General features: G+C 38.2%; 8 protein-coding genes and 4 pseudogenes across 8 annotated transcripts in view; 5 read left to right on the top strand and 7 right to left on the bottom strand.

Annotated features, from left to right (window-relative positions):
* LOC102178094 (olfactory receptor 4A47-like) lies at positions 4,115-5,044 on the bottom strand. Its single transcript, XM_005690186.1, has one exon. It carries the CDS (start codon positions 5,042-5,044, stop codon positions 4,115-4,117), a length of 930 nt encoding a protein of 309 aa, XP_005690243.1.
* LOC102168843 (olfactory receptor 4A47-like) lies at positions 13,740-14,126 on the bottom strand. Its single transcript, XM_018058954.1, has one exon. The coding sequence runs from the start codon at positions 14,124-14,126 to the stop codon at positions 13,740-13,742; it is 387 nt and encodes a 128-aa protein (XP_017914443.1).
* Positions 26,293-27,212, bottom strand: LOC102168560 (annotated as a pseudogene).
* On the bottom strand, positions 36,314-37,339 carry LOC102168280 (olfactory receptor 4A47). Its single transcript, XM_005690226.3, has one exon. It carries the CDS (start codon positions 37,288-37,290, stop codon positions 36,343-36,345), a length of 948 nt encoding a protein of 315 aa, XP_005690283.2. The 5' UTR covers positions 37,291-37,339; the 3' UTR covers positions 36,314-36,342.
* LOC102177822 lies at positions 47,726-48,637 on the bottom strand (annotated as a pseudogene).
* Positions 68,438-71,301, top strand: LOC108637605 (olfactory receptor 4C46-like). The gene is made up of 2 exons (XM_018058894.1): positions 68,438-69,336; positions 71,241-71,301. Exons 1-2 carry the CDS (start codon positions 68,438-68,440, stop codon positions 71,299-71,301), a joined length of 960 nt encoding a protein of 319 aa, XP_017914383.1.
* On the bottom strand, positions 81,391-82,320 carry LOC102177548 (olfactory receptor 4C12-like). The gene has a single exon (XM_005690185.2). It carries the CDS (start codon positions 82,318-82,320, stop codon positions 81,391-81,393), a length of 930 nt encoding a protein of 309 aa, XP_005690242.2.
* LOC102191634 lies at positions 86,659-97,450 on the top strand (annotated as a pseudogene).
* LOC102177262 (olfactory receptor 4C46-like) lies at positions 109,890-110,819 on the top strand. The gene has a single exon (XM_005690184.2). It carries the CDS (start codon positions 109,890-109,892, stop codon positions 110,817-110,819), a length of 930 nt encoding a protein of 309 aa, XP_005690241.2.
* On the bottom strand, positions 117,236-118,166 carry LOC102191355 (olfactory receptor 4C12-like). Its single transcript, XM_005690225.2, is given in 2 exon segments — positions 117,236-118,099; positions 118,101-118,166. Coding segments are annotated over 2 exon segments (930 nt in total).
* LOC102176713 lies at positions 135,774-136,700 on the top strand (annotated as a pseudogene).
* Positions 143,907-144,179, top strand: part of LOC102176984 (olfactory receptor 4C45-like) — a 1,388-nt gene continuing 1,115 nt past the window's right edge. Inside the window, exon 1 of the mRNA XM_018058956.1 lies at positions 143,907-143,920. Coding sequence (XP_017914445.1) covers positions 143,907-143,920 — 14 coding nt within the window. The remainder of the gene's footprint in view (positions 143,921-144,179) is intronic.

Below are 144,179 nucleotides of genomic sequence, written 5' to 3' on the forward strand. Positions count from 1 at the left end.
TCTTAAAAGGAAAAAAAAAGAAAAAAATTCTAAGGTGACTTCATTAACTGAAATATGAGAGGAACATAAACTGTACCTTGATAGCCCGAAGTATATGCAAATATCATTGGCTTCAGATAAACTTGGGTAACTTAAGAGGTAAATATGTCAATCCAATGGCAAAACTACTAAAGTAAATTCTTTACTTTTTATTTTTATTTTATATTAGAGTACAGTTGATCAGCAATGTGTTGGTGTCAGGTCTAATTCAAAGGGACTGAGTTATACATATATATGTATATATTTTATCAAATTCTTTTTCCATTTAGGTTATTACAAAATATTGAGTTACCTGTGTTATAGAGTAGGTCCTTATTGATTATCTATTTTAAACATACTAGTGTGTATTGTCAATATCCAAGTATTATGTAATCTACTTGAGTAGCCTGCCAGGCTCCTCTGTCCATGGAATTTTTCAGGCAAGAATACTGGAGTGGGTTGCCACTTTCTCCTCCAGGGAATCTTCCCAATCCAGGGAGGAAACCCAAGTCTCTTGCATCTTTTGCATTGGCAGGTGGATTCCTTACCACTAGCGCCACCTGGGGTTGTAATAAGTCATAATAAAATAAACATGTTCACATTTCAGAAAAAAAAAAAAAAAAAAAAAAAACCTCTAAAACTGCATCCTAACACATTTTTTTTAGTCTTTTTTTCTTTTTCTTTCTTTCTTTTTTTTTTTTGTGGCTATATTCTTCCTGGCAAAGCCCATGGACAGAAAATCCTGGCGGGCCACGCTCCACACAGCTGCAAAGAGTCAGACAGGACTGAAGTGACTGAGCACAGCACATGGCAAGAAGATCTCAGCAGCACAAGATGCTCAGCAGTGATTTAAGTCCTGAACTCCCTTGAAAGAGATGATTTTTTCCTAAAGCAAGTGTCAGGTAGCATTTTAGGTGTCATAGCTAAAGAACAGCAGCTATCTACAAGGGATTAGAAACATGAGCAGGAACTGCAAGTTCAACCCAATGTTACAATAGGTGGCTTGTTAACTGAAGACACCAATTCTTATCTAGATATCAGTTTTTTTATACTCTAAAGGTATAAACTCTTCTTAACCTTCTTAATGGGAATCTTAATGAGAATAATAGTTTTGAACATATTTAAAATTTATTTTAACAATTTTAACCTAACTTTAAATAGTTTTATTTTATCTATATTTATTATTTAAGTTTTAATAATTTTGAAATAGGAATATACAGGCTTAGGCAAAATTCTGAGAAAGAATACTAATAAGTGACTGCTAGATTCTTCACATGTCAAAATATCTTAGATATCATAGCAATTATGTGCCAATGTGTACATGAATAAAGAGATCAGTGAAAAAGATTAAAGTTTTGAATTGGACCCAAATACATTGTGAGTTCAAAATACAATAGTCAGAATTTCAAATCAATGGCAAAAAGATAATATGTGAATTTTTTTTTAAATTCTAAAATTTATAGAACAAATAAAATCAACCCCTATTTAAACTCCTAAACAAATTCAAGATGAATCAAATGTTATAAGATGTAAGATTTGAAAAATTAAATACAAAAAAATACTGAAGAAATTTTGGTGCAAATGAAATGAGAAAATTCTTCCTAAGCAAGATACAATTTTTTTATTTAATATAAACTACAAAAAGTTTTATATGCAAAAGTAATTCTACATAAGATAAAAAGTTAAAAACATATAGCCAGAAAACATTAACTATATATATAATGTAAGGAGATCATTTCTTTTGCTTAAAATTCTCTCATAAAAATCAAAAATTGAATGAATCAGACTAAAGACATATATATATATATATAAAATCCACAAATAAATACAAATCAAATTAAACATGTAGGAAGATACTCAAACTCAATTATATCAAAAGGTTTGCAGTTAAAGTAAAAAGTAACTTTAATCAGATGTGATAAATGTTTATCAGGTACTGGTCATTGAGAATGTGGTCAAAAAATTACATTGGCTATGGGGTCGCACAGAGTCGGACATGACTGAAGCGACTTAGCAGCAGCAGCAGCAGCAGCATGGAGGGGACAGTAGTTGTTAGTGGGGCTTTCTCGATGGTTCAGTGAATAAAGGAGACGCAGGTTCGATTCCTGAGTCAAGAAAATCCCCTGGAGGAGGAAATGGCAACCCATTGCAGTATTCTTGCCTGAAAAATCCCAAGAACAGAGAGGCCTGGCAGGCTACAATCCATGGAGTCGCAAAGAGTAGGACACAGCTGAACAGCTAAGCACAGACACAGTAGCTGTTAGTACAACCTCAAGAACAATAGTTTGGAGTGAAGTAGGTCAGAAAGAGAAAAACAAATATAGTATATTAATGTATCTCTATGGAATCTAGAAAAATGGTGTTGATGAACCTATTTGCAGGGAAGAAATGGAGATGCAGATACACAGATGGGACTCGTGGACACAGTAGGGGAAGGAAAGAGTGAGATAAACAGAGAAAGTAGCATCAGCATATATACACTACCTTGTGTAAAACGGATAACTCTGAGAAGTTGCTATAACACAGGGAGCCCAGCTGGCACCCTGTGGTGACCTACAGGGGTGGAGTCGGGGGAGGAGAGGGAGGCTCAAGATGGAGGTGGTGCTGGTTCAGTCACGAAGTTGTGTCTGACTCTTGCAACCCCTGGACTATACCCTGTCAGGCTTCTCTGTCCATGGGACTCTGCAGGCAAGAATTCTGGAGTGGGTTGCCATTTCCTTCTCCAGGGGACCTTCCCGACCCTGGAATCAAACCCGGGTCTCCTGCATTGCAGGCAGATTCTTTGATGATTGAGCTACAAGGGAAGGTGACATATGTATAATTATAACTGATCTGGGCTGTTGTATGGCAGAAACCAACACAACATTGTAAAGCAATTTTCCTCCAATTAAAAATTAATTTAAAAAAGAGAATGATAGTTTGGCAATAAATATCAATATCAGCATTTTAAATGCATATACTGCTTGACCATTGAATCAAATGTAATATCAACAATTCTACACCTAGGAACTTATATTTGTACATATTCTAAAACATACATTTATTGGAAATATAACTGTCATAGAAAAGTTTGGGAGTCTCATGAAAGGAATGGGCATATTAATTTTGATATAAATTTGTGAATAGTGTTTTGAAAAATGAGAAAATTTAAGAAATATATATGGACTGGCATGGAAATATCTTTAAGACATTGCATAGCAAAAGCAAGTGATACATATATAGAAAGAAACAAATACATATACATATAGAGAATACACTTGCATCTGCAAAGATTATTACTAGATGAAAATTAAGAAACAAGTTTAGGGTCAACCTCTGAGAATGAGGACTGAAAGAAGCTGAGAGTTCATTTTACATTTCACCTCATATTGTTTGGATTTCCTTGTGGCTCAGATGGTAAAGAAACTGCCTGCAATACAGGAGACCTGGGTTTCACCCGTGGGTTGGAAGGATCCCCTGGAAAAGGGAATGGCAATCCACTCCAGTGTTCTTGCCTATAGAATTCCAGAAGAGCCTGGTGGCCTAGAGTCCATGGGGTTGCAAAGAATCAGACACTCCTGAGCGACTACACCTTCATAGCATTTAGTTTTCACTTGTGCTATTTATTATTATCTATTTTACTTCACTTTCATTGTAAACACTAAAAGTACAAAAGTAAAAGTGCTGTATAATGAGAATGAAATACAGTAAAGGCAAGCCACATATAATTATGTATTTTAAACTGTATAAGTAAAAATGTTAACTTAAATGACAAGATGCTAAATAAAAATTACACTGTCTCTGAAAAAGAATAAAAAATATAAATGCATAAGTTGGTGAAAAATCAGTATAACTATGAACAATTTACTTGCTAATTCATTACATATTAATTCCTTGTTATATAGGCATTACACCATTCTAGGTACACTGATAAGATAATTAATGCTAGTAGGTAGGTAAACTGTTATTATACCCTGGTTGTTTAACTATAATCTTTAATTATAATTAACATAAACTCTTTGAAGAAAGAGAAATCAGAACAAATTTTAAAATGACTTCTGTGTTCCAAGAAAATGAACTTGATGTCAAATGACTCCCTTCATGATGGATGATGCATTTATTTAGTATGGGATATGATGTTTCTTTTCCAGAGCTTCTTCATAGCATAAATTAACTCAGAATTTCTTAGACTGTAGATTAATGGGTTCAGCATGGGGGTTATGACTGTATAGAACACGCTCAATGATTTATCAATGTAGAAGGTCTTAGCAGGTCTTACATATATGAAAATACAGGGAACAAAGAAGCAGACAACCACAGTGATGTGGGAACCACAGGTCTGGAGGGCTTTCCGCCTCCCTTCCTGACTCAGGTTCTTCAGAGAGTGCAGGATGACTCCATAGGAGACGAGCAAGAGCAGAAACACTATAGTGCAAATCAGTCCTCCATTGGCCACAACTAAGATGCCAATGACATAGGTGTCAGTACAGACGAGTTTCAATAAGGGGTACATGTCACACATAAAGTGATCAATGACATTGGGGCCACAAAATGGGAGCCCATAAATAGTGCTAAGTTGAATTACTGAGTGCAGAAAACCTCCAACCCAGGACATCACCAGCAACCCAACACACACCCTCTGCCTCATGATCACCAAGTAATGCAAGGGCTTGCAGATGGCCACATAGCGGTCATATGCCATCACCAGTAGAAGGAAGACCCCTGATCCAGAAAAAAAGTGCTCTGTAAATAGCTGGGTCATGCAAGATTTAAAGCTAATGGTTTTTTCTCCGAAGAACAAGTCTGAGATCAATCTGGGGGTAATGGAAGAGGAATAAGCAATATCCATACATGATAAGCAAGCAAGAAAAAAGTACATTGGTGTGTTCAGAGTCTTACTGACAGTTACAGCGACTATAATTAGAAAATTGCCCATCACAGTCAAAATGTAGACAAACAGGAACATAAACAAAAGTACTTTCCCCTCCTTTGGATTCTGTGTGAGTCCCAGGAGAACAAAGTAGGTTACATTGTTTCTTGATTCCATCTAATCTGAACAGGAGCTGACTTCATACAGTAGAAGCAACTTACCTACAAAACAAGGAGGGGAAATTAAAGGGGTAAAATGCTAAAATGTATGAAAAAAATTTTTTTCCATTTGTTGGAAGAATGAGTATAGAACAACTATTTGTGTCTAATGTGTCATGGACATTTTTATTATCAGGTTGAAGGCAGAGTTTCTTTCCTTCAATGCTATGACACATAACAAGAAATCAACCAACTCCAGACCCATGCTATTAGTGCCATTAAATGAATATTCAAACAGTGCTAACAGTCATAGTACAGGAGCATACCAAACAGGCATGACAGAAGACTTTCCAGAGGAAGCAAAGCTTCAGCTGAGTGTAAAAAAGAATTGAATGAATAAAAAAATTAAGGAAGAGAAATCCAAAAAGTCCAACATTTATAAAGCCACAAAAGTCTAATGCTTGAGGCCCACTTGAGGTAATTTACATAATCAATGTGGGTAGATCAAACTGTGAATGGAAGTTCCCTGTACTGAATTGTCTCAGACCTCACTGACACGTCTTAGGTTTTTAGATGGTTATTTCCCTTTTCCTGACAATTAAATGCTACAGCAGTAATTTTGTGTCCTTAACCCCTACCTCTCCTCTTAATTTGAAAACTTGGATATGCAACATCTTTAATTTTGACATCCAAGTGAATGGCAATTTAGTATTTAAAAACTTTTTACATGTCCATAATAATCATAAGCATTTTCTATACAAAATTTAAAGACGTGTTCCCTATTTATCTCATTCAATGCTGTCTTTTATCATGTTATTGTTCAGACAAAAAATTGCTGTACTCTTCGTTCATTAGTTACTCTAAAAAACTTGAATAAATCCCATTCACTCTACTATGAAAATATATCACAAATTTGATCATTCCCTACTTCTTAATTTCTTCCTGGTCCACTGCAATAGGCACCTATCAAGTCTCCCCATGTTTATTCTAGCCTCCAAGAATCAGTTCTCCTGAAGCAGCCCAAATGACATCACTCTACTGCTCAAAAATCCTAAAGTATATTCTAATCATACACTCACAGTTTACTGTTTAATATTGACAGTAATAAGAACTGTAATCCTCATTTTATAATTGAAGAAATTAATGCCAGATCTCATTCATTTTCCCCAAATCATATGTTTCTAAGGGACATACCTAGAACTGAATCTAAGTTTGATTGATTTCAAAGTAATTAAATTTCTTACATAATAAAGACAGTCCCCAGTAATGAGCCTGGTTCCCACTATTTACTGCTAATCTTACCTTATGGAGGCTTGTTCAGAATCTAAGGGTGACTTAAAGTTACACATAAACACTTGAAATTATTTTTCATCCAATTTGACAACAGAGGACAAAAGGCCACCTTATTACTTGAGGATGCATTTTATTTTATTTTACTATCTGTCCATTTTCTCCATGGAGTCTTCTGATTATTCAGAGGCACATTTTTATGTGCTCTGTTGATTTTTCCAAAGGAATTCCATGGTGTACTCCTAGAAAAATGAAAGTTTACCACATTAGGAAATTTATCAAAATGACCAGCAAATCTTACATATACATAGAATAAATCAACTAGTTATTTGGCAAGGAAGTTTTTCACAAGTAATGTCTTTCCTACTAACTTCAACAAGAAAAATAAGATTTGACTGTTAAGCCCTTTTCATTCTGTCATATTAACATGACCAGACTCGTTGACTGAAATTTTGAAAGACATTCTCATATTTTTATTTTTTTGGTCATGCTTTAAGTCTATAAAAAGGCCACCTGAAAAACTGATTCCAGTTACTAAGTGGATAACATCTTCTTCCTGTTAGGGAGGAAGATCATGGGATATTTCATCCCTTTCAGCCACAATTATCATTGAGTCTTAGAACTGGAATGTGTCCAAGACTGATTCTTGTTTAATTAATCACTTGGATTTCCCTAGAGGTTTTTTTTTTTTAATCTATAGGCAAAGTCAGAAAAATAATATCAGGAAAGTGCAATACCCAAAACAAGACAGCTTTAGAATCTCTAAGAGGCTAAAGTCAATCAAAAATAATAAAAAAATTTTGTCCCAGTGAACTTATTTGTTATTTCTTTCCCCACCTGCCATTGCAAGATTTTCTTTCCTTTTGTTTAGTACTCAATTTAATCACCTTAATTTGGTTAGCTATATGAAAATTATATCCAAAAAGCACAATTAAAAAATTTTAGATATAATAGCTAATTATCCAATTATTATCATTTTTTTTAAAGTCTGGGCACCTCTGTCATGTCAGCTTCTGTCCTATGAGTGAGGACACAGAGCTTAGTGAAACCTGGGAGAACACGTGAAAGGTTTCTTCCTGCATGGATCTTCATTCTTAGAGCCAGACAGTAAAGAATGAGACAATTTAACAAAGTAGCTTCAGTCTTATTCACTGCTTTTAAGAAATAGAATACTGTGACAAAAGATAGGAGGCAGAGTTCTACTGTGGAAAGTGCACAGATGACCTTTCTTCAAAGGTGACGTTTCAGCTGAGATTGAAAGGATAGCAAGTGGCTACCATCAGAAGCACTGTTCCAGAAACTAAAACTAAATACAATTAATGAATAAAACTATCTCACTTCAGAGAAAACCAGAGCTATACTTAGAAAACTCTAAAATTTTCACGGGAAATTTTATGGCAGTACTGTGTTAAAAAGGACCAGAGAATATATGCCCTCTTGTCTTATTCCATATTTTAATGGAAAAGCTTTCAACCTTTCATGTAGAGAAAGGTCTAAGCTGTGGATCTGTAATATACAGATTTTATTATGTCAAGGCGCTTTCTATTTCCAACTTGTTAAGAGATTTCTATGAAATGATAGTTGAATTTCTATCTGATCATGGACAACCCAAGGAGATTTCAAGAAAACAGTTTCACTTACAAAAGCATCAAAAAAAAAAGAATAAAATAAAGTCTCACACTCTGAAAACTACAAAATATTGCTGAGAGACATATAGAACACACACACATATACAAGAAGACGTTTATAAGCTGGCCTATTCAACAGTTCAGTTCAATTCAGTCACTCAGTTGTTTCCAACTCTTTGCAACCCCATGAAGTGCAGCACGCCAGGCTGCCCTATCCATTAGCAACTCCCAGAGTCTACACATGTCCATTGAGTTGGTGATGCCATCCAACCATCTCATCCTCTGTCGTCCCCTTCTCCTCCTGCCCCCAGTCCCTCCCAGCATCAGGATCTTCTCAAATGAGTCAGCTCTTTGCATCAGGTAGCCAAAGTATTGGAGTTTCAGCTTCAACATCAGTCCTTCCAATGAATATTCAGGACTGATCTCCTTTAGGATGGACTGGTTGGATCTCCTTGCAGTCCAAGAGACTCTCAAGAGTCTTCTCCAACACCACAGTTAAAAAGCATCAATTCTTCAGCCCTCAGCTTTCTTCACAGTCCAACTCTCACATCCATACATGACCACTGGAAAAACCACAGCCTTGGCTAGACAGAACTTTGTTGACAAAGTAATGTCTCTGCTTTTGAATATGCTGTCTAGGTTGGTCATAACTTTCCTTCCAAGGAGTAAGCGTCTTTTAATTTCATCTGCAATCACCATCTGCAGTGATTTTGGAGCCCAAAAAAATAAAGTCAGCCACTGTTACCACTGTTTCCCCATCTATTTGCCATCAATTTATGGGACCAGATGCCATGATCTTCGTTTTCTGAATGTTGAGCTTTAAGCCAACTTTTTCACTCTCCTCTTTCACTTTCATCAAGAGGCTTTTTAGTTCTTCTTTATTTTCTGCCATAAGGGTGGTGTCATCTGCATATCTGAGGTTATTGATATTTCTCCCGGCAATCTTGATTCCAGCCTGTGCTTCCTCCAGCCCAGCATTTCTCATGATGTACTCTGCGTATAAGTTAAATAAGCAGGGTGACAATATACAGCCTTGATGTACTCCTTTTCCTATTTGGAACCAGTCTGTTGTTCCATGTCCAGTTCTAACTGTTGCTTCCTGACCTGCATATAGGTTTCTCAAGAGGCAGGTCAGGTGGTCTGGTAGTCCCATCTCTTTCAGAATTTTCCACAGTTTATTGTGATCCACACAGTCAAAGGCTTTGGCATAGTCAATAAGGCAGAAATAGATGTTTTTCTGAAACTCTCTTGCTTTTTCAATAATACAGTATATGTTGACAATTTGATCTCTGGTTCCTCTGCCTTTTCTAAAACCAGCTTGAACATCTGGTTCATAGTTCATATATTGCTGAAGCCTGACTTGGAATATTTTGAGCATTACTTAATAATACCTCGTGATTCAGTGCAATTCCTATCATAACCAAAAAATCGTTTCTGCAGAAACAGAAAAATCCATGCTAAAATTCATAAGTAATCTCAAGGACTCCAACTTGTCAAAACAATCTAGAAGAGAAGATTGGGAGTCTCATACCTCCTGATTATAAAATATATTGTGCAAATCTATGGTAATGACAGCCCCAGTCTTGAAATAAAGATAGACGATGGACTAATGGAGCAAGACAGATAGTTTAGAAATAAATCTTCCTATATGTATTTAGATAAATTTTCAACAAGTGTCCCAAGCATTTTATGGGGGAAAGAAATTATAATAAATTTTAAAAAGGCAATCACCAAAAAACAGAAATGGTATGATTCCACTTACATGAGGCACTTAAAGCAGTCAAACTCAGAGGCAGAAAATAGAATGGTGGTTTCCCTGCCTAGGGCTCAGTGAGCGAAAGTGAAGAATTTTGTTTAACGGCTATGGAATTTCAGTTTGGAAAGTTGAAAAAGTTTTGGAGATGGATGGTGGTAATGTTTGCATAACAATGTGAATTAACTTTGTGCTACTTTGAAAAGGTCAAAATTGTAAATTTTGTTATGCATATTTCACCACAATTTTTAAAGTAAATATAAGAACTAAGGTGACCTGATTAACTGGTTGATGATGTGAGTATAAACTATAGCACAATAGCCCAAAGTATATGCAAAGATCATTGGCTTCAAATAAACCAAGGCAATCTTTCTAATAGGTAAATATCTCAATCAATAGCAAAACTATGAAATTAAAATCTCTATTTTTAATATTTATTTTGTACTGGAATATAGTTGATTAACAATGTGTTAGTTCAGGTGTACTGCAAGGTGATTCAGGTATACATGTACATATATCTATCCTTTTCCAAATTATTTTCCCATTTAGGTTACTATAGGATGTTGAGCAGAGCTTCCTGTACTATACATCAGATCCTTGTTGGATATCAATTTTAAATATAGTAGTCTGTATATGCTAATTCCAAAGTTTTATCTAAGCAATTCAACAAATATTGAGTACCTCCTGTGGGCCAGGCATTGTTCAAGTTCTCAGGATGAATCAATGAAGAAAGTAAACAAAAAAGAAGAAAAAGAAAGAAAAAAGGAGAAGGAACAAAAACACAAACTCTTTATTTTGGAGTTTCACACTCAGGTTTTAGAAGCAAGTTAGCAAACGTTTTTGAAGGATTTTGTGCTCCTCTGGACTTCAGATTGTCTGGTTTTGCAGAGGAAAGATGAGATTTTACAATAGGAAACTTCCTTGCCTACAAAGCAATGAGAATTTGCACTACAGATTAAACCAAAACTCCACCTTGCGAACAGAGGTACCAAAGTTACTGATGAAACACTGAGTGGGATGGGTTTACCCTCAAAGTGACAGGGAATAATTTATACTACATGGATCACTGATATCTTAAATAGAAATTGCAATGAGTCATAATAAAATAGGTTAGTGCAAACATTATTGTGGTTTCAGACTGTGACTATTAAATCAACATAAGTAGGCTCAAACATCTTTATTAATCAAAATAAGAACCACTGCAATCAACACATTTTTGCCAATGAGAAATACATTTGTTTATTCCTGTATGTAAAAATCTGGGCTTGGGGAGTCCACAAACTCGTGGAAAGCATTTTCTGCCTCCTGCTGGTTGTCGAAGTGTTTTCCCTGCAAAAGTTGTTGAAGGGATATGCTTGAAGAAGTGGTAATCAGTTGGCAAGAGGTCAGGCTGAGTATGGCAGATGAGGTAAAACTTAGACCAGTTCATTCAACTTTTGAAAAATTGTATGCGTGAGGTGCACTCGGTCATTATCCTGAAGAAGCGCTGGGCCCCTTCTGTTGACCAATCCCGGCTGCAGGCATTGCAGTTTTTGGTGCATCTCATTGATTTGCTGGGACTTCTCTAGTGGCTCAGACAGTAAAGAATCTGCCTGCAATGCAGAAGACCCAGGATCAATCCCTGGGTTGGGAAGATACCCTGGAGAAGGGGATAGCAACCCACTCCAGTATTCTTGCCTAGAGATTCCCATGGACAGGGGAGCCTGGCAGGCTACAGTCCTTGGGATCGCAGAGAGTCAGACAGAGCTGAGCGACTTTCATTTCATTTCACTTTGCTTCATTGATTTGCTGAGCATACTTCTCAGATGTAATGATTTCACTGGGATTCAGAAAGCTGTAGTGGATCAGGGCAGAAGCAGACCAACAAACAGTGACCGTGACTTTTGTGGGGTTTTTTTGGTGCAAGTTTGGCTTTGGTAAGTGCTTTGAAGCTTCTCTTTAGTCCAGCCACTGAGCTGGTTGTTGTCAGTTGTCATATAAAATTCACTTTTTGTCGCAGGTCACAATTTGATGGAGAAATGGTTCATTGTTGTTGTACAGAGTAAAAGAAGACGACACTTTGAAGCAACAATTGTTTTTTATTGGTCCGTTGATAAGGCACCCAAGCATTGAAGTTTTTCACCTTTCCAATTTGCTTTAAACACTGAATGACAATAGAATGGTTGATTTTGAGTTCTTCAGCAACTTCTTGTGTAATTATAAGAGGATCAGCTTTGATGATTGCTTTCAATTGATCTTTGTCAACTTCCGATGGCCAGCCAATAGGCTCCTCATCTTCAAGCCTCTCCCCTCCTTTGCAAAATTCCTTCAACCAACACTGCACTCCACTGTCCCAGAACTGTCCATTAGCAGTTCCTGGACCAGATGCATTGCTGAGTTGTGAATTGTCTCTGCTGCTTTAACACCTATTTAAAACTCTAATAAGAAAATAGCTTGAATTTGCTTTTTGTCTAACATCATTTCCCTAGTCTAAAATAAATTTAAAATGCAGAGCAAGTAATAGGTTATTAGCAAAAAACATAAAGTGAAAAACATGCATTAAAATGATGCATATAATATAAGCACATTTAAGAATGTACTCCAATATCAAATGGCAAATTTTAACAATGCAAATGCCACAATTACTTTTGCCCAACTTAATAAATATGTTTGTATTTCCACCCCACCTTCCCCCACTCCTAAATCTCAAGAACTGCATCTAACAAGGTTTTTGAGTTTTGTTAATGAGTCTGTTTCTCGTTTGCTATTTTTTGTTTGTTTTTAGTTTGGTGTGGGGAGGGTTTGCATGAAGAGGAATCAACATACTAACTTTAAATTTATAAGAAGCATTGTGCAGGATGAGAAAAATTAAGAGATATATATGGATTGACATGAGATATTTTTAAGATGTTGCATACTAAAAGTAAGTGCTACATACATAAAAAAGAACAAATATACATATGGCACAGACATTTGCATTTACAAAAATTATTCCCAGATGAAAATGAAGAAACAAATTTTGGCCAGTCTCTGAGTATCAGGACTAGAAAATGCTGAAGGAAAATAGGAAATTTATTCAACACTGCATCCCATAAAATTTGGTTTCACTTATGCTTTTATTATTATCTATTTCATTTTTTAAACAGCAAAAGTATTAAAGTAAAAATTGATATGTATAATGCAACTGAAATATAGTAAAAAAAGGAAACCTATATAGAATTAAATATTTTAAATAATGTAAATAAAAAGTTCACAATAATGAAAAGAATCAAAATAAAAATTGCACTGTCTGAAAAAGTATAAAATATAAAGATACTGAATTGATTCAAAATCAGTATAAATATATTACATTTTCCTCATTAAATCATTTATTTATTATTAATGCCTTGCTATATAGGCCTTTGGAGAAGGTGATGGCACCCCACTCCAGTACTCTTGCCTGGAAACTCCCATGGACGGAGGAGTCTGGAAGGCTGCAGTCCATGGGGTCGCTGAGAATTGGACATGACTCAGTGACTTCACTTTCATTTTTCACTTTCATGCATTGGAGAAGGAAATGGCAACCCACTCCAGTGTTCTTGCCTGGAGAATCCCAGGGACGGTGGAGCCTGGTGGGCTGCCATCTATGGGGTCGCACAGAGTCGGACACGACTGAAGCGACTTAGCAGCAGCAGCAACATATAGGCCTTACAGTTATCTAGGCGCACTGATAAACACGAATTTTGGACCTTACATTGTAGCATGGAGCAAAATGTTACAAATGCATAGTTGTGTGATTGTATCATTTAATTGTAATTATCATAATTTTCTAGAAGAAAGAGAAATCAGAGTCCAATTTAAAATAGTTTCTTCATTCAAAGAAATGGAACCTGATGTCAAATGACTCCCTCCATGGAAGCTCTGAGTTAATATGAGGTATGATGTTTCTTCTCCAGAGCATCTTCAAAGCATTAGTCAACTCAGAACTTCTTACACTGTAGATTAATGGGTTTGGCATGGGACTTATGACTGTACAAAACACACTCAATAATTTATCAATGGGGAAGGTCTTAGCAGGTCTCACATTACATGAAAATAGAGGGAACAAAGAAGCAGACAACCGCAGCGATGTGGGAACCACAGGTCTGGAGGGCTTTCCGCCTCCCTTCCTGACTCAGGTTCTTCAGAGAGTGCAGAATGACTCCATAGGAGATGAGCAAGAGCAGAAACACTATAGCGCAGATCAGTCCTCCACTGGATGCAACTAAGAGGCCAGTGACATGGGTGTCAGTACAGACGAGCTTCAATAAAGGGTACATGTTACACGTATAGTGATCAGTGACATTGGGGCCACAGAATGGGAGCCCATAAACAGTGCAAAGCTTAATTACTGAGTGTAGAAAACCCCCAACCCAGGACACCACCGGCAGCACAACATGCACCCTCTGCCTCATGACCACCAGATAATGCATGGCTCTCAGACAGCCACATAGCGGTCACAGGCCATCACCAGCAGAAGGAAGACCCCTGATTCAGCAAAAAGGTGCTCTGTAAACAGCTGAGTCATACAAGATTCAAAGGATATGTTGTTGTGTTGTTGTTGTGGTGGTGGTTGTTGTTGTTGTTGTTGTTGTTTTTCCAAAGAACAAGCCTGAAATCAATCTGGGAGAAATAGAAGAGGAATAAGTTACATCCATAAATGATAAACTAGCAAGAAAAAAAGTACATCAGTGAGTTCAGAGTCTCATTGACAGTTATAGTCACAACAGTGAGAAGGTTGCCCACTACACTCAAAACACAGCAGAGCAAGAACAGAACAAAAAGGACTTTCTGCTCCTTTGGATTCTGTGTGAGGCCCAGGAGGACAAAGTAAATTACATTGTTCCTGGCTTCCATCTAGTCTGTACAGAGGCTGAGTTCAGGTAGTAGAGGCAATTTGCCTACAATACAAGGGGGGACACATTTAAATGCATTATAAGTATGCTTGTTTATTTATCCATTCATTAGAAGAATGTGAATGGAGTATCTTTTGACTCCAATGTGCCATGGAAATTTTAATTACCAACTTGAACAAGCCAGGGCTTCCCTTGTAACTCAGTCAGTAAAGAATCTGCCTGCAATGCAGGAGACCCGGGTTCAGTCCCTGGGTTGGGAAGATCCCCTGGAGAAGGAAATGGCAACTCACTCCAGTATCCTTGCCTGGAAAATCTCATGGGCAGAGGAGCCTTGTGAGCTGCAGTCCATGGGATCTCAGAGTCAGGCACGACTGCATGACTAACACTTTCTTACTTGAATAAGCCATAGAACCCCACCCTCAGTGACATGACTCCAAATGAGGAATCAGGTAATCCCAGACCCATGCAATGTGTGCATTAAATGAATATTCACACAGTGCTAAGAGTCAAGTAAAGGAGTATATCACCTAAAATCAGAGAAGGTTTCCCAAAGGAAGCAATAATTCAGCTGAATTTTTTTAAGAAATGAAAGAATACGAATGATGGGAAGAGAGTTCCACAAAAAGGTGCAACATTTATAAAGAGCAATACTTGAGTATTACTCACAAAAGAGTAATACTTGAGATTCACTTAAGGCAATTTACACAGTCAATGTGGGTAGATCAAACTGTAAATAGATCCCTGTCTTGAATTGTCTCAGACCTCACTTATACTTTCTTAGATCTTTAGGTGGATATTTCCCTTTTCCTAAACAATAAATGCTTGCAGCAGTTTAATTTCATGTCCCCAGCCCCTATCTCTCCTCTATTTTTCAAACTTGTTATGCACCTTCTATAATTTTGACATCTAGTTTAACGGCAATTTAATATTTACAAAACTAACTGTTAAATTTTCCACAATAGTCATAGGCATTTTCTAAACCAAATTTAAAGAGATATTCCCTATTTGTCTCATTAAAAGCTATCATTTTCCATGTTTGTGTTAGGACAAAAAATTTCAATGCTCTTCACAATTAGTTATTCTCATAAAACTTTCATAAAGCCTATTGGCACTACTTTCAAAATAATTTCTTACTGGTCTACTGCAACAGCCTTCCACCAATTCTCTCCATGTTTATCCTGGTCTTCAAAAATTGGTTCTCTTGAAGCAACCCAAATTGTCCTTTTTAATCTTATTCTGATGACATCATTCCAGTGCTCAAAACTGAGTCCATTTATTTCAATCACGAACTCATAGTTTAATGTAACACCGTCAATATTTACAATAACAAGAACTGTAATCCTCATTTCATATTGAAGAAACTAAAGTTCAGAACATCTAATTTACTGCTCAAACCACACATTTTTAAGTGCTATATCTATAATTGAATCTAAGTTTGATTGACTTCAAGGTAATTAAATGTCTTGCATAATAAACACAGTCCCACAACTATAAGTCTGGTTCCCACTATTTACAGCTAGTCTTACCTTGTGGAGTCTTGTTCAGAATCTAAAGGATGACTTTAAGTTACTCATAAACACTTGGAATCATTTTTCATCCAGTTTGACAACTGAGGGTAGAAAGCTGCCTTATTACCTGAGGATCATTTAATTTGAGTATCTGTCCATTTTCTCTACGAAGTCTTCTGATTACTCAGGTCATTTTTATATGCACTGTTGGTTATTTGAAAGGAATTCCAGGGTTCACACGGAAAAAAAGAAGGTTATCACTTTAGGAAAGGTATCAAAATGACCAGCATATCTTATAAGTATATAGAAGATAGCAACTAGCCATTTGCCAGGGAAGTTTTCCATGTAACTACTTTCTTACCAACATCAAATAGAAAAGTCCCACCTGATGGTTTAGCTCTTCTCACTCTGCCATGTTAACATAGCCAGACTAGTTGACTTGCAATTTTGAAAGACACCCCCCTAATTTTTTAAGCCATGCTTTAAGTCTAAGAAAGGACCTCCTGAAAAATTTACATCACTCACTAAGAGGATAGCATCTTCTCCATTAGTGATGAAGATCAGGGGATATTTCATTACTTCTAGCTGCATTTATCATTGAGTCTTGAAATTGGGATGTGTCCAAGACTGATTCTTGCTTAGTTAATTCACTGACATTTTCCACAAAGTTTTTAAAGAATATCTATATGTAAAGATATTACTATAGCAAATCACATAATTAATGTCAGAAAGGTAAAACATACAAAGAAAGTAGCTTTGGAATCATATAAGATGATTGTCCATCAAATATAAAATATTGATCCAGTCATGTTGTCTCAGCGAACTTGTTATGCATTTCCCCACCTGTCATGGGAAGATTTTATTTTATTTCATATTCAATTTAATCACATTATGTTTTAGTTAATAAATGAAATTTACATCAAAAATGTAATTAAGTGTATCAAAATTTTAGATGCAATAACTAACAAATTATCCAATTAGATAGATAGATAGATAGATAGACAGATAGATATGGATGTATGTATTTTTTTTAAGTTAGGTAACTTCTGTTATGCCGGGAACTGTGCTATGAGAAAGGATACAGAGATTAATAAAACCGGGGGGAAATCAGGCAAAAGGTTTTTTCATGCCTGGATCTTATTTTCTTTTAATAGAATCAAACAATAACTACTTTGTTAAAAGTCTTTTAACATTAAAGTAGTTATTACATAAAGGAAACAATAAAGTAGCCATGGCTTATGATATAAGTAAATAAACTTTAGCTACCAACATAAATCGAAATACAGTTTTTACAATGGTAAAAATTTCCTACCTGGACTGTTCCTCTGAGTATCTATAGGTAAAACTCAACATACTTTTGATACGTAGTGTTCAGTGGACCCTGAACCATAAAATTGTATTTTCTCTTCTCCATTTAGGAGACAAACTCATTGCTGTGATTATTTCCCAAAGTCACTTTTCATCCCACAGCTTCCTCATAGCATTTTCACCTCTAAATTTGTGGCTGCATTCCCAGGTGGTGCTTGTGGTAAAGACCCTGCTTGGCAGTACAGGAGACATAAGATATGGGAGTTCGATCCCTGGGTTGGGAAGATCCCCTGGAGGAGGGAATGGCAACCAACTCCAGTATTCCTGCCTGGAAAGTCCCATGGACAGAGGGGCCAAGGCAGGCTACAGTCCATAGGGTCGCAAAGAATGAGACACGACTGAAGCAACTTAGCACACTCAGAAAGCACATTTAGAAGTTTAGCAAAGGAGTTATAATGATATAAAATGTAGCCATGGGCTGGCTGCAAATATACAGAGCACGAAAACAAATAGGGAGGACACACTAAGATGACAATGATGATGTGAGATACACAGGTGGAACGGACTTTGCGCCTCCCCTCCAAATTATAAGTCTTTAGGGAGCGCAAGATGTCCATGTAGGATACCATCAGGGGAAAATGTTTTGTTTCGTTTTGTTTTGAATTTAAAGCAGCATTTTTTATTTTCAGTTTTTGCTTAACAAATATATGAGAAAGACTTTGACAATTTCTGACCCTCATTAGGGTGTTCTTTAAACTGTAAATTCAAAACCTGTATTTCCTTATAAAAGTTGAAAACAATCTCACTTTGAACTAAAGAAGATATTATAGTTATTAATCATAGCTCTTGTAGTACACACTGCAGTTCTGTAGCTTGACATATTCTATAATATGTTCTCATTTTAATATGTATTTTTCTTTACATTTTTTAAAATTGGAGGCTAATTACTTTACAATACTGTGGTGGTTTTTGCCATACATTCACATGAATCAGCCATGGGTGTACATGTGTTCCCCATCTTGAACCCCCCTCCCGCCTCCCTCCCCACCCCATCCCTCAGGGTCATCCCAGTGCACCAGCCCTGAGCACCCTGTCTCATGCATCGAACCTGGACTGGTGATCTGTTTCATATGTGATAAAATACATGTTTCAATGGTATTCTTTCAAATCATCCCACCCTCGCCCTCTCCCACAGAGTCCGACAGTCTGTTCTTTACATCTGTGTCTCTTTTGCTGTCTCGCATATAGGGTCATCATGACCATCTTTCTAAATTCCATATATATGTGTTAATATACTGTATTGGTGTTTTTCTTTCTGGCTTACTTCACTTTGTATAATAGGCTTCAGTTTCATCCACCTCATTAGAACTAATTCAAATGTATTCTTTTTGAAGGCTAAGTAATATATAGCTGGATCATAGAAAAAGCAAGAGAGTTCCAGAAAAACATCTATTTCTGCTTTATTGACTATGCCAAAGCCTGTGACTGTGTGGATCACAATAAACTGTGGAAAATTCTGAAAGATATGGGAATACCAGACCACCTGACCTGCCTCTTGAGAAATCTGTATGCAGGTCAGGAAGCAACAGTTAGAACTGGACATGTAACAACAGACTGGCTCCAAATAGGAAAAGAAGTACACCAAGGCTGTATATTGTCACCCTGCTTATTTAATTCATATGCAGAGTACATCATGAGAAATGCTGGGATGGAAGAAGTACAAGATGGAATCAAGATTGCCAGGAGAAATATCAATAACCTCAGATATGCAGATGACACCACCCTTATGGCAGAAAGTGAAGAGGAACTAAAAACCCTCTTGATGAAAGTGAAAGTGGAGAGTGAAAAAGTTGGCTTAAAGCTGAACATTCAGAAAATAAAGATCATGGCATCCGGTCCCATCACTTCATGGGAAATAGATGGGGAAACAGTGGAAACAGTGTCAGACATCATGTTTTTGGGCTTCAAATCACTGCAGATGGTGATTGCAGCCATGAAATTAAAAGACGCTTACTCCTTGGAAGAAAAGTTATGACCATCCTAGATAGCATATTCAAAAGCAGAGACATTACTTTGCCGACTAAGGTCCATCTACTCAAGGCTATGGTTTTTCCTGTAGTCATGTATGGATGTGGGAGTTGGACTGTGAAAAAGGCTGAGCGCCAAAGAATGGATGCTTTTGAACTGTGGTGTTGGAGAAGACTCTTGAGAGTCCCTTGGACTGCAAGGAGATCCAACCAGTCCATTCTGAAGGAGATCAGCCCTGGGATTTCCTTGGAAGGAATGATGCTAAAGCTAAAACTCCAATACTTTGGCCACCTTATGCAAAGAGTTGACTCATTGGAAAAGACTGATGCTGGGAGGGACTGGGGGCAGGAGGAGAAGGGGACGACCAAGGATGAGATGGCTGGATGGCATCATGGACTCAATGGACACGAGTCTGAGTGAACTCTAGGAGTTGGTGATAGACAGGGAGGCTTGGATTGCTGCGCTTCATGGGGTTGCAAAGAGTCGGACACGACTGAGTGACTGAACTGACTGACTTACTGACCACAGCTTTCTTATCCATTGGTCTGCTGATGGACATCTAGGTTGCTTCCATGTCCTGGCTATTGTAAACAGTGCTGCAATGAACACTGGGGTACACATGTCTCTTTCAATTCTGGTTTCCTTGGTGTGTATCCCCAGAAGTGGGATTGATGGGTCGAAAATCATGGCATCCGGTCCCATCACTTCATGGGAAATAGATGGGGAAACAGTGGAAACAGTGTCAGACTTTATTTCTGGGGGCTCCAAAATCACTGCAGATGGTGATTGCAGCCATGAAATTAAAAGACGCTTACTCCTTGGAAGAAAAGTTATGACCATCCTAGATAGCATATTCAAAAGCAGAGACAGTACTTTGCCAACTAAGGTCCATCTAGTCAAGGCTATGGTTTTTCCAGTAGTCATGTATGGATGTGAGAGTTGGACTATGAAGAAGGCTGAGTACCGAAGAATTGATGCTTTTGAACTGTGGTGTTGGAGAAGACTCTTGAGAGTCTTCTGGACTGCAAGGAGATCCAACCAGTCCATTCTGAAGGAGATCAGCCCTGGGATTTCTTTGGAAGGAATGATGCTAAAGCTGAAACTCCAGTACTTTGGCCACCTCATGCGAAGAATTGACTCATTGGAAAAGACTCTGATGCTGGGAGGGATTGGGGGCAGGAGGAGAAGGGGACGACCAAGGATGAGATGGCTGGATGGCATCACTGACTCGATGGAAGCGAGTCTGAGTGAACTCCAGGAGTTGGTGATAAACAGGGAGGCCTGGCATGCTGCGATTCACGGGATCGCAAAGAGTCAGACACGACTGAGTGAATGAACTGAACTGAACTGAACTGATGGCAGTTCTATTTCCTGTTTTTTAAGAAATCTCCACAGTGTTTTCCATATGGTTGTACTAGTTTGCATTCCCACCAACAGTGTAAGAGGGTTCCTTTTTCTCCACACCTTCTCCAGCATTTATTGTTTGTAGACTTTTTGATAGCAGCCATTCTGACTGGCGTGAGATGGTACCTCATTGTGGTGTTGATTTGCATTTCTCTGACAATGAGTGATGTTAGCCATCTGTATGTCTTCTTTGGAGAAATGTCTGTTTAGTTCTTTGGTCCGTTTTTTGATTGGGTTGCTTATTTTTCTGGAATTGAGGTGCAGGAGTTTCTTGTATATTTCTGAGATTAATTCTTTGTCAGTTGCTTCATTTGCTATTATTTTCTCCCATTCTGAAAAAAATGTTTTAATGGGTAAATGAATCCACATTTGGTAGCAACAGAGTCCAATGGTGTGAGTGTCCAAGCAGACAAGTTTCAACAAAGGGTTTCAGGCACACAGGAATGGTCTATGATATTGGAGTTACAGACAGGCCGTGACACTGTGAAGAGAACCCAGTGTTGCAAGGACAATCCTTCTAGCTTGTGATGCTTGAAAGAAACCACATCCCTGTCACTCATGATGGTTTCACAGTACAGGGTTTTGCAGATGACCAACATACAGCTCTTTGGCAACCGCTATGGGCAGGAAGATCTCAGCAGCAAAAGATACTCAGGAAAGAGTTGAGTTCTGTACTTCCTGAAAGAGATTTTTTTCTTACATCAAGTGTCAGTTGGCATTTTAGGTGTCATAGATGAAAACCAGCAGCTATATACAAGGGATAAGAAACACAGGCAGGAACTGTAAGCTCTACCCAAGCTTACAATAGGTGACTTATAAATTGAAGACACCTATTCTTACCTGAACAACAGTTTTTCTATACTCTAAATTTATAAACTCCTCTTAAACTAACCTTCTTAAAGTGAATTTTATTAAAAATAATAACAATATTGTTTTGTGACTAAACTATTTTAAATTTATTTTAACTTAATTTTAAACTATGTATTTATCTTATTTATATTCAATTTATTATTTTAGTTGTAATAATTTTGAATTACAAATATACCATCCTAGGCATACTTCTGAAAGATAATGGTAATAAGGGACATTTAGTCTCGATCCCTGGGTCGGGAAGGTCCTCTTGAGAAGGAAATGGCAATCCACTCCAGTACTCTTGCCTGGAAAATCCCATGGATAGAGGAGTGTGGTAGGCTACAGTCCATGGGGTCACAAAGAGTCAGACAGGACTGAGCAACTTCACTCACTCAGTCTCTTCACATGTTGAAGTATGTTAATATCATAGCAGTTATGTGTCAACCTGCACACAAAGAGATCAGTGAAAAACAATGATCTCAAATTGGTTCCAAATTGGGACTTCAGGATATAATAGTCATAGTCAAAATTTCAAATCAATGGCAATAAGATAATTTTGTGAATATATTTTTAAAAATTGTAAAATTTAGAGAAACAATTAAGACTTCATCACTACTTAATTCCTATAACAAAGTTAATTCAAGATGAATCAGGTGTTTTAAATCCAGGATCAAACCCAGATCTCCAGCATTGCAGGCAGATGCTTTAACCTCTGAGCCACGAGGGCAGACTCCTCGAACTATAGCCTACCCAGCTCCTCTGTCCATGGGATTTTCCAAGCAAGAGTACTGGGGTGGGTTGCCATTTCCTTCTCCAAATATAATAAATGAGATATCACAAATGCTTTAAAAATATTAAAAAATAGACATATAGATCAATGGAACAAAATAGAAAGCCCAGAGATAAATCCACACACATATGGACACCTTATCTTTGACAAAGGAGGCAAGAATATACAATGGAGTAAAGACCATCTCTTTAACAAGTGGTGCTGGGAAAACTGGTCAACCACGTGTAAAAGAATGAAACTAGATCACTTTCTAACACCCCACACAAAAATAAACTCAAGATGGATTAAAGATCTAAATGTAAGACCAGAAACTATAAAACTCCTAGAGGAGAACATAGGCAAAACACTCTCAGACATAAATCACAGCAGGATCCTCTATGATCCACCTCCCAGAATTCTGGAAATAAAAGCAAAAATAAACAAATGGGATCTAATTAAAATTAAAAGCTTCTGCACAACAAAGGAAAATATAAGCAAGGTGAAAAGACAGCCTTCTGAATGGGAGAAAATAATAGCAAATGAAGCAACTGACAAACAACTAATCTCAAAAATATACAAGCAACTTATGCAGCCCAATTCCAGAAAAATAAACGACCCAATCAAAAAATGGGCCAAAGAACTAAATGACATTTCTCCAAAGAAGACATACAGATGGCTAACAAACACATGAAAAGATGCTCAACATCACTCATTATTAGAGAAATGCAAATCAAAACCACAATGAGGTACCACTTCACACCAGTCAGAATGGCTGCGATCCAAAAATCTGCAAGCAGTAAATGCTGGAGAGGGTGTGGAGAAAAGGGAACCCTCCTACACTGTTGGTGGCAATGCAAACTAGTACAGCCACTATGGAGAACAGTGTGGAGATTCCTTAAAAAATTGCAAATAGAACTACCTTATGACCCAGCAATCCCACTGCTGGGCATACACACTGAGGAAACCAGAATTGAAAGAGACACATGTACCCCAATGTTCATTGCAGCACTGTTTATAATAGCCAGGACATGGAAACAACCTAGATGTCCATCAGCAGATGAATGGATAAGAAAGCTGTGGTACATATACACAATGGAGTATTACTCAGCCGTAAAAAAGAATTCATTTGAATCAGTTCTGATGAGATGGATGAAACTGGAGCCGATTATACAGAGTGAAGTAAGCCAGAAAGAAAAACACCAATACAGTATACTAACACATATATATGGAATTTAGGAAGATGGCAATGACGACCCTGTATGCAAGACAGGGAAAGAGACACAGATGTGTATAATGGACTTTTGGACTCAGAGGGAGGGAGAGGGTGGGATGATTTGGGAGAATGACATTCTAACATGTATACTATCATGTAAGAATTGAATCGCCAGTCTATGTCTGATGCAGGATACAGCATGCTTGGAGCTGGTGCATGGGGATGACCCAGAGAGATGTTATGGGGAGGGAGGTGGGAGGGGGGTTCATGTTTGGGAACGCATGCAAGAATTAAATATTTTAAAATTTAAAAAAATAAAAAATAAAGAGCAGAGATAAGAATAAAAAAAAATGCTTTAAAACTTAAATCCTAAAAATGAATTGAAGAACGTTTGGTACAAGTGAACTGGGAAAATTCTTCCTAAAGAAGATACAAAAAATTCTGAAAATTGAATATAAAGCATAAAATAAATTGCAAGGAAAAAGTATTCTACATAGGATAAAACATTAAAAGCATATAACCAGAAAACATTAAATATATATTATGCAAAAGATATCAAATTTTAGCATCTCATTATCTCATAAAAATAAAAACAAAAAAATAGGTTATATATATATAATCAGGAAGAAAATAAATACAGCTAAATTAAGCACGTGGAAAGATGCCCAAACTCAATTACATGAAAAAGGTGGTGGTTAAAATATAAAAATAACGTTAACAAGATGTCATAACTACCTTTCAGGGACTGGTCATTGACAATGTGGTCAAAAGAATTCTCACAGACTGTAGACAGGACTATAGCTGTTACACTGACCTCAAGAATGGTAGGTTAGCAATAACTATCAATATCAACATTTTAAATGAATATACTACCTGAACATTTATTGAAATATCATATCAAAAATTCTATGCCTAGGAACTCATAACTGCACAATTCAAAAGCATATTTATTAGAAAATTATTTCTCATAAGAGACGTTTAGGAACCAAATGAAGAGGAATGGACATGTCAATTTTAGCATAAATCTATACAGGGTATTGTGTAGCTTAAGAAAAGTGAAGAGATATGGATTGATAATAGAAATATTTTTCATATGTCAGATACTGAAGCAAGTGTTACATACATAGAAAGCGAATATACATTGTTGTTTCAAAGAGTATCGGTGGTAGTGGTTTAGTCGCTAAGTCTTATCTGACTCTGTTCAACCCCATGAACTATAACCCACCAGGGTCCTCTGTCCATGTGACTTCCCAAGCAAGAATACTGGAGTGGGTTGCCATTTCCTTCTCCAAGAGATCTTCTTGAATCAGGGATCGAAACCAGGCCTCCTGTGTTGCAGGCAGGTTCTTTACTGACTGAGCCACCAGTTAAGCCATCAATTAAGAAACAAATTTAGGGCTAAATGCTGAGCATGAGGACTAGAAAATACTGAGAGAAAAATAGGGAATTTATTTGACATTGCATCCCAGTTTACTTGGTTTTCCTTTATGCTATTTATTAATATCTTTTTTCAATTTCAATTTTTCTTATAAAGTTAAAGCATTAAGTCAAACATTTTGTGAATAATGCAACATAAATACAGTAAAGAAAACAACGTATATAGAATTAAATATATAAAATTGTATACATAAAAATGTTCCAATTAAATGACACGAATCTATATAAAAAGTATCCTGTCTCTGAAAGAGAGTAAAAAGGATAAATACATGAATTGATTAAATTTCAGGGTGACTATATAATAGTTAGAATTCTATACAAAAAATTTAAAAGTTAACTATATATAAAGCTAAAATTCAGTAAAACTCATAATAATTTCTTAATTCATTTTAAATTACTGTTCTTGATATTTAGTTATATCCAGCTCTTCATGAACCCACGGACTGCAGTGCACCAAGCTTCCTTGTCCTTCACTGTCTCCCAGACTTTGCTCAAATTCATGGCCATTGAGTTGGTGATGACATCCATCCATCTCATCCTCTGTTACCCCCTTCTCCACCTATGCTCAATCTTTCCCAGCATCAGGGATTTTCCCAATGAGTCAACTCTTCCCATCAGGTGGCCAAAGTATTGGAGCTTCAGCTTCAGCATCAGTCATTCCAATGAATAGTCAGGGTTGATTTCTCTTAGGATTGACTAGTATGACCTCCTCGCATTTCAAAGGACTCTCAAGAGTCTTCTACAGCACCATAGTTTAAAAGCATCAATTCTACCAATACAATATTGTAAGTAATTACCTCCAATTAAAATAAATAATTTTTTAAAATAAAATACATAAATGAAAGCATCAATTCAGTGTTCAGCCTTCTGTATGACCCATGTCTCACATCCATATATAACTATTGGAAAAATTATGCATTGACCTATGGACTTCTGTTGGCAAAGTGATGTCTCTATTTTTTAATATATATTACTAATTCCTAGATATATAAGCATTACCTCTTTCTAGGTACAGTAATAAACAAGTAATTATAGACCTTATATCCTAGCAGGGAGGTAAACTGTTAATAATAGCATAGTTGTATTAAATGCAAGCATTCACATAATTATTACAAAGTCTTTGAAGAAAGGGAAATCATAATCAAATTTTAAAATGATTTTTACATTCTAAGTAAATTAACCCTGATGTCAAATGACTCCCTTCATGTTGGGTGATACACTTATTTACTGAGATACGATGTTCCTTTTCCAGAGGTTCTTCATAGCATTAGTCAACTCAGAATTTCTTACACTGTAGACTAATGGGTTCAGCATGGGGGTTATGACGTATAGCACACATTCACAGATTTGTCAATGGGGACAATCTTAGCAGATCTTCCATTTATGAAAATACAGAGAACAAAGAAGCAGACAACCACAATGATGTGAGAACCACAGGTCTGAAGGGCTTTCCGCCTCCCTTCCTGACTCAGGTTCTTCAGAGAGTGTAGGATGACTCCATAGGAGACGAGTAAGAGCAGAAACACGATAGTGCAGATCAGCCCCCCAGTGGATGCAACTAAGAGGTCAATGACATAGATGTCAGTACAGACGAGTTCCAATAAGGCGTACATGTCTCACATACAGTGATCAATGACATTCGGGCCACAGAATGGGAGCCCATAAACAGTGCTGAGTTGAATTACTGAGTGCAGAAAACCCCCAACCCAGGACAGCACCAGCAGCACAACACACACCCTCTGCCTCATGATCACCAGATAATGCAGAGCTCTCAGATGGCCACTTAGCGGTCATAGGCCATCACCAGCAGAAGGAAGACCCCTGAGCCAGCAAAAGTTGCTCTGCAAACAGCTGGGTCATGCAAGATTCAAAGGATATGATTTTTTCCCCCAAAGGATAAGTCTGAAATCAATCTGGGCATAGTAGAAGAAGAATAAGTGACATCCATAAGTGATAAGCTAGCAAGAAAAAAGTGCATCGGTGAGTTCAGGGTCTTCCTGACAGTTACAGTAATGATAATGAGAAAGTTGTCCAGTATAGTCAAAATGTAGAAGTCCAGAAACATAACAAAGGACTTTTTGCTCCTTTGGATTCTTTGTGAGGCCCAAGTGGACAACGTAAGATCTATTGTTCCTTGGTTCCATCTAGTTCTTACAAGAGCTGAGTTTGTGTATTAGAAGCAGTTTACCTATAAAACAAGGGTGGGGGGAGAATTAAATGTTTAATTCTTTAATTTATCCATTCAAGAGAAGAAAGTGAATGGTGTACATTTTGGGTCCAATATGTTAAGGACATTCTAATTACCAGCTTGAAAAAGCCATAGACCCCTATCCTCAGTGACGTGACACACAGTAAGGAATCAGGCAATCCCAGCCATCTCATGAATATTCACACAGTGCTAAGAGCCACAGCATAGGTGTATATCAAACGAGAATCAGAGAAGACTTCCCAAAGGAGTCAATGCTTCATCTGCATCTTTTTCTTTTTTTAATGAGAGAATAAAAAAGATGGGAAGAGAATTCCATGAAAAGGAGCACCATTTATAAAGTCACAATGTGTAACACCTCTTAAGGTAATTTGCATAATCAATGTGAGTAGACCAAACTATGAATAGAAGATCCCTGTCTTGAATTGTCTCAGACCTCAGTGATACGTCTTAGGTCTTCAGGTGGATATGTCCCTTTTCCTGACCAATAAATGCTGCAGCAATCTAATTTTGTGTCTCCAGCCCACCTCTCTCCCTTAATTTTCAAATTTATATATGCAACATCTCTAGTTTTTGACATTCAGTTGATTGGCAATTTAATATTTATAAAACTAGCTTTTAAATTTTCCATGAAAAAACATAAGCAGTTCCTATATAAAATTTAAAGAGGCATTCCCTATTTATCTCATTAAATATTATCATTTTCCATGCTATTGTCCTGACAAAAAAAAAATTGCAGTCCTCTGCACTTGACACTCTCATAAAACTTTATTAAATCCTGTTGTCTCTACTTTCAAAATATATCACTAATTTTTCATTCCCTTCTTAATTTTTTCCTGGTCTGCTGCAGTACCCTCCTACCAAGTTTTCTTGTGTTTATTCTCCAAAAATTAGTCCTCCTAAAGCAGCTCAAATTGTCTTTTTCAGTTTTATTCTGATGATATCACTCTATTGCTAAAAACTGCTACAGTATATTCCAATCATGCACTCATAGTCTAATATATCATATTTAATATTTACAATAACAAGAAATGCAATTGCCATTTTATAATTGAAGAATCTAATACTCAGAACATCATTTATTTTCCCAAAATCACACATTTCTAGGTGATATATCTAGAATTGAATCTACATTTGTTTGACTTCAAAGTAATTTAGTTTCTTACAGAAAGAAAGTCATACAACTGTAAGCCTGGTTCTCATTATTTTCTGTTAGTCTTATCTTGTGGAGGTTTGATCAGAATCTAAGGATGATTTGAAGTTATTCATAAACACTTGAAATTGTTTTTCATCCAGTTTGATGACAGAGTCCAAATGCTGCCTTAATTACTTGAGTTTATTTCATTTGGCAGTCTGTCCTTTTTCTGCACTAAGTCTTCTGATTATTCAGAAGTTCATTTTTATATAAAATATAGATTATTTGAAAGGAGTTCCATGGCGCACAGAAAAAAAATAGTTTATCACATCAGGAAATGTATCAAAATGACCAGCTAATCCTCCATATTCATAGAAAACATAGATATCAACTAGCCATTTCCTAGGAAAGTTTTTTACAACTTATTTCCTACTAACATCAAAATGAAAAATAGCGTTTGAATGTTTAGCTCTTCTCACACTCACGTTAACATGGACAGACTAGTTGACTTCAGATTTCGAAAGACTGCTGTGATTTTTTTGTCGTGCTTTAAGAAACGACCTCATGAAAACTGTATGACAGTCACTAAGTGGACAGCATCTTCCTGTTAAGGGTGAGATTACGGAATATTTCATCCCTTCCAGCTGAATTTATCATGGAGTCTTGGAACTGGAATGTGTCCAAGACTGATTCTCGCTATAATTAATACGCTAGAATTTCCCACAAAGCTGTTAAAGCACATCTATAGGTAAAGATATTCTCAGACCAAACTTCATATTAAATATCATAGTGGTGCAACATGGAAAAATAGCTTTAGAATCATTATGAGACTACTGCCAATCAAGAATAAATCAATCCAATGATTTTGTCCCAGTGAACTTATTTGTTATATATTTCCTGCACCTGGCAGAGGAAGATTTTCCATTCTTTTATTTACTACTCAATATTCTCAGCTTGGCAATAAGTAGTTCATGATCTGAGCCACAGTAAGCTTCCTGTCTTGCTTTTGCTGACTGTACAGAGCACACACACGCAAAAAAAATTCTTAAATTTTAAAATTTAAATTAAATTTTAATTTTAATGTTAAAACTTCTTAAATAGAAGAAGGGAGGGAAACCACAGGATAATTCAGTTATGACCTAAATCAAATCCCTTATGATTATACAGCGGACATGACAAATAGATTCAAAGGATTAGATCTGATAGAGTGCCTGAAGAATTATGGACAGAGGTTCATGACACTGTACAAGAGGCAGTGATCAAGACCATCCCCAAGAAAAACAAATGCAAAAAAAGGCAAAATGGTTGTCTAAGGAGGACTTACAAATAACTGAGTAAAGAAGAGCAGCTGAAAGCAAAGGAGAAAAGGAAAGATATACCTATTTGAATGCAGAGTTCCAAAGGATAGCAAGGAGAGATAAGAAAGTCTTCTTCGGTGATCAGTGCAAAGAAATAGAGGAAAGCAATAGAATGGAAAAGACTGGAGATCTCTTCAAGAGAACTAGAGATACTAAGGGAGTATTTCACGCAAAGATGGTCACAATAAAGGACAGAAATGGTATGGACCTAACAGAGTTGGAAGATATGAAGAAGAGGTGGCAAGAATACACAGAAGAACTATACAAAAATGATCTTCATGACCCAGATAATCACGATGGTTTTGTGATCATTCTCCTAGAGCCAGATATCCTGGAATGCGAAGTCAAGTGGGCCTTAGAAAGCATCACTACGAACAAAGCTAGTGGAGGTGATGGAATTCCAGCTGAGCTATTTCAAATCCAAAAAGCTGATTCTGTTAAAGTGCTGCACTCATATGCCAGCTATTTGGACAACTCAGCAGTTGCCATAGGACTGGGAAAGGTCAGTTTTCATTCCAATCCCAGAGAAAGGCAATGCCAAAGAATATTCAAACTACCACCCAATCCACTCATCTCACATGCTAGCAAAGCCATGCTCAAAATTCTCCAGGCCAGGCTTCAACAGTATGTGAACTGAGAACTTCCAGATGTTCAAACTGGATTTAGGAAAGGCAGAGGAACAAGAGATCAAATTGCCAACATGCGCTGAATCACCAAAATAGCAAGAGAGTTCCAGAAAAACATCTACTTCTGCTTTATTGACCATGCCAAAGCCTTTGACTGTGTGGATCACAACAAACTGTGGGAAATTCTTAACAGATGGGAATACCAGACCATCTTACAGGTCTCCTTAGAAATTTGTAGGCAGGTCAAGAAGTAACAGTCGGAACTGAACTTGGTACAATGAACTGGATCAAATTGCAAAAGGACTGAGTCAAGGCTGTATATTGTCACTCTGTTTATTTAACTGAAATGCAGAGTACACCACGTGAAATGCTGGAGTGGATGAAGCACAAGCTGGAATAAAGATCGCCAGGAGAAATATCAATAACCTCAGATGTGTAGATGACACCACCTTTATGGCAGAAAGCAAAGAGCTAAAGAGCCTCTTGATGATAGTGAAAGAGAAAAGGGAAAAGGCTGGCTATAGCTCAACATTCAGAAAACAAAGGTCATGGCATTCAGTCACATCACTTCATGGCAAATATATTGGGAAACAATGGAAACAATGACAGACTTTATTTTCTTGGGCTCCAAAATCACTGCAGATGGTGACTGCAGCCATGAAATCAAGAGACACTTGTGCCGTGGAAGAAAAACTATTGCCAACCTAGACAGCATATTAAAAAGCAAAGACATTACTTTGCAGACAATGGTCCATCAGTTCAAAGCTTTGGCTTTTCCAGTAGTCATGTATGGATGTGAGAGTTGGACTATAAAGAAAGCTGAGCGCAGAAGAACTGATGCCTTTGAACTGTGGTGTTGGAGAAGACTCTTGAGATTTCCTTGCACTGCATGGAGATCCAGTCCACTCTAAAGGAAATGAGTCCTGAATATTTATTGGAAGGACTGAGGCTGAAGCTCCAATACTTTGGCCACCTGATGTGAAGAACTGACTCATTTGAAATGACCCTGATGCTGGGAACTATTGAAGGTGGGAGGAGAGGGGACAACAGAGGATGAGATGGTTGAATGGCATCACCGACTTGATGGACATGAATTTGAGTGAGCTTTGGGATATGCTGATGGACAAGGAAGGCTGGATTGCTACAGTCCATGGGGTGGCAATGAGTTGGACATGACTGAATGACTGAACTTAACTGAACTTATTCTCAGCTTAAAATTTTGTTAGAGATATAAAATTATATCAGAAAACACAACTAAATGTGTTAGCATTTTAGAGATAACAGCTAATTATTTATCCAATTATTAATTTTTTAAGTAATTAAGCTCCAATTAAAATAAATAAATTTATATTTTAAATAAATAAATAAAGGTTAGGACACCTGTGTTATGCCAGCAATTGTACATTGAGTGAGGGCCCAGCAATTTCTAAAATCGGTCAGAAAATCATGCAAAATTTTTCTCCTGCATGGATGTTATTTATTTATGATTAAGACATATGGGGGTGGGAGGTGGGAGTGGGGTTCAGGATTGGGAACTCATGTACACCCATGGCTGATTCATGTCAATGTATGGCAAAACCAATACAGTATTATAAAGCAAAATAAAGTAAAAATTAAAATTAAAAAAAAAGAAACAGTTTAATAAAGTAGTTTTATCCTTTTCACTACTTATAAGTTAAGAAATAGGGTAGTGTGGCAGAAAAGAAGAGGGAAAATTCTACTATGGATAATGTAACCAGAGATGATTTTTCTTTAAAGGATATGTTTGAGATGAGATTGCAAGGATAGAAACGAATACCATCAGAAGCACTGTTACAGAAATGATACCAATGAACAAAGCAGAACAGATTCACAGACGCAGAGAACAAACTTATGGTTGTCAGCGGAGAGCAATGTGGGAGAGAGAGTTAGGAAGACTGAGATCCACGTGTTCAAACCACTTCATTTAAAGGGGATAACCAACAAGGTCCCACTGTACAGTATAGGAAACTCCGTTCAGTGTTTTGTGGCAGACCGAATGGGAAAGGAGTTTGGGGAGAATGGATACATGTTTCCATGACTGGGTCCCTTTGCTGTCCACCTGAAACGATCACAACATTGTTCCTGGTTGTGCCTTCATTTTCAGTCACTTCAGTCACGTCCAGTTCCTTAAGAACCATGGACTATAGCCCACCAGGCTCCTCTGCCCACGGCATTATCCAGGCAAGAATGCTAGAGTGGGTGCCATGTTGTCAAGGAATCTTCCTAACCCAGGAATTGAACCCTTGTCTTCGGAGTCTCCTGTACTACAGGTGGATTCTCTACCACTGAGCCACTGGGGACACTCATTAATTAGCTATACACCAGTATAAAACAAAAAGTTTTTAAATAAAGAAGCACTATTACAGAAAGTAAAACTAAATTTAAAAAGTGAGATAATTAATAAAATTATCTTACTCTCAGTGTTGACAGGAGCTATACTTAGAAAACTCTAAAATTTTCACAAGAATTTTTATGGCAATACTATGTTAAAAAGGGCTTGTGAGAGTGTGCCCTCTTCATCCATATTTTAATGGGGAAGTTTTCAGTCTTTCAAAGTTGAGGATGATGTTAGCTGTGATCTGTAAATATATGAACTTTATTATGTCAAGGTACACTCCTTTTATTTCCAATTTGTTGAGATTTTATATGAAATGGTGTTGAATGTCTATACCATCGTGAACAACCAGGAAAAATAAAGAAAATAATTCCACCTACAAGCACGTCATAAAGAATAAAATACCAATACAATATTGTAAGGTAATTAGCCTCCAATTAAAATAAATAAATTTAAATTAAAAAATAAATAAAAGACATTTTTCATTTTCAAAAAAAAGAATAAAATAGTTAAGAAAAACATAACCAAAGAGACAAAAATCTTGTAAACTGAAAACTGCAAAATGTCAGAGAACACACACGCACATATGGAAAAAATTTTATGAATTGGGTTATTTAATAGCATTAAGATGTTAATATGACTGTAAGTGACCTACAGATTCAGTACAATCCTTATCAAAACCCCAAAAATATTTTTGGCAGAAACAGAAAAATTCATGCCAAGACTCATACGGAATCTCAAGGACTCCAATCTTTTCCAAGACAATCTTGAAAAGGAAAGAGAAAATGTTCAGTCTAATATTTCCTGATTCTACAACATTACGCAAAACAATGGTAGTCACAGCACCAGTTTTGGAACAAAGACAGACAACAAACTAAGGGAATTAAGAGAGTCTAGAAATAAACCTTTTATATGTGCTTAGATAATTTTCAACAAGGGTGCCAACAGCATTTAATGGGGAAAGGATATTACACTGAGTGAAAAAAGGGAATCAAAAATAAATAAATAAATAAATGATTCCACTTTACATGAGGCACTTAAAGTAGTCAAGTTCACAGAAAGTAGAATGGTGATTGCCTGGGGCTCACTGAGTGGAAATGGGAAATTTTATTTAATAGCTGTGGAATTTCAGTTTGGAAAGCTGGAAATGTTCTGCTGATGATAGACAGTGATATTGTTTGCATAACAGGGTGAATTAATGCCACTTTAATACGGTTAAAATTTAAAATTTTGTTATGTATGTTTGACCACAATTTTAAAAATAAGTTTAAGAACTAAGGTAATAGGAGCTTTCCCAGTGGCTCAGTGGTAAAGAATCTGCCTGCAATGCAGGAGACTCAGGAGACACAGGTTCAGTTTCTGGGTTGGGAAGATCCCCTGGAGGAGAGCATGGCAACCCACTCCAGTATTCTTGCCTGGAGAGTCCTGTGGACCGAAGAGTCTGGTGGGCAAGTGCCCACAGGGCCGCAAAGAGTCGGATCAGACTGAAGAGACTTGGCATGAACATACACCACTTTTGAAGAGCCTGGAGCAAAAAGCAGAGGGTCTGGAGAAAAGTAGGGTACTGTGCATGCCCCCTGCACACAGTACCACCTAAGGAGTTGTTTGTCCTTGCTACCCACTGCTGCAGCGGGGACCCCAACAAAGCCTTACCTGAATTTCTTGTCCTGTCTCTAATCAATTTCTATTGATTAAGGAGGTCAAGAACCCTGGGTAGTAACAAGGACACCAGCTCAGAACCCTCTGGGACCTGCAACCACTCAAACAACACAAGTTCTGGGGCTCCTGGCCCCACAGCCAGGGATCCTGGGACTTTGCTCCACCACCAGTGGGCTAGCCCTAAACCCAGGTCCTGGTCTCACCCACCAGTGGGCAAGCATCAGCCCCAGGACCCACTGGGCCAAAGCCCCACCCACCAGACCGTGGCCCTGATGCCAGCCCAGTCAATCCCAGCCCACTCACCAGCAAGCCAGCACCACCCAGGACACCCTGGCCTGGCCATTCTACCAACCAGCAGAATGACACCAGCTCCAGGACACCTTGCTTTGTGACTAGCCAGAAAGACATCAGTTATGTGTACAACAGCAAAAAGTGTCATTTTTTAATATAAATTTATTTATTTTAATTGGAGGTTAATTACATTGGTTTTGCCATATATCAACATGAATCCACCACAGGTATACACATGTTCCCCATCCTGAACCCCCCTCCCTCCTCCCTCCCCATACCATCTCTGGGTCATCCCAGTGCACCAGCCCCAAGCATCCAGTATCACACATCAAACCTGGACTGGCGATTCATTTCATATATGATATTATTAGACAATTATTTCATAAAAATCAGCATGGAAAAGATCAACAATTAAACGAATAAATAAAAGAGACTAACAGACAATTCTAGGGAAAAAAATACAAATTACATCAAACAAGTGACAAGATGTCCAAATCCAATTATATCAAAAGGATTTGTGGTAAATTATAAAACCAAATTTAAAATAAATTTAATCTGATTATCATATGCCATCAGCATTTATTAGGACTGATTTTGAGAATGTGGACAAAAATATTCTCACAGACTGTGGACAGGAGTGTAGGTGTTTGTACAACTTCAAAGATGGCAATAGCTATGACCATCAATATTTTAAATAAGTGTATTACCTGAGCATTGATTCAGACACAACACATATATCAACAACTTCACTTCCAGGAGCTCATACTGGCACACATTCAAAAATAGTTTTTATTGCGAAATTACTTTTCATAGAAAAAGTTTAGGAACAACATGAAAAAGAATGGAAACAATTTCAGTATGTCTCTATAAAGGAGTATGATGTAGTATGAGAAAAATTAAGGATTAGATCTAAATGGACTACTAGGAAAATACTTCACAGCTGTTACTAAAAAAGCAAAGTTTACCTACACAGAAAAAAAAAAACATGTATTTAAATACAATTGCTTTTACATAGATTATTACCAGATGGATCTTAAGAAATAGAGTGCCACTGCAGACGTAGACTAGAAAATATATTGAGAGATAAATAGGAAATGTATTCTACACTTTCTCCCATTTTGTATGATTTGCACTTTTACTATTTATTATTATCTATTTCACTTCAACTGTTTAAAAAAATTAGAGTTACATGAAAAGTTTGTATATAATGCAACTGAAATTTTATAAAGAACACAGAGTATATAGCATTAAATACTTTAAATAGCATAATAAAAAGAATAACTTAAAAGACAAGAATCTAACTAAAAATAAATACTGTCTGGAAAAAATTAAAAAAGGAAAAATGCATAAATTGGTTAAAAATTGGTGTAACTATATAAAATTTCCTCACTAATCTGTTATATGATATTGGCTCCTTCAATATAAGCCTTACCTCTTTCTAGGTACAGTGATAACAAAATATTACAAACCTTACATTCTGCCATGGAGAGGAACTATTCATGTTATGAACAACACAGTTGCATGGTTATAGCATAACTTTTTGTATTATAATTATAAATTCTTTGAAGAAAAAGAAATCAGCATCAGATCTGAGAAAGCTACTGAATTCCAAGGAAGTGGTCTCTGATGTCAAATGCCCCCCTTCATGGTGGCCGATGCCCTTTTTTACCATAAAATGCCATGTTCCTTCTCCAAAGCTTATTCATAGCATTTGTCATCTCTGAGTTTCTCAGAGTGTAGATTAATGGGTTCAGCATGGGGGTTATGACTGTGTAAAACACGCTCAGTGATTTGTCAAAGGGGAAGGTCTCAGCAGGTCTCACATACATGAAAATACAGGGAACAAAGAAGCAGACAACCACAGTGATGTGGGAACCACAGGTCTGGAGGGCTTTCCGCCTCCCTTCCTGACTCAGGTTCTTCAGAGAGTGCAGGATGACTCCATAGGAGACGAGCAAGAGCAGAAACACTATAGTGCAGATCAGTCCTCCATTGGCCAGCACTAAGAGGCCAATGACATAGGTGTCAGTACAAACGAGTTTCAATAGAGGGTACATGTCACAGAAAAAATGATCAATGATATTGGGGCCACAGAACGGGAGCCCAAAAATAGTGCTAAGTTGAATAATTGAGTGCAGAAAACCTCCAACCCAGGACACCACCAGCAGCACAACACACACCCATTGCCTCATGATCACCAAGTAATGCAAGGGCTTACAGATGGCCACATAGCGGTCATAGGCCATCACCAGCAGAAGGAAGACCTCCGATCCACCAAAAAAGTGCTCTGTAAAGAGCTGGGTCATACAGGATTGGAAGGATATGGTATTTTTCCCCACGAACAAGCTTGAAATCAGTTTGGGAGAAATAGATGAGGAATAAATGACATCCATAAATGATAAGCTGGCAAGAAAAAAGTACATCGGTGAATTCAGGGTCTTACTAAATGTTACAGTCACCACAATAAGCATGTTGCCCAACATGGTCAAAATGTAGAAGAACAAGAACATAACAAAAAGAACTTTCTGCTCCTTTGGATTCTGTGTGAGGCCCAGGAGGACAAAGTGAGTCACATTGCTTCTGGGTTCCATCTACTCCTTATAGGTGCTGACTTCAGATAAGAGGAACAGTTTACCTATAAATCAAATCAAACAATTAAAAACACCTTGACATTGATTATAAGCTTAATGTACTTTATTCACTCAATGTGTTAAACCTGACATTAGGATCATAAAGTCAAATAAGAATGTTTCCCTATTCTCAGTGATTAGATGTATAATGAGGGGTCAGACCATACCAACTAATTTTATAAGGGTCACTATAAATATATTCATGGATAAGTGTTCACATTTCCAGACTATCTATAATCAACTCTGGATCTGGGAAGGTTTCTCAAAGTAAACAATACTTCAGCTGAGTTTTATAGGAAAAGTGAGATAATAAGAGATAAATAGGGAACTCCATGAAAAGATGAACCACGTATAAAATCACAAAAGTGAAATATTTAAGTAAAGAATCACTTAAGGTAACTTACACATTCAAAGTGGAAAATTTAGGAATAAATATGTGTATGCAACTATCTTATTGACATATCCAAACAGATATCAATTTAATATTTATTAAAATAAATTTTAATCATATTTATTAATACATTTTCAATATTCCACAATTAACCTATTCCTTCCTAAATGTTCTCCATCTCATTATGTGGTGGAGAATAGTTTAATAAAAGGAAATATTAACATTGTAAGAATACCTATCATTTTTATGCCAAACTATATGTTAGATGTTATCTCCATGCTTGGACCTCTCAGATGGCTCAGTGGTAAAGAATCTCCCTCCAAGCAGGAGACAGGGGTTCAACTCCTGGGTTGGGAAGATCCCCAGAAGGAAAGGGCAACCCACCCCAATATTCTTGCCTGGGAAATCCAACGGACAGAGAAGCCTGGTGGGCTACAGTCTATGGGGTGCAAAGATTTGGATATGACTTAGGGATAAACAAATCATGCTTACACTGATGTTTCATGTCTCCATATGTATAAGTGCACGTACTCTGTGCACTTATAAAATCACATTTAATGTATAAAATTTAGTCTTCACAGTAAGAAATATTAACTTCCTTTTTTAAAGAAACAGGCTTATTATATTTGATTTCCTCAAAATCATACATTTTTCAGTGAGAGAAATTGAATTTTAAACTAGTTCACTTCAGAAATCTTGTGATTCCAGGAAAAGCTTTTCAACTTTTCAATTCTTATAAATCCAAGTTTGCGATTTCCTACATAGTAAATAAATTTACACAACTGAAAAATCTGGCATCTACTATTAACTGTTATAAATTTACCTTTTGGATTCCTGTTCACAGGCAGCAAGTAGCCTTTTCAACTATCTCGTAAAGACATAGAAATGTCTTCAATCCAGTGTGAACACCCAGGACAAAATTCTGCATTATTCCTAAAAATATATTTGGTTTCACATGACTATGTCAGCCCCTAAACATCCATCGACAGAGGAATGGATAAAGAATATGGAATATTATAAAAAATGAAATAGTGCCATTCACAGAGATGTGGATGGACATAGAGACTCTCATACAAAGTGAAGTAAGTCAGAAAGAGTAAAACAGACACTGAATAATATCACTTACATGTGTAATCTAAAAAATGGTGCTGCTGCTGCTGCTAAGTCGCTTCAGTCGTGTCCGACTGTGTGCGACCCCATAGACGGCAGCTCACCTGGCTCCCCCATCCCTGGGATTCTCCAGGCAAGAACACTGGAGTGGGTTGCCATTTCCTTCTCCCAGTGCATGAAAGTGAAAAGTGAAAGTGAGGTCGCTCAGTCGTGTCCATTCTTAGCGACCCCATGGACTGCAGCCCACCAGGCTCCTCCGCCCATGGGATTTTCCAGGCAAGAGTACTGGAGTGGGTTGCCATTGCCTTCTCCGTATTAACTGCTAGGCGTGCTTATTCAGAAGAATAATTGCCTTCCTTCCAGCTTCCACTTTCAGTAAGATGTTCTTCATTTTATTTGAGACTTCAAACATCATATTTCTAGCAATGTAATATAATTTCTGGTTTTATATATATACTTCTCTCAGATGATACATGCTTTCTCTGCAGCCCTCCTTGTTCTCTTCTTGGAACATTGAGATCACCTTTTATTGTTTGTATTTCTACCAATTGTAGCTTAAAGGCAATTTAGGATTCTTCTACCAGGCAGCCCAAAACTCAGCATCTACCCACTACCCAATCTCAAAGCCACTTGCACATTTTTTGGTATTTAGTATATTCTTTGTATCAATATCTTTATCAGTTTGCTACAGCTTTTATAACAAAACAAAAACTGGGTTGAATTAAAAAATGGAAATTTATCACTACACCAAATTCTAAATCAAGGTGTCAACAGTATTGGTTACTTCTAAAGGCTATGAGAAAAGGACTTGTTCCCTGCTTATTTTCCTTGGCTTAAAGACGATCGGATTTAAGTTCACATGGTGTTCTCCATGTAAGCCTATCTGTATCTGAATTCCCCTTTTAATAAGAAAACCAGTCTTGTTGCATTAAGGCTCACGCTAGTGATCTTATTTTAAATAAATTACCTCCGTAAAGAACCCATTTCCAGATAAGCTCACATTCTCTCATTTTAAAGATTAAGACACCAACATATAAATTTTAAGAGTACACAAAGTAACCATAACTGTGTCTTCAGCTCTATCATATAAGCCATAATAATTACTGTTCCAGATATTGCCTCCCCAAGCTCATGTATTACAATTCTCCATGTTCACTCAGCTCAAGACTTTATATTAGCCCTCAGATAGGCAAATTGCTTTTCCATCTCTATAGTTCCATTTATTCTTTTGTAGAATGTAATTTCAGAGATCAGAAACATTTTACCTCTAAGCTGATGGAACATATTATAGAATGGTACAACTACTTACTGTTTACCAGCTACTTAACCTCGTGTTACATTTTTCAGATAATGTAAACTCAGAGACATCTGAGAGTGTCTACTAATTCATTAATGGTCAGGCCCTATACCAGGAGTGATACTATCAGAGAACAAAAATAGGAGTGTAACTGTGGAAGCATCTTTTCATTAACACTCTCCTTCTTTTCCAGCTAAAGATACCTCTTGAGGTAGAAGATGGCTCCTGACTTCATTTAATTCTTTAACCTTTTCATGACAAATATCATATAAGTCTTAACCAGCCATGTTCGGATCTTTTCCACTTGATACTCAGTGATATTGAACATCCCTTGAGGAGCTTTCCATTTAGCAAACTATTATATTTCATCATAAATGTCTCTTTCTACTCCAGAGACCAGTTTATATGACATGAAAGCCAAAAGCCTTATGAAACTGGGTTTTAGATGAACTTCATCATTAATATGTGTGAATCAAATGTCTGTACAATTCTTCTTTTAGAAAATATATATGATTTTTAGCATGAAAGATATTTCAAAGCCTGTAACAAGGACAGGGAGGCCTGGCGTGCTGCAATTCATGGGGTCGCAAAGAGTCGGACACGACTGAGCGACTGAACTGAACTGAACTGAACATATACTTTTATAAATCTAGGTGTAATACTTTAAATAAGTGAGTCACCACTCTGAGTCATAATTTCCATAATTGTAAATGAGATTTTGATAGATACTTGAGTTTTTGTGAGTATCTAGTGGGCTACATATACGTATGTACCAAAGTTCTTGAACCAACATGGATAATCAATCTTCACTTTTTTTTTTCAAAATATCAGAAATTCAATTTAAGCATATCAGCAAGCTTATACCCCTCTGAAATGTAAAACATGGTGAGAAAATAATCATTTTTATTCAACTGTTTTCATTAATATAGACCAAAATATCTTAATGAAAAGAAATACCAAAACTAGAAGAACATCTATAATTTCACTTGTTATGCAAAATTATGTTCAAATGTTACATCCATATATATTTACAAAATCAGATACACACATGCATATATATAAACATGTGCTCAGTCACTTTAGTCACATCCAACTCTTTGTGACCCTATGGACTACAGCCTGGCAGGCTCCTTTGTCCATAGGGTTCTCCAGGCAAGAATACTGGAGTGGGTTGCCATACCCTCCTTCAGGGGCTCTTCCTGACCTAGGGATCGAACGCATGTCTCCTGTTTCTCCTTCACTGCAGGCAGAGTCTTTACCACTGAGCCGCTGGGGAAGCCCATGTATACTCATATAAGTATATGTAATTATATTTGTATAATATATAATTATATCTCATTTTGTCTAAGCCCATGTATACTCATATAAGTATATGTAATTATATTTATATAATATATAATTATATCTCATTTTGTCTATGGCCAGCAGGTTTTTTTTTAATTTTCAGCTCTTAGAAACTCAAGCGATGTGATGTCCTATATACTGTAATGTAATGTAAAGTATCACATTTTATGTTTACAACAAAAAAAAAAATCTCCAATTTAGAGTTTTAAAAAAATTGAGGCTCAGAATTTTAAATCAACTTTCCCAAAGTTACCTGCTTTTAAATGACAGACCTGGAATTGGAATCTAACTTTGATTTATTTCATTTTCTCTATGGTCAGCAGTTTGTGGGGGTTTTTTGTTTTTGTTTTTGTTTTTAATTTTCAGTTCTTAGAAACTGAAGCGATATGATTTCCTATGTACTGTAATGCAGAAATTTATACAAATGCAAAACCTCGTTTCCACTATTAACTGTTAAAGTCTTACCTTTGGAAACGTGCTCACAATTTGAAGGAGGATTTTTATCTCACTCATGAAGACCTAGAAGTCTCTGGGCCATCTGCTTTACTCATAGAGGGCAAAAAGCTGCATTGTTCTTTGAAGACATATATGATTTCATATGCCTTTGTCTGTTCATTTTCTCCATGGTCTTCCAAGTATCTCAGAAAATTATTACCTACATTGTAGCTTCATTTCAGAGAAATCATGATACAAGAAAAACTAAAAATTTTCCCATTAGAAAATTTTCTCAGAAACTAAGGAAAAAAAAAAAAATCCTATGTCATCCTGTGTCTACATATGAAGATACCAGTAACTATTCTACCAGGGAACTTTTTATCTTTTTCATTCTGTTCTAGTAATATCAATAAAGAATAACTACCATTCTGATGTTTAACCAGTCTCGTTCTATTGTACTGGTATGGCCAAATAGTTCTACTTTAGATTTGGAGATGGCATTCTTGTGTCTTTTTTATATCATGGTTTAAGCCTTCTAAAACATCTCCTGCATTCATTACATTAGCTCTTAAGAGGACAACATCTTCTACTTAAACAAGAAAATGTACCTTCTCATGATGTTAATCATGGAATCCTGCAATTGGAATGTATCCAAATCTGATTGCTGTTTAATTAAATTCAATGGGATTTTCCACCAAACCTTAAAAGAACATCTACATATTAAAAACAAACAAAACCCTGTTAAACCAATCGCATCGCATAACTAGGGTAACGAATATGTAACAAGAGAAAAACAAGCAAGCAAACAAACAGCCTCAAAACCATTATGGAAATATTGCCAGCTGAAAATAAAATATCGGCCCTGTCATTGTGTTCCAATGAAAATGAGTTTGACACTTTCTCTACTTTGCCATAGCAAGACTTTTTGTTTTCTTTTACCTAATCAACTTTTTTCTGTAGAAGTGTGAAGTTGAACACATGAAATTCTTATCTCCAATGTAGTTGCAATAGCTATCTAATCATTCATTATTTTTTTAAAAATTGAACATTTTTTCCAGGTTTTATTCTATGAGCTATGGATATAATAGTTAATAAAACAAAAAAAATTGGGATAAACTCAGCTTGCATTCACATAAAACTCTAATAATAAAGTCAGACAATAAAAAATGGAACAACTTAGGAAGGTAATTCGAGTTTGAGACTTCTAACTATAAAAAATCCACTATTAGAAATGGACAGATCCTGTAGGCTTAAAACCAGTAAGGGCATAGCTAAACTCAACATCATCAATCGACTGGATATAATTGACATCTATAGACTACTTCATCCAACAACAGCAGAATACACATTCTTCCAAGCAGGAGCTAACCCTTTCAAAGATTCTTTAAGATTCTATCAGATTATCATGTACCTTTTCTACTTAAACTCCCTACGGCGATTCCATCATCAGCTAGGAATCCTGACTGCTATACTAAACTGATCTAAACTTCTCCATTTCAATTTATCAACAAGAATAAAGGTCACCATCATCAATTTCAGAAGCAACCAGTTAGCAAGCGTCCCTTTTAGAAACGCATTTGCTCGTTATTTGTTTAGGCTGTGCTGGGGGTTCCTTGCTGCTTGCGGGCTTTCTCTGGCTGTGATGAGCGAAGGCTACACATCGCTGTGGTGCACAGGCTTCTCATTGCAGTGGCTTCTCCTGTTGTACAGCACATGCTCTAGGCACATGGGGGCTTCAGTGATGGCAGCACGCAAGCTCAGCCGTGGTGGCTTCCAGGCTCTAGAGCACAGGCTTAGCAGTTGCGGCACCTTCCTGGACCTGGGATCAAACCTATGTCCCCTGCATTGGCAGGCAGATTCTTATCCACTGTACCATCAGGGAAGTCCTGCATTTACTCTTAAAAGGGGTAACTAGAAGTGATAGCCTTTTATTCGGAAAATATTTATTAAGCATTTACTCTATTCCAAGTCTATTCTATGTACTGGACATCCAGTAGTGACTGAAACAGCCAATACCTCTACTACATGGAGTTTACATGGTAATTAGAAGAGAGATAATAAACAAGTAAATTAAGTAATCAGATGATGAAGATGCTGTAGAGAAAAGGTAATAGAGTGATGTGATACAGAGCAATTCGGGGAGATAGACAATGATTTTATAGTGGGGGCTGAAGAATACTTCTAAGGAGATGACAGGTGAAATGCAGTCTGAGCAGGGATCATGATCCAACCAGATGGAGGTCTCAAGGAAGAGTATTGGGGGAATAAAGAAATTTAGTTCAAAGATTCATGGGCAAAACAAGGCCATTGCAGCTGGAGCTAGTGAACAGGTAAAGAATGATATAGGACAAGTTCAAAGAGATGTGTGTTTGAGGGGAGTGAGGGGATTGAAATTGGGTAGAGGCTGATAGACCAAGACCAATTACTTACAGTGTAAATTTGATTAAACGGATAACTTCCATTCTACCAAGCAGTTTAACTCAGCCCTTCTAAATTAATGCTTTTACATGACAGATACTGTAGAAATTAAAAGAAGCCAAAAAGAGCAATGGGGAAATCTATGCTGCTGACTACACCAAAGAGTCTATTAAAGATAACACCTGCTGGGAAGTGAACACTAGTTCTGGGGAAAGAGGTTGCTTAAGTACATATGTTTTATTTCACTTCCTCCTGATTTGAGTAGGAACTTAATTAATCATAACATTAAGGTTGTTGGTGATCTTTGAGTTAGAAAGAAGTTAATGACACTCACCCAGGTCAGATAAAACTTCCCTTCCCACATGGACAAATTCCTCTCTAGTGGTTTTAACCATGACCTTCAGCTCTGTGTCTCTCATCCTGGACATTGTTAGACAAATGCTGTAACTTCTCGCTCTTGGGTCTTCCTTGAACACACAGTCTACAGTGGTCCCTGCCATCTGAGTCACTATCACGTCAGGTATTTCATTTTTTTAAGCACTTTGCACTCTGAATGCAATTTTTAAATTTAAATTTATTTATTTTAATTAGAGGCTAATTACTTTACAATATTGTATTGGTTTTGCCATATATCAACATGAATCCGCCACATGTATATACGTGTTCCCAATCCTGAACCCCCCTCCCACCTCCCTCCTCATACCATCCCTCTGGGTCATCCCAGCGCAACTGCAATTTTTTATAGGTTTCTTACTTCCTGCCTACCTCCCTCCACTGGAGAGTGTTGTGAGCTGTGTGATGTGTGTCATTACTATGATATAGAGAGTACTCTGTAAGAGTGCAAGTTCTAAACCCAAGTTAAATAGGTTCAAGCCCAACCTCAGGTGTTGTCTAGTTGTGATCTCTGATAAATTATTTAAATTTTCCAAGCTTCAGTTAATTCTTCTGGAAAGCAGGAATGACATCATCCATTTTCATAAGGCTTTCATGGAGATTAAATAAAAACTTGCTTTGGCAGCACCAGCCAAATCATAGTAAATAGCAATAGCCTTTACTACAATCACTGATTCTTGCACTACAGATTTCTAATTTGTCATACAAAGTTTATCAAGTGTTGGGATCTTCCTGAACCTGATTTTAACTTTGGAGATGTTCACATTTTAAGGTGGATAGTTTAGAAAGTGAATCCCATGTTTCTTGCATTAATGTAAGGGGTTTTACTCTTAGAATTCTGGAAGTTCCTCATGACCTCCTAATATAATAGCTACATAGATTTGAAAAATAAATGTAAATTATACAGCTTTTTTTTTAAGTCAGACAGAAATGGGAAACTGAGGAGGATATGAAAGAAGTGGCAAATATAGTGACGATTGTCAAGCACCCACTGAGTGAAAAGCACTGTCATGGATATTTTGTATGCAATGTCTTCATCTAATGCTTGAAATAAACCTATGAAATGAACTACCATTCCATCGCACATATGAACTGAGACTAAAACAAGATCCCGTGAGCTTATGAAATACATGCAGTGTTACATAAACTAATGAGGTAGAATTCAATACCAGCTCTGTTAGTTCAAGGGAAAAAGTTATCTGACGCAGTATTGCTCATATAAGGAAGCATCTTTTTCAACTAAGGAACCAAGGTAAGATCCATGGAGGTCCTGATCTAGAAGGAACAATGCTCTTGCCAGTTCAAGAAGAGATGCAATCCCAAATCTGGCCTTGCTGGAAGGCGGGTCAGCACCAGTCAATATTTTTTTTTCCTTTTAAAAACATTTTTATAACATTTACCATGAGCTAGAAACCTCTTCAAGCACTTAATATCTGTAAACCCACTTAACTGGCCCCATATCATTATAACCTAGGCATTATAGCTACTGTAGTTATAGATAAATAAATTATGAGGTAGAAAGGTTAAATAACTTTCCCAAGTAACATGAAAACTCAGAAAGTCTGACTTGAGTCAATTCTTACCACTGCGCTATATTACCTTCCCTACACAAATATCTGGTCATATTCTGGTTGCCTGTTGTGTTGATCTCAAGTTAATAAAATGACCTTTTGGTCCTACAATCAGAGAGGTTTAGGGGAAATCATAGCTATAAGTGGATTAGCCCCAAAGCCTAAGGGGACATGAGGCCAGTGGAAATCAGAAAAGCAGGGAAGAGTGGTCAGTGATGGCCAAGAATGTTGGGAATCACTCCAGCCCCCCAGAAATGCTATAAGGCCAGTCAGCTCAGAGTCTTACTCTTCACAGCAGACGCAGAGAAATCATGTATTATCTCTCCTAATGCTCAGAAACATTAGATGAATGAATGATTCTACACAGTTACAGAGACTCCAGGAATGATATCTGTGATAGCTAATAGCTATGGAACACTTATTGGTGATAAAAGATCCATGAGGATTATTTACTTAATCCTGAAAAGTCTCTATCATTCTCCTGTAACTCAGAAAGGTGTGATTTGCCAAAGCTCATACTCTATGTGGTAAAGCTAATTTTTGATCTCAGATCTATCTTACTCAGAGACTACTCTTAACCATTATAGAATATTAAATGCTATCACACATTCCTCCAAACGTGTGTATAAAAATGATACATAAAGTCTCTTTCACAGAGAAAAATTGTAAAAGCAATGTTCTCAATATGAATGAATAGTTGAGATTACAATAAAAATGAATTTTATTGATAGTCTAAATAACTCAACAAGAATAGATAATAGATCTTCCCTTTGCAAGCACAGAGATTAAAAAAAAAAAAAAAGACCATAAGTAGCAAAATATTTTAAAAGTATTGAAAGAAAAGATGGAGAATAAAGGCCAAAAACATTTCTATTTTCTCAGAATACTATATTTTTGTTTGGCATTGCAAAGGTAGTAAGCATGCATTGCATGATCTATGAAGAACTGAAAGTTTCATGATTCTCAAAGCATATGCTATGAAAGGTAATCCCCAGGATATGCTTTAATCAGGTGATCAATTAATCGGTTGAGGATTCATATATTATCTACTGCACTATTATTCAAAGTGTATGCATAAATCACCCACTTAGAAACATCTGCATAAATTTATTTCGAATGTAGACATGCCAACCTCACAGTCCTACTGAATTAGAATCTCTAGAGCTGTGTCCTGAGAAAGTACATTTTAATGTGTTCCAAATAATTCTGAAAGTGTATCCAAGTCTGACAACCAAAGGGGCACTCAATAAATCTAAATAGGGTATCTGGACGTGATAAACAATTTTCTGCCTGAAATTTTCATTAAAGGATTTATATGCCAACACCAACATACTTTTACATATGGTATTCACTTGGCACTAAACCAGAGAAATTATATTATCTTTGTATTTAAAAGACAAAGTAATTTTTGCTGCTGTGATTATTTCTCAGTTGAAGTCACCTTTTGATCCAGAGCTTCTTCATAGCATTTTTCACCTCTGCACATCTGAGGGTGTAGATTAAAGGATTTAACATAGGCGTTATCATGGTATAAAACACAGCCACGGCTTTATCAATGGAAAAGTTGATCCCTGGACACATATATTCAAATATGCAGGGTGCAAAAAAGAGAATGACCACAGTGATGTGGGAGACACAGGTGGAGAAGGCTTTGCGTCTTCCTTCCAAGCTATAGGTCCTTAGGGAGCACAAGATGGCCACATAGGAGACCATCAAAAGGAGGAAGTTCAACAGGCAGATGAACCCACTGTTGACAACAACAAAGAGACCAAAGGTATGAGTGTCTGTGCAGACCAGTTTCAACAAAGGGTTCAAGACACACAGGAAATGATCTATAATGTTAGGGCCACAGAAGGGCAGGCAGACTGTAAACAGGATATGAATGGCTGCGTGGAAAAAGGCTCCAGCCCAGGCCATGCCCACAAGAAGGCTACACAGCCATTAACTCATGATGTTCATGTAGTGGAGGGGTTCACAGATGGCCACATAATGGTCATAGGCCATCATCGTGAGAAGGATAGTCTCAGCAGCACCAAAAAGATGCTTGGCAAAGATTTGAGTCATACACCCCCCAAAAGAGATGGCTCTTCTCACAGTAAGGGAGTCAACTAGCATCTTAAGGGTCATGGAGGAAGAACAGCAGCCGTCTATAAAGGATAAATGAGACAAAAAGAAGTACACAGGGGACCCTAGGGTCATCCTGGCACTGATGGTGATCATGATGAGCAGGTTGGCTGCCGAGGTGACCAAGCAGACAATTAAAAACACAACAAAGGAAAATTCCTGAAGCTTCACATTTTGAGTCGGGCCCAGGAGGAGGAATTCCATCACATTATTCATCCTCTCCATGAATTCCGTTCCAGTGACAAGACACTTCACTGGAAAGAAAGTCACAGTCATCCTCAATTATAACCCTTTTACTTAAGGAATAAACAATTTCACAGAGTGCCTATTTTCTTCAGTTTTACAAAAGCCAAAAACAAGCACAAAACCATAAAAAATGTTTTTATTTTGTATATCCTTTCAAGTGAAAATATAGGTGGTATTTATTTCGTTCTTTATGATTTACTAATTTGTTTTTAATTTTCGTTGACAAAAAAAATGTATAACTTTTAAAATCAGGAAAGGAAAACTGCATCAAGCTTTAACAGCCAATCCATGATGTGGCCACATAGGCGGCACATTCACAAGCACCCAGAGATATATGAGTTCTGTTCCTGGAAAGGCTGGACATGTCCACCAGTGAGAAACGGAGAGACTCAAAAGATAAGATCCTCATGAGCTGCATCTTTTCCGACCTCGCCTGTCTGATAGCTTTTCCACTTCCTCAAGACTGAGAAAGTGTGCCTCTTCCAGATCTCAGAGGCTGCAGTCGACGTCCATTATAGCACTGGTCACACTGCTTCACACTCATACCTCTTTTTTCAACAGTGTGTGCCATTGAAGGCAAAAATATGCGTTACTACAATCGCAATCTTATTCATGAACTGTTTCTCCTCCCCTGGTCAAAAAGTTAACATTTACTGAGAGAGAGAAAGAAAAAAGTGAAATAAAAAAGAGGAAAAGAGAAAGTGGGAGAGAAAAAAGAAGACAGGTAAAGTCAGAAATACATTAAAGAGCAAAGAAAGGGGAACTTAAAAACCCAAAGCCTTAGTTTAAATCTGGGACTTACACCTTATTAACTATATAACATTGATTCATTTAATCCCTCTTTTCTTCAATTTTTTCACCGATTAAAGGAGGGTTATGTATGACTGTATTTAGGGTTACTGTAGAGATTACAAGGTTTTAAACATTATTGTTGTTGTTGTTGTGTGATTTAACTCTTTTCATGAATTTATAACTAAAGAAAACTTCAAAATTCTCTCTAAACATCTCCAACAGGCAAAGATTCTGAAAATTCAAATTAAGGAGAACATGGATAAATGTCAAAAAGGAAGGTCCTCAGATTTAAAACATTGAAGCAAGCTATTAATAGAATCTTTAACATAAAGATTTAAATATTGCTTTTTTTTTTTACTTTTGTGGGTTTTCCTTTCATTATTTGTTTCATTAACTCACTTCCTAAAGCCATATTCCAATACATAAGAAATTTAATACGTCTAGTTTCAACTTATAACTGGGTGAGGAGTTTTCTGGGAAAAAAGGAACTTTAAACTTAACTCATTATTCAAATAAAGACTTTGTAGATGGGAGGACACATGTACACCCGTGGCTGATTCACGTCAATGTATAGCAAAAACCACCACAATATTGTAAAGTAATTTGCCTCCAATTAAAATGAATAAATTAATTTTTTTAAAAAAGGAAAAGAAAACATACAGACCAAAGCAAAAAAATAAATAAATGTAAGTGGAATATAAGCTTTAAAAAACAAACGACTTCATAGAATGCAGTCTTACGATGTATTTATTTTTGGCCAATATTTGGTATTAGAAAGTATTTGGTGAGAGAGACAGGAAATGTAGAGAGAAACAGGAGAGGTGAGGGGAAAGGTGAAAGGATGAAGCAAAGAAAGGAAAAGACTAAAAGGGAAGAGGAAAAAGAGAAGAAACAGGACATGCTGCAGAGTGATCCGAGAAAGACGCTTTGAAGCAGGTGCTTTGTAATATACCCAACAAGCGCTGCACTTGAATTCAAACTATTTAACGTTTTTATCGTAGAAACTAAGATCAGCAACACACAAAAGAGAGTGACAAATTGTTCATAAGTTGTCCTTACACGCAAATGAGCATTACAAAGTTATTTTTGCCCAGTTCAGTACTGAGGGTTATAAACTACTGACCTATCAACAATTGGTCCTTTGAAGGCTCAATAATATTTAAAATAAATTTCATCAGGGTTTTCTTCAAGCCAAGGTGTGTGTTACCAGAGTCATGAACATGACTTTTTTTCTGCAAAAAAAGAAAAAAAAAAATCAAAAACCGTGAAGTAAAATTTCAAAAAAGAAAACTATACTTCTCTTATATATCAATTCACATTAGATCCTCTCTAAGACTTCTCAGAGGAGCAATCCCACACCCAAGGAGCAGTGGCTGTGTGGGCACAAGAGGGCTGAGAGGAGCTACTCCACGTTCAAGGTCAGGAGAAGCAGCTGTGAGGAGATACCCCTCATCCAAGGTAAGGAGCAGTGGCTGCGCTTTGCTGGAACAGCCATGAAGACATACTCCACGTCCAAGGTAAGAGAAACCCAAGTAAGATGGTAGGTGTTGCAAGAGGCAACAGAGGGCAGACACACAAATCCTAATCACAGAAAACCAGTCAATCTAATCATATGGACCACAGCCTTGTCTAACTCAATGAAACTAAGCCATGCCCTGTGGGGCCACCCAAGACGGGTGGGTCATGGGGGAGAGGTCTGCCAGAATGTGGTCCACTGGGGAAGGGAATGGGAAGCCACTTCAGTATTCTTGCCTTGAGAACCCCATGAACAGTAGGAAAAGGCAAAATGATAGGATACTGAAAGAGTGACTCCCCAGGTCAGTAGGTGCCCAGTGTGCTACTGGAGATCAGTGGAGAAATAACTCCAGAAAGAATGAAGAAATGGAGCCAAAGCAAAAATAATACCCAGCTGTGGATGTGACTGGTAATAGAAGCAAGGTCCAATGCTGTAAAAAGCAATATTGCATAGGAACCTGGAATGTCAGGTCCATGAATTAAGGCAAATTGGAAGTAGTCAAACAGGAGATGGCAAGAGTGAACGTTGACATTCTAGGAATCAGCGACCTAAAATGTACTGGAATGGGTGAATTTAACTCAGATGACCATTATATCTACTACTCTGGGAAGGAATCCCTTAGAAGAAATGGAGTAGCCATCACGGTCAACAAAAGAGTCTGAAATGCAGTAGTTGGATGCAATCTCAAAAACGACAGAATGATCTCTGCTCGTTTCCAAGACAAACCATTCAATATCACAGTAATCCAAGTCTATGCCCCAACCAGTAACACTGAAGAAGCTGAAGTTGAACAGTTCTATGAAGACCTACAAGATCTTTTAGAACTAACACCAAAAAAGATGTCCTTTTCATTATAGGGGACTGGAATGCAAAAGTAGGAGGTCAAGATACACCTGGAGTGACAGGCAAATTTGGCCTTGGAATGCAGAATGAAGCAGGGCAAAGACTAACAGAGTTTGGCCAAGAGAACGCACTGGTCATAGCAAACACCCTCTTCCAACAACACAAGAGAAGACTCTACACATGGACATCACCAGATGGTCAACACTGAAACCAGATTGATTATATTCTTTGCAGCCAAAGATGGAGAAGCTCTATACAGTCAGCTAAAACAAGACCGGGAGCTGACTGTGGCTCAAATCATGAACTGCCTATTGCCAAATTCAGACTTAAATTGAAGTGAGAAATAGATTTAAGGGACAAGATCTGATAGATAAAGTGCCTGATGAATTATCGATGGAGGTTCGTGACATTGTACAGGAGACAGGGATCAAGGCCATCCCCATGGAAAAGAAATGCAAAAAAAGCAAAATGACTGTCTGGGAAGGCCTTATAAATAGCTGTGAAAAGAAGAGAAGTAAAAAGCAAAGGAGAAAAGGAAAGATATAAGTATCTGAATGCAGAGTTCCAAAGAATAGCAAGGAGAAATAAGAAAGCCTTCCTCAGCAATCACTGCAAAGAAATAGAGGAAAATAACAGAGTGGAAAAAACTAGAGATCTCTTCAAGAAAATTACACATACCAAGGGAACATTCCATACAAAGATGGGCTCGATAAAGGACAGAAATGGTATGGACCTAACAGAAGCAGAAGATATTAAGAAGAGGGGGCAAGAATACATGGAAGAACTGTACAAAAAAAAATCTTCACGACCCAGATAATCATGATGGTGTGATCACTCACCTAAAGCCAGACATCCTGGAATGTGAAGTCAAGTGGGCCTTAGAAAGCATCACTATAAACAAAGCTAGTGGATGTGATGGAATTCCAGTGGAGCTATTTCAAATTCTGGAAGATGATGCTGTGGAAGTGCTGCACTCAATATGCCAGCAAATTTGGAAAACTCAGCAGTGGCCACAGGACTGGAAAAGGTCAGTTTTCATTCCAATTCCAAAGAAAGGCAATGCCAAAGAATGCTCAAACTACTGCACAATTGCACTCATCTCACATGCTAGTAAAGTAATGCTCAAAATTCTCCAAGCCAGGCTTCAGCAATACGTGAACCGTGAACTTCCTGATGTTCAAGCTGGTTTTAGAAAAGGCAGAGGAACCAGAAATCAAATTGCCAACATCTGCTGGATCGCCAAAAAAGCAAGAGAGTTCCAGAAAAACATCTATTTCTTCTTTATTGACTATGCCAAAGCCTTTGATTGTGTGGATCACAATAAACTGGTGAAAATTCTGAAAGAGATGGGAATACCAGACCACCTGACTTGCCTCTTGAGAAACTTATATGCAGGCCAGGAAGCAACAGTTAGAACTGGACATGGAACAACAGACTGGTTCCAAATAGGAAAAGGAGTACGTCAAGGCTGTATATTGTCACCCTGCTTATTTAACTTCTATGCAGAGTACATCATGAGAAACACTGGGCTGGAAGAAGCCCAAGCTGGAATCAAGATTGCTGGGAGAAATATCAATAACCTCAGATATGCAGATGATACCACGCTTATGGCAGAAGTGAAAAGAAACTAAAAAGCCTCTTGATGAAAGAGGAGAGTGAAAAAGTTGGCTTAAAGCTCAACATTCAGAAAACAAAGATCATGGCATATGGTCCCATCACTTCATGGGAACTAGATGGGGAAACAGTGGAAACAGTGTCAGACTTTATTATTTTGGACTCCAAAATCACTGCAGTTGGTGAGTGCAACCATGAAATTAAAAGACTCTTACTCCTTGGAAGAAAAGTTATGACCAACCTAGATAGCCTGTTAAAAAGCAGAGACATTACTTGGCCAACGAAAGTCCGTCTAGTCAAGGCTATGGTTTTTCCAGTGGTCATGTATGGATGTGAGAGATGGACTGTGAAGAAAGCTGAGCACCGAAGAATTGATGCTTTTGAACTGTGGTCTTGGAGAAGACTCTTGAGAGTACCTTGGACTGCAAGGAAATCCAACAAGTCCATTCTAAAGGAGATCAGCCCTGGGTATTCTTTGGAAGGACTGATGCTATAGCTGAAACTCCAATACTTTGGCCACCTCATGTGAACAGCTGACTCATTAGAAAAGACTCTGATGCTGGGAGGGATCGGGGGCAAGAGGAGAAGGGGACGACAGAGGATGAGATGGTTGGATGGCATCACAGACTCGATGGACATGAGTTTGAGTGAACCCTGGGAGTTGCAGATGGACAGGGAGGCCTGGTGTGTTGCGATTCTGGGGTCACCAAGAGTTGGACATGACTGAGTGACTGAACTGAACTGAACTGAACTGAAGACTTCTCATCCTGGCCTGACTTGTTCAGATCATAAACTAGCCCTGACAGAAGATACATGCACTTTGTATTTAAAAGGAATTTGTGTTTGAGAGAGAGAGGAAAGATTTCAGAAGCTGTATCAGATTTCTATTTCTTTGGGACTCATAGATGTTTATAATATTTTAAGTTTTGGCTCAGACAGTAAAAGAATCTGCCTGCAATGTGGGAGACCTGGGTTCAGTCCCTGGTTTGGAAAGATCCCCTGGAGAAGGAAATGGCTACCCACTCCAGTACTCTTGCCTGGAAAATCCCATGGATGAAAGAGCCTGGCAGGCTACAGTCCATGGGGTCCCAAAGAGTCAGACATGACTAAGCAACTTCACCTTGGTCTGCTAGGCCCTAAGAGCATAATAGACATATCTAACACTAAAAAATGTAAACCCAATTATAAAAATTAGCAGTGGATTAAAAGTACTTTGGATTAGAAACTTTCGAAGCCATTTCTTCCAATTTTTTTCAGAGCATCTACACTCAATGGAAAGTCAGGTATTTTGGTCCTTGGGACTCAACCTGCCCTCTCTCATCATTTCACTAAACACCATGGCTAGCCACAAAGAAGATCATTGCCTTTGTGGTTTACTCACCAAAAAACTTCATAGTTCTTCTCAAATCCTTCAATTCTTACAATATAGAGACACTAGTTTTATTCAAGTGGGTGACTCATCTCTCCGTTATTTTCTCAAGGGAAGAGTAATTAATTTGGGGAGACTTTGCCAAAATAACAACCAAATGCCTTTCCCTTCCCCCTATGGTTCCTCTGACCAGAGAATGATATTTCTGGCAAGAGTTAGAATCCATCTGTAGGAATGGGATTACAAGGCTACAGTCAGAACTTGGATTCTTCATTTCATTTTTTTTTTTCAGTAAATGTTTATGGAATATCTACAATGAACCAGATAGTTTTATTCAATAATAAAAATGAGAGCAACAAACTGTTGAGGGCTAAAAGTGAGATTCTATATTAAACACATTATGTGAGGTATACTTTGTGATGGGTCCTATTATTATTCCCACTTTACAAATGAGCTGTATGAGTTTAGATAATTTGCCCAAGATCAGAAGTGAGTGGTGGCAGAACTGAAATGTACACACAAATCTGCCTCCAAAGCCTCAATAATATTCCTGCCATCATGATGCAAGAATTCAACTATTTTAAAAAAGAGAGAGAGTAGAAAAGTGTGTGTATCTGTGTGCGTCAAGTATGTATCTATCTGTGTGTGTCAAGAAGGATGGAAGTGAAATGTTCAGGTAAGGTTTTCTTTAAAATTTGATACTGAAGTTGAAGCTGAAAAATATTATCCAAGGCCTAGTTTAAATAAATTGAGGGTTTAGGAATACTGGCAGGTTTAAGAATTGAGCCAGACTATATCACTGTTGGATAGTGAAGAAAGTATCTCTGTGAGTCTACCCAGTATGGTGGTAATTCCATCCTGTTTTGAGACAATTCCAATCAATACTTTTTGAAACATCCTTCAAGTATACCACTGACTTCCCTGGTAACTCAGACGGTAAAGCATCTGCCTACAATGCAGGAGACCCAGATTCAATCGCTGGGTTAGGAAGATCCTCTGAAGAAGGAAATGGCAACCCACTCCAGCACTCTTGCCTGGAAAATCCCATGGACAGAGAAGCCCGGTAGGCTATAGTCCATGGGGTCGCAGAGTCGGACACGACTGAGCGACTTCACTTTCAAGTATATTGTGTGCTTCCATTATTACTATCAATTAGCTGGAAAATTGCACAAGCAGAATAGTTAGAAAGCATTGAGCAACTGAAAAAACCAGTTATATGTGACTCACTGAAATATGAATAAAGACAGCTTAGCTCAGCCACACAGCGGTTAGGTGAGCACAGGCCCAATCTCTAACCTGAGCCGTGCTGTCAGCTTTTCCTTGAAATGAGTCGCTCGAGCTTTCTCAGCCTGTTTTCCTCATCTTCGTTGTTTCAAGGATTAAACAGAAAAAACAAATAGAACTCCCTTATGACCCAGCAATCCCACTGCTGGGCATACACACCGAGGAAACCAGAATCGAAAGAGACCCATGTACCCCAATGTTCATCGCAGCACTGTTTATAATAGCCAGGACATGGAAACAACCAAGATGTCCATCAGCAGATGAATGGATAAGAAAGCAGTGGTCCATATACACAATGGAGTGTTACTCAGCCATAAAAAAGAATTCATTTGAATCAGTTCTGATGAGATGGATGAAACTGGAGCCGATTATACAGAGTGAAGTAAGCCAGAAAGAAAACACCAATACAGTATACTAACACATATATATGGAATTTAGGGAGATGGCAATGACGACCCTGTATGCAAGACAGCAAAAAAGACACAGATGTGTATAACGGACTTTTGGACTCAGAGGGAGAGGGAGAGGGTGGGATGATTTGGGAGAATGGCATTCTGACATGTGTACTATCATGTAAGAATTGAATCGCCAGTCTGTCTGACGCAGGATACAGCATGCTTGGGGCTGGTGCATAGGGATGGCCCAGAGAGATGTTATGGGGAGGGAGGTGGGAGGGGGGTTCATGTTTGGGAATGCATGTAAGAATTAAAGATTTTAAAATTTTAAAAATAAAAAAATAAATTTAAAAAAAATCAATAAATGGGAGCCATATTTTTACTAACTTAAAAAACCAGGATCCAACTCTAGATAAAATTTCCATTAAAATTTTGAGAATTTGTTTTCAAGTGACTAAAGAAATGCACCTTCTCTGACATTCCTCATAAATTATTTCCCATCACACCACAATTACGGTCCCCCTTTCTCCCTGGAGCTTTCTGTTCGGCAAGTCACCAGTGCTGAATTCTGCCGTATTGGGGGGGAAATCTGTGGTCTTAGGCAATGTTCACGGTGGCACTTCAGAGCTGATGTTGGTTCACAGGTTTCTGGGTGGGTCCACACTTTATATGCTACTGACAGTCTACTATAAGGACTAGTACACAATTCCAATTGTACAGGTGCCAACTATTTCTTGGGTACACATCTAGGAGGTGAACCTAAGAATTGAGGTTATGCGAATGTTTAGATCAAACTAGATAAAACTTATTTCTGAAGTGTTTGCATCAATATATACTTCCAACAGCAATGTAAAAGACACCAGTTGGTTCATATACTCCCCATCAGACTGGCTCATACAACTCAACATCAAAAACCAAACAGCCTAACTAAATAATGGGCACAAGACCTGAATAGACATTTTCAGAGCAGAAGACCTGAGAAGACACAACTGAGCAACTGAACTGAACTGAATTCAAAAAAGTCTATGCACCCCAGTGTTCATTGCAGCATTACTTACAGTAGCCAACATACAGAAGAGGCCTAAGTCCCTATCAACAGATTAATGGATAAAGAAGATGTGAAATACACATACATACACACACACATAATGGAATACTACTGAGCCATTAAAAATAAAATTGTGCCATTCGCAAAAATATGGATGATTCAGTGGATATCGTGCTTAGTGAATTAAGGCAGACAGCAAAAGACTAATACCGTATGTTTTTGTCCATCTGGGAAGCATGAGAAGTCCTTAGAAATTAGAACCATAAAATACCTATATTAGAAAGTCAATACATCTGTGTCTCTTTTGCTATCTTGCATACAGGGTTATTGTTACCATCTTTCTAAATTCCATATATTTGCATTAGTATACTGTATTGGTGTAATATCATATAAGAAATGAATCGCCAGTCTAGGTTCAATGCAGGATACAGGATGCTTGGGGCTGGTGCACTGGGATAACCCAGAGGGATGGTATGGGGAGGGAGGTGGAGTGGGGTTCAGGATGGGGAACACATGTACACCCATGGCAGATTCATGTTGATGTGTGGCAAAACCAATACAATATTGTAAAGTAAAAAATAAATAACTAAATAATAAAATTTTTTAAAGTCAATAATGTCTAGAATCAATTATCCAAGGTTTTGACTCAAAGAGGTTGAAAAATAAGAGGAAATTAGCAGAAAGTAGGTAAAAAATAGGAAATAATAAGGTTAAGAACAAAAATCATTGAAACAGAAGATATAAAAACAATAGAAAAATCAATGAAACAAAAAACTGGTTCTTTGGGAATCTTAAATAGAATAGACAAAGCATTAGCTAGAATTATAAGGAAGGGAGGAGGAGGAAAGGATAAGGACAAGAAAGTACAATAGAGAAGAGACAAATTATTCATATGAAGAAATAAATATAAGTATGACTTAAATGGGGCTTCCCTGATAGCTCAGCCAGTAAAGAATCTACCTGCAATGCAGGAGACCCTGGTTCGATTCCTGGGTCGGGAAGGTCTGCTGGAGGAGGGATAGGCTACCCACTCCAGTATTCTTGGGCTTCCCTGATGGTTCAACTGGTAAAGATTCTGCCTGCAAGAACTGGGTTCAGTTTCTGGGTTGGGAAGATCCCCTGGAGAAGGAAATGGCTACCCACTCCAGTATTCTTGCCTGGAGAATCCATGGACTGTATAGCCCATAGGGTCACAAAGAGTCAGATATGACTGAGCGACTTTCAGTTACTCATGACTTAAATGGGTTTCTTAGGTGGCTCAGTGGTAAAGAATCTGCCTGCCAATGCAGGAAACACAGGAGACATGGGTTCAGTCTCTGGGTCGGAAAGATCCCCTGGAGAAGGAAACAGCAATCCACTCAGTATTCTTGCCTGGAAGATTCCATGGGCAAGGAAGCCTGGCAGGCTATAGTCCATGGGGTCACATAGAGTTGGACACCACTGAGTGACTGAGCATGAGCACATGTTCAAAAACGTATTAGAACATCCAGAGAAAAACTCAAATGCATTAATTTTTTGCAAAGGTGTCAAGATAATCCAATGATTAAAGAATAGACTTTAAACAAGTTATGCTGTTTCAATGGGATATCTATGAGAAAAAAAAACCACTACTACCAACACAACACCCCAAAATTAATATGAAGTGATTCACAGACCTACAAGTTAATGCTTAATCTAAAATAATATCTATTTCTAAATGTTTGAGTAGACCAATATATGTTAGATATGACCCAATAAGCAGAAAATAAGAAAAAATGAACTTTATCAAGAGTTTAAACCTTTTACAGTTTCTGATGCCTGTATTTCATCCTGGTATGGGTCATACATTTTTAGCACATCTCCTAATTTTTTATGAAAAGCAGACATTTTATTTATCTTAGCAACCTATTGTTATTTTTGGCTGTGCCGGATCTTCACTGCTGCCCGCAGGCTTTCTCTAGTTGTGGTGAGCTAGTTGCAGTGTGCAGGCTTCTCGTCGCTGCAGTTTCTCTTGTGGCACAGCACCAGCTCTAGGGCACGCAGACTTCAGCAGTTGTGGTACACAGGCTCAGAGGGCTTGGGCTTGGTCTTGGGCTTCAGTAGTGGTGGCACATGGGCTTAACTGCCTCGCAGCATGTGGGATCTTCATGGACCAGAGATTGAATCTGCATCCCCTGCATTGGTAGGCAGATTCTTAACCACTGGACTACAGGGGAAGTCCTAAAAACCAGATACCTTGGATAATATATTGTAGCAACTTGAGATACCAAACACCTACCTACCTCCATCTAGGTGGCTCAGTGGGTAAAGAATCCACCTGTGACACAGGAGACGCGAGTTCAATCCTGGGATGCAAAGACCCCCCGGAGTAGGGCATGGCAACCCACTCCAGTATTCTTGCCCGGAGAATCCCATGAAGAGATGAGTCTGGCTGGCTGCAGTCCATGGGGTCGCAGAATCAGACATGACAGAAGCAACTGAGCATGCCCTATCAGATGTCACCACTTTAAAAAGTGAAAGGGCAACTCATGAGCAAGGAGAAAATTATATACATATACATATATATGTATATATTATATATATGTATTATATAATTTTAAAACTATTTTTAAATGTGCAAAGGACATGAACAGCAATATCACTAAAGAAAATATATAAATGGTCAATAAGGGCATGAAAAGCAGTGCTCAACAAAATTAGCAACAGGGAAGCAAGAAATTAAAACCACAATAAAGTACCAGGACATACTTCTTGGAATTACTCAAAGGAAAATAACTTCAAATGAAAAGAATGCAGAACAATTGGAACTTTCTTGTGTTTAAATTTATGTTCTCATTTTTACTGCTAATATTCCACACTGACAAACTCATATGTACAAAGAAAGAAAAATATTGTAAGATGGAGCCTTCTGGGTTTTGTGGCTACTTAAACAGCCCTCTGAGAAAAGTAAAAAACAGTGCTTGCATAAAAACTCATAGAGATCAATTAAAAATATATATATCCCAAGTTACCTTGAGCAAGAAGAATAGAACTGTAGACCAACCAATTCCTGATTTCCAAATTAGGAATAAGCCATCCACATACATACAGTCAACTGAACTTTCACAAGGATGTCAAGAAAAAGAATGGTTTCTTCAGTAATGGCTTGTGTACTCTGGATAACCACAGGCAGAAGAAAAAAATCAGATCCTTATCTCATGGTATACAAAAAATAAAACTCAAAATGGATTAGACTTAAATACGAGACAGGAAACAAACAAACAAACACAAAAAACTACTTGAAGACAACACAGAAAAATCTTGACATTGGTCTAGGTAATGATTTTTTAAATATGACACCAAAAGTAAAAGTAGAAAAGTGGGGCTGCATTAAAAAAAAAAAAAAAAAACCTGCACAGCAAAGGAAACAGTCAGGAATAAAAAGGCAGCCAGTGAACTGAGAAAATATTTGCAGCCACAGCCACATGTCTAGTAAGGGGTTAATATCCCACACATAAGTAACTTGCATATATCAATAGTGAAAAAACAAATAACCTAATTTTAAAATGGGCATAGGAAATTTCTCAAAAGAATACTTACAATGGCCAATAGGTAAATGCTGCTGCTGTTGCTGCCGCTAAGTTGCTTCAGTCATGTCCAACTCTGTGCAACCCCATAGACGGCAGCCCACCAGGCTCCCCCATCCCTGGGATTCTCCAGGCAAGAACACTGGAGTGGATTGCCATTTCCTTCTCCAATAGTAGGTAAATGAAAAAGTGTTAAATGTCACTAGTCATCAGGAAAATGCAAGTCAAAATATCAGTGAGGTATCACAGTTATATGGTAATTGTAAAAAAAACACAAAAATAACAAGTGTTGGTAAAGATGTGGAAAAAGGGAAACCCTTGTAAACTAACAAAGCAATTATAGAAAGTAGAATGGAGATTTCTGAAAAAATTAAAACTAGAACTACTTTTGATTCAGCACTTTCACTTCTGGGTATATAGGCAAAGGAATTAAAATCAATTATGCTGAAGAGATACCGGGACTCATGTTCATTCACAATAACTGGAATACGGAAACAATATATATGTCAGATATATGGGTAGGTCATGTGGCAGGTGTGTGTGTTTAGTTGCTATGTTGTGTCAACTCTTTTGTGACCTCATGGACTGTAGCCCACTAGGCTCTTCTGTCCATGGGATTTCTCAGGCAAGAATACTGGAGTGGGTTGCCATTTCCTTTTCCAGGATACGTAGCACACATATATATATAATAGAATATTACATAGTTTTTATCTTAAAAGAAAATTTCATTTGCAAGAGCATGAAATGAATCTGAAAAACATTATGGTAAATACAATAAGCCACATAGACAAGAGAAATGCTACATGGTATTACTTATGTGTGTGTGTGCATGCTAAGTCACTTCAGTTGTGTCCAACTCTTTGCAACCTCATGGAATGTAGCCTGCCAGGCTCCTCTGTCCATGAGATTCTCCAAGCAAGAATCCTGGAGTGGGTTGCCATGACCTCCTTCAGGGCGTTTTCCTTACCCAGGGATCAAACCTCTGTCTCTCACATCTACCTGCATTGGCAGGTGGGTTCTTTATCACTAACACCTCCTGGGAGGCTCCATTACTTACATATGGAATCTAAAATAGTCAAACCTGTAGAAGCAAAGAGTATAATACCAGGGAGGGAGAAATGAGCAGAGATTGATAAAGGGAAACCAAATTTCAGTTATGGAAGGATCACAATAAACTGTGGAAAATCTGAAAGAGGTGGGAATACCAGACCACCTGACCTGCCTCTTGAGAAATCTGTATGCAGGTCAGGAAGCAACAGTTAGAAATGGACATGGAACAACAGACTGGTTCCAAATAGGAAAAGGAGTACGTCAAGGCTGTATATTGTCACCCTGCTTATTTAACTTATATGCAGAGTACATCATGAGAAACGCTGGACTGGAAGAAGCACAAGCTGGAATCAAGATTGCCGGGAGAAATATCAATCATCTCAGATATGCAGATGACACCACCCTTATGGCAGAAAGTGAAGAGGAGCTAAAAAGCCTCTTGAAGAAAGTGAAAGAGGAGAGTGAAAAAGTTGGCTTAAAGCTCAACATTCAGAAAACCAAGATCATGGCATCTGGTCCCATCACTTCGTGGGAAATAGATGGGGAAACGGTGGAAACAGTGTCAGACTTTATTTTGGGGGGCTCCAAAATCACTGCAGATGGTGATTGCAGCCGTGAAATTAAAAGACGCTTACTCCTTGGAAGAAAAGTTATGAGCAACCTAGATAGCATATTCAAAAGCAGAGACATTACTTCGCCGACTAAGGTCCATCTAGTCAAGGCTATGGTTTTTCCAGTGGTCACGTATGGATGTGAGGGTTGGACTGTGAAGAGGGCTGAGCGCCGAAGAATTGATTCATTTGAACTATGGTATTGGAGAAGACTCTTGAGAGTTCCTTGGACTGCAAGGAGATCCAACCAGTCCATTCTGAAGGAAATCAACCCTGGGACTTCTTTGGAAGGAATGATGCTAAAGCTGAAACTCCAGTACTTTGGCCACCTCATGCGAAGAGTTGACTTATTGGAAAAGAGTCTGATGCTGGGAGAGATTGGGGGCAGGAGGAGAAGGGGACGACCCAGGATGAGATGGCTGGATGGCATCATCGACTCAATGGACGTGAGTCTGAGTGAATTCCGGGAGATGGTGATAGACAGGGAGGCCTGGCGTGCTGCGATTCATGGGGTCACAAATAGTCGGACACGACTGAGCGACTGAACTGAACTGAAAGATGAGTAATTTCTGGAAGTATATTATACAGCAATGTGATTATAGTTAACAATATTGCATTGTACACTGAGAATTTGCTAAGAGGGTGGATCATGCTATCATCACAAAAAATGGTAATACCATGATTGATAAATATGTCAATAGTTTGATTGTGGTGATTATTTCACAATGTATACTTATATCTAAATGCTGTTATACACCTTAAAAACAAAATTTTATTTGTCTGTGATACGTCAATAAATCTGGAGGAGGAGGTAGAAGGGAGAAAAACAGCTTTTTGATTCAAGAACTTTCAAAAGGCTGCCATTAATTGTATGTCCTCAGTGATCTAGCTCTCAAGCAATCAGTAATGGTTTCCAATAAAGGTTTAATAATTGATAAGAAAATACAAACTCTCCTATGACAGGAGTCAACAGGGATTCATCACATGTCACACACAGAAATTATGCCACTTTGCTATTGACAAGACATTCAGTTTTCTTAACAATCCAGGTCCTGATAGAAAAGAGGGAATCTCACAGATTTAGTTTCCAAGTGAAGGGAATACTGAGCTTCTCCAGTGGCTCAGCTCGAAAAGAACTTGCCTGCCGATGCAGGACACACAAGAGACGTAGGTTTGATCCCTGGGTCAGGAAGACCCCCTGGAGAAGGAAATGGCAACCCACTCATGTAATCTCATCTGGAAAATTCCATAGACAAAGAAGCCTGGCAGGCTCCACGGGGTCACAAACAGTCAAACATAACTGAACTCCCATGCACACACACAAAGGGAAAACTATTCCCCACTTCACAGTATTTCTCCACCCTGTCGTTCCAGAATACTTGCTTCTGGACAAAGCCTTTCCATCAAAGGAGATAATTAATTCCTAGAAGAGAAAGCAGCAGCTATAAGACAAGGTCCCTGGACCTTATCAAAGCCTCTTTGAATATCTATGAATATTCAAGAGGAAGGTGGAAGTGATTTGTGTTGCTGTTCACCTCTCTAGAACAAGATTCATCATGGGCAGAATGAACCATTTGAATATGCTTCCTTCACACTCTGTTACTTGTGCTGCTGAACCACTGACATTTATTCAAATCAGTTGTCCATAGTATTCCAGTTAACCCATTCTAAATTCAAAATCAGAAAGCAAGTTTTCTGTGAAGACCATTTGAGGCTTTAGAAGCTAGATGGAAAGAATTAAACTTCTAAGAACCCTTTTATCTCTTAAAACAGGTTTTATGAGATATAATTGATACACTAAGAACTTATACATGTTCAATGTATACAATTTCTTAACAACTGTTCATTTCAGAGTTAACAAGCCCTTCTCAAGTGTCTCACCTTTTACACTGAAAGTTACTTGCTATAAGAAGTTAGTTTGAATATGGAACTGCTCCTGAACACATTCAAACATCACTAAAATCATGTGAAGAGCTAAGGTAAGTTTTTCAACAGTGCTGATGCTCATTTTAATTTGTTACTTCATATGTATAACTCATTATTTTTCAACACTTTTTAAATATAGTAAAAGATTATTTTCCCCACACTTCAATTTTTCAAAAGATATTCATGAATTTGACACTTGAAAATTTTGAGACTTGAAGAGGTTAAGCAAATTGAGGAACCCATCTCTGTGACAGCAGGCCCCATGCTTGGCCATGAAACATCTTATTTAATGATCAGGACTAATAATAAGGATAAAACAAAATTTAATTATACTTCACATACCTGAAAGAGAAAATTACAAATATCAGTAGCATAAATCACCAGTAGATTCATCAAGTATAAATATGGTGACCCTTCCTGGGGAAACCTGCTATGGATAATATCAGCCTCTGTTGTTTCTTTGAGAGTAAAATTAGTATTAATTCTTCTGGAGTTTGAAGCATGGTTAATCAGTGTTCTGTATTACTGCTCCAAATGTTAACTCTCCCTATCCCACAGATGTATACACAGTCACAAAAGTAACTAAAAGTTCTTTTTGTGTCCATAGCAGGTGGGTGTGTTCATACATAATGACTTAACTATTGATCTATGAAGCGGATATTATTATTCTAACTTTATAGCTGAGAAAACAAGAATGTAAGGTGCCAAAGAAATGCACTTCAGATGAAAGAAGTTGCAATTGGAAGAACTAGGATTCAAACTGGGTCTTTTTTGATTCTCAAACCAAACCATTTAACCAGTGGCAGAGACTTTCTCAACATTTTGCAGAAAAATCTGGGGTCCTGTTCTTCGGAGTGATATCAGAGAAGGGAGAGTTAGGTTTGAGGAAAAAGTCAAGATGAAAGGGCTATTCAGTGAATTCAATACCACAGTTTCCTTACTACTTGAGAGTTCAGAGATATCAATGTGTGTGTGAGTGTGTGTATGTGTGTGTGAGTGGATGAAATTTATCAGTATAAACTTGCCTCTCAAGTAGTATTAAAGTAATCGAAAGTATAATAATTATTGTCATTTCAAAAGGAGGTTACTAGCTCTCCATTGCTTATTATAACATGACAGTATAGAGCATGGATTAAGATTTGGAGCAAAAAAATAAAGATGCATAATATGAACTGATCTTAGCTCTGCCTAAATTTTTAGCTGCTTGGCCTTGAACAGAATCCTTAATTTCTCTATGCTTCTATTTCTTAATGTGTAAAATAAGCATAAAACTGATGGTAGTAACCATCTTGTAGGTTTGTATCAAGGATTAAAACCAAATGTCTGCATAACATTTAAAGCACACTAAGTGTGCAGTTTTAGTTAATATTAGCACTTTTATTAAACTATCAATGTTAGTCTATGAGATTGTTTCCTCATGCGCAAAATGAATGATACAGTACCAACCATGCAAATTGTTATTGCTAGGAAAAGAAAGCATGTGATAGTATACTGTGAACATAGCAAAAAATTATTGGAATGTACCTGCTATATGTATTGCAAAGTAATTAGGTTTAGTCAACATGCATTATGAATACTTTTAATTAGCTCTCGTACCCATTCTTTGGGCTTTCCTGGTGGCTCAGTGGTAAAGAATCTGCCTGCCAAAGCAGGAGACATGGGTTCGATCCCTAGGTCAGGAAGATCCCCATGGAGAAGAAAATAGAAACCCGCTCCAGAAAAATCCCATGAACAGAGGAGTGTGGAGCGGTTACAGTCCATGGGGGTCACAAAAGAGTCAGACATGACTTAGCGACTAAACAACAATAACAACCTGTTGGGAAGAATCCAACCTACTCCAATGTTCTTGCCTGGAGAATCACATGGAGGGAGGAGCCTGGTGGGCTAGAGTCCATGGGATCACAGAGAGATGGACATGACTGAAGCAACTTAGCCCGTGCACACTGTAGTGGTACTCCTTTTTCAACTATTCTAAGTACTTTGCTATTGTGGTTTCTATCTCCATCTTCCATCCGTTCACTGAAACCCTGCCAACTTCATCCAAGACACACAAAAGCTTTAGTAGAATAACATCCAAGATTCCGTCTTCATCAAATTTCTTTCATCCTTCCACTCATATTTTCAATGACCTTCCATGGTCCCCCATTTCTTAGAGAGTAAAAGGAAAATTCCTAAGCTTTGCATCCATCCTCTACCTCTTTTTACACTTAATTGCCATTATCTGGGAAATACACTACTTCAAGTTAGACTCTGAACCATTTCAGATGATTAAGGTCTCCCGCCCATGGGTTTACAAAAGTTCCTCACATCTACATTATTAAAAGAATTTTCTCCTAGGAGGTAACTGGAATAATCTTAAGAACTCAGAATCATTTCTTCATTAAAAAAAAAAAAAGAAAGAAAGGAAAAAAGAAAGAATCACACTCAGTAAAGTCTGGGTATTTATTACTTATTAGAATGAAGAAGTCTCCCTTGGACTGCAAGGAGATCCAACCAGTCCATTCTAAAGGAGATCAGCCCTGGCTGTTCTTTGGAAGGAATGATGCTAAAGCTGGAACTCCAGTACTTTGGCCACCTCATGCAAAAAGTTGACTCATTGGAAAAAACTCTGATGCTGGGAGGGATTGGGGGCAGGAGGAGAAGGGGACGACAGAGGATGAGATGGCTGGATGGCATCACCCACTCGATGGACATGAGTTTGAGTGAACTCCAGGAGTTGGTGATGGACAGGGAGGCCTGGTGTGCTGCGATTCATGGGGTCACAGAGTCAGACATGACTGACTGAACTGAACTGAACTGAGAATGAAGTTTAATAAGCTTGCTGCTGCTGCTGCTGCTAAGTCGCTTCAGTTGCGTCCGACTCTCTGCAACCCCATAGACAGCAGCCCACCAGGCTCCAACGTCCCTGGGATTCTCCAGGCAAGAATACTGGAGTGGGTTGCCATATCCTTCTCCAATGCATGAAAGTGAAAAGTGAAAGTGAAGTCACTCAGTCATGTCCGACTCTTGGCGACCCCATGGACTGCAGCCCACCAGACTCTTCCATCCATGGGATTTTCCAGGCAAGAGTACTGGAGTGGGGTGCCATTAAATGCATAAATTAAAATTATGTTTTCTTTTGATAGCTTTGGACAGTGAATGATGGATTCATGATCTCTGAAGAAGAGGATTTGGCTTCAGAATCAGGGACCAGGCTTGATCACTCAGAGCCTTTGTGTGGTAGAAGTTTTATTACAGTGAAAAAGGGCAGAGAAAGCATCTAACATAGACATCAGAAGGGGGACAGAGACTGTTCTTCTCAAGTCTTCTCAAGGCCTTATGTACCAGACCCACTCCCACAACACACACCCTAAGATAACAAGACTAGTCAGAAGGTTCACTTAAGAAGGAGAAACATGTCCTTGAGCAAGATACATTGTTGTTACATGATCATTAGTACAGAGCTTAAGAAAAAAACCTACCCTTGAACAAGATGAGATGTTTTGTTGTGTAATCATTAGTTCTGGGCTTAAAGAAAGTTTATTTTAACAATTATTGTCACAAAAACTCAGTTTAAGAAAAAAAAATGGGCTTAAACAAAGTTAATTTTAAAGATTATTGCCACAAAGCTCAGTTTAAGAAAGAACATTTTATGTGACTAAGACAAAGCAATGTAGGAAAAAAAAAATGTTTATATCTTTCTCCTCCTCCAGGGACCTGGACCCTTTCTCTTTCAGGCCCTTATCAGCCTTCCTAAGGATTAACTCTCTCAGTTTCAGGTAGTGAGTAAACCATTTCATGAAACACATGGAGAAAAGGAACAACATGACAGAGTTTGTTCTCCTGGGGCTCACACAGAATCCAAAGATGCAGAAGACTGTATTTGCTGTGTTCTTTGTCATCTACATCACCACTGTGATAGGAAATGTGCTTATCATGCTCACCATCACTGCCAGCCCGTCCTTGGGATCGCCCATGTACTTTTTCCTGGCCTATCTCTCCTTTATTGATGCCTGCTACTTCTCTGTGTGTGCCCCTAAGATGACTGTAGATTCACCCCATGAAAAGAAGACCATCTTATTTAATGGATGCATGACCCAATTCTTTGGGGAACATATCTTTGGAGGTGCGGAAGTCATCCTTCTTACTGTGATGGCCTATGACCGCTATGCGGCCATCTGCAAGCCCTGGCACTATACAAGCATCATGAACTGGCAGGTGTGTGGGCTGCTAGTGGGAGTGTCATGGGTGGGAGGCTTTCTTCATGGATTCATACAGATCCTCTTCATCTTCCGCATACCCTTCTGTGGCCCTAACGTCATAGATCACTTTATGTGTGACCTGAACCCTTTGCTCAGTCTTGCCTGCACTGATACCCACACTCTAGGGCTCTTCATTGCTGCCAACAGTGGCTTCATCTGTCTCTTAAACGTCCTTCTCCTGCTGGTCTCCTATGTGGTCATCTTGCATTCCCTAAGGGCCTACAGCTTGGAAGCAAGACGAAAAGCCCTCTCCACCTGCATCTCCCACATCACAGTGGTCGTCTTATACTTTGTTCCCTGCATATTTGTGTACATGAGACCCGCAGCTAACTTACCTGTTGATAAAGCAGTTGCTGTATTTTATACTGTGATAACTCCCATGTTAAATCCCTTAATCTATACCTTGAGAAATGCCCAGATGGAAAATGCCATTAGGAAATTGTGTAGTAGGAAATTTACTTCAGGTGTCTTATAAATGTGCTTTAGAGCCGAACGTTAATTCGTCTGATACAAAGGTCAAAGTGTATTTTAGATGATCTCAACAAGGAGTATGTAAAGAATAAAGAAGTAAATTAGTCACTGCAAACTATACATTCTGCACTGAGGGGAACAGAAATAAGTTCCCAGAAAAAGAGAAAAACATATATCAAAACCATTCTTTCCATCTTTAGGATCTAAATTCTACCAAATTGGTGTTTATTTTTACTAGTTTCAACCTTGTACATGGATTCATAGATTTTTCATCTAATAAAATGAAAGAAATACTAAGTAGATTGGTATTTACCACTAATCTCTCTAACAATACAAAGAGATTGTTACAATGCTGCTATTATCCCAATTTTACAAGTGGTGAAATTGAAGGAAAAGGGATGGTAGGTATGAAAGCATATATACCAAAGAGTCAGTAATCAGAATCAGACCCATTTCCCTGACCAAAATCCTAACTGCCTTCATAGATAGCCAAGAAATGATAGAAAGGGGAGATAATTACTAACTACCTTTTACTGAGACAGAGACTATGCTGGACAAATTGTGTACAGTACATTTCATTTTGTTACTGTAACTAAAAATCCAATAACTTTTCATTGCCAACTGTTCACTTTATGTGTCATAGTTGATAGTGATTTGTTAGCTGTAACATGTAACTATTTTATTGTTATAAAGCCCAACACAATACTGGGTTTTGATGAACATATTAGGACAATTATCCTCCAATTAAACATAAATATATTTAATAATAAAGTTGTCCATTGACCATTTATAATAGTTGAATGGAGACTGCATGATTTTTTTTTAATTTCCTCATAGGTTTCATAGCACTTACCATTGTTCATGTCACCATCTTAGGTTGAAATACCATCCAAAAGAGTGATGACTCAAATAAAAGAAACTCTTGACGTCAGATAGGAATTTCTACCTATTAAATATGTGATCATATTCCATAAAAAACTTTCCTGGTATATTATGATAGTTTCTTCAGTTCAGTTTAGTCGCCCAGTCGTGTCCGACTCTTTGCGACCCCATGAATCGCAGCACGCCAGGCCTCCCTGTCCATCACCAACTCCCAGAGTTCACTCAGACTCACGTCCATTGAGTCCGTGATGCCATCCGGCCATCTCATCCTCGGTCGTCCCCTTCTCCTCCTGCCCCCAATCCCTCCCAGCATCAGAGTCTTTTCCAGTGAGTCAACTCTTCGCATGAGGTGGCCAAAGTACTGGAGTTTCAGCTTTAGCATCATTCCTTCCAAAGAAATCCCAGGGCTGATCTCCTTCAGAATGGACTGGTTGGATCTCCTTGCAGTCCAAGGAACTCTCAAGAGTCTTCTCCAACACCACAGCTCAAAAGCATCAATTCTTCGGCGCTCAGCCTTCTTCACAGTCCAGCTCTCACGTCTATACATGACCACAGGGAAAACCTTCAGAGTAGCACAATTTCTGGTTAGTAATAAACACTGAATGAATAAATAAAAGGCGAAAGCAAAATAAAATCTCAGTAAAATGAAGAGGAAAAAGGCACTGTATTCGAGAGAATTTTTTCCTACCTTTATTTAACTTTATTTAATTCAGATTCTGAGAATTCTAGGTGAACAGTTTAGGGAAATCACAATTTCTTTTACTCTTTCTTTTGAGAGAAAGAAAGAGAGGAAAACTGAAATTATCAGCAATATGAGCAAACAGTTTACCTTGATGTTTTTCCTGTCTCAGCAAGATTTCATTATCTTATATATATACGAGCTATTCATATTATAGTTCTCTGTTAATCTTTACCTTTTGGTAACATTTTATTATTAGAAGCTTTTTTTTTTAATCTGTGACTACACCTACATACAAAGCAATTTCATAATAAATGTGTTCCATTATTCCTCTGTCCTTCATTCAGTTATCAGTAAATATTTTTGAGCTGAAATAATGAATCAGGCACATGGATATGTGTTGGGTCTTCAGTGACTGCTAAAAACAGATTTGGGTCCTGCCTTCTCAGAGTGTAGGATCCATAAAATTATACCCGAGAGCTCTTGTGACTACAGGCTGAATTCAGAATCTAGTTTAGATTACATCCTTTCTTCTCCTACCATAGTAGCTTCATTAAATCCCTTCTCCTTATAAATCACTTCCATAAAATCCCATCTCAGGATCTGTATCTAGGGAACTCCACCTAACATGAAGAGATAGAGTCCAAGAAATATTTGCAAATTATAGACAAAAGAACTTAATAGAAACTTGGTGAATAAAATTGTGGAATGGCCTTTTGAAAACAATTACATAACCACATAGGGGACAGTTTATAGTAAGACCTGGGACAAAGTGCTCCTGAAGGCTGACATGTGTTATATCAGCAACAAACATATGCCAAGGTTTCTCCTATAGCGAAGACATACTTAATGGTGAAAGGCTGAAAGCTTACCTCAAAAAATCAGAACATGTTCACTTTCATCACTTCTATTTAATATTTTCCTGAAGAGTAATGTCAGAAAAATTGGACTAGAAATAGAAATAAAAGGTATACAAATTGGAAAGGAAGAAGTAAAACCATACTACCAAATGACATTATCTTATGTAGAAAAAATCTAAATAACCCACACACACAATAAAACTATTAGAATCAATACAAAACAGCTATATTTCAATATATTAGGAATTAACAATTTTTTAAAAATTAAAAAATAATTACGTAAGCAGTACTATCAGAAAGAATGAAAAGCTTATGAATAAATTTTACCAAAACGGTGGATAAATTGTACACTAAAAACTGAAAACATCACTAAAAGAAATTAAAGAAGACCTAGGTAAATAGAAGGGCTTCCCACATGGCTCAGTGGTAAAGAATCTGCATGGGTTCCAACCTTGGATTGGGAAGATGCCCCAGGAGGAGGGCATGGCAACCCACTCCTGTATTCTTGCCTGGGAAATCCCAGGGACAGAGGAGACTGGAGGGTACAGTCCATGGGGTCTCAGAAGAGTCAGACACGAATTAGGGACTAAACACCACCACCACAACGGCGTACTTACTGAGCCATGAAAATTCAGAGTTAAAAATTTAAATAACAAAGATGTTTAAATCTCTTCTACAATACCACCTCCAAGTGACTGCTCATCTCTGCAGGATTAATGAGGTACCAGAGCATTAGTGATAGTGAAATTATATGAAATTATCAAAATTCAGTTATACAGAATCTTTCAACAAATTAGATGCTTGCTTATTTTTTGGTTTTACAATAAAAAAATTATTGCAGTCACCTATTACCAACAAAAAAAGGGAAGTCTTACTTCAGGCTGTATAATAAGCAAAAAGTATGTAGGATAGAGTCATATCTCAGTATATAAATTCTGACTTTAACTTAAGGCTCAGTCATATTACACTATATATTTGAGCCTCAATGTATAGAAAATGGGTTCAAAGAGTTAAGGATAAAATTCTTATGCCAGTTATCAATTAATTGCCTCTCAGCTACAAATAAACCGATTATTGCCCACTCCATATTAATGAAAATGGATCCTGTAAGCATTTCTCCCTGTCCTTAACCTGACATGATGTTAAGCTAGATCAGGAGAAATGTTCAAAGAGACATCTTTCTCTGGATTAAATATGTTTCTTTTTCATCTTGTTCTGGCTCTGTAGCTTTCAACATTGCGTGTGTTATAATCGCGGAAGGCGGGAGGGATGGCTTTCACTGGCGCTTCCTTTCGCTTTTACTGACACATCCCATGATCGGAGGAGCCTGGTAGGCTGCAAACCATGGCGTCGCCAAGAGTCGGACAGGACTGAGGACTTCGCTTTCATGCATTGGAGAAGGAACTGGCAACCCACTCCAGTGTTCTTGCCTGGAGAATCCCAGGGACGGGAGAGCCTGGTGGGCTGCCATCTATGGGGTCGCACAGAGTCAGACACGACTGAAGCGACTTAGCAGCAGCAGCAGCAGCAGCAGCCTTCCAGTTTTACTGACACTTCCACGGACACTTTCCCATTGAGTTTCACTGGCCCATCTACAGGAAGATTCCAACAAATTTCACAGGCACCCGGGTAATCAATTTTCCAACTCAGTCTAGATGTACCATGTGTGTGTGTTAGTCACTCAGTCGTGTCCAACTCTTTGTGACCCCGTGGACTGTAGCCCACCAGGCTCCTCTGTCCATAGAATTCTCCAGGTAAGAATACTGGAGTGGGTTACCATTTCCTTCTCCAGAGGATCTTCCCCACCTGGGGATCAAACCTGGGTCTCCCGCATTATAGACAGATTCTTTACCGTCTGTGCTATCAGAGGGGTGTTCTCTGCCAGCCTTTCTCCACCTGCACCCAAAATGGGTTTTTCCTGCTTGCTGCTCAAGGCCTTAATTCCTTGTTCATGACTTTCAGTTAACCGCCACTGCAGTGGAAGGCTCCTGTCTTGCCAGTTCCAGAGACATTTCATGCCTGCCAACCTCTTCAGCGATCATGAAATAGTTCTGGACCAAGGCAACTCAGTCAAAATTTTCCGCCATTCAATGGACAGCAGCTACACCTTCTCCATTAGACTGGAATCTCAAGTTTGGGAAGATGCTGACATTCTAAATGTTCCTTCTTTGGATGCTCATCTCTCAGTGGAAGTCCTTCTTTATAGACCTCATTACCTCCCTCCTTTTTGAAAAAGATTTATTTGATTATTTTGGCTGCGCTGGGTCTTTGGTGCTGCGCATGGGCTTTCTCTAGTTGCAGTCAGCTGGGGCTGCTCTCTGTTACAGTACATGAGCTTCTCGTTGCAGTGGCTTCTCTTGTTGTGGAGCAAGGGTCTCGGGCACACAGGCTTCAGTAGTTGCAGTGCATGGTCTCAGTAGCTGTGGTTCCCAGGCTCAAGAGCACAGGTTCAGTAGCTGTGGCACATGGGCACAGTTGTTCCGAGGCATGTGGGATCCTCCGGCACCAGCGATCAATCAATGTCCCTGCATTACACGGCAGATTTTTAACCATCAAACCACCAGGGAAGACCTTATTACCCTTTTATAGATAATACCCTGCTATAATTAATAATTGCATGTGAACTTTTTATATTCAAATCACACTGTGGACTGTCTCCTGGCTGGACCCTGACTGATACAATACGTAAAATACCAGAAAGAATTCCAGCCTTAGGGGCAATGAGAAACAATATTTCTTTTCACTGTACAACCAAGATGCAATAATCAGGAAAATTCCATAAAAGAATCTATATTGAGTCCAAAATAAATAAATATTAAACAAGCTCTTTTCAATAATAAGCAGTAACCAAGATCTCAGTGTTACATAATAAGACAATTTAATAGCAGTTTTATATTCTAGATTCTTACCTTTTTGCTTCTGATGACATTTGAGATAAACAGATTATGTAGTTACAGTTCAGTCACCCAGTCATCTCCGACTCTTTGCGACTCCATGGACTGCAGCACGCCAGGCTTCCCTGTCCATCACCAGCTCCCGGAGTTTATTCAAACTCATGTCCATTGAGTCAGTAATGCCATCCAACATTCTCATCCTCTGTTGTCCCCTTCTCCTCCCACCTTCAATCTTTCCCAGCATCATGGTCTTTTCAAATGAGTCAGTTCTTCACATCAGGTGGCCAAAGTATTGGAGTTTCAGCTTCAGCATCAGTCCTTCCAATGAACACCCAGGACTGATCTCTTTCAGGATGGACTGGTCGGATCGCCTTGCTGTCCAAGGGACTCTCAAGAGTCTTCTCCAACACCACACTTCAAAAGCATCAATGCTTCAGTGCTCAGCTTTCTTTATAGTCCAACTCTTACATCCATACATGACTACTGGAAAAACCATAGCTTTGACTAGACCAACCTTTGTTGGCAAAGTAATGTCTATGCTTCTCAATATGCTATCTAGTTGGTCACAACTTTTCTTCCAAGGAGCAAGTGTCTTTTAATTTAGTAGCTGCAGTCACCATCTGCAGTGACTTTGGAGCCCCCCAAAATAAAGTCTGTCACTGTTTCCACTGTTTCCCTATCTATTTGCCATGAAGTGATGGGAACGGATGTCATGATCTTAGTTTTCTGAATGTTGAACTTTAAGCCAACTTTTTCACTCTCCTCTTTGACTTTCATCAAGAGGCTCTTTAGTTCCTCTTCACTTTCTGCCATAAGGGTGGTGTCATCTGCATATCTGAGGTTATTGATATTTCTCCTGCAATCTTGATTCCAGCTTGTGTTTCTTCCAGCCCAGTGTTTCTCATGATGTACTCTGCATATATGTTAAATAAGCAGGGTGACAATACGCAGCCTTGATGGACTCCTTTTCCTATTTGGAACCAGTCTGTTGTTCCATGTCCAGTTCTAACTGTTGCTTCCTGACCTGCATACAGATTTCTCAGGAAACTGGTCAGGTGGTCTGGTATTCCCATCTTTTTAAGATTTTCCACAATTTATTGTGATCCACAGAGTCAAAGGCTTTGGCATAGTCAATAAAGCAGAAGTAGATGTTTTTCTGGAACTCTCGTGCCTTTTCAATGATCCAACAGATGTTGACATTTTCATCTCTGGTTCCTGTGCCTTTTCTAAATCCAGCTTGAACATCTGGAAGTTCAAGGTTCATGTACAGTTGAAGCCTGGCTTGGAGAATTTTGAGCATTACTTTGCTAGCATATGAAATGAGTGCAACTGTATGGTAGTCTGAGCATTCTTTGACATTGCCTTTTTGGGGATTGGCATGAAAACTGACCCTTCCCAGTCCTGAACATATCTGGAAGGTTTGACCCATAACTAAGACTCATACTTAATGGTGAAAAGCTGAAATCTTACCTCATAAAATCAGAATATTCTCCCTTTCATCACTTCTATTTAATATTTTCCTGAAGATTAATGTCAGAAAAATTAGACTAGAAATAGAAATAAAAGGCATACAAATTGGAAAGGAAGAAGTAAAACTATACTAACAAATGACATGATCTTATGTAGAAAAAAAAATCCAAGGAATCCTCACACACACGAAGAAACTATTAGCATTAATACAAAATAAACTATATTTTATATACTAAGAATTAATAGTCTAAAAACAAAATTAAGAAAATAAGTATGTTGACAGTACCATCAGAAACAATAAAATACTTATGAATAAATTTACCAAAATGGTGGGTGAATTGTACACTAAAAACTAAAAAAATCACTGAAAGAAATTAAAGAAGACATAGGGTAACCCAGTGGGTAAAGAATCCGCCTACAATGCAGGAGACGCAGGAGACACAGGTTCGGTACCTGGGTCAGGAAAATTCCCTGGAGGAGGAAATGGCAACCCACACCAGTATTCTTGCCTGGAGAATCCCTTGGATAAAGGAGCCTGATGTGCTACAGTCTGTGTGGTTGCATAGAGTCAGACACGAATGAAGCAACTGAACAAAGGTAAATATAAACTTATCTTGTATTCATAGCCTTGTAGACTTAATATAATTAAGATAACAATATCCCCTAGAGTGTATATTTAATGCAATCTTTATCAAAAGCCATTTTATGCAAAAATGGAAATGCAAATACTAAAATTTGTGTGAAATTGTAGAGAAGTTTCATATGGAATTGCAAGAAATCCCAAATAATCCAAAAAAAAAAAATCTGAAAAGTGAAGAATAAAGTTTGAGGATTCATACTTTCAATCTCAAAACTTAATGCAAAGGTATAGTTCTTATGAGAACTATAGGGATTTGTAGAAATGTGTGCCTCCAAGTTATGTTAATGAAAAAATAACTATTATACATGTATCCTCACATATAAAAATTATTTTCATTTTAAAATGTTAGAAGAAAATTATGATAAAATTGTTATACAATATGTCTATATTTAGAGTACCAGTGTTTGTGACTTTTATCTTCATAAATCCAGACTGATCATAAAAATCATAAATATGAATGACATTATCTCTGACTGTTGATGGCAATGATTAGCAATATTACAAAGTACAAAAAACATGCAGAAATGAGTTGATGATGGAAACAGGATGGCCTGAGGAACATGGATGCTTAGATGCAAAGGGAGATGAGATATATCTGATAAAATAACAGCATTTTATATTTTTAATGAGAATTAAAATTTCCCTGTGAAATAAGAAACTGCATTACAAGGAAAAAATGTTTAACATAGTCAATGAAGCGTTTTAAACAAAAGCAACGAAGTGTATATGATTGTTCTTATTATTGTTGTTCAGCCACTAAACTGTGTCCAACTCTTTGCTATTCTATGGACTGCAGCACACCAGTCTCCTCTGTCCTTCACTACCTCCTGGAGTTTGCTCAAACTCATGTCCATTTAGTGAACTGAGTAGAGACACCATTTATCAAGGCTGCTTATCTAATCTCTGGGACCATTTGATCATGCTCAGGGAGAATCTACGTGAAGGTTTATAACCAATAACACCAGTTTCACTGACCATGTCCCTGTACCAACTGGGCATTATTATTAATTTCCTTACAATTATAGAATGAGTTGGAAAACACCACAGAGTTCTGCCCCATAAAATTCTCCAAGTTCTACTTTTTCCCACTGCTCTGAAGTGTCTTGTGGGGCTTGGTGTCTGTTATCTATCTTGTTGACTTATATATGATTTTGCCTTTCTGCCATGCTGAAATCTCATTCACCTTTGGATATTATTTCTGATTTTGTCCCTGGATACTATTTACTTCAAATCTTTCCAAAGCTTCGCCTTCTCTAGATATCCCTGCCCCCATCCTGGTGCCAAACTCTGACTCTATAAGCTCTTTGACAATGGAGAAAAGACTAGACCCTTCATTTATACTTTGAAGAGTGTTACACTTCTTCCCAGGTGGCACTACCTTCCCAGATAAAGAACCCACCTGCAATGCAGGAGATGTAAGAGACATGGGTTTGATCCCTGGGTCAAGAAAATCCCCTGACAGCATGCTTGGGGCGGGTCATGGTGATGACCCAGAGAGATGTTATGGGGAGGGAGGTGGGAGGCGGTTCATGATTGGGAACGCATGTACACCCATGGTGGATTCATGTCAATGTATGGCAAAACCAATACAGTATTGTAAAGTAAAATAAAGTAAAAATAAAAATTAAAAAAAAAGAAAGAAAGAAAATCCCCTGGAGAAGGAAATGGCAACTCCATTCAGCTTTCTTGCCTAGAAAATTTGATGGACAGGAGAGCCTGACGGGCTACTGCCCATAGGGTAGCAAAGAGTCGGACATGACTGAAGCAGCTTAGCACACACACACACATTTACTGATCCATGACAATTCAGAGTTAAAAGGTTTTTGTGCCTGTATCAATTTTCATTTTATGTATACATTGAAGCAATGTATAATTAGTATAATATAATGTGAATCAGTTAATTCACATCCTCAACAACATTTGGTAGAGTTAGTCTTTATCTTTTTTTTAATTATGAAAGTATGATAGCACATTTACAAGAGACTTAGAAAATACAGAACAAAGTTACATATAGTTCCACTATATATTATAATTATTTTTAATCAGATAAATTTAGATTTTTATTTGGCGTTTCAACATCAAACTCTCAAAACATAATAGAATTAATAGGCAGGAAAGTAGAAGGACTAAGTACACCTGAAAAGCACTATTAACCAACTCAATATAATAAAGACTTATACAATTTTCACACAACAATGACATGCAAATTCTATTCAAGTTCCCATAGACTATAAACCAGAAGACACTGGAACATATCCAGGGGCATAAAACAAGGTGCAAAAATTTCATGCTATAAAAGAATTGAAATCATACAGAGTCTGTTCTCTTATCAGTGTTGAATTATGCTAGAAATCAATATTAAAAGATATTTGACAATAACCCGCATAATTGCCAGTACAATGTGACATTCACCAAGAGATCTTTGACTTAACCATTGAAAGCCTCAGAAAAGTTAAAAAACTGAGAAAGTACAGAGGGTGATTGCAGAAAAGAAAGCATTTACATGAGAAATTAATACCAAAGATTCTTTTTAAAAAAACCCTATGTTTCTGGAAATTGAATGTTCACCTTTAAATGATGGGAGGATCTAAGGAGTCGTTGTTGTTGATGTATAGCCTCTAAGTCGTGTCCGAGTCTTTTGTGACTCCATGGACTATAGCCCACGAGGCTTCTCTGTTCATGGGATTTCCTAGGCAACAATACTGAAGTGAGTTGCCATTTACTTCTCCAGGACATCTTCCTGATCCAGGAATCGACCCAGGGATTGAACCTGGGTCTCCTGCATTGCAGATGGATAATTTACTGATGAGCCATCTGGGAAGCCCATCTAAGAGTCCCTAACAAGGAAAATTAGAAAATAATTATAACAGAATAATTCATTTAAAATTTTGATAATAGTTCCATTTATTCTGCCATCTAGTATTACTACTAAAAGTCTAGAAAGTGTATTATCTTAGTGATTTTTTAAAAAATTAATGAGGCTTGAAACTTGATCCAATTCTGAGAAAAACTATGTTGTAAAAAAAAAACCCACAGGAAATTAGCATGTGATACAGTATTATTAAAGTACAAATTTTGTTCAAATTCCCAAAATTTTATGTTAGCACCCATTTGTTATTTTCATACCTTTTAAAAATTTCATATTCTATTCAGTTGCATTGAGCAGCTTCAGCTGCATGCAAGAGATTCTGATAAATTCTCTTTTCATTTTTTTTTAATTCTGTTACAGAGCTAAAGTTTAAATAACAAAGATACTTAAATCTGTTCTACAACAACCACCTGCAAGTGATTGTTCATCTCTGTTTGTGCATCTTTACTGAAAGGATTAATGAGATCAGTGATCACTCGGTTAGTTGGTCAGTGTTATCTGACTCTTTTGCAACCCCATGGGCTGTAGCCCACAAACTCCTCTGGTCCATGGAATTTTCCAGGCAAGAATACTGAAGTGTGTTGTATTTTCTGCCACCCTTGCTCCACCTACACCCAAAATGGGTTTTTCTACTTGCCACTCAAGGTCATATTTCCTTGCTCATGAGCCTCAGCCAACCAACATGACAGTGAAAGCCTCCATCACTCCAGTCCCAGAAACATTTCATGCCTGCCAGCCTCAGTTCAGCCATCATGAATTATTTCTTGCGCAAGTCAATCCAGTTAAATTTTTCCACCATTCAATGGGCAACAACTTCTCCATAAGACTAGAATCCCAACATCCTAAATATGTTACTTCCTACCCTGTTATAATTAATAGCTGTTTTCGTTTAGTCACTGAGTCGTGCCTGACTCTCTTGCAACTCGATGGATTCTAGTCCACCAGGCCACTTTGTCAATGGGATTTCCCAGCAAGTGTACTGGAGTGGATTGTCATTTCCTTCTCCAGGGCATCTTCCCAACCCAGGGGTCGAATCCATGTCTCTTGCATTGGGAAGAGAATTTTTACCACCCAGCCACCAGGGAAGCCCTTTGTAGTTAATACCCTGATACAATTATTTATTGTATGTGAACTCTTTCTATTCAAACTGCACTGTGGTCTGTCTCCTGGTTGGACCTCAACTGATACCGTACGTAAAATAACAAACACAATGCCAGCCTTATAAGCATTTGAGAAACACTATTTCTTTTCACTGTACAACAAAGATTCAATGAACAAGAAAATTCCACAAAAGAATTTATATTGAGTTCAAAACAAATGAATATTTTTAACATTTTATTTTCAATAATCAGTAGTAACCAACATCTCCATGTTACATAATAAGATACCAATCCAATAGTCTAGGCTCTTAGCTTGTAGCTTCTGAAGACATTTGAGATAATCAGATAAATATTGAATAAAAAGCATTAAGCTGTGATGAGGAGAGTGTGGGATGGGAGAAAGTAAACCTGGATTCCAGTCTAAACTCAAGTCTGTGCTTAAGTTGTTGTTCAGTCCCTAAGTCCAATACTTTGCGACCTCATGGACTGCAGCATGCCAGGCTATTCTGTCATTCAGTGGCTATCTGCAGTTATTATTCAGTCCCTTTTAGAGTCAATGTATTCATCTATAGATCAAGAGGATTGGAGGAGATTATCTGTTTTACTTCTATCTATAAAGCTCAGTGAATCTCTTTAATCACTATCTGCAGTCACTTTCTTTTTCCAGAGTTTCTTCATAGCACGTTTTACCTCAGCATTTCTGAGGGTGTAGATTAAAGGATTTAACATAGGGGCCACCATAGTATAAAAGACAGCAACAGCTTTATCAATGGGCAGAGTGGTGACTGGGCGAAGATGCACAAAGACACAGGGCACAAAAGACAAGACCACTACTGTGATGTGAGAGACACACGTAGAAAGGGCTCTGCGTCTCCCCTCCAGGCTATAGTTCTTTAGGGAGCGCAAGATGACCACATAGGAGACCAACAGGAGGAGGAGGTTTAACAGGCAGATGAACCCACTGTTGGCAGCAACAAAGAGACCAAGGATGTGGGTGTCCACACAGACAAGTTTCAACAAAGGGTACAAGTCACACATGAAGTGGTCTATGACATTGGGGCCACAGAAGGGCAGCTGGACTGTAAAGAGGATTTGAACGGTTGCGTGGAGAAACCCTCCAGTCCAGGCCACCCCCAGCAGGAGGAGGCACAGCCTGTGGCTCATGATGGCCGTGTAGTGCAGAGGCTTACAGATGGCCATGTAGCGGTCATAGGCCATCTCTGTGAGCAGGATGATCTCAGCAGCACCAAAAATGTGTTCTGCATAGACTTGAGCCATACACCCATTAAAGGACACTGTCTTGATCTCCTGAAGGGAGTCCACAATCAACTTAGGAGCCGAAGAAGAAGAGTAAACTGTGTCTAGCAAGGAAAGATGGGTCAGGAAGAAGTACATGGGGGAGTTCAGAGCCTGGCTGGTGGTAATGGTAACCACAATGAGCAGGTTGCCTGACAGGGTTACCATGTACAAGATCAAAAACACCACAAACACTATTTTTTGCATTTGGGGGTTCTGTGTAAGACCTACTAGGATGAATACGGTCACATTCCTTTCATTCTCCATCTATGTGGTGTGGGTAATAAAAACTCTGGCAAGGAACACTTTACCTTTAAAAAAGAAAGAAAGAAAAAGGGAATATAAAAGAATGAATTACTACAAAATACTACCTTTCAACAGTACTCTGACAATATCACAAATGATTCCTTCTTTTCCCCAAACTGTCTAGGAACACATTGACCAAAATTTCTCTTAGTTGACTCTCTTAGATTTTTTTTTTTTTACATTTTTTAATAGTTCTCAAAATTCTGGAACTTGTCTTACTAATTTTAATCAGAAAATACATATTTTTTTCTTGGAGGCCTTAGTTTGAAACAACGAATTTTTTAATTGGGAATGGTATATGCAAGGGAAAAGAAACATAGGAAGTTGTGTACTGGCACATTGTGGGACCCCCCAAATATATTATCTGAATATACTAATATTTGAATAAATCACTTTAATGTACTCATAAAGTTATTCTTATCAGTTCACTAAATGAACATAGAATGAGGGCCTCGCTGGACTCTAACAGCTTTTAGAGGATCAGGGCAGGGGGTAAGTCTGCCCTAGCTGCCCCATGGACCACTTTTAATCATCCTAGATACTGTCTTTAGTCTACCATCTAAAAACTATCGATCACTAGTTTTAACATATTGGAGAAGGCAATGGCACCCCACTCCAGTACTCTTGCCTGGAAAATCCCATGGACGGAGGAGCCTGGTAGGCTGCAGTCCATGGGGTCGCTCAGAGTCAGACATGACTGAGCGACTTCACTTTCACTTTTCACTTTCATGCATTGGAGAAGGAGATGGCAACCCACTCCAGTGTTCTTGCCTGGAGAATCCCAGGGACAGGGGAGCCTGGTGGGCTGCCGTCTATGGGGTCGCACGGAGTCGGACACGACTGAAGCAACTCAGCAGCAGCAGCAGCAGCAGTATTAACATATGCCATTAATACTAACAGGTAATAAGCCAAGTCTCAGTAATCAACCAGATCACTTTAATGCAAAGTCTATTTCCATTTACTTGATGAGGAATATGTATATTAGTCAAGTCCACTTTAAGGTCATATATACCGCTAAGTGGGCTTCCCAGATGGCACTAGTGGTAAAGAACCTGCGTGCCAATGCAGAAGACACAAAAGACGTCAAGACCCAGGTTTGATCCCTAGGTTGGGAAGATCCCCTGGAGAAGGGCATGCCAATCCACCCCAGAATGCTTGTCTGGAGAATCCCACAGACATAAGAGCCTGGTGGGCAACAGTCCATAGGGTCGCAAAGAGTCGGACATGCCTGAAGTAACTTAGCAGCATGCACACAACTAAGTGTTGTCATTATTAATCTTTGCACTTTACAATAACTAAGATTTTATTATTCTCTTTATATTTATGTGTTTTTAAAGAAAAAAAGGCAGTGAAGGGTAAAATGAATTGTCTATGTTACAAATGGGCAAGGTACATAATGAGGTAACTCTTCCAACGAAGTTACTCAGTCTTGTCCAACTCTTTGTGATCCCATGGACTGCAGCCTACCAGGCGCCTCTGTCCATGGAATTCTCCAGGCAAGAGTACTGGAGTGGGTTGCCATTTCCTTCTCCAGGGGATCTTCCCGACCCAGGGATCGAACCCGGGTCTCCTGCATCGCAGGCAGATGCTTTACCATCTGAGCCCCCAGAGGAGCCCCAGGTTCTCTGCACCAGGGAACTCTTCCAGATGGTCCCACAAACTCTTTGTTGAGAAGACAGCTTTAGAGTTCCAAGCCCCAGGATCGTGGGCTCTCTTCTGGATAGCCCAGGGCATCAGAGAATCCTTCCAGGGACAAGAACACTTGAGAAGAAAATCTGAGTGCACTTCTAATTGCCAACTCTTCTCTAGACAAGATGACCCCTGGGAGAACCAAGAACCAACTGATATAGTTTTATGCTTTCCCAATGGTCTGTACCAAAGGTCAGATTTCATGATCAAAATCAGACAGAAAATCCCAAACTTAACTCATTCATTCTCATTATTTCACTTTTTACCTCAGCTTCTTGCAAACTTTGAAGCAGTTAGCTTTAAAATAGCTCTCTTTTACTATTTATATCCGCTCTTTTTATCCCACACAGCACAATAACCAACTCACAAACAAAGCAACATGGCCTATGTCAAACTCAGTGGACATTGTTGATGTCCTCTCTTAACTGACAGACCCAAACACAGGATAATTTTCAGTTTTGTTTTGTTTTTTGTCTTAATCCAAAGACCAATTCTGTTCCTATTTCCACTCATATTCTCTAATACTCATAATTTTGGAAAAATAAGAAATGGACCAAAGTTATGGACAGCAAAATAATCTTGATCTTCCATAAAAAGGCACACAGACTGCAATTGAGTAAGAACTTCAGCAGACAAACTACTTCTTAAGCAAGGAAATCTTTGTTTACTTGCTTAAATTCAATATACCCAAACATTGGTTAATGCACTTTTACTATAAGTCTGCTTTTTCTCAATCTTTATAGAATGCAGAGGCTTATTTTTTACACCATGGCATTCCTATAATAACCGTTAGCTTTGTTGAGTTTCACAATGTACTAGGCATTATACTAAATATTTTACATGTACGTGGTCTTCAAAATGATCCTTGTGAGGTTGGATATACCGTTGACTGTATTTTAAAGAAAAATAAACTGTGGTTACAAGAACATAAATGACTTACTCAAAGTAATAATGATGAAAACCCTAATAGAGAAGACTGTATTCAAATTCAGGATGCCTGCGTCTAGCTCTTTACCACTTAGTGCCTCTCCAGGAGGAACCCAGTTTACTTCTGGGAATCAGCAATGCCAGAGTTTAGACATGGCCACAAGTAACCACATGAAATCCATGGCAGTTCTTTTGCTAACCTATGAAATATAGTGAAAGATGTTAATGGGATCCAGGGTATATTGGACAAGACCTAGAATTTTGTAAACAAAAGATCTCCCAGTGCTTTGCATTTTATCGTCTCATCAGTTCGGCTCAGTTCATTCGCTCCGTCATGTCCAACACTTTGAGACCCCATGGACTGCATGCAGCTCACCAGGCCTTCCTGTCCATCACCAACTCCGCAGCTGGCTCAAATTCATGTCCATCGAGGTGGTGATTCCATCCAACCATCTAATCCACTGTTGTCCCCTTCTCCTCCTGCCTTCAGTCTTTCCCAGCATCAGGGTCTTTTCAAATAAGTCAGTTCTTTGCATCAGGTGGCCAAAGTATTGGAGTTTCAGCTTCAGCATCAAATCTTCAAATGAATATTCAGGACTGATTTCTTTTAGGATTGACTGGTTTGATCTCCTTGCTGTCCAAGGGACTCGCAAGAGTCTTCTGCAACACCACAGTTCAAAAGCATCAGTCTTCAGCACTCAGCTTTCTTTATGTTCCAACTCTCTCTCCTTTTTTTTTTTTTTTTTTTTGGACTTCATGCATATTTTTTTTCAGTCAATAAATAAAATTTAATTGGACCACAGCTATGCTTATTCAGTTTCATATTGTCTCTGGCTGTTTCTTTTGTTTGTTTGTTTGTTTTAATTTTAATTGGAGGCTAGTTACTTTACAATATTGTGGTGGTTTTTGCCATACATTCACATGAATCAGCCATGGGTGTACATGTGTTCCCCATCTTGAACCCCCTCCCACCTCCCTCCCCATCCCATCCCTCAGGGTCATCCCAGTGCATCAGCCCTGAGCACCCTGTCTCATGCATCAAACCTGGACTGGTGAACTATTTCACATATGATAATATATATGTTTCAATGCTATTCTCTCAAATCATCCCACCCTTGCCTTCTCCCAGAGTCCAAAAGTCTGTTCTTTACATCTGTGTATCTTTCACTGTCTTGCATATAGGGCCATCGTTACCATCTTTCTAAATTCCATATATATGCATTAATATACTGTATTGGTGGGGTTTTTTGTTTGTTTTACTTTGCTCTGTATAATAGGCTCCAGTTTCATCCACTTCATTAGAACTGATTCAAATGTATTCTTTTTAATAGCTGAGTAATATTCCATTGTGTGTATGTACCACAGCTTTCTTATCCATTCGTCTGCCGATGGACATCTAGGTTGCCTCTATGTCCTGCTATTGTAAACAGTGCTGCAATATGTTCCAACTCTCACACCCATACATGACAACTGGAAAAACCATAGCTTGACTAGATGGACCTTTGTTGGCAAAGGAGTGTCTCTGCTTTTTAACATGCTGTCTAGGTTGGTCATAGCTTTTCTCCCAAAGAGGAAGCATCTTTTAATTTCATGGCTATAGTCACCATCGTCAGTGATTTGGAGCCCAAAAAAATAAAATCTGTCACTGTTTCCATTGCTTCCCCATCTATTTGCCATGAAGCAATGGGACCAAATATCATGATCCTCTTTAAAGATGAGGAAACTGAGACCCAGACAAAAACACAGCCAACTGATCAGTAGTACGCAAGAATCCAAGTCTTCTACAGCCCAAAACAGTATTTTTTTTTCCCCACAGCACCACATCTTACTCTGTTCAGACACCTTAAGGTGACTGTATACAAGGAAAAAAAAACCACCATAGGGTGACAAAGAGAATTAGCTTTCATCTCTCATATTTAGCAATATCTGTTTTGACTCTCTAAGAAAAAGATGTAAGTCTAAGGTCGTGTGTGTGTGTGTTCAGCCATGTCCAGGTCTTTGTGACCCCGTGGACTGCAGCCCGCCAGGCTCCTCTGTCCACTGAGTTTTCCAGGCAAGAACACTGGAGTGGGTTGCCATCTCCTCCTCCAGAGGATCTTCCCGACCCAGGGGTCAAACCTGCATCTCTTGCATCTCTTGTGTTGGCAAGTGGATTCTTAACCATGGAGCCACCAGGGAAGTCCAGTTCAGGGATACAGAAATCCTGCCATGCTGCTGGGACCACATCCATGGAAACAAAATAAGAGCTAACAAGATCCACCAAAGTTTGAATAGAATTAGAATGAAATAGCCTTTGAGCTTGGAGTTTAATAAAGACTCCCAATCACAGCAGAGGGCACATTTTTAATGCTATGTTTTTTTTTTCGTATACACATGTACCCCATCCTGAACCCCCCTCCCACCTCCCTCCCTGTACCATCCCTCTGGGTCATCTCAGTGCACCAGCCCCAAGCATCCAGTATCATGCATCGAACCTGGACTGGTGATTTGTTTCATATATGATATTACATATGTTTCAATGCCATTCTCCCAAATCATCCCACCCTCTCCCTCTCCCACAGAGTCCAAAAGACTGTCCTATATGTCTGTGTCTCTTTTGCTGTCTCGCATACAGGGTTATCGTTACCATCTTTCTATATTCCATATATATGTGTTAGTATACTGTATTGGTGTTTTTCTTTCTGGCTTACTTCACTCTGTATAATAGGCTCCAGTTTCATCCACTTCATTAGAACTGATTCAAATGTATTCTTTTCAATGGCTGAGTAATACTCCATTGTGTATATGTACCTCAGCTTTCTTATCTACTCGTCTGCTGATGGACATCTAGGTTGCTTCCATGTCCTGGCTATTGTAAACAGTGCTGTGATGAACATTGGGGTACACGTGTCTCTTTCAATTCTGGTTTCCTCGGTGTGTATGCCCAGCAGTGGGATTGCTGGGTCATAAGGCAGTTCTATTTCCAGTTTTTTAAGGAATCTCCACACTGTTCTCCATAGTGGCTGTACTAGTTTGCATTCCCACCAACAGTGGAAGAGGGTTCCCTTGCTTGTAGATTTTGGATCGCAGCCATTCTGACTGGTGTGAAATGGTCCCTCATTGTGGTTTTGATTTGCATTTCTCTGATAATGAGTGATGTTGAGCATCTTTTCATGTGTTTGTTAGCCATCCGTATGTCTTCTTTGGGGAAATGTCTATTTAGTACTTTGGCCCATTTTTTGATTGGGTCCTTTATTTTTCTGGAATTGAGCTGCAGGAGTTGCTTATATATTTTGAGATTAGTTGTTTGTCACCCTTCAGAATGGGAGAAAATAATAGCAAATGAAGCAACTGACAAACAATTAATGCCATATTTTAATTCATTTTCTCTTTGGATCTCGGTTTTTTAACTGGGCTTGTGGTGGATTCATGTTGATGTATGGCAAAACCAATACAATATTGTAAAATAATTAACCTCCAATTAAAATAAATAAATTTATATTTTAAAAAAATAGAATCCAAATGCTGTCCTTCTCTCTCCCATGGATTCTCCATGGGAATCCATAAATCATAAACCTATCCCTTAATAATTATAGTTAAACCCATAAACAGTGAGAAAAATAAATATTTCTGCAAAATATCCTAAAACATCTAAAACCGTCAGTATCAGAAAGGAAAACTTTAATGATTTTAACTCTAAACCCCTTAGAATAAAATGAAAATGTAAAAACCAGATTAAAACTCAACAGTGCTAATCAACTTACAGTGGTGGCCTCTGTCCTTAAGAAGAAAGATCAGTGTACTCAGGAATAAGAAATAATCATTAGTTGTAGCTGCTCAAACACCGTGTCATGTAATGGAAGTTCCTCAAGTGTTCCCACTGACCGGACAATTCTACAGGAAGCAGAGAATGTCAAGACGGCACAGATTTATTCAGATGGATTCAGCACACATTTGCAAAGCTCCAGTGCCTTGGAAATTCACATCAAAGCAAAATAAAAAGCTATGATAAATTTGAAACCCAAACTTCTTAGGTGCTAAGGAAAATCCTCTGATCTTTAGCAGTTAGTTTCGTGATTCCACAACAAGAAATGCAAATATTTCATTCCTTAATAAACTCCTCTTATTCCGCTCTTAAAATAAGAAAACAGCTTCTTTTTGAATCTTAGTATTTAGAGAGGATACTGAGAATGTTAAAGGACTGATTTTTCTATTATTAATATCTAAGGCTTTGTCCCCCTAGGAATTAATTATCTCTGGGTTTTTTTTTTTCCTAGTTTTTGCCTTAGAAACAGATATTGAGAATTTGTCCACAAACAATACATCTTCACCTGATTGATCCTTTTCTGTGAACTTGGAACTAATGTAGCAAACAGTTTTCATTCCTGGTTGGAAATTTGGGTGAGAAAGCCACTCTCATATAAGCCCTTGGGTATCAGGAACTGAGACATAGAAGACAGTCAACGCTATGTGAAGAACTCCATGGGGTCTCACTGAGGTTGCATCCCTCTGAAAACATTCCTCACTAGCTGAGTCGCCAGGAGTGGGTAAGACTCCAAGTCAACGTCTCACTTGTACTATAAAGTCATCAGGGCAAATGCTATCTGTAGGAACCTTGTGAGTGGGCATATTTTCTGGCAGTGTGACATCTAGAGCTGGAGAACAAATGGAGGTGGAGATTCTGCCAACACTTCTGGTGTAGAAGTACAGAAAGATATCATCTTACGCCGTCTTGCTGACTATTTTAGACTTTGGGGAATTCTGCTGGTCATTCAATAAAAGAAATCCACCTAGGCAAACAGATTTTTTCCAATTGTGTTCACATGTATTATTCTCAGGAAAGTGCAACACACATTTTTAGCAAATACTCTGAAGCCTAGAGGAGAGGGTTTAGGTCACATGTTATTTGACTTGATACAGCTATTATATTTAAATGTATGGCTAGGCAGTGGATGGAGCACTGGGGGAAATAGTAATAATAGAATAATCACATCAAGAAATTTTTCTGGCCACAGGACTATGAAGCTAGAAATCAACTATAGGAAAAAAAGAAAAAACTGAAAAAGCAAGTGGAGGCTAAACAAGACAATACCAAACAACCAATGAATCACTGAAAGAAGAAATTTTTAAATGCCTGAAGCCAAATTAAGACAAAAGTGAAATGACCTAGAATCTGTGCATGCTTGCTAAGTCACCTCAGTCATGTCTGACTCTGTGTGACCCTGTGGACCATAGCCTTCCATCCTCTGTTCCTGGGGGTTCTCTAGGCAAGAGTACTGGAGCAGGTTGCCATGCCCTCCTCCAGGTGTCTACAGGATGTAGGAGAAGCAGTTCTAAGAGGGAAGCTTAGAGCAATAGAAGCCTACTTCAGGAAAGAGGAGAAATCTCAAATAACAGTCTAACTATTCACCTAAAGGAACTAGAAAAAGAAAATAGACAAATCCCAAAGTTAGCAGAAGGAAAGAAGGCATAAAGATCAGAGTAAAATATATGGAAAAAGAGACTAAAAGTTAAAAAATAATAATAATAATGAAACTAAGACCTGGTTCTTTGAAAAAATAAGCAAAATTGACAAAGCTTTAGCCAGACTCATCAAGGCACAAATCAATAAAAACAAAATAATTATTTATTTATAAAATGAGAAGTTACAAATAACCCCACAGAAAGCAAAAAAAGATCATAAGAGATTACTACAGTTATATGCCAATAAAATAAACAACTTAGAAGAAATGGATAAATTCCTAGACATGCATAACCCTACAAGACTGAACAAGTAAAGAACAGGAAATATGATCATATAAATTAAAAGTAATTAAATTAAATCCATATTTTTTTAAAAATTAAAGCTATGGTGGCTCAGATGGTAAAGAATGTGCCTGCAGTACAGGACACTGGGGTTCAGTTACTGGGTTGGAAAGATCCCCTAGAAGAGAAAATGGCAACCCACTCCAGTATTCTTGCCTGGAGAATTCCACGGACAGAGGAGCCTGGCAGTCTACAGTTCATAGGGTCACAAAGAGTCAGGCATGACTGAGCAACTAACACACACTTTCAATTTTCAGAAAAAAAAAAAAAGTCCAGGACCAGATTTCTTCACAGGTAAGTTCTACCAAACATTTAGTGAAGAGTTAACACCTGTCTTTCTGAAACTATTTCAAAAAATTTAGAGAGAACGGGATGGTTCTGAACTCATTCTATGAGGCCTGCATCATCCAAAATCAGGCAAAGATACCACAAAAGAAGGGAAATTATAGACCAATATACTGATGAACCTAGATGCAAAATTCTTCAACAAAATATTAGCAACTAAATTCAATATAATTTGAAAGGATCATATACTATCATCAAATATGATTTATCCCAGAGATATAAGGATAGTTCAATATCAATAAAGCAATCAATGTGATACACCATGTTAACAAACTGAGGAATAAAAATTATTTAATCATCTTAGTATAGGCAAAGAAATCTTTTGACAAAACTCTTCATCCATTTGTGACAAAAACTCTTTAGAAAGTAGGCAAAGAGGAAACATATCTCAATGTAATAAAGGCCATTCATGATAATCCCACAGCTAACATCATACTTAGTGTATAATGTTACACACTGTGTATATTCAGAAAGTATTTCCTCTAAGATAAGGAAAAGAGACAAGGATGTTCACTCTTGCCACACTTATTATTTGCTGGAAGTTCTAGCCATAGAAATCAGAGAAAAGAAATAAAAGAAATCCAAATTAGAAAGGAAGAAGTGAAACTGTCACTGAAGCAGAAAATACAAAATATATAGAAAATCTTTGAAAAGCTACTAGAGCTCATTACTGAATTTGTAAAGTTTCAGAATACAAAATTAATGTACAGAAATCTGTTGCATTTCTTCAACATGCTAGCAACAAACCATCAGAAATAGAAATTAAGAGAACAATCCAATTTACAGTCCCATGATAAAGAATAAAATACCGAGGAATAAATCTAATTAAGGAGGTAAAAGATCTGGACGTGGTAAGCTATAATAAACTGATGAAAGAAACTGAAGACTACACAAACACATGAAAATATATATCATGTTCATGAATTAGAAGAATTAATATTATTAAAATCACAATATTATTCAAGGCAATCTTCAGGTTCAACGAAATCTCTGCCAAAATACCAATGCTATTTTTAACAGAACTAGAATTCTAAAATTTATATGAAATATCAATACCCTGAATAGCCAGAGCAGTCTTGAGAAAGAAAAAAGTGGAAGCAGCACACTCCTGATTTCAAACTATACTACAAAGCTATAGTAATTAAACAGTATGACACAAACATAAAAACAGATACAATGATATTAGAAGATACAAACTACTATATATAAAATAGATGAAAACAAGGTCCTACTGTATTGCACAGGGAACTATATTTAATATCCTGTAATAAATCATAATGGAAAATAATATGATATAACTGAATCACTTTGCTGTACGTCAGAAATTAACAGGACATCATAAATCAACTATACCTCAACTTTATTTTTTTCTTTTTTTAATATAAATTTATTTATTTTAATTGGAGGTTCATTACTCTACAATATTACATTGGTTTTGCCATACATCAACATGAATCTGCCATAGGCATACATGTGTTCCCCATCCTGAACCCCCCTCTCTCCTCCCTCCCCTGTCCCCGTACCATCCCTCTGGGTTGTTGCAGTGCACCAGCCCCAAGCATCCAGTATCATGCATTGAACCTGGGCTGGTGACTCATTTCATATATGATATTATACATGTTTCAATGCCATTCTCCCAACTTTAAAACAGAAATAATGTTGTGTGTGTGTGTGTGTGTGAGTGTGTGTGTGTGTGTGTGTGAATTAGTCACTCAGTTGTATCTGACTCTTTGTGACTCCATGAACTATAGCCCACTGGGCTTCTCTGTCCTTGGAATTCTCCAGGCAAGAATACTGGAGTGGGTAGCCATTTCCTTCTCCAGGGCATCTTCCCAACCCAGAGATCACACCCAGGTCTCCTGCATTGGCAGGCAGATCCTTTTAAAATCTGAGTTAATATACAGTGAGAAGAACAAATATTTCTGTAAAATATCCTAAACCATGTAAAAAGTAATCTCCCATAAATTGTCAGAAAATAAAGCTTTAATGATTTTAATTACAAACCCTTGAAGAACATGGAAATGTGGAAACTGGTTTATAAATCAGCAATTCTAGTTCACCTCCTGTGGTTGCTTCCACAGTTAAGGAGAATGCCCAATGTATTCAGGAATAAGAAATAACCAATGCATGTAATGTCATGTCATGTATATTTCTCAAATTCCCACTGATTGCACAATTCTACAGGATGCAGAGAACGTCAAGATGACACAAATTTATTCAAATAGATTCAGTAAGCATTTCAAAACTCCAATGCCTTGGAAAGTCAAGTCAAAGGAAAAGAAAATACTGTTGAATTTGAAGCCCAAACTCTTATGAACTAAGAGAAATCTTCTGATATTGAGCTCCTAGTCTATGGCTACAGAACAAGAAACACAAATATTTCTGATACTTAATAAGTTCCTCTTATTCTGTTCTTAAAATGAGAAAACAGCTTCTTCCTCAGTCTTAATATTTAGAGAGGACTATGAGAATATCAAAGGACAAATCTTTCCATCTAAGGTTTTATCCTCCCAGGAATTAATTATCTTAATTTTTTTTAAAGATTTTATCCTAGAAGCAAATACTTGGAAGAAGCCATTCGTGAATAACACATCTTCACTCGATTGGTTCTTTCTCTTGCACTTTGAGATATTAGTAGACTACATTCCTGATAAGAAAATAGGAACTCTCCCATGACTTGATTCAATGGTGAAACTACATCACAGGTCCACACACTGGAATTATGTCACCTTGCTATTCACATGATATTCAGTTTTCTTAACAATTCAGGTCCATGTAAAGAGACCTCCCACATGCTAAGTTTCCAAGTGCAGAGAATTTAATTGCCTATTCAAGAATGGATGATTCGTAAACATGTTTCTCCAGAATGTCTGCTTCTAGGGCAAAGTCCTTCCATTAAACAGGGATAATCAACTCCTGGGAGAGAAACAGCAGCTGCAAGACTGGACTCGATGGAAACCTCTTTAAATAGTAATAAAGAACAAGGTGGAAATGGTCGGTCTTGTAATTCACTTCTCCAAAGCAAGATTCATCATGAGCAGAGTGAACCATTTAAATACACGTTCTCCACACTCTCTGCCTCTTGTCCTGTGGAATCAGAGACGTTTATTTCAGATTATTTTTCTTTTGTGTTGCAAGTGAACCCATTCTAAATTCAAACAAGAATAGGGTTACAAACAGGTTTTCTGTGGAGAATTTTGGGACTTTATACTAGGCGGGAAGATTTAGATTTCTAAGAAGTCTTCCTTTATTAACAGGTTTTTTGAGATGTAATTGATTTACCCAAAACAAGTGCACGTGTTCAATGCAAAAATTTTGTTAACAACTCTTCATTTGACAGTTAGCTATATGAATAGGCTCTTACCAAGTGTGACATTTTTCATACTGCAAGTTGCTTATAATAAGAATTGGTCATTTTGAATATGAGATTGTTTTTTGAATATGAGATATTTCTCCCCAAACATCACTAAGATCATTTAACAGAGCTAAGGTAAGTTTAACAATAGTACTGGTGCTTATTATAGATTCTCACTTTCCATATATAGTATTCATATTTTCAACACTTTTCAGATATAATATTTATAATAAAATATCTCATCTTCATTCTAATTTTCCAAAAAAATGATATGATCCACTTAACTTGAAAGTTGACAATTTTGAGGCTTAAGGAGTTTAAGCAAACTGTAAGGGCTCACTTCTCTGATACTAACAACAATGCTTTGCCATAGACACCTCCTTTAGTAATCAAAACTATCAATGACAATTAAAGCAAAATTTAAATATACTTCACATACACAAAATGGGAAATTACAAATATTAATGACATAAATCATCAGTCTTTCCATCAAGCATAAATATAAGGACCCTATCCGGGAAAAACTGCTATGGATAAAATGGGTCTCTCTTGCCTCTTTGAGATTAAAATTGGTGATGATTCTTTTGGACTTATTGCATGATTAAATAGTTCTCTGTATTACTGCTCCAACTGTTAATTCTTTCTATCCCACAGTGTATACAGTCACAAAAACAATTGGAAGTTGTTTCTGTGTAGTACATATTTCCTCTATCAATTGTCATAGTGATCTATGAAGTGTATATTATTATTATTATTTTATAACTCAGAAAAAAAAGGATATAAGTTGCCAGAAAATTTGGAAAACTCAGCAGTGGCCATAGGACTGGAAAACGTCAGATTTCATTCCAATTCCAACAAAAGGTAATGCCAAAGAATGTTCAAGGTACCACACAATTGCACTCATCTCACATGCTAGCGAAGTGATGCTCAAAATTCTCCAAGCCAGGCTTCAACAATATGTGAATCATGAACTTCCAGATGTTCAAGCTGGATTTAGAAAAGGCAGAAGAAACAGAGATCAAATTGCCAACATCCACTGGATCATCGAAAAAGAAAGAGAGTTCCAGAAAAACATCTATTTCTGTTTCTTTGACTATGCTAAAACCTCTGACTTTGTGGATCACAACAAACTGAAAAATTCTTCAAGTGATGGGGGAATACCAGAGCACCTTACCTGCCACTTGAGAAATCGGTATGCAGGTCATGAAGCAACAGTTAGAATTGGACATAGAACAACAGACTGGTTCCAAATTGGGAAAGGAGTATGTCAAGGCTGTATATTGTCACCCTGCTTATTTAACTTATATTCAGAGTGCATCACATCATGCAAAACGACAGACTAGATGAAGCACAAAGCACAAATCTCCTGGAATCAAGATTGCCAGGAGAAATATCAATAACCTCAGATATGCAGATGACACCACCCTTATGGCAGAAAGTGAAGAGGAACGAAAGAGCCTCTTGATGAAAGTGAAAGAGGAGAGTGAAAAAGCTGACTTAAAACTCAACATTCAAAAAACGAAGATCATGGCATCTGGTCCCATCACTTCATTACAAATAGATGGGGAACCAATCTGAACAGTGACAGACTTTATTTCGGGGGGCTCCAAAATCCCTGCAGATGGTGACTGAAGCCATGAAATTAAAAGACGCTTACTCCTTGGAAGAAAAGTTATGACCAATCTAGACAGCATATTAAAAAGCAGAGACATTGCTTGGCCAACAAAGGTCCATCTAGTCAAGGCTATGTTTTTTCCAGTAGTTCATGTATGGATGTGAGAGTTGGACTATAAAGAAAGCTGAGGATAGAAGAATTGATGCTTTTGAACTGTGGTGTTGGAAAAGACTTTTGAGAGTCCCTTGGGGTGCAAGGAGATCAAACCAGTCCACACTAAAGGAAATCAGTCCTGAATATTCATTGAAAGGACTGATGTTGAAGCCTAAACTCCCAATACTTTGGTCATCTGATACAAAGAACTGACTCATTTGAAAAGACCCTGATGCTGGGAAAGATTGAGAGCAGGAGGAGAAGGGGACATCAGAGGATGAGATGGTTGGATGGCATCACCTACTCGATGGACATGAGTTTGAGTGAACTCCAGGAGTTGGTGATGGACAGGGAGGCCTAGCGTGCTGCAGTCCATGGGGTCACAAAGAGTTGGACACAGCTGAGTGACTGAACTGAGCTGAACTGAACTTATAATTATGTTAGCTAATGGGCTCATGATAGCCACCAAGGCCAGCCCATCCTGGGGTCCCCTATGTACTTTTTCCTGGCCCATCTCTCCTTTACTGATGCCTGCTAGCTACTCTTCTGTGAGTACCCCCCAAATTGATTGTAGACTCACTCTATGAAAAGAATAGTATCCTATTCAATGGATGCATGACTCAAATCTTTGGGGAACATCTCTTCGGAGGTGCTGAGATAATCCTGCTCATCATGATGGCTTTCTACCATTATGTGGCCATCTGCAACTGATGAACATAAACTGTTGGTTGTGTCAGCCGCTAGTGGGAGTGTCATGGGTTGGAGGCTTTCTTCATGGATTCATATAGATCCTTTTCATCTTCTGATTACCCTCTTGTGGCTCTAACATCATAGGTCACTTTATGTGTGACCTGAACCCTTTGCTCAATCTCGTCTTCCCTGATACCCAGACTTTAGGACTCTCTGTTGCTGCCAACAGTGGTTTAGTCTGTCTGTTAAACTTCCTTCTTTTGCTAGTCTCCTGTTTGGCCATCCTTTGGTCTCTAAGAACCTACAGCTTGGCTGCAAGATGCAAAGCCCTCTCCACCTGCATCTCCCACATCACAGTGGTCGTCTTACTCTTTGCACCTCGCACATTTGTGTACATGAGACCTGCAGCTACTTTACCTATTGATAAAGCAGTTGCTGTATTATATACTATCATAGCTCCCACATTAAATCACTTAATCTACGCCTTGAGAAACGCCCAGATGACAAATACCATTAGGAAATTTACGCAGTAGGTAAGTTATTCCAGCTGACAAATGAATACACCTGGAACCCAATATTGATTCAATTGACGTAAATGTCAAAAGGACACTTTGGATGAGCTAAGCAAGTATCAACTAAGGGGTAAAAAAATAAACTAACTATTAAAAATTGTACATTCTACATTGAGGGGAGGAGAAAAGCTGTAAGAAAAGAGGAAAAAGTTAACCCAACATCACTCCATATTTAGAAAATTCTACCCAGATTGGGGTTTAATTTTAGTAGCATCAACCACAAATATGGGTCCATAGACTTTCCTTCTAATAAAAGGCAGAAATGGTAAATATTAATTGATTCGTATTAAGCAGTAATCTCTGTAACAATCCAAAGAGATAAGCATTGCTACTATCCCAAGGGAAGAAATTGACAGAAAGAGGAAGGTATCAAAACATATATATTAAAAATTCAGTAATCATACATACCAAGGAAACCAGAATTGAAAGAGACACATGTACCCCAATATTCATTGTAGCCCTGTTTCCAATAGCTAGGACATGGAAGCAGCCTAGATGTCCACCAGCAGATGAATGGATAAGGAAGTTGTGGTACATATACACAATGGAATATTACTCAGTTATAAAAAAGAACACATTTGAGTCAGTTCCAATGAGGAGGATGAAACTGGAGCTTCTTATACAAATACAAAAGGAAGTACATCCGAAAGAGAAACACCAATACAGTATATTAATGCATGTATATGTGTGTGTGTGTGTGTGCGTGTGTGTGTGGTGAAATATAGAAAGACAGTAACAACGACCCTATATGCAAAATAGCAAAAGAGACACAGATGTAAAGAACAGACTTCTGGACTATGTGCAAGAAGGCAAGAATGGGATGATTTGAGAGAATAGCATTGAAATGTGTATGTTACCATATGTAAAATAGATGGCCAGCGCAAGTTCGATGTATGAAGCAGGGCACCCAAAGCCAGTGCTCTGGGACAGCCCAGAGGGATGGGATGGGGAGGGAGGTGGGAGGGGGTTCAGCATGGGGGGACATATGTGCACCCATGCCTGATTCATGTCGATGTATGGCAAAACCACCACAAGATGGTAAAGTGATAAGCCTCCAGTGAAAATAATTCTTTTAAAAAGTCAATAATCAGAATCTGACTGATTTCTCAGACCATAATCTTAACTGTCAAGCAATGATCATAAAAAGGTATGCTAATTGCTAGCTACTATTTACTGAACCAGGAGCTGTGCTTGACAGATTGTACATAGTAGTTCATTAACTAAATTCAATAAATTTTTGTTCATACTCTGATCATTTTGATATGTCACAGTTGATAGTAACATGCTCACTATAACATGACAGAGTGTAACCATTTTAAAGCTTCCAAAACTAATGGGCCATCGAACTTCTGAAGCAACACAATGAAGATTGCATCATATTCTTAACTTCCTTGTGGACTTCTGAATATTTAGTATTGCTCACATCATCATCATAGGCTAAAAAATATCAGAGAAGGTGGTGACTCAAATTAAAAAACTTAATATCAGACAGGTTCAATAAGTTTCTGTTTATTAAATATTTTCAGTCATACTCCATAAATCACTTGCCTGCCATACAATGTATTTTCTATAAGGCAGCACAATTTCTGGCCACAGTGAGTACTAAATGAATAAATAAAAGCATAAAGTAAAATAAAATGTCAATAAACTAAAGGGGAAAAAGTACTGAAGTCTAGAGAACTCTTTCCTATCTTATTGAAAATCTAAGAAAAATTCTAGTCAAAAATTTTAGGAAAATTATGTGTGTTTATTTTTTTCTTTAAACTAAGAGGATGAAGAAGAAATCAGAACTGAGATTATCAGCAGTTGAGCAGTTTATCTTGATGTTTTCCACATCTCAGCAAGATTTAATTATCCTGTATGTAAAAGCTATTTATATTTCTCTGGTTATCAGTTTACTTTTCAGTAACATTTTATTATTAAAACTGTTTTTCAGCTTTTACTCTTAACAGTGAAAAACTGGAAATAACATGAATACATATTAACAGGTAAATAGGTAAATCAGTTATAGCACATTCATACTATAGAATATTACTCCACATAAAAATGAACCAATTACAAACAATAACATGGATCTCTTTCAAAAATGTTATACTGAATAAAAGAAGTCAAATGCAAAAGATAATATACTGAATTATTACATTTATACAAAGTTCTAGAAAGGCAAAGCTAATCTGTAGGTGACAGAAAATAAATCAGTGATTACTTTGTGCATCAGTGGGTGGAGAAGGAACTACAGAGGTTAATAGACATGTTCTTATATTGTATAATCGGTGGTATAATGGATATAATCATTTGTTAAAATTTGTCAAACTATGTACTTAAAATGGGTATGTTTTATTACATGTGAATTACATATCAATAAAAACTATATAAAAAGAAAAAAATAAATTAAAACTGCTTTTTAAAAATATCTCATCTATACACAAAGCAATTTCAGGATATTCTCCATTCATTCTTTCTGATTCATTAATCAGTAAAAATAATTTTGAACACAAAGTATCAGGAAACATTGATAGTTGTTGGAGGTTCAATGGTGAATAAAAACAGATCAGAGCCCTGTGTTCTCAGAGCTTAGGATTTACTGAAAAACTCCCAAAAGAGAACAGAAAATTGCAACACCAGCTGATCCTCTTGCCTCAAGATAGAACCAGTTCAGTAGTACAAAGTATTCTCTAGAGCTCCCATGACTACAGGCTGAAACCAGACTCTAGTTTAGACCACACCGTTTCCTCCCCTACCATAGTTACTTCACTCAATCCCTTCTTATAAATCACTTCTATAAAATCTCCATTTTAGGATCTACATTTAGGAAACCCTACCATTAACAGCATGGGAGAATAGAGTTCAAGAAATATTTGCAAGTTATAAAGAACAAAGAAAAACTTGACAGTAGTCTAGAAACAACTGGATTAATAAAATTGTGGAATGGCCTTCTGAAGACATTTACATGCCCAGGTAGGTGACAATACCTTATAGAGCTACAACTGGGGTTTCGAGAACACCAATATGCCCTCAATCAGCATCCAATTTACAGCCTGTTTATACCATAGCTGTGATTCATGGGTCCAGTAATCAGGTGGTGACAAATGGGAGTCGTACCACTCATTATTATCCTCAGGAAATTGCAAAATTTTTATATCCTGTTCCTGCAATGCTTGGGTGGCCTAGAAGTCTTAGTTTTAAAGTAAAAGACATTTTTTCCAGGAGACACAACTCTGATTCCTTTGAACAGAAAGTTAAAACTGTTCTCTGTCCATTTTAAGCCTGCCATGACTCTGAATCAACAGGTGAAAAGACCAGTAACTGTGACAGCTGGGTAACTGAGCCTGACTGCCAAGGAGAAGCTGGACTGCTGTTCTACAACGGAGGTGGAAAAGAATGTGTCTGGACTGCAGAAGACCCCTTTGGCATCTCTTAATATTGTGATTCACCAAGATTAAAGTGGATGAAAATAACAATAACAGCCTGGACAGGGTTACTAATAGTCCAGATTCCTGAGGAATGAATATTTAGATTGCTTACATCACATAAAGAACCATGGCCAACTGAAGTGGTCACTGAATACAAAGGAAGTATAGAATAAGAAGGTAGTTATAAATACCAGCTATGATCGTGTGACCAGTTACAGGAGAGCTTGCCATATTTCCTCCCAATTTTCTCATGAATTTATTTAACTATATAGTTATACACATTAAGTATGTGCCTTAGTTTTCATCTCTGTCATAGCCTCTTAACATGTAACATAAGATGTATTAACTTGGGGTCATATTTGTGTGTGCTTAGACACTCAGTCGTGTCCGACTCTTTGTGCCCCCGTGGACTGCAGCCCGCCAGGCTCCTCTGCCCATGGGATTCTCCAGGCAAGAATACTGGAGTGGGTTGCCATGCCCTCCTCCAGGGGATCTTCCCAACCCAGGGTTCGAACCCAGGTCTACCACACTGCAGGTGGATTTTTCACCATCTGAGCCACCAGTGTGTCATGTTTAAGTATCATTAATTTTACATCATAATATCTAAATTACTGGGTATCAAGAAAAAGACTATACATCATTTGAAGATTTCCTCTTCTAGGGAAGGAGTTAGTATATGTTCATTTGTATGGAGGGTGGTCTTATCATGTTAGAAAGAATTATGACCTTGTCATTGTACTTATTTAGAAGTTAAGAATGGTTTAAGGAGATGTGTACATATGCCAAGTGGATGAGAGGACTCCTGATGGTTAATCTTATGTGTCAACATGATTGGGCCATAGGGTGTCATGATAGTTGGTCCAACAATATAGTGAGTAGGTCTGTATTAGGGTATTTCTGAACTGTATTAACATTTTAGGCAGTTAATTCCAATCCCAAAGAAAGGCAATGGCAAAGAATGTTCAAACTACTGCATAATGGCACTCATCTCACATGCTAGCTAAATAATGCTCAAAATTCTCCAAGCCAGGCTTCAGCAGTACGTGAACCGTGAACCTCCAAATGTTCCCCTTGGATTTAGAAAAGTTAGAGGAACCAGAGATTAAATTGCGAACATCCGTTGGATCATCGAAAAAGCAAGAGAGTTCCAGAAAAACATCTACTTCTACCTTATGGACTATGCCAAAGCCTCTGACTGTGCGGATCACAATGAACTGTGGAAAAATTGTGAAAGAGATGGGAATGCCAGACCACCTGACCTGCCTCTTGAGAAACCTATATGCAGGTCAGGAAGCAACAGTTAGAACTGGACATGGAACAACAGACTGGTTTCAAATAGGAAAAGGAGTACATCAAGGCTGTATATTATCACTCTGCTTGTTTAACTTATATGCAGAGTACATCATGAGAAATGCTGGGCTGGAAGAAGCACAAGCTGGAATCAAGATTACTGGGAGCAGTTGACACCACCTTTATGGCAGAAAGTGAAGAAGAACTAAATGAAAGTGAAAGAGGAGAGTGCAAACGTTGGCTTAAAGTTCAGCATTCGAAAACTAAGATCATGGCATCTGGCCCCATCCCTTCATGGCAAATAGATGGGGAAACAATGGGAACGGTGAGAGACTTTATTTGGGGGGGCTCCAAAATCACTGCAGATGGTGACTGCAGCCATGAAACTAAAAGATGGTTGCTCCTTGGAAGAAAAGCTATGACCAACCTAGACAGCATATTAAAAAGCAGAGACATTACTTTGCCAGCAAAGGTCTGTCTAGTCAAAGCTATGGTTTTTCCAGTAATCATGTATGGATGTTAGAGTTGGACCATAAAGGAAGCTGAACGCCGAAAAATTGATGCTTTTGAACTGTGGTGTTGAGAGTCTCTAGGACTGCAAGAAGATCAAACCAGTCAATCCTAAAAAAAATCAATCCTGAATATTCATTGGAAGGACTGATGTTCAAGCTGAAACTCCAATATTTTGGCCACCTGATGTGAAGAACTGACTCAGTGGTAAAGACCCTGATGCTGCGAAAGAGTGAAGGCAGAAGAAGGAGACGGCAGAGGATGAGATGGTTGGATGGCATCACCGACTCAATGGACATGGGTTTGGGTGGACTCCAGGAGTTGGTGATGGACAGGGAGGTCTGGCATGCTGTGGTTCATGGGTCACAAAGAGTCGGACACGACTGAGTGACTGAACTGAACTGAGCTGAACTGAGTCAGTAGATTGAGTAAAGCAGGTTATCCTTCCTATCTAATGTGGGTGGATCTCATCAAGTGCCTAAATAAGACGAAACTAATAAAGATCGAATTCTCTGTTTGTCTGACCTCCTTTGAATTGAGACATTGAGATTTTTCCCTGCCTTCAGATTTGAACTGAAATCTTAGCTCTTCTTGAGTCTCATCCTGCCAGTATTCATATGAGAATTGTACAATCAGGTCTCCTGGGTCTCTAGCTTGCCAGTTGCCGGTCTTCCAATGTGTTAGATTTCATAATCACATGAGCCATTTTCTTATACTAAATCGTGCACATGTGTGTCTGTGTGTGTGTCTGTGTGTGTGTGTGTGTGCATGAGTGTATTCTACTGGTTCTGTTTCTCTGAAGACCACTGACTAACACAGGACCTTACGAACATGGCAGATTTTCTTTCTTTAAGGTATAAAAGGAAATCCAGTTATCAAGATAGCAGTTGATTAAATGTTCCCTGAATGAGAAATCTTCCAAAGCCGAGTCTTCCAAGCTTTTATTCAGAGCATCTATGCTCAGAGCAGAGCTGTATGTTTTGGTCTGTGGGACTTCTCTTGCTCTCCACTCATCTCACTAGAACCCCAAGTCTAGCCACAGAGGGTGCTGGCGAGAAGTACTGTCTTTGCAATTTGCTCCACCAAGAAATCCTCACAGTCTTGCCTTCTCAGCTCCTTTAGCTCTCACAACATAGATGAGCCTTTTCCAAGCGCATTAACCAGCACTGTTTATTTCCTCAAGGGAAAAGTTATTTTAGTAGCCTTTCCCAAAATGGCAATTAAATGTTTCTACCTTTTTTCTACTATCCCTGTGATCAGAGAATGAGAAGGGTTAGAATTCATGTATGTGACATGGATAATCTTGAAGCTATAGTCAGAACCTCTATTCTTTTTTTAACAGTGTTCATTGAACATCTAAAAGTACCAGACATAATTAACCTCCAATTAAAATAAGTAAATTTATATTTTAAAAGTAAATAAATAAATAAATAAAATTGAATAAATAAATAAATAAAAGTACCAGGCCAATTTTACTTACCACATGGGAACTCGATGTTATTGTGTCTGTGTGTGTAACCATGTGTGTGTGTAACCATGTGTGTGTGTGTGTGAGCTGATGAAATTTTTTCAATAAAGCTTGTCTCTGAAGTGGTATTAAGTAGAATTATTTGATCATTTCAAAAGGAGAATACTAGTTCAACATTATTTATCATAACATAACAATGTTGGGAATAGGTTAAGAATTCGGAGGGAAAGTATTTAAATAAGAATAATCTGAGACCTAACTTGGCATTGCTCTTTATTAGCTGCTTGGTCTAGGACAGAATTCTTAACTTCTCCATGCTTCTATTTCCTAATGTATAAAATAAGTATATAAATGATAGTAGTAGCCATTTAGTAGATTTGCTGAGGATTAAATACCAACTGCACAAACACTAAACACACTAAGTGTTCAGTTTTAGCTAATATTATCATTGTTATTATAACTATTACCTGTTTCCTGAATATGTGAAGCAACAGCAACTCATATACTGCTAATGGAAATGAAACAACCACTTTGGAAGACAGTTTGCTAATTTACGCCTTTATCATATCATCTATAATACAATATCCAAACCATTTTAAAAAAATGAAATATGAGGATTAACTTTTGAAATATTCAACACCTGTTTATGAAGGCCAAAAAAACATTGTTGAGAGAAATTAAATGCACAAATCATTGAGATAAATCGTGGATTAGAAACTCATTATTTTTACCATACCAATGCTAAAAATTTCATGAAATTTCAATCCAGATTTCAACAGAACTTTTGGAGAAGCTGACAAGCTTATTGTAAAATATGTATGAAGATATAGAAATTTAAAAGAATCTAGTAAAACAAATCACTTGCAAAAAATGAGTTGAAGTAATTACTTAATGTCAAAACTTATATAAAGCTCCAGAAATCAAGAGTGTGTCACACAAGAATAAACATGCAGACCTGTAAAATAAGAGAATGTACAGATATAGGACCAAATATATAAATGTTTACAAAGATATCAAAGCAATTCAATAGGGAAAACAAGGACTTTTCAACAAACTACGTTGAACATAGTTTCAACAAACTATGTTGAATCATTTGGACATCTATAAGGAATAAAATAAACCTCACCAATACTTCACATCATACACAAAAATTAACACATAATGAATGAGAGGTCAATGTATCAAAGGTAATGAAAATAATAAAAATTTTAATTTGACCTTGGGGTAAACTAACATTTCTTAGGTATGACACAATAAGGCTGAACCATAAGACAAATGAAAAGTTAAACTTTGTCAAAAATTTTTAATTTTGACTCATCAGATGACACCATTCTTAAAAGTGAAAATTCAAGCCACAGATTTCGAGAAAATTTTGCATATATGTCATATATATGTGACCAAGGATCTGTGTCTACAATATATAAAGAACTACAACTCAGCAATAAAAAAAAACCCAGAGCTCCTATTTGTAGAATTTACAAACAGCTTGAAAAGAAACTTCACAAAATAAGATATATTAATACAAAAGACCAATAAAAAAGTGAAAAAAGGTTCAACATCATTAATGATTCTGGAGATAATAATTAAAACTATATTAATTGGTGTGTGCTGCTGCTGCTGCTAAGTCGTTTCAGTCGTGTCCAACTCTGCGACCCCATAGACGGCAGCCCACCAGGCTCCACTGTCCCTGAGATTCTCCAGGCAAGAACACTGGAGTGGGTTGCCATTTCTTTCTCCAATGCATGAAAGTGAAAAGTGAAAGTAAAGTCACTCAGTCATGTCCAACTCTTCACAACCCCATGGACTGCAGCCTACCAGGCTCCCCCGTCCTCAAATAAGGGCTAAAAGGAAAGCAACACTATCAAATAATATGAATACAGAAATACTGGTAATGTCTTATTTTCTGCGAGATAAGAGGGACAGGGAGGGCTGGCATGCTGCAGTCCAGGGGGTTGCAGAGACTCAGACACAACTTGGCGGCTGAATAACAACAAATGGTTGCTTTACAATGTTGTGCTGTTTTTACAACAAAGTGAATCAGCTGTACGTATGCATATATCCCCTCCTTTTTGTATTTCTTCCCTATTTGGGTCATCAAGGAGCACTGAGTAGAGCTTGCTCAGCTATATAGTAGGGTTTCATGCTAGTTATGTGGGGCTAGTGGTAAAGAACCTGCCTGTCAGTGCAGGAGATGCAAACACAGATCTGATCCTTGGGTTGGGAAGATCCCCTGGAGTAGGAAATGGCAACCCATGCCATTATTCTTGCCTGGAAAATTCCATGGACAGAGGAGACTGGCAGGCTGCAGTTTATGATGTTGCAAAGAGTTGGATATAACTGAGTGCACACACACGCACACATGCACACGCACACACCCGCACACATGCACACATGCACACGCCCACATGCACACACGCACGCACGCGCACGTGCGCGCACACACACACACACACATATACCCCCAAGTAGAGTATATGTCAATCTCAACCTCCCGATTCATCCCACTCCCCCTTCCCTTGTTTGGTCATTTCTTATGTTTCAGATATTTCACCACATTTTTAACGCTGCCTATTGTTTCATAATGACTTCATGAATCCCAGAGGTAACTGTGATCTGAGTTTCTGACCCAGAAATAGATAAATGTCCACCATTAATTTCATGCCCTGCTGATCCACCTTTCAAGCGTTTGATAGCGGTTTTACAGAAAAGTTTTAATATTGATAGGAAAATAAAAGCTCTTTTTGTGATACAAGTCAATGGGGAAACTACATCAGACATATACTGGGGATTTGCCACCTTGATATTAATATCACTTTCAATTTTCTTAACAGTCCAGATAGAGAAAGGGGATTCCCACATGATTAGATTCCAAGCGTAGGAAATAATTTTCCCATTCAAGAATGGGTAATTCTCAAACATGTCTCACCAGAAAACCTGCTCGTAAGACAAAGCCTTTTCCTCAAAAGAGATAATTAATTCCTGGGAGAGAAAACAGCAGCTATGAAACAAGGTCCCTGAACCTTACAGAAACCTCTTTAAATACATGTAGCAAGGAGAAGGCAAAAATTATTTTTGTTGTCATTCACCTCTCTAGGGCAAACTTTGTCATGGATAGAGTGCCATTTGACCTCTGCACTCTGCCTCTTGCCCTGCAGAACCAGAGTCCTTTATTGAAGGTCATTCCTCCATAGCATTTCAAGAGAACCCACTCTAAAGTCAAAACCAGACAACATATTTTAACAGGATTTATGTGAAGAAATTTCGAAGTTTAAGGATAGATGTAAAGATTTAGTCTGATAAGATCACTTCCTTTTTTAACAATTTTATTGATGTATACTGGACATACCAAAAAAATTAAACATGTTCAATGTATACAGTTGTTCATTTGATAGTGAATTACCTGAATAAGATCTCCCTAAATATGATATCCCAGATCTTACATATATTTTATACTGAGAATTACTTATTACAAGAAGCAGTCAGTCTGGAAATAAGATTGTTTCTGAACACCCCAAAACGTCATTAAGACCATCTAAGACAACTAAGGTAAGTTTCTAAATGGTGCTGCTGCTTATTAAAGATTGTTACTTACCATGTATTGTACTCATTATTTCTCAGCACTTTTCAGATACAGTAATAAAGTATTTCATCCTTATCCCAATTATTGAAGATGTCATTTACAGTTATCCTTAACCTAACTTCATGGTTGAAAAATTTGAGACTCATAGATATCAAGCAAATTGTAGGACCCAGCTCTCTGATACTAGGCACCAAGCTTTTGATATTAGATATCTCCTCTAATAAGGAAGCCTAATCATAAATGAAAACAAAATTAGACTATATTTCACATACATGAAAATCATTCATGAATATTAAATGACATAAATCATCAGCTGTTAGTTCCAGCACAAGCAGAGAGAACCTTTCCAGGGATCAACTATTATGAATAATATGAGTTTGGGGGGATTCCTTGAGGGTAAAATTGGTAATGATTCTTCCTGAGATCACTGCAGAGTTAAGTCATATCATTACTCAAGCTGTCAGTTTTTCTATCTCCTAGTTGTACACACAACAATTAATGAGTGTGTCATATTTGTCACCTCAAATAATTCTTATAACAGCCTGTGAGGTGGATATCATTCTCAGGTCACAGATAAAGAAACAGAATATAATGTGTTAAAATAATGTACCCAGATTAGGAAAGTGAAGATAGAAGGATCAGGAACTAATCTGATTTTTCTAATTCTCAAACAAAAACACTTAACAACTGGGATAATCACTATAGACATTTTTCAGAAAAGTATGTGAGCCCATATTTTGTAAGGAGATAAAGGAGGAAATATTTGGGGCTAAGAGAGAGGCCAAGATAAAAGGGCTGTCAGTAAAAGCAGTACCACTTTTTTCTTAACATTTGGGAGTTCCAGTATGTTATTATGTTGTGTGTGTGTGTGTGTATGTTTGTATGAACTGATTAAACTGCTTCGTATAAACTTGCCTCTGAAATATTAGAGTAGTATTAATGTGATTATAATTATTACAATCATCTCAGAAAAAAGACTACTAGTTCAACATTGTTCACTATAACATAGTGAAACAGAGCATAGGTTAAGAATTTGGAGAGAAAAAAATATTAACAAGTATAATCTGATCCAACCTTGGTCCTCCCCTTTATTAACACTTGGTCCTAAGCAGAATCCTTAACTCTTTATGCTTTTATTTCCTAATGTATAAAAATAGGTATAGAATGATAGTAGTAACCATCTTTAAGTTTGCACTAAGGCTTAAAATATCAAATGTTTGCAAAATCATTTAGCACACACCAAGTGTTCAGTAGGTTTTAGTTAATATTATCCTTGTTATTACAACTACTAACACTAGTCTCTGAGACTGCATCCTCAGCTGCAAAGTGGATGATATTTTACCAACCACACAGGTTGCTATCATATGAAAAGGGATATGTACAAAACAATTGCTACTCTATTTGGCATGCAGCAATCAATTATTTTAAAATATGCATTACTAGCTGTTGTAAAGTTACTGGACTTAGGAAGCATGCATTATGACTACTTCTAAGTACCTCTTGTATCCATTCCTTAAATTCCCATCACCAATGTTCTGTTGCTCCTTATGCAATCATTATCAGCAGTCTATTAATACAACTTGGGTTCTTGCGTCTGCCTTCCACCCCCTTACTTAATTGCAGGCCATTTCATCCAAGACAAAGATCTTTACTAAAATAACATCCAAGATTCCCCTTCATATTCCTGTTCACCAATTCACCCATAGTCTCAGTTTTCATGATTCCCCATTTCCAAAAGACTAAAATGAAAATCTTATAGCTTTTCACTTATAGACTTTACACCAAACTTCTACCTCCTTTTCAGGATATATTGCTACTACGTATGTGATGTACTGTGTCAAACTCTTAGTCATCTGGAATGAGAAAGTGTACACAGCAGGCCTCCCGCCTGTATGTTTACAGAAGTTATTCATGTCTATGATCTTAACAAAGACTCCACCTGGGAGGCAATGAGATTATTTATGAAGATCTCATAATCTTTTCAATACAAGCACACACACACAGATTGAAAGAATTCAACACTTGATAGAATGTTCTAAAATTATTATATATTAGGATGAGAAGTTTAATAAACCCAAGGGTGCATTAACAAAATATGTTTTCTTTTCAGGTAATGCCATTACCCGTCTCAAGAAACGCATGGAGAACAGGAACAATGTGACGGAGTTTGTTCTCCTGGGGCTCATACAGAATCCAAAGATGCAGAACATCATATTCGCTGGGTTTTTGGTCATCTATATCACCACTGTGGTAGGAAATATGCTCATCGTGGTCACTGTTACTAACAGTTCTTTACTGGAATCCCCCATGTACTTTTTCCTAGCTTATCTCTCCTTTATTGATGCCTCTTATTCCTCTGTCAATACTCCCAAATTGATCGTAGATTCACTCCACGAAAGTAAAACTATCCTATTCAATGGATGCATGACCCAAATCTTTGGGGAACATTTCTTTGGAGGAGCTGAGGGCATCCTGCTCACTGTGATGGCCTATGACCGCTATGTGGCCATCTGCAAGCCCTTGCACTATACAAGCATCATGAATCGGCAAGTGTGTGGGCTGCTAGTGGGAGTGTCATGGCTGGGAGGCTTTCTTCACGCAACCATACAGATCCTCTTCATCTTCCGCTTACCCTTCTGTGGCCCTAACATCATAGATCACTTTATGTGTGACCTGAACCCTTTGCTCAGCCTTGCCTGCACTGATACCCACACTCTAGGGCTCTTTGTCGCTGCCAATAGTGGGTTCATCTGCCTACTAAACTTCCTCCTTTTGATGGTCTCCTATGTGGTCATCTTGCGTTCCCTAAGGACCCATAGCTTAGAGGCGAGGCGCAAGGCTCTCTCCACCTGTGTCTCCCACATCACAGTGGTCGTCTTATTCTTTGTGCCTTGTGTATTTGTGTACATGCGACCTGCAGCTACTTTATCAATTGATAAAGCAGTTGCTTTATTCTACACTATCATCACTCCCATGTTAAATCCCTTAATCTATACTTTGAGAAATGCCCAGATGAAAAATGCCATTAGGAAATTGTGTAGTAGGAAAGGTATTTTAGGTGATAAATAAATGTGCTTGGAACACAACATTGATTCAATAGAGGCAATGGTCAAAAGGACATCATGGATGATCTCAGCAAATACTTGTGGGATAAAGAAAAAATTAACTGCTACAAATCACAGGTTCTGCATTGAGTAGATCAGAAATGAGTGCAAGGAAGGAGAGAAAAATGACCCATAACTGCTCTTTCCGTATGCATGAAATTCTACCAGATTCTGGTTTAGTTTTACTAGCTTCTTGCAAAAGAATGCTCAAACTACTGCACAATTGCACTCATCTCACATGCTAGTAAAGTAATGCTCAAAATTCTCCAAGCCAGGCTTCAGCAATACGTGAACCATGAACTTCCTGATGTTCAAGCTGGTTTTAGAAAAGGCAGAGGAACCAGAGATCAAATTGCCAACATCCACTGGATCATGGAAAAAGCAAGAGAGTTTCAGAAAAACATCTATTTCTGCTTTATTGACTATGCCAAAGCCTTTGACTGTGTGGATCACAATAAACTGCGGAAAATTCTGAGAGAGATGGGAATACCAGACCACCTAATCTGCCTCTTGAGAAATCTGTATGTGGGTCAGGAAGCAACAGTTAGAACTGGACATGGAACAACAGACTGGTTCCAAATAGGAAAAGGAGTACGTCAAGGCTGTATATTGTTACCCTGTTTATTTAACTTCTATGCAGAGTACATCACGAGAAACGCTGGACTGGAAGAAACACAAGCTGGAATCAAGATTGCCGGGAGAAATATCAATAACCTCAGATATGCAGATGACACCACCCTTATGGCAGAAAGTGAAAAGGAGCTAAAAAGCCTCTTGATGAAAGTGAAAGAGGAGAGTGAAAAAGTTGGCCTAAAGCTCAACATTTAGAAAACGAAGATCATGGCATCTGGTCCCATCACTTCATGAGAAATAGATGGGGAAACAGTGGAAACAGTGTCAGACTTTATTTTGGGGGGCTCCAAAATCACTGCAGATGATGACTGCAGCCATGAAATTAAAAGACGCTTATTCCTTGGAAGAAAAGTTATGACCAACCTAGATAGTATATTCAAAAGCAGAGACATTACTTTGCCGACTAAGGTCTGTCTAGTCAAGGCTATGGTTTTTCCTGTGGTCATGTATGGACGTGAGAGTTGGACTGTGAAGAAGGCTGAAAGCCGAAGAATTGATGCTTTTGAACTGTGGTGTTGGAGAAGACTCTTGAGAGTCCCTTGGACTGCAAGGAGATCCAACCAGTCCATTCTGAAGGAGATCAACCCTGGGATTTCTTTGGAAGAAATGATGCTGAAGCTGAAGCTTCAGTACTTTGGCCACCTCATACGAAGAGCTGACTCACTGGAAAAGACTCTGATGCTGGGAGGGATTGGGGGCAGGAGAAGAGGGGGACAACCGAGGATGAGATGGCTGGATGGCATCACGGACTCAATGGACGTGAGTCTGAGTGACCTCCGGGAGATGGTGATGGACAGGGAGGCCTGGCGTGCTGCGATTCATGGGGTCGCAAAGAGTTGGACACGACTGAGCGACTGAACTTTACTAGCTTCAACCAGTTACATGAATTCACAGGTTTTTCTTCCAATAACAAATTAAAGAAATAATGGAATTTATTGCCATTGAGTAATAATCTCTATAAGTCCTCACAACCTCAGATATGCAGATGATACCACTCTAGTGACAGAAAGTGAAGAGAAGCTAAATAGCCTCTTGATGAGGAAGAGCGTGAAAGAGCCAGCTTAAAACTAAATATTAAAAAAACTAAGATGATGACATCCAGCCCCATTACTGCATGGCAAATAGAAGGGGGAAAGGTGGAAGTAGTAACAGATTTCCTCTTTCTGGGCACCAAAATCACTGCAGAAGGTGACTGCAGCCATGAAATCATGCTTCTTGGCAGGAAAGCGATGACAAACCTTGCCAGTGTGCTGAAAAGCAGAGGCATTACTTCACCAACAAAGGTCCGGATAGCCAAGGCTAAGGTCTTCCCAGTGGTCACGCACCGTTGTGAGAGCTGGACCGTAAAGAAGGCATAATGCCAAAAAATTAATGCTTTCAAACTGTGGTGCTGGAAAAGACTCCAGACTCCTCAAAGTCCCCTGGACAGCAGGGAGAGCAAACTCATCAATCTTAAGGGAGATCAACCCTGAATATTTACTGGAAGGACTAATGCTGAAGCTGAAGTTCCAGACAACTCATTGGAAAAGTCCCTGATGCTGGGAAAGATTGGGAGCAGAAGGAGAAGGGGGCATCAGAGGAAGAGATGGCTGGATGGCATCACTGATGCAATGAACATGAACTTGGGCAAACTCCGGGAGACGCTGAGGGACAGGGAGGCATGGCGTGCTGCAGTCCATGGCATGGCAAAGAGTTGGACACAACTGGGCAACTGAACAATAACAAATAATCTCTATAATAAACCAAGGAGGTATGCATAAAGATATGTGTGCATACATGCATGCTCAATAATGCCTGACTCTTTGTGACCCCATGGACTGTAGGCTCCCCTCTGTCCATGTGATTCCCAGACAAGAATAGTGGAGTGGGTTGCCATTCCTACTCCAGGGTAGTCTTCCCGACCCAGGGATTGAAACTGTGTCTCTTGAATCTCCTGCAATGGCAGGCAGATTCTTTACCACTGGCACCACCATCTGGGAAGCAGAAAAAGGAAAGTGTCAAAAAGTTTCATAAAGAGGAAAGTGTCAAAGTAGATGTATTAGAAAGCCAGTAATCAAAACTGACTAATTTCCCGCCATGCCCTGAACGTCAATGAACTTCCAGGCAATGATGACAGAATGTTTAGATAATTGTACTACTAACCATTTACTGAGCCAGGATCTGTGCTTAACAGTGTATATATTGGATCATTATCACTAAAAGCCTAATGATTTTTCATTAATAACTGTGCTTGTTTTTATATATCACAATTGATAGTCACATGGTACCTGCAATATTATAGTATATAACTATTTAATGCTATAAACACACTGGCCCTGTCTACCTCTGAGGGGTAAATAATGAATTTTACACCATTTCCAAATTTCCTTGTAGCCTTCAGCACCATTTAGTATTGCTGATATAACCCATGCTCTGCTGGTAACACATCAGAAAGAGTAATGACTCAAATAAAAGAACACTTTGATGTCAGGAAAGAATTTCTATTTTTGACATATACAGTCACACTTTGTAAAGTACTGTAAAGTACTTGCCTACTATACAGCAATAGTTTCTACAAGATAGCACAATATCATATGCATGATAAATATTTAATGTGTGGATGAATATATAAAGGAAAATAATTAAATTCACTAAAATGAAGTCCAAAAAGTAGTACTAGAGGCTAGGGAATTCATTTCTACTTTAAGTTGATTCAACTTCAAGGAAAAGTCTGGCTTGACCTCAGAAGGAAGTACAATTTGCTTTGATTCCTGTTTAAACTGAAGATGCGAAAGAAATTTAAATTACACTTCTCAGCATATGAGCAAATAGTTTACCTTAATGTTCTCCCTGCTCTCAGCAAGATTTTTTATGTTATTAATATAAGCTCTTTAAGCTATATTCTTCAGTTAACCTATTTACTTTTCAGTAATATTTCATTATTAAAAGCTGTTTTTTAAAATGTGTGGCTCTGTCTGCATACAAAGCAATTTCAAGATAAATGCACTCCTTTTATTCTTTTTTGTCTTAATTCATTAACTAATAAACATTTTGAGCACACAGTATGTATCAGACATTGATAGTTGCTGGGGTTGAAATGGTAAAAAAAAAAAAAAAGAGAGAGAGAGAGGAGAGAGACCTGGATTCTGCCTTCAAAAAACTTAAGATCTGTTGAAAAACTCCCAAGAGGGAGTAAAAAATTACAAGGTGTTATAAATTATAAACTAGTGGAAAAGGACAAGGTACCATGAAATGTGTGGGGAATAGAAATTTGTACAGCCACTTGGAAAATCAGTGTGGAGGTCCCTTAAAAAACTAATATGATTCAGTGATCCAGCTCCTAGGGATATATCCAGAGAAAACCACAATTTGAAGGGATGCATGCACCCCAGTGTTCATTACAGCACTATTTGCAACAGCCAGGACGTAGAGGCAGCCTACACAGCCATCACCAGAGGAGTGGATAAAAAATGTGTGGTGCATAGATACAATGGAATATTACAAAAAATGAAATAGTGCTACTCACAGAGACGTGGATGGACCTAGAGACGCTCATACAGAGTGAAGCAAGTCAGAAAGAGTAAAACAAACATTGAATAATATCACTTACATGTGTAATCTAAAAAATGGTGCAGATGAACTTATTTGCAAAGCAAAAATAGTCACACATATAGAGAAGAAACTTATGGTCACCAAGTGGGGAAGGGGAAGTGGAAAGAATTGGGAGATTGGGACTGACATATACACTCTACTATGTATAAAACCAATAAACAATAAGAACCCACTGTATAGCACAGAGAACTCTATTCGGTGTTGACCTAAATGGATAGGAAGTCCAAAATGGAGGGGAGCTTCCCTGGTGGCTCAGAGGTTAAAGCGTTTGCCCGCAATGTGGGAGACCAGGGTTTGATCCCTGGGTCGGGAAGATTTCCCTGGAGAAAGAAATGGCAATCCACTCCAGTATTCTTGCCTGGAGAATCCCATGGCTGGAGGACAGTGGGCTAAAGTCCACGGGGTCACAAAGAGTCTGACACAAATGAGCGACTTCACTTTCACATACGTATATGTATGACTGATTCACTTTGCTGTAGAGCAAGAAACTAATGCAATATTGTAAAGCAACTATACTCTGATTAAAATTAATTTTAAAGAAGAACTATGAGAAATGAGAAACTGTAGAAACGTGTGTGCCATTTAATTTTTATTTTTTTAATATAAATTTATTTTTATTTATTTTAATTGGAGGCTAATTACTTTACAATATTGTATTGGTTTTGCCATACATCAACATGAATCCGCCATGGGTGTACACGTGTTCCCCATCCTGAACCCCCCCCCACCTCCCTTAAGTGCTATACATGTTTCCTCACATATGAAAAAGCTTTTTAAATAAATAAATTTTAAAAAATTTTAAAAAATCAGAAGCCAAATTATATGATGTAATTATATGTTGCTGGTACCTTAACATAAAGATACCAATGTTTTCAATTATTATTTTCATAAATCAAAACTGTTCATAAAAATCATAAATGTGAGTGTAGTTTGGCATACCCGCGACTGTTGACAGCAGTGATTAGCAACAAAACAAAGCACAAAAACATATGGGAATGAGTTTGTGGTGGCAGCAGGGTGGTCTGAGGAACATGGGTACGTGGATGCAAAGGAAGAGTGAAATAGAGCTGATAGAAGAACAGTATTTTAACTGTTTTAAGGATAATTAAAATTGTCTTGTGATATAAGTACCAGAACTTCAAGAGAAAAAAGTCAAAGCAGCTTAAGCAATGAAGTGCGATGTGAGTAGAGATCGCTGTTACAGCTGATGACCCAAGGATCGTCTCTGGGACCATCTGATCATGCTCAATGGGAAACTATGTGAAGTTTCTTTTTTAATAAATATCACCAGTTTCATTACCTCATTTCTGTCCAAACTGCCTGGAAAAGACACCCTAGAGTTGCATGTAATGAGTAAACAGTACATGGACAAAGAGTCATATCTCAGTATGTGTCTCAGCCCTACCACTAACCTGAAGTTGGGTCGAGCATGCCATCCCTTCACCCAGGGGCAAAATCTACACTTTCTCCAAAGAGTGAAGTCCTGGCCTGGGAAGGAAGGCCACATTCTAAATGAATTCCTTCTTTGGATACTCATTTCTCAGTCAAAGGGCTTCTTTCTAGAGAGCTCATTACTCTTTTTATAGTTAGCGCCCTGACATAACTAATGATTGCACGTGAACTTTTCCGGTTCAAATCACTCTGTTCTGTTCTCTGACTGGACCCCACCTAATACAATATGGAAAATACATAATACAATGCTAGTCTTAGAAGCATGTCATAAATAGGATTTCTTTTACTGTACAAACAAGATTAAATGAACAAGAAAATTCACACACAAAAATCCATATTGAGGCCAGAGTCCAAAGTAAAGGAATATCATTAGGCACTCTTTAATAATCAGTAGTAACCAACACATCTCCACGTTACATAATAAGACCAATTCAAAACTCTAGATTTGTACTTTCTAGCTTCTGAAGATATTTCCAGATTTCCTGTTAATAGATAAGTATTTACTGATTAAGAAGCATTAAGTTGTGATAAGGAGAGTGAGAGCTGGGAGACAGTAAGTCTGGATTCCAACCCAAGCTTTAGTTTTTGTGCTTAAGTGGCTATCAGCAAGGATTATTCATTCCAATGTTAGATTCGATATATTCATCAAGAGGCTTGGCCTAGAGTACCTCTATTACTTCTATCTGTAATGTTTAATGATTCTGTTTAACTATTATCTGAACTCACTTTTTTCTTCCAGAGTTTCTTCATAGCACGTTTTACCTCAGCATTTCTGAGGGTGTAGATTAAAGGATTTAACATAGGGGCCACCATAGTGTAAAAGACAGCAACAGCCTTATCAATGGGCAGAGTGGTGACTGGGCGAAGATGCACAAAGACACAGGGCACAAAAGACAAGACCACTACTGTGATGTGAGAGACACGCGTAGAAAGGGCTCTGCGTCTCCCCTCCAGGCTATAGTTCTTTAGGGAGCACAAGATGACCACATAGGAGACCAACAGGAGGAGGAGGTTTAACAGGCAGATGAATCCACTGTTGGCAGCAACAAAGAGACCAAGGATGTGGGTGTCCACACAGACAAGTTTCAACAAAGGGTACAAGTCACACATGAAGTGGTCTATGACATTGGGGCCACAGAAGGGCAGCCGGACTGTAAAGAGGATCTGAACGGTTGCGTGGAGAAACCCTCCAGTCCAGGCCACCCCCAGCAGGAGGAGGCACAGCCTGTGGCTCATGATGGCCGTGTAGTGCAGAGGCTTGCAGATGGCCACGTAGCGGTCATAGGCCATCTCTGTGAGCAGGATGATCTCAGCAGCACCAAAAATGTGTTCTGCATAGACTTGAGCCATACACCCATTAAAGGACACTGTCTTGATCTCCTGAAGGGAGTCCACAATCAACTTAGGAGCTGAAGAAGAAGAGTAAATTGTGTCTAGCAAGGAAAGATGGGTCAGGAAGAAGTACATGGGGGAGTTCAGAGCCTGGCTGGTGGTAATGGTAACCACAATGAGCAGGTTGCCTGACAGGGTTACCATGTACAAGACCAAAAACACCACAAACACTATTTTTTTGCATTTGGGGGTTCTGCGTAAGACCTACTAGAATGAATACGGTCACATTCCTTTCATTCTCCATCTACGTGGTGTGGGTAATAAAAACTCTGGGAAAGAATGCTTTGCCTTTAAAAGAAAAGAAAAAAGAACCGTAAAAAAGTGAAATACACGGAAACTCTGTCTTTTAACAGTACTCTTATAATGTCACAGATGAATCTTGCTTTTCCCAAAACTCTGTAGGAATAGTATCTTGAAAGTTATTTTAGTTGACCTAGTCTTTTTTTATTCTGATCTCAAACTATTTTTTATAAGACATAGAGTAACCAGAAGAAAGAAATTCAGTTTCCTTGGCCATAGCGTCTGAAATACTTTAATGGAACATCAATTTATTGGAATAATTTGGACATTAGAAGTAACAATTTTGAAGGCTAATCTAAAAGTTTATGCACAAAATAACATGAATTTAAAAATCACAAAATAGTCTATTTTAAAAATTATGTAAAAATAGGGGAAAATTTAGTGAACATACTTATTGAATTAGCATTTAAAGACTACAGATTTTATATACATCTTTTAAAAATTAAGTTCAAATACAAAAATTTCACTTATAAAATTTTATATACTTTTCTAATCTATGTTAAAACATATGTATAGAAGATTGGTAAGAAAAATAATTTAATACATTGAGGACATTTGCTCCTGAATTTGAGATTATGGTTGATATTTTATTTCCCATGTTCTTCAGTATTTTCCAAATTTCTATAGCTTACATAACTAATTGTATGATTAGAAATTAAATATAATCTTCATGTTTTGTCTTAGAGTTCTAAAGCTGAAACTATGTGATTTTAAATTGATTGGAATATGCATGAGGAAACAGATATAGGGAATTGTATTTTGACACATCATGGGACCCCAAGAAATATCTGAATGTAATTAACTGCTCTAATGTACTCAAAATTGTTATCAATTCACCAGCTAGACACAGAGTAGGGGCAGAGCTGGGTGCTCACTGCTTTGGGAAAATTACTGTGAGGGGTGAGGCTGCCCTGACTGCCCCATGGGTCTCATAATTACCCTAAATCCCATCTTTATTCTACCAAGCAAAGATTATTGACCTCTGCATTTAACTTATACCATTTATACTTATAGCCAATAAGTCCTCTGAATAATCAAACCAGTCAGTTTACTACAAAGTCTATTTCAACTTACTTGATGAGGAATACACATATTATTCAATTAAGCTTTAAGGTAGCATATAAAATGAAGTTTTATGGGACATTAATAATGACATTATTAATGTTCACTTTTTCCTGTATCTCAGACTCCATTATTCTCTTTATATACTCTTAAAGCAAAAAAAAAAAAGCAGTGAAGAGTAAAATGAGTTCTCCCAGTTACACATGGTCAAGTTGAATAATGAGGTATGTGGAAAGGAAAGCTCTTACAGATGATCCCATCAACTCTTCATTGAGAAGCTGGCTTTAGAGTTTCAAGCCCCAGGATAGTGGTCTCCCTTCTGGATAGGTCAGTGCATCAGAGAATCCTTCCAGGGAAAAGAATACCTGAGGAACAAGTTGAATGTACTTCTAATTGTCAGTTCTTCCCTAGAGAAGATGGCCCTTGGGGGAACCAAGAACCTAATAATACGTTTTTATAATTTCCTGAAGGCCTGTACCAAAGGTTGGATTTCATGATCAAAATCACATAGAAAACCTCAAATATGACTCATTCATTTTTATTATTTCACTTATGGTTTCAGCTTCTTGCAAACCTTGACGTAATCGGGACACAAGTTAAAAATAGTTCTATCTTATCAATGTCTTTGATATCCTCTATTAACAGATAGACTCAAACGCATGATCACTTTCTTCCTCTGTACTAGACTAAGCTGTGCCTATTAACATTCAAATCCTCTACAATACATATTTTTGGAGAAATGAGAAATAAAGTGTTAATCTCACGGAGTAATTCTTTTCTCTTATAAGGGCATTCATACTGCAGTTGATAGGCAAGAACTTAAACAAACTTCCTTCCAAACAGAGAAACCTTTATCACTTGTTTAAATTTCATATACTCACACATTATGAAATATAAACTTTTACTATAAATCTGCTGTTTTCTCATTCTTAATAGAATGCAGAGATTAATTTTCACCATATGATTCTTACAATAATCAATTAATTAAATGATGTTGCGCCTTTGCTGTATTCAGGCTATACTAACAGCTTTACATTCACTATTCCATTTACAAGACCTTCACAACAATCCTGTGAGGTTGGTAAACTATTATCTACTTTAAAGAGAAGGAAATGCGGTTAGAAGGTAAACCACTTGCCCGAGTCATGATACCAAAATAAAATAGAGCAGTCTGTATTAAAAAATGAGGATGTCTACCTCTAGCTCTTTATTTTTTTTTTAAATTTTAAAATCTTTAATTCTTACATGCGTTCCCAAACATGAACCCCCCTCCCACCTCCCTCCCCACAACATCTCTCTTAGCTCTCCAGTATAGGTCTAGTTTACTTCTTGGAATCAGCCATGTCAGAGTTTGGACAAAGTGACCATGTGTAATACATGGCAGTTATTTGGCTAAACTGTGTGATGTACAGTCAGACGTTAATGAGTTCGGGATCTATTTAACAAGTTCAGAATTTTTGTGTCCTAAAATTCTTCCAGTACCAAGGGATAGAGAGTTTTGGGTAGACGTGTACATACTGCTGGATTTATTTTTTATTTTTTTTACTTTACAATATTGTATTGGTTTTGCCATACATCAACATGAATCCGCCACGGGTATACACGTGTACACACTGCTGGGTTTAAAATGGATCAACACACGGAACTGTATAGCACAGGGAACTCTGCTCAGTGTTGCCTGGCACCCGGGAGGGGAGGGGAGTGGGGGGAGAAAGGGCACGCGTATATGTGTGGCTGAGTCACCCGAAGCTATCACAACAGTGTTACCCCAATACAAATAAAAAGTTTAAAAGAAAATTCTTCCAGTACCTTGCATTTTATCAACTCATATGCTCTTTAAAGATAAGGAAGATGCAGCCCAGAGAGGAAACACGGCTGATTAGTGGTAAATAAGAATCCAAGTCTTTTAATGCCCAACACAGTGATTTTTTATCCCACCACACCTTACCTCCCATAAGATGACTTAAGTCCAGTGTATACAAGGGGGAAAGATATATCAGCTTAGGCTGACCAAGAAAATTAACTTTCATCTCTTATCTTCAGCAATATGTGTCTTGACTCTCTAAGAGAAAGGTCTAAGTCTTAGGTCAGGGATGCGAAAGTTCAGTTATAATGAAGGGACCACATCCACTTCAGCAGAAATAAGATCTTGCCTGGTTAGAAGATCCAAGAAAGTTGGAAAATAATCAGAATAAAAAGTGCCTCAGAACTTGGGGTTTAATGTGTATCCCCAACCACAGCAAAGGGTACATTTTCCCTTGTAAATGCTATAAATTTATACATTCTCAATTTGGAATTCAATATGAGCTGACAAATTCCTTCAAAAAACATAATCTAAATGCTGACATTCCCCTCAGTCCCATGCGGACTTAAAAATTGTCTTCAGAATCCACAGATTGTAATCCTATTCTGGATAACTTATAAATAAATCCATATACAGGAAGGAGAACAAATATTTCTGCTAAAGATCCCAGGGTATCTAAAAGTAATCCCCCATAAAATATCAGAGAATAAATCTTTAATGATTTTCACTGTAAAAATCCCTTGGAAAAAAGCAGCACTATAGAAACTCAATAAAATACACAGCAATTCTAGTTCACCTACCGTGGTTTCCTGTAGTTAAGAAGAATACCCAGGGTATTCAGAAATACGAAATAACCATTACTTGTAATGTCAAATCATGCATATTTCTCAAGTCCCCACTGCCTGGATAATTCTACAGAAAGCATCTCTGTCAAGATTATACAAATTTATTTAAATACATTCAGCATGCTTCAATACCTTGGAAAAGCAAGTCAAAAGAAAAGAAAATGCTATATTGTTCCATTGATCTATATGTCTGTCTTTGTGCCAGTACCATACTGTCTTGATGACTGTGGCTTTGTAGTAGAGCCTGAAGTCAGGCAAGTTGATTCCTCCAGTTCCATTCTTCTTTCTCAAGATTGCTTTGGCTATTCGAGGTTTTTTGTATTTCCATACAAATCTTGAAATTATTTGTTCTAGTTCTGTGAAAAATGTGGCTGGTAGCTTGATAGGGATTGCATTGAATTTGTAAATTGCTTTGGGTAGTATACTCATTTTCACTATATTGATTCTTCCGATCCATGAACATGGTATATTTCTCCATCTATTAGTGTCCTCTTTGATTTCTTTCATCAGTGTTTTATAGTTTTCTATATATAGGTCTTTAGTTTCTTTAGGTAGATATATTCCTAAGTATTTTATTCTTTTCGTTGCAATGGTGAATGGAATTGTTTCCTTAATTTCTTTTTCTACTTTCTCATTATTCGTGTATAGGAATGCAAGGGATTTCTGTGTGTTGATTTTATATCCTGCAACTTTACTATATTCATTGATTAGCTCTAGTAATTTTCTGGTGGAGTCTTTAGGGTTTTCCATGTAGAGGATCATGTCATCTGCAAACAGTGAGAGTTTTACTTCTTCTTTTCCAATTTGGATTCCTTTTATTTCTTTTTCTGCTCTGATTGCTGTGGCCAAAACTTCCAGAACAGAGATAAATCCACACACATATGGACACCTTATCTTTGACAAAGGAGGCAAGAATAGACAATGGAGTAAAGACAATCTCTTTAACAAGTGGTGCTGGGAAAACTGGTCAACCACTTGTAAAAGAATGAAACTAGATCACTTTCTAACACCGTACACAAAAATAAACTCAAAATGGATTAAAGATCTAAATGTAAGATCAGAAACTATAAAACTCCTAGAGGAGAACATAGGCAAAACACTGTCAGACATAAATCACAGCAGGATCTTCTATGATCCACCTCCCAGAATTCTGGAAATAAAAGCAAAAATAAACAAATGGGATTTAATTAAAATTAAAAGCTTCTGTACAACAAAGGAAAATATAAGCAAGGTGAAAAGACAGCCTTCTGAATGGGAGAAAATAATAGCAAATGAAACAACTGACAAACAACTAATCTCAAAAATATACAAACAACTTCTGCAGCTCAATTCCAGAAAAATAAACGACCCAATCAAAAAATGGGCCAAAGAACTAAATAGACATTTCTCCAAAGAAGACATACGGATGGCTAACAAACACATGAAAAGATGCTCAACATCACTCATTATTAGAGAAATGCAAATCAAAACCACAATGAGGTACCACTTCACACCAGTCAGAATGGCTGTGATCCAAAAATCTGCAAGCAATAAATGCTGGAGAGGGTGTGGAGAAAAGGGAACCCTCCTACACTGTTGGTGGGAATGCAAACTAGTACAGCCACTATGGAGAACAGTGTGGAGATTCCTTTAAAAATTGCAAATAGAACTACCTTATGACCCAGCAATCCCACTGCTGGGCATACACACGGAGGAAACCAGAATAGAAAGAGACACATGTACCCCAATGTTCATCGCAGCACTGTTCACAATAGCCAGGACATGGAAACAACCTAGATGTCCATCAGCAGATGAATGGATAAGAAAGCTGTGGTACATATACACAATGGAGTATTACTCAGCCGTTAAAAAGAATTCATTTGAATCAGTTCTGATGAGATGGATGAAACTGGAGCCAATTATACAGAGTGAAGTAAGCCAGAAAGAAAAACACCAATACAGTATACTAACACATATATATGGAACTTAGGAAGATGGCAATGACGACCCTGTATGCAAGACAGGAAAAAAGACACAGATGTGTATACCGGACTTTTGGACTCAGAGGGAGAGGGAGAGGGTGGGATGATTTGGGAGAATGAGAATTCTAACATATATACTGTCATGTAAGAATTGAATCGCCAGTCCATGTCTGACGTAGGGTGCAGCTTGCTTGGGGCTGGTGCATGGGGATGACCCAGAGAGATGTTGTGGGGAGGGAGGTGGGAGGGGGGGTTCATGTTTGGGAACGCATGTAAGAATTAAAGATTTTAAAATTTAAAAAAAATAAAAAATTTAAAAAAAAAAAGAAAATGCTATATTGAATTTGAAACCCGAAGTCTTAGGTACTAGGAGGAATCTTCTGATCTTCAGAACCTAGTCTATGGATATAGAAGAGACTCAGATATTTCTGTTACCTAACAAGCCCTTCTTAGGCTTCTCTTAAAATGAGGAAACATCTTCTCCATGAATCTTAGTGTTTAGAGAGGATACTGAGAACATCAAAGAGCCAACCTTTCTATCTAAGGCATTATCCTCCCGGGAATTAATTATCTCTGTTTTTTTAAGATTTTGCCTAGAAGCAGATATTTGGGAGAATTCATCCATGAACAACACATTTTCACCTGATTGGGTCTTTCCCTGCACTTTAACAGCCTGCATTCTTGGTCTGGAAAACTGTGTGATAAAGTGCTCTTCATGCAAGCCCTCGGGTATCAAGAGCTGAGGCACGAAGGACTCTAAATGATGCCACCATGGCGTTTCATCCAGGTGGAATATCCCTAAGAAAATGTACTCACTGACTGAGGTCACCAGAGGAGGTTGAAATACATATAGGTTCAAGACTATTACATCTTGAGTAACTGACTGCTTAATCATTATAAAATGTCTCTTGGTCTATACAACAATTTATGGCCTAAAGTTTATTTTGTCCTATATTTGTATTGCCTGTTCTTTCACCCCTCTTTTTGTTACTATTTCCATAATATTTATTTCTTGCCACTTTCACTTTCCACTTATCTGTGTCTTTGAATTATGAAGCTTGTAGAGAAAATATATATGAATCACGATTTTGTCCATTCTGCCAATCTCTGCCTATTAGTTGGAGTGCTAAACCATTTCTATTTTATATAATTACTGGTAAGATAGGATTTACATCTTACATCCACTCCTGTAGTCCTTTCCCCTTTCCATGCCTTCATCCTCTCCCCTGTGCCAGGTCTATAAAATTCTGGGAAACTTTTGCTCAGGGCTCCCTCAACAGTGAGACGACTCCCATATCTGTGCTAATCCACCTGACTCTTGACTACACAACGTTTCATGGGGGATAATGGAACAGGGGGAAGATGATACTTACTCTAGTTTTAACCTGTCACTTATACTATGTCAGCAAATGATTAAGGCTGCTGCTTTCATTTGTGGCTTATTAATTTATTCACTCCTCTGTCATCTGACAACTCAGTTCTCTCTTCCGCTCAGCTGAGCCCTTGAGTCTATATATAAAATTATAATATCTGTGAATAACGATGGTCTTATATTTTACTTTCCCATCTTTATACCTTTCATTTTATTTTCCTGTTGTATTGTACTGGATGGGCTTCCCAGATGGTGCTAGTGGTAAAGAACCCACCTTCCAATGCAGGAGACCCAAGAGATGCAGGGCTAATCTCTGGGTCAAGAAGACCTCCTGGAGGAGAGCATGGCAAGCCACCCCAGTATTCCCGCCTGGAGAACCCCATGGAAAGAGGAGCCTGGTGGGCTATAGCCCATAGGGTTGCAAAGAGTAGGACATGACTGAGGCGACTTAGCACATTATATTGGATAAGACTGCCAATACTATATTATATATAGTATTTAATATATCCAATGCTATATTAAATTTCTGAGACTTTTCAGAAAACCATGCCCCAGAAATCCACAGATTCTATCCCTCTGACTCCTGGTCAAGCCACTACATTAAAATCACTCATAATTATTCATCTCCTGCATATATCATTTATAGAACAGAAAAAAACAGATGGACACCTGCCAAACTGCTAATACATGGTATCATCAAATGAGGTGTAGGCATTTTTAAAAGAAGCATTTCAGTTAACCAAATATTTCACCACACACTTGTTCATAAGGATGCATGAGTTTGATAACTGTTTTATCTCCTGCCATAACTAAAGCTTAAACTTTATGAAAGGTATCAATATATTGATTATATAACAATTCATAGATTGTTAACTAACTCTAGTTCTTCTTCTAACAAATCAGCTATCATCAGATGAATATCATGGTGAGATTTTAATTCAATGTCCTAACAAGTTTGATTATCAAAATCAGTATTGTCACAGACTTCACTGAAATCAAATTAATCCTACCAGTTATTCCTCTATTAACCCAAAAAAACAGGTACATTATGATTTATTTATTGGCTCCCTTTTTAGCAACAATTGTAATATCTGGCTAGTCAAGGCTATGGTTTTTCCTGTGGTCATGTATGGATCTGAGAGTTGGACTGTGAAGAAGGCTGAGCGCTGAAGAATTGATGCTTTTGAACTGTGGTGTTGGAGAAGACTCTTGAGAGTCCCTTGGACTGCAAGGAGATCCAACCTGTCCATTCTGAAGGAGATCAACCCTGGGATTTCTTCTGGAAGGAATGATGCTAAAGCTGAAACTCCAGTACTTTGGCCACCTCATGCGAAGAGTTGACTCATTGGAAAAGACTCTGATGCTGGGAGGGAGTGGGGGCAGGAGGAGAAGGGGACAACCGAGGATGAGATGGCTGGATGGCATCACGGACTCAATGGACGTGAGTCTGAGTGAACTCCAGGAGTTGGTGATGGACAGGGAGGCCTGGCGTGCTGCGATTCATGGAGTCGCAAAGAGTCGGACACGACTGAGCAACTGATCTGATCTGATCTGATCTGATCTTTCTATTGAATTAATTTTCACTCAGATCCCCTCATTTGATATAATCCAGGGTTCCCCTTATCCTCCAGTTATCGTAAGGCCCATTTTGCAGACTCTATTACGAATCCATTGGATACTTAGTAAAAATCAGTACAATCCATCTGATGCCACTACCATTATAATCCACTTCTCATTCCACAAAGAACAGCACTCTTAATTCTATTCGTTGAGTAGATTTACATTTTCCTCTCCAGTGAATTGGTTTCTATGCTGCTACTTACCAGACTGAGAGACGGCTTTTCACTCTTGAGCCACCATTCGTAAATAATACTGATTTTAGGCATCCTCCAATAACTGATCATAGGGAGGGACTCCTTCAGCCATGAGGTTTTGATATTCTTCAGGAGGCCCTAATGTAGGGCTCGAGGGCGAACCAGCCATTGTTCACACATGCAGTGACTGCTGCGTTCACATATTCTTACATTTGATTTCCTATTTGATAAAATAATTCTGCTCATTTCCCGACATACTAGGATGACTATCTGACATAATTTGGGGTGTTTTAGATCTCAATAATGCATGTCCTTAAATAAGAAAAAGCAGTTTCAGGTGAAGTCCAATTACAAGCTAGCAAATCACCCTTCAGTGTGTTCTTTTTAGTGTTTCAGCTAACTGCTCAGTCCAAAATCCCACTGATTACCCGTAACTGGCAATTCTGGCATTCCCCTGCGAAAAAGCATTATTCGGAAAAGAAAATAAATTGCCTTCAAGACTCTTATTAGGAACAGAGAAGCAGCACTCTGAAGTGCACCCACATGTGGAGAAAAGGGAGCCCTCCTACTAAGTGGGTGGGAACGTACATTGGTGCAGCCACTGTGGAAAATAGGATGGAGGTTTCTCAAAGAAACACAACTAGAGTTGCCACAGGACACAGCAATCCCACTTCTGAGCATATACTCAGACAAAATGAACTCGAAAAGATACAGGCACTCCTACGCTCATAGCAACAGTACTTACAACGGCCAATACAAGGAAACAGCCTAAATGTCCATGAACAGAGGAATGCATAAAGAAAGATCTGGTACATATATGCCGCAGAATATTATTCAACCTTCAAAACGAATGAAACGATGCCATCTGCAGCAACATGGATGGACCTAGAAATGGTAATACTAAGAAAAGTAAGTCAGAAAGAGAAACATAAATACCATACGACACCACTTATATGTGGACTCTAAAATATGACACCAAGAAATGCGTGGGTGTATGTGTATGTATAATTGCTTCACTTTGCTATACACCTGAAACTAACACAACCTTGTGACTCATCTATACGCCAATAAAAATTTTAATAAAAAAATTACAGATGACACGAATGAACAAAACTACAAGACAGAAACAGACTCAGAGACCTAGAGAACAGAGCTGTGGTTGCCAGGGAGGAAGGTGGGTAGGGGAGGGAAGGAACAGAATGGGAGTTCAGGATTAGCAGAGGCAAACTGTTATTAACAGGATGGATAAACAAGGTCATACTATTTAGCACCAGGAACTATATTCAATATCTTGTGACAAGTCATAATGGAAAAGAATATATATATATATAGCCACTTTGCTGTACAGAAGAAATTAACACAATATTGTAAATCAACTAAATTTCAATCAAATTTTTTAAAAGAATATCCATAGCTTTTTTTCTTAGCTATAATTGTGTCACATGCCTATCCCTAAGTTTATCACTAGAAAGGAGAAAAACAGTCATAATTACTTAAACTAATTCAGATTCACACTATGAACTGGGGTTGGACCACAGTTTCCCCAAACACATGGCCCCCTGGCACCAGAACAAAGGGAGCTTTGGCTGAAAGAAAGAAGATGAGAAATAACTACTCTGTGGACAACTGTCTGCCATACCTAATACGCCTCTATTAATTACTCCCTTCTCACCCCTGTATCTATAACTTTCTCTCTCCTTCCCTTCCCCCTCCCATTTCCCTTCCCTTCCTCCTTCCTCTTCTCTTCCTCTCCCCCAATTTCTCACCCTCCCTCATCTCCTCTCTTTTAGTTCTTTCCACTGGTATTTAAATATGACCAACTTTCTCCCATTTTGAAAAACACTCATCTTCAATCCCATATCCCAAGATAGTACCTAAGTACCTAACTTGACTCTAATCAACCTATGAGGTACTATTATTATCTCTTTATAAGATAGTGGAAACTGAGGCACAGAGAAGTTAAATAACTTACCCAAGATTATACAGCTTAACCAGGATTCAATAAATGATGATTAATAGTATTGTAGTAGTGGAGAAATGCAAAATTTTCTCTCAACTTATTTCAGGAAAATTTTTTATGCATAAAGCACTAATGGATAATTTTATATTCTATTTTTTGGTGTTACTCCCAATAACCCCTATTTATTTAAGCTGTCCTTAAGCTGTTTTGCAGGTTCTGATAAGTTCAGTGATAAGCTGAAATCTTACAGTAAATAGAATTGATTATCAATACCCAGGTTCATGTCTTTGGTATATTATTTCTCTAGGACTCCACCATGTCCCATTGATATCCCTGGTCCTAGGTATGAATATCTGCTCAGTCTTCCCTTCTACTCTGAAAGCATCAGGAAATTTCCAGAATGAAAACTCCCAACAGAGTGCTTAGGAAGACATCCCAGATGGGGGCCAAATGTGGAAAGGAAGATGGGAAATATTCTCTTTTCTCAATGGTCCTTTCTGATCAGTGCTACACAGGGGGTCTGTCTGAGGAATACGTCCTTCCTGCCGCTGGTGGTGAAAGCAAAGCCTTTAAATAATGCACAGCTGGTCTGAATCACCACCTCCTCCCCCACCAATCCCAGTGGATGAAACTCATCATGGAATCAATGTCCAGTGCCCTACAATAACCTAATTGTTAGAGCTCAAGCTTAGAAATTAGACCAGCTTGTATTTCAATCCAACGTCTACTTATTAGCTTTTAGATCTTGGTCAAAAAATACTCAAAGTAAGCATCAATTTTCATTTACATAAAGCAGGGTTAATATATCCCACATGGAGATTATGTGAGAATTAGATGAAATACCACATGTAACACTGTGATGTAAATACAGAGTGCTCAGTATCTGTCAGTTCTCATTGCATCCACATTTCCTGAATCTCCTACAACCTTCCTAGGACTCAACTACACTGTCAGATTTTTTAGTGAGAGATGGCTGAACATCCATAGATTTCTGAACTATAATGACTTATGAATCAGTATTCAATACTTTAAAACTTAACTTTCCTTCTCTCTTAATTTCTGTATTAAAAAATTCTACCAACCAGACTCTACAAACCGTTAAGAATAAAGAAGCCATGTATGTGAGTTGAGACAATTCTTTGCAGAAACTTGAATCAGTCAAGCCGTGTGCTCTGGTTTCCTATACAGAAAGGGACAACAGACACCAATGAGCTTTTGCTTTACACCAAGCACCGTTGTAAGCACTTTACATGTGCTAACTCATAGAAACCCCACAATATCCTGTGACAGGTACTCCTATCGCCCTCCTCTTACAAGTGTGAGAACTCAGGTATAAAGAAAGAGGCTGAGGGACTTGCCCAAGATCACACAGTTAGCAAATAGAAGAGGCAGCAAACTCTTACAGTTAATCATGACTCACTATTCTATTACTAAAAGCAGTTTCTCTAGGCTGGCAGTTGCTCAGTCGTGCCTGACTCTTTGCAATCCCAAGGACTGTAGCCCCCTAGGCTCCTCTGTCCATGGAATTCTCCAGGCGAGAATACTGGATTGGGTTGCCATTCCCTTCTCCAGGGCACCTTCTCAACTCAAGGACTGAACCCAGATCCCCTGCGTTGCAGGCAAATTCTTTACCATCTGAGCTGCTCTAGCCTACATGCCTTTATCTACAGGGCATTAGATATTTCCACACGTTGTCTTCCTCAATCCCTCCTCCAACTCTGTGAGTGAAAGTGAAAGTGAAGTCGCTCAGTCGTGTCCGACTCTTTGCAACCCCATGGACACCAGCCTCCTCCATCCATGGGATTTTGTGAGACAGGTATGAATAAGGCTGTTTTGCTGATGGACAGGGAGGCCTGGCATGCTGAAGTTCATGGGGTTGCAAAGAGTTGGACACAACTGAGTGACTGAACTGAACTGAACTGATGAACACTAGGGATCTCATGCATCCATTATCCCATGACTAGGACCTCTGTGCCTTGGGTCCCAGAGTCCAAGATCATTTTCTAAACACAGTCATAGAGGGGCTGCAAACCCAGCCCAGATGCCTGTCTCTCATCTCCTTAATCACAGATGCCATGGCCACAAGAGAGAACGGATAAATTGGTGTGGCTGCCATCTTGGTTGAAGCTGCTAGTTCTAATCCTCTGGGAGTTGAGAGATCAGAGATTCCCTAACTCCTTGCACTCGAGTAATACTTATTTAAATATTTCCCTGTCACCACACTTGAAAGTGTTGGTAAAGATGAACCCAGGAAGACCATATAAGCGTAACCATCCCCAGATCACAGAAGCTGTGTGGTTTTGAGCCTCCAAAACATTTGGATCCAGACTCCTAGGAACCAAAGAAGATATCTATAGGCTGAGCAAAAGCTTAGTGAGAAAAAGATTTGAAAGAGCTAACCTCAGAGAATTGCTACTTCTAATCAACTTTTATTTGTTGCTGATTTTATGGTGCTTGCAATTCCTAATTTTTCTACTTTAACAGTGTGCTATTTCGAGGGCTTTAAGTCAGGATAGATCTCAGGTCAAGTGGCTTTTTTTAATACACTTCCTCTGGGCACAAGAAAGACTGACAAATGGCATAAATGGAAATTTCCTCCAATGGTTAGGCTTTTTTCCCATCACTTTCCTTTGAAGCCGAACACTTTGGAAGGTCTCAGAATAAAGAAATTTGTTATCTGAGCCAAGATGTGTGTGCCTCACTCACATAATGGTATGAGCCAATAAAGCAAACCTAAAACCCAGTCCATGAACTCATCATTATTTAAGAATTCTCTTTCAGCAGTCATTTTCAAGTCATTAAGTAAGGAAAAGGAAAATTCCATTTAAGACAAAAAGTGAATAAACTTTAAAGCAGCAGTTGTTGATAGGTCAATGATCGCTCTACAAGTAACACCTCGTTGTGAAATGAGCATGTCACTTATTTCCCAAATGCATCTGAAGAGGTAAGTACAATCTGCGGTCTCTTGATCACGTTTTCTCAAGGTGATACCTTGTTGTTGCTGTTCAGTCACCACGTCCAACTCTTTGCGAACCCAAGGAGCACGCCAGTCTTCTCTGTCCTTCAACATCTCCCAGAAAGTGCCCAAGTTCATGTCCACTGAATCGGTGATGCCAACCATCTCATACTAGGGTATTCAAATCACAGGTGAGTTAGGTTTAAACACTTCGGTATTCATGCCTGGAGAATCCTGTGGACGGAGGAGCCTGGTGGGCTGCTGTCCAGGGGGTGGCACAGAGTTGGACATGACTGAAGCAACTTAGCATGCATGCATGCATGCATTGGAGAAGGAAATGGCAGCCCACTCCAGTGCTCTTGCCTGGAGAGTCCCGGGGACAGAGGAGCCTGGCGGGCTGCCGTCTATGGGGTGGCACAGAGTCAGACATGACTGAAGCGACTTAGCAGCAGCAGCAGTAGGTTTAAACATCTCTTTTTACTGTCACAGACTTTTATAAATAGTGACCAACATACTGAGAAAAGGAGTCACACAGAATATTGTCTCTTTTATTAAATTATTTTTCTTATTATAAAGGTAATATATTCTCTTTGTAGGAAATTCAGATCAGAAAAATTTTAAAAGAATACAAAATTTATCTTAAATCCATAATCCAAATAAGCATTACTAGTCTTTAGAGCATTTCTTTCAGGTACTTTTCTATGTTTATACGTCATTTTGGACCATTTAGATCATAATAAAGAAGTTGCCTAGTATCTTGTGTTTTCTACTTAATATTATGTTGGAAGAATTTTTTCACACCATTAGTTTTTCTTATAAATAACCTCAATGTTCACCTGATATTTCATAACTATAATTTGCTTAATTGTTCCTCTTTATGTAGACACTTGAATTGTTTGCAAAGTTTCATTATCATACAAAATATGAAATATAGCCTGCATGCACAGTTTTTGTCCATAATCTTTATGCAGAATAGATTCCGAAGAATAAGGAGTACTGGATCAAGGGGCATGACCAATTAAAAAGCCCTTGTTATACAAAGGCAAACTTCTTTCCAGAATATTTTTCATCAACACAGTACTAATATAACTATCATAAAGTTTTGCTCATTTTCCAATTTAAAGTATTTCACTGTTTTTAAATTGCATTTCCTTGATGGCTTATGAAATAGGGATTTTTTTAAGGGATCTAATGTTCTTTTCTAAGAATTTTCTTTTCATTAAAAAGTTTTCTTAATTTTTATAATTGTGTAGGTAGAACTTTTTTGGTAAAAACTACATCTATGATAATACTTATCTATCATACTTGTTGCAAATAGTTTTCCAATGTGTTCTATACCTTTATGTAGTTAAATCTGTTAGCTTTGTCCTAGTTTTTATAGCACTGAATTTTGCTTAAAATGCTCTTCCCACCTAGAGATTAGATATATATATATATTTGTTCTTTTGATTTTCTGTTTTTGAAGAAATCTGTTTTATTGAAAGTTTTTAATGCATGCTACCCTTTTTTCTCTATCTCTTTTTATTTTACTTGATGATGGCATAAAAGATAGGCTTTATTTGAAAAATATCTATTCAGTTGTTAAAAAATCTTTTATGAACTACACATAATATTTCTTCAAATTTTCTTTAAAAATAATGGCCTTTTACAGTTTGACCATACTTGCCTCTTATTGAGCTTATCTGCTCATTTATTTCATTCATATTTTTAAAACTCTAAAAAACCATTTGAATTCATTTATAGTCTACTAGTTTTCTATTATTTAATACATTGATTTCTGCATTCAACTTTTTCTGAATACAATTAGTTGCTTTTCTAACCTCTTGAGTTGATTACTTAATTCACTTATTTTCTCTCTTTATTTGTGTTCTTTCTAAATACTATAATTATCAAGTATTTCAAGGATGAGAATAATGATATGTCTGTTTCTTCACTTTTATACTCATCACAAATTTGGAGTATGTGGAAAGTTATGCATTTTACTTTTAGTATAGCATTTTGACCTATATAATAATAATATTCTTCAATTCCTCCATACTATCTGTTATTTTTCTCAATTTGTATATGAAAAAGTTTAGGTGCAGTAAGAGTAAGGTCTGTACATAACATCACATAGCTGCTAATCAGTGAAAATAGAATTTAGAAATACCTGACTGCACAGAACACATACTGGTAAACAAATTATAATGCTTTAGTTTCCTTACCTTAAGAGTACCTGTTTTCTAAAGAGATCTAGAGAATTTTTCATAGTCCTCCCTAAACTGAGCTTGATTTGCAAAATTCTTCTGAAACCTAAACATGATAAAAAATTCTCCAACTATAAAGAAAGCTGAGCGCTGAAGAATTGATGCTTTTGAACTGTGGTGTTGAAGAAGACTCTTGAGAGTCCCTTGGACTGCAAGGAGACCCAACCAGTCCATCCTAAAGGGGATCAGTCCTGGGTGTTCATTGGAAGGACTGATGTTGAAGCTGAAACTCCAATACTCTGGCCAGCGAAGAGCTGACTCATTGGAAAAAACCCTGATGCTGGGAAAGATTGAGGGCAGGAGGAGAAGGGGACAACAGAGATGAGATGGTTGGATGGCATCACCGACTCAGTGGACATGGATTTGGGTAGACTTCGGGTGGTGGTGATGGACAGGGAGGCCTGCGTGCTGCGGTTTATGGGGCTTCAAAGAGTCGGACATGACTGAGCAGCTGAACTGAACTGAGTGACTCAATGTTTCAAATAAATCCGGGGGATATTGCATTCAGCTCAGTTCAGTTCAGTCGCATCATGCTATTTTATCCGTTTCAGAATATTCGTTTTTCTTCTTGTGTGATGGTATCTTAGAAAGTTTGAATGTAATATAAATTCACAAAGTTTTATTTGAATGTAATATAAATTCACAAATCTAACTGCCAGTTATACCTCAAAAGTGAAAGTACAGTTGCTGAGTTATGTCCAATTCTTTGTGAACCCATGGACTGTAGCTCGCCATGTTCCTCTGTCCCTGGGATTCTCCAGATAGGAATACTGGAGTGTGCTGCCATTTCTTTCTCCAGGGGATCTTCCCCAGCCAGGGACTGAACCAGGGTCTCCTGCATTGCAGGCAGATTCTTTACCACCTGAGCCACCAGGGAAGCCCTCAGTTATACCTTGTTAAGAAGTATACCTTAGGTAAAGAAGCTATACCTTACTGGAGCCTTAAGGATTCAATCAGTTCAGTTTTTTCTGAGGTGTAACTACATTACCCCTAATTTTGAGTTGAATTTACCTGATGTTTTATATTCACCCTGGAACTAGTTAAAAGTAAGAAGATTAAATTCTGCAGCTTAACCTCATCAGCTCAAGTGACTAGAGAAGGGAAACAAGGGAGTAAATTCTCATGAACTCAAGCCTCTGCTCCTTTGTACAGATCCTCCTTTTATTCCTCTTTTCCTACAGGAGAAAATACATGAGCATTTTGGGGGGGATACCCATCAATGTACAATTATAGAAAGATGCCTGGAATGTCAACAGTGATGAAACTGTGTTTGTGTATGTGAATGTGTTGTGCATGTGTGGGTGAGTAGGGCTGTGTGTGTGAGAGAGAGAAGACAGTTATGTGTTCATTTTGTGGCTAATAATAATATGGCCCAAGTTTAAGTCTTGGGTTTATCTACTTCATGTTTTTATAAGTCTTACAAAAAGTAATTCTGAGAAAATTTACTGAGATTGGTCTAAATTGATCCTCACAATTGTAACCCCTGTGCTATTCTCAGAGAAATCAGTTATCTCAATGCCAGACTGGATTCATGGAGCAAATGAACAATGTGACGAAATTCCTCCAGCTTGGCCTGACACAGAACCCAGATGTACAGAAACTCTTGTTCGCTCTGTTTACCCTCATCTACTTTTTCACTGTGGCTGGCAACCTACTCATCATTGTGACAGTCACCACTAGCAGAGCCTTAGGTTCCCCCACATATTTTTTTTCCTGTCTTTCTTGTCCTTCATAGACCACTGCTGCTCTTCTACCATGGCCCCCCAGATGATATTTGACTTACTTGCTCAAAAGAAAGCCATCTCCTTCAGTGGGTGTATGACTCAGGTCTTTGCAGAGCATTTCTTTGGAGGAGTTGCGATCCTCTTGCTCACGGTGATGGCCTATGACCGCTTTGTGGCTATCTGCAAGCCACACAATGAACAGGCAAGTGCGTGGCCTCCTGGTAGCCATGCCTGGGGCTGGAGGATTTCTTCATGCTCTGATCCAAATTCTTTTTATAGTCTGGTTGCCCTTCTGTGGCCCCAGTGTCACTGACCATTTCACCTGTGACCTTTTCCTTCTGCTGAAACGCTCCTGCATGGACACTCACATCTGTGGTCTTTTTGTTGCTGCCAACAGTGGGCAGATGTGTATGCTCATCTCTTCTATTCTTATCACGTCCTATGTGCTCATCCTTTGCTCTCTAAGAACACACAGCACTGCAGAACAGCAGAAAGCTCTCTCCACTTGAGCCTCCCATGTTACTGCAGTGGTCCTGTTCTTTGTACCCTGTATGTTTGCATACCTTCGGCCCATGATCATTTTCCCTATTGATAAAGTGGTGGCTGTGTTTTATACCATGGTAACACCCATATTAAACCCTTTCATCTACACCCTTAGAAACTCAGAGGTGAAAAATGCCATGGAGAAGCTCTGGAGCCAAAGAGTAACCTTGGGTAACAACTTTTGTGAGTAGAGAAGATAAAACAAAATGTATTCATAGCTTAAGAACAAGTATGACTAATAGGAAGGGTAATGATTTTGAAGTTAAAATGTGTAACTTTAAGGATATTATTCACCCCTTGCTTTCTGGACCCTTTCTGGTTCATCTTTCATAAAATGTCACAATTTGATTAAATGATGACTACAGCTTTTTAATTAGAAATTTCTTTGCTTCTATAAATTACTATTAATCAAGGGGATGGTGTTTTAAAAAGTAATCACTTTTTAATTTTATTTTCTCAGTTTTTTTACTACACCGAGTCTTCGTGGTTGCACGTGGGCTTTGTCTGGTAGCAGCGAGTGAGGGCTTCTCTCTAGCTGAGGTGCCGGGCTCCTCACTGCAGCCGCTTCTCTAACTTCAGAGCACGGGCTCTGGGTGTGAGGGCTTCCGTGGTCATCGTGCATGGCTTTTGCAATTGTGGCACACAGCTTTAGTTGCTTCTTAGCATGTGGGACCTTCCCGGATCAGAAATTAAACCCATATCCCCTGCAATGGCAGGTGGATTCTTAACCTCTGGACTACCAGGGAAGCCCTCAAAGGGGCATTGTTAATCAACTTAAAGAATCACAGAGGATGGAAAAACTTTGAGTTACTGTATTCAGTAGAAGAATTCTCTGTAAAGCTTCAGATATAGAGTGTATAACCAACAAGCCAAATAATTAAAATATCTAAACAATAAGTCCTAACACCCAAAATTTTTTTAATAAAGTTTTAGTCCAAAGTGCTGTAGGCAAGGTAGAGCTGTTATTGTGAGAGATAAAGACCAATGAGAAAAGAATGAGTTATGAGAAATGAGAGTGACAGAAAGACAGGACTCGTTCCAGAATTACTACCAAGTGCTGCACAATTCCAGGGGCACCCTTTAGAGTGTAATCTGGGCTCTTCTCAAAATGAATTATTTTCTATGTCTAAAGCCAAGAAGGGATATAAAATTCTTCCAGGCACACTGTAGAGCCATCTTGCACACAATTTCCCAGGCAGTGTTTCGTGGGGCACTGTTTTTGTAAAATATATTCAAAATAGTTTTGGAGGATGCCAATTTGTGCTTTAGCTAATGGATAGAGAAGTATCCAGCACAAACAAAAATTAACTTGGTGATAGGTGAGTAATCCAGTCAGAAAGTGTGCACATTCAAATCTGAATGGGAAATTTTAGACCAATTGCAAACCAATGAGATGGAAAATCATGTGAGATAGAGACACAGTGCAAGTCTAAAGGAAGGAACCCCGATAAAAGGATCCAAATTGGGGCCAGGTCACAAGTCCTGCATATCCTAGAAAGTCCCTCCTACCTTCAGAAGGATTTGATTTAACCCAAATGACTCCATAGGCATGCCTCAGGTGTTCACTGCATATATATCAGTATTCAGTGGTTTAGCGAGTAACTTATTCCAAATGGGAGACTGTGCTGTCGCTCAGTTGTGTCCGACCCTGTGACCCCATGGACTGTGGTCTGCCAGTCTCTTCTGCCCATGGGATTTTCCAGTCTAGAAGACTGGAGTGGATTGCCATTCCCTTCTCCAGGGGAAATTCCCGACCTAATGACTGAGCCTGCATCTCTTGTGTCTCCTCTGTTGGCAGGTGGACCCACTGCACCACCTGGCAAGCCCCTGAAATGGGAGATTGGTTCCTTTGCTGATCACTAAGAATCCAAATGTTACTACCATATTTTCCAGCCCCTTTGTTTTTAAACAGGAAGTGATGTGTGTCACAGTTGGGCTGAAACATTGAGAAGTCAGTATGCCCCTCGCCAGGACTTTTTCAGTTTCCTTTTTCCTGCTGCAGCAAGCCTGGAAGACACACACTGAGATGGCAGGGCCACCCAGTGAAGCAAACCGCATTAACGAGTAGCTATCTGGAAGAGCGCTGTCCTAGAGGAGCAACTATCTCTCAGTGAATTAGGCCTGGACAGAACACGAAAGTGTAAGTGTTGAGCCACTGAGAGTTCAGGATTCATTTGTTGCCCAGCAAAATGGTCCTATCCTGACTAGTTACATTGAACCATTTCATCTTTTAAAAGACTTGTAAATATCAAGGAGAGAAAAGGTCTCCACTACTTTTGCAATTATCTTCATTCTCTAAACACAGAATGAATAAATGTCAATCTTTACAGAACCAAGTCTAAAGAGAGCATTTTCTTCAGTGCAATGCATTACATTAACAGAAGCTTCTACACCAGAAATTCATACACCATCATGTCTTTCCCTCCACCTGAGATATAAGGTGATCTTGGAGAAAATTATTAACTAGCTATTGCTGCTTTGTCAATCAGTCGGGTCTGACTATTTGTGAACCCATGGGCTGACTGTAGCCCTCCAGGCTCCTCTGTCGTGGAATTTTCCAGGCAAGAATACTTAAGTGGATGGCCATTCCTTCCTCCAAGGGATCTTCCCAGCCCAGGCATCTAACCTGAGCCTCCTGCAGCTGCTACATTGGCAGGTAGATTCTTTACCACTGAGCCACCTGGGAAGCCCATTATTAACTAGGAGCGCCAACAAAAATTTCAACTCTAATGTGAACTATGTCTTCAAAACTTGTTAAGCAAATGTTCTGGCTGTTCCAAACAGTTCTTTCTTCCAACACATTCTCTTTAGTATATGTTCTAAATTTTCACTGATTTCTACAAACTTTATCCCCACAAAATTTCCATGCATCTCAGGAGGATGCTATGCTCCCCACTTCTCAGGAAAAACCAGGACCAAAACAGAATCTTTCTCTTTATCTCAAGCCTCCTCATCAGTAATTGTATCCATATCACCTTTTAGCCCTCTGTTTGCAAGCTATTAATAGATATGCAAGGGTTCCTATTTAGTTTTAATGTAGCTCTGTGTGTTCTGCATGTAACTGCCTTCTCTCTTCTTAGAAATCTTAGTTTGTTAACTATCAAAATTTTAACCTTTGGTCATTAATCTTTATGCTCTAACCGAACCACCATTCACACACAATCTGGGGTCAAAACAAGGAAACAGTACCTTTGGCTCCAATCTATGCGATCACTTAAATCCCTTCTCAGTTATTCCTAACTTCACCCCTACTCTTCCTTCTCCCACCAAATTCTCATTATTAGTTTATTTCCCTTTCTAATACATCCTTCCTTCTATAAATTAGGAGACCAGCTCTTCCTATTGAATGCGCCATCTCTTTGCATGATTTCACTGTTCTATCAACTATCAGATCACACTCAAAGTGTCCTTGTTGTTGTTCAGTCACCAAGTCATGTCCCCCTCTTTGAGATCCCATGGACTGACCTGAAGTACGCCTGGCCTCCCTGTCCCTCACTATCTCTCAGAGTGTCTCTGGGTCTTGATAAATCTAAGGGATTGGGTCCCAGAAGAAAAAAAAAAAATAGGGATGATAACAAAAGCAGTTCCCTTCTGGTCTTCTCAAAATCCATTATCAATCAGAATTATAATTATTCTGTGTCATTGCTAGGAAGCTCCCACTATGGGTCAGTCATCCTGTGTCTGCTGGCATCCTCCTCCCAGGACAAAACCCCAACCAACCAGTCAAACTGATGGAATCCATGTTCTATATATGTGAATAAGTGTTTCTCTAAATTCCCAAGGACTCTGACATTTTCCCCAAAGATAGTCTCTCAATAGGGCATTGTTCTGTGGATAGACAGCATAACCATTCCTGCTTCTGATCAATTCCTTAGGTAGAGGAACATCCTGAACTCAAAATGCCCAGTGAAATACATCACTCCAGATGATTCTTGGCAAGGTTGCAATCAACTCCACATCAGAGTCTGAAAAAGAGGAAACAGAAGCAAAGCTCTCCTACTTACAGTGTTTTTCTTCATTTGTGTACAGGGGTATTCTACAACAAGTGTGGCTGAGTGTGATTTTCTCAGTCATTTCTGCACAGAAGCATAACCCTTTATGTCCTCAAGATTCCCCATCATAGGGTAGGAAGCAAACTGCTATTCTCCCGAACAGATTATAATAGATTGACACCTGGTTTGTCATGAAAAAAAAAGTTATATAATGATGAGCAGGACGTGGGGGGAGGGAGGAATGAGAAATAATTATTTAATGAATATGGAGTTTCAGTCTGAGAAGCTGAAACATTATGAAGATGGTTGGTGAGGTGTTTACACAACAATGTGAAGGTATTTAATGCCACTCAAGTGTTTACTTAAAATGGTCAATTTCATTCTGTATGTATTTTATGACAATTAAAAAAAAATCAGAGAGTGGGACAGTCTGAGAGTGAAGGTGTCCGCTAACAGAAGCAACATCGTCAACTGTTGAGAACAGAACTGAAAGCATTGCTTCTTTCTCTGCTCTGAACTCCAGGAATGCCTCAGTTTGGTTTAAAGTTAAAGGTAGGTGAGAAAGAAAGATGATTCTGTGCAGAGTCCCAGCCAGCTCTTCATCACTCGAAGCTGAGGGAGAGAAGACTATAGCGGAGCATCCTTCCTGTAGCTTCTATTCTTTCCCTCTGGATGTCTCTATACACGAGTGCTTGGCTGAGCGTGACTGTTTCCAAAGGCTACTCTGAGAAAGCATAGAGGGCAGTAAAATCGCCATCCATCCCCGTGGCTCCCTCTGTGCGTGGCAGAGCTACAAGCTCTATAAAACATCGTGAGACTGTCACCTAGGGACTCATCCCAGAGATAGTTTACATGTTTATGGCTTTTAAATTACTCGAAGTCTGGGAGCTGGGAAGCTGCTAGTTAAGTCTCCTCAGTCAGTCACTAATAAACATGTCACAATGTCCAAGGGTATTCTGGCCCAGACTGGCATTTCTACTTTCAGGGTAACTGTATCGTACCAAACACTCATGTTTTCAGAGAGAAATCCATTCTCTGAACTCTGACCTATGCCTAAAACCACCCCAAATATCCTTTGGCAAGGTCACCAACGTCAAACTGAGCAACAAAATCCTAATATCAAGCTTTGCTCTTACCTTACCTAAGTTTCATCCTAAACTATAACCAGAAGTGTGTGTGTGAGTCAGTCATGTCTGACTCTTTCTAACCTCATAGACTGTTGCCCACAAGTCTCCTCTGTCCATGGAATTCTCCACGCAAGAGTACTGGAGTGGATAGCCATTCTCTTCTCCAGGGGACCTTCCCAACCCAGGGATCAACAACATCTCCTGCATTGCAGGCAGATTCTTTACCACCTGAGCCATCACGAAGCCCATAGCCAGAAGTATATTTTTAACCAAAGCTCAACTGCATTTCTAAAGCTGGTCTCTAATGTTGTTTGTGGGAGTCAAACAGGAGCAAAAAAAAAAAAAAATGTCCTTGGCTGATGCTTTAGCAAAGATTCCAACAGAGCCAATTACTAATCCTCTGAGGACTTGGGAGGTCAATGTATTACCAAACCCTGAGCTTTTTTGAAAGTCTATTTAAACATTTCTCTGGAGTCAATGAAGAAAGAATTACAAACAAGGGCCTTGAAGTAAATAACAGCTACAGACCCATGCATCAACAAGGTGAAGATCCGTTTGGGAAACTCTGCTCCCAAGGTTAGTACGAGTTAGAAGAATGGCTTAAATCAGGAATAAAAGGAGTTCAATCCATGGGTTAGGAAGATCCCCTGGAAAAGGAAATGGCAACCACTCCAGTATTCTTGCCTGGAGAATTCCATGGGTAGAGGAGCCTCATGGGCTACAATCCATGGGGTCGCAAAGAGTTGAACACAACACTTTCACTTTCACATACATTCTACAATTTCATATACAAGTGTTTTCTTACTTTGAAGAATCAAATTTGAATAGTTTGATGTATACATTTGAATAATATATGTTTTGAAGATGCATTTATAATCTCATAAGAAGCCTGGAAAGTGAGTTAAAATTAAATGTGAAAGCTATCAAAGTTTCCTAACTAAAACAGCTTGTTTTCTGAGTAAATCCAGAAAATGGGAGAGTTGTCTAGAGACATAAGAATTCCACTGTCCTCCTGGTTAGTTGACAGTCTATTTGCAGCTGTGGGGCAAATGCCTGGTGGGAAGAAAGCGATATCTGGGTTTAATCTAGAAACTGAGGAATCCACAACCAACTGATCCAAGCTAGTGATGGCTAATTCTCTTCCCCAAAATTTAAGATGGTTAACTTAGCCAATTTCATTTCACCGAAATAATATTTGTAATTAGATTCTGTAAATTAAATCTTAGCCTTTCTCTCTAAAAATGAATTTGGACACAATGATGTGGAAATGTCAATAGAAAATATTGTATGGAATGTTCCCAGCCAAGATGCTGTTGAGAATCACTAAAGTCACTTTTATAAGATTGGGATTAAGATTTATGTCTCAGCACCCCACTCCAGTACTCTTGCCTGGAAAATCCCATGGACGGAGGAGCATGGTGGGCAGTCCATGGCGTCACTAGGAGTCGGACATGACTGAGCGACTTCACTTTCACTTTTCACTTTCATGCATTGGAGAAGGAAATGGCAACCCACTCCAGTGTTCTTGCCTGGAGAATCCCAGGGACGGGGGAGCCTGGTGGGCTGCTGTCTCTGGGGTCACACAGAGTCGGACATGACTGAATCTACTTAGCAGAAGCAACAGCAGGGAAAGAAGAGAAAAAGAAAGATAATGAATAAAATAGCTTATGATCTTGGTTACAACAATGTGTAGTCTATCTTGAAAACCTATATACACGCTTACTCCCCAGGAAAATAATGCGTTCTTATATATATTCAATATTTTTACATTAGTAATGAAATTTTCAAGTTCATCTTAACTGATAAAAACTTATTCCAAAAGGGGAAATTGTATTATTTCAGGTGGTCTTAGCATTTTTGTCTGGTCAATAGGAAACAGGAAAACTTCTTGACTTAGATCATCTCATAGCAAACTGTGAGTAGGGTAATATAGTTAATCCAGAGCATTATTCTATATGCGGTGAAAGAACAATTGCACAGAAAGCTCATTTCAGAAATATTGAGACCTTTTCAGGGAACTTTGCACCACTTACATGTTCACATTCAAAGATGTGGAAAGAGTGAGCATAGCTATCTTGTTGAGCCAGACACAACATCCAGGGCCGCTGAGTGAATGCTGCTCAAAGAGCTGTTATAAAGAGAGTTTCTTGGCATATTGAGGGACAGAAACTCCATCTGCAGCTCTGTCTGTGTGTGGGCATGTGCGTTAATTTGAAAAAAAGGAATAACGGGTCACAGAACACAGCTGGCATGGAGTAAGGTTTGATTGGTACTTTCCATGTCTGATACAAAGTTAATTTTTAAAATATTGTGTCCATATACCTATGAATATTCATTCCAATAGACAAGCATTAATATAACTTTATAAAGAATTGTCAATGAAATTTGTCCCCCAGAGTAAAAGAAGGCTATCTGTGAGACATTCAGAGCTAAAAAGAAAATTTAGAAGTTAACTGCATGTCAATATTCCTAAAAAATATCTTGCTTTTATTGTGGTATTTGTAAGGTATTGTCACAATATAAATGATATGAATCAGGAGAAATTTAAACT

The sequence above is a fragment of the Capra hircus genome, chromosome 15 (assembly GCF_001704415.2).
Source record: "Capra hircus breed San Clemente chromosome 15, ASM170441v1, whole genome shotgun sequence".
NCBI lineage: Eukaryota > Metazoa > Chordata > Mammalia > Artiodactyla > Bovidae > Capra > Capra hircus.

Coding starts and splice junctions, on each gene's coding strand:
- LOC102178094 (XM_005690186.1), bottom strand. CDS start 5,044: ATGGAATCAAGAAACAATGTAACCTACTTTGTTCTCCTGGGACTCACA.
- LOC102168843 (XM_018058954.1), bottom strand. CDS start 14,126: ATGCATTATCTGGTGGTCATGAGGCAGAGGGTGCATGTTGTGCTGCCG.
- LOC102168280 (XM_005690226.3), bottom strand. CDS start 37,290: ATGGAACCCAGAAGCAATGTGACTCACTTTGTCCTCCTGGGCCTCACA.
- LOC108637605 (XM_018058894.1), top strand. CDS start 68,438: ATGGAGAAAAGGAACAACATGACAGAGTTTGTTCTCCTGGGGCTCACA. Junction 69,337..71,240: donor AATGCCATTAGGAAATTGTG/TAGTAGGAAATT, acceptor TTCATAATAAAT/GTGTTCCATTATTCCTCTGT.
- LOC102177548 (XM_005690185.2), bottom strand. CDS start 82,320: ATGGAGAATGAAAGGAATGTGACCGTATTCATCCTAGTAGGTCTTACA.
- LOC102177262 (XM_005690184.2), top strand. CDS start 109,890: ATGGAGAACAGGAACAATGTGACGGAGTTTGTTCTCCTGGGGCTCATA.